This window comes from Narcine bancroftii, chromosome 5, assembly GCF_036971445.1.
Source record: "Narcine bancroftii isolate sNarBan1 chromosome 5, sNarBan1.hap1, whole genome shotgun sequence".
Classification (NCBI taxonomy): domain Eukaryota; kingdom Metazoa; phylum Chordata; class Chondrichthyes; order Torpediniformes; family Narcinidae; genus Narcine; species Narcine bancroftii.
In genome coordinates, this window is record NC_091473.1 from 80,674,883 (window position 1) to 80,796,778 (window position 121,896).

Below are 121,896 nucleotides of genomic sequence, written 5' to 3' on the forward strand. Positions count from 1 at the left end.
CACAGATCACTTCTAGTGTTTCAGCAGTAGCTGGGACTGTAACAGGACAAGCCGGCAAGCTTGTGAATGGAAGACAGCCTGGTCAAAGCCCTTGAGGTTCATGCAAGAGAGGACTGGCTGTATAATGTTTCACTTGGAATAAGGGAAACGAAAAGGAACTCTGTGGTGACCTGAAAGAAATAGGGTATCATCTGGAGAATCCTGATGGGGGCACATTTCGTCAGCAATACACTGGAGTGGCTGATTAAAAATGAATCAGTTGTGGATGCCCTGGAACAACAAATCTCTCTCTAAAAACCAACAAGAACCTTCCTGAACAGTAACCATTTACCTTTCAAGCACCAAAGCCTGGTGAACTTTATAAATGTTAAATTCTGTGCACAGTATAAGAATTGCCTGCAACCAGTGAACTTGGAGGAATGAGAAGTGAGATTGGACTGTGAACCAAAGAACTTTTCTAAACTTACATACACATTACACACACGTGCGCTTGGAATTAGAAGGGGGTTAAGTTAGGTTAAGTTAAAGTGTGATTCTGTTTTCATGTTTAAAAATAATTAAAAGCAACTTTTGTTTAAGTAACAATTTGTCTTGGTGAATATCTATTGCTGCTGGGTTTTGGGGTCAAGACAAAAGCTTGTTCTAAAACTAACTATAGGTCAAAAGTTAATCATTAGTAAAGTACTTTGTGACATTCAGAGATTTGGGAAGGTGTTACAAGAGCACAGCATATTTAATTCAAATATTTAAAGGTAGATGAGAAGATAATCAATAAGTTCATCATGGCTTATTAAGATTCTTATCATGTGCACGGTATTGGGCTTTCAGTGTGCTTCATTCTCCATGAATACTGTTCCCAACCTACAATCTCATTGCCATCAAGATCTTTCCCTCAGTCTACATGTAATCCCTCAAGCACGATTTTGACATCTTGCAGTAAATCAACAAGAGTAATGACTCCAGAGTTCAACTAAGCACGAAAGAGCCCTCTATATGTTCACCATCAATATTAGGTGAACTGACAAATTCAGTTTCTGCACATGGACTTCAAAGTAATCAGTAATTTTGGTTGTCCTTCATCTCATACACTATCTTTGCAGTCTTATTGAACAGATGTAGGGGAAGTCACTTGCATTGATAAGAGCTTAAACTAATTACGAGTTCAAATATCCTGAAAATTTAATACTTTATTGCATGAATTTAATCAATTAAATTCTATATCCTCTATATTGTTTAGCAAAATTCATAATTTTCCATCCTCCCAAAACAACATGCAATTCCTTTTAACATTTCATCAATTTTCTTTTGCAGTTCATTTTAGTGCAGGAAAGTAGTTGCAAAACCCATGGACAGAGCATTATCAAACAAAACACTTAAACAACTAATTGAAATGTCCTGATTCATTATGACTGCTTTAGTGTGGTTAGTTCAGTAGATAATGCAACTTCATAGCTGCTGAACAGCAATAAATCCCCTTCAAATGATGCCTGACACCAGCAGACATCAGAAAACAGAACATTGTTTCCCAAGACATCACGGAATCATTGTTGAAGGGAGACAATTTCTTGACAAAGGGCTCAAACCTGAAACGTTGGTTATGTATCTTTGCTGTTTAACCTGCTTAGCTTATCTAGCACTTTGTGTTTTTACTTCAACCATGGTGTCTATAGAATTTTGTGATTTACTTTGCTTTCTTTGAGGTCAGCAACATATCCCCAATTCATCACTGACCAAAGCTTCTGGGTACAATTGTTTTCATTTATGCTGCTAAGAGCTTTTCTCTCTACCATTCCTCAACACTTTGCATATCTGTAGTAGGAAATGGATCCAAATGAAAACAAAATTTGTGACATGAAATTCTAGTATAAAAGCAGGAATATGTTGGGCCTTTCATAGAGCAAGTCATCCAAAGATGGTTCACAGCCTAATTGAAATTTAGGCAGACAAACACTGTTCAGTTAATTAAGGAGCAACTAAAGAAAATTGGAGAGGTGATGGGGTCCAGGAGCAAGATTCCACTCCAATAATAGAATAATTACATTGACGAATAATCACGTGGACGTGAACTGCAAGAGCACAAATATATGGGGTAATTATAGGATTAATGAGGTTAGGGAGTCAAACAGAAAAAAAAGTGGAGATTTCAAAGAAACTTGCAACACTGCTGAAGTGAGCCAACATTTGGTCTGCAAACATAGGGTCTCAAAGGCTTGGAGAACCTAGTTTTTGGAATGCAATACAAAGTTTTGTAGCTAGAATATATTGCAACAGTCAAGTGGGTAAGTAACCAAGTTTCAACAGCACTTAAGCTGCAGTAAGGGCAATTAACCAAGCATCATAGGGGATATTAACGTTAATTCGGGCCATAAATTTGCGATCCCTCAGAACTTAATCCAAGATGAAGACTGTAAATTATGATCAACAATCGTTTCTCAACCTTCATTATATAGCAGCAATATTTTTCCTTATTAAAGAAATAACAGATACCCAATACCCCAATATGTAATTGGTTCCTGGCTTTACTCTTCTAAAGACCAGAATCAGTGAAGTTTGGTAAGAACATCTTTTCCACAATCTCCATCAGTACCAGAGCACCAAAGGGCTGTAACCATGACTGTGCAGGTCAGTACAACAATAACGCCATCTACAAACTTGCTTGACAAAATCACAATAATGGGTTGTATTAAAAGGGGTGATGAGTCAGCAGAGAGGAGGGAGATTGAAAACTTGGCTGAATGGTGCACCAACAACAGCCTCACATTCAATGTTACCAAAACCAAGGAGCTTATTGTGGACTTCAGGAGGGAAAAACCAAGGGTGTACAATCCAGTGATCAATGGGGGAAATCAGAGGTCAAGAGGATGAGCAATTTTAAATTCCTGGGAGTCACTATTTTGGAGGATCTTTCATGGACCCAACACATAAATGTCATTGTGAAGAAAGCACGTCAGTGCCTTTATTTTCTCAGAAGTTTGCGAAGGTTTGGTATGACATCAATAGCCTCACAAACTTTTATTGATGTGTAGTGGAGTGTGCTGACCGTCTGCATCGTGGCCTGGTATGGGCCACCAATACCTCTGAATGGAAAGCCCTACAAAAGGTAGTGGACAAAGCCCAGTGCATCACAGGCAAAACTCTCCCCATCATTAAGAAAATCTACATTGAGTGCTGTTGTCAGAGAGCAGCAGGTGCCACAAGACTCATACCACCAGGTTCAAAAACAGTTGCCACCCTCCACCATCAAATTCCCAAACAATAAACTCAGACTAGTTTAAGGATTCTTACTTTGCACAATTTATTTTTGAATATTTATTTTCTGCATTTGCCCTTCCTTCTTGTTTACATTTCTCTCTTTTGAATATGGATATTTCTTGACTACAGTATTTTTGCACAACCATTAAATAGAAATTCTGCCTGGCCCACAGGAAGAAGAATCTCAGGGTTGTATGTGATATAATTATGTACTCTGACAGTAAATCTGAACTTTGAACAATAATCTTCTCCAAGATTTAAATATATTTATCTATGGATGATAAAAAGTGGCGACTGGACTGTCAGCATAATTTTTTTCCTGTGCTTGGAATCTAAAAATAATGGCTCAGCATCTTCTCAAGGCATGTCCAGTATGATGGGAATTCCCAATTCTGTCCCTGGCAAATAACGTGGAAAACCCCCAGATTACAAAAATGATATTCTGAGAAAACTTTTATACCAGGTCCAGAGAAAATATATTCATGCACTCAGGTCAACTTGACCACAATGCATATGTGCATGTGCTAATTTTCTTGATCCCCTGCCTTTTAAGTAAAGCCTCCCTGTTCTCTGACCACTTACCTTTCAGTTACCCATCAAAGCCTGCTTCTCTTCAGGTTCCCTTTTACCCCACCCCACCTTTCAGTTACCCATGTTATCCTTCTCTCTCAATGCCCCCTTCTTTCTCATTTCCCTGAACCCCTCACAGTAAACTTTATTTCCCTGACACTTCTAACAGTGCCCCCCTTGCCCTTATTCACTGTCTCTCAGAATTCCCTTTTACAGCCTTGCCTTGTCTCCAACTCCGATTCATTCTTTCTCAACTCCTTGGCCTTCCACTGACCTCACCCCCAACAGCAATCGCCTCTATCAATGCATGTCAGTTATCTCCATGTGAGACTCCATTATAGTTAACCCCACACCCACTTCAATCCATGGAGCTGCACTACCCAAGCCTGGGGTCCTCCCCACCTCGTACCTCGAGCAGGTGGTGGTCAGGCACAGTGATACTGGCCCCCTGGAGCCCCAATAAAACCCAGAACCTTCTATAAGAAGTGAATGTAGCCTACTTTGGGTCACCACCCATAGTTTACAAAGTACAGGTCAATAGATCTGGTCCATTTTACAAAATCAGTCCAAGCCATTATCTAATGCAAGACCATAAATTTAACCAAACTAAAGACACAAATACTGTGGCCGTCCATCTACAAATGATAGTGAGAGGCCAAGGGGTAAGGAAACACTGAATGGGGGTAAAAGATAGGGGCAGTGAAGGGTAAAAACTGTGACACAAAAGTTGTAAGAGGAAGTGGCAACCATGAGAGGCAGTGGATTAGAGTGATTCATAATCTGATTCCCCGAAATTTCTGCATTTTGAGCAGGATAGATATTATGTCGGTAGTTTATAGTTGGCTGGATAAGTGTAGCTCCACAGGAAACGATCTAACTAGTCCACTTGATTGAAATTCCATCCAGCATCATAAAATTTTACTTTCTCCATCACTTGCGCATCACAGGTGTAATAAATATCATTCAAAGGATTCACCGCAGATATTCATAAAAATCTCCTTCAATATCACCTGCTCAGAATTGTACTGCTCTGCCCAAGAGACAAGAGCGGTATTTACATGCAAACACCAACCACCTGTGGTTGCAAATAGGAAAGGACGCACACTTTACAGGTGGACCACAGAAAGGCTGTTCCCACCCTCCCATGACAAATCAAACTAAAATATTAAATAGTTCAGAGTTTTATCAAACTATATCTGAACAGTGCTGGGCGCAGGTGGCCGAGGAAATCAAGTGATAAAGGGAAAAGAGAAAACAGAAAAAAAAATTTAAAGCAGAATTTTGTCCCTGCTCCTGAACAATATGAAAGCAAAGATGAGAAGAGACAGAATGACGGAGATATGGTAGAGGGAGTGCACGAGAGAAAAAGTGAAAGCCAGAAAGAGATGAGGAAAGATTTATTAATTCACTAAATGTACATACATAACTGTATCCTGAGAATATACAAGCACATTAAAGTCAACAATATATATTTTTTTTAAATTATAAGATCGGAGTGAAATAAAGCTGATCTTCAGAAGTAGAGTGATAATAGGTATAACCAAAGTATATTAACAGTAGGCAGAACAGTTTAATCATTATTAAAGACACAGAAGCTACTGTAACAGTACAAAATTGGTACTCCACACACAAACTGCAATAGCTGACTTAACTCTGTAAATCAATGACTGCCTCAAAGACAAACTGGAAATATAAATCGATAAATTAGCAATATGCTCTCACAATTAAAGCATTTGCAGAACAGTTACGGGAAGGCTCAGAGCAGATGTAAAATCTAGAGTAACAGAAGACAGCATCTGCCCCAATAATGTCACCTGCACATTAAATGTGGAAGCAAGATTCACTTCTAGTGCATCTCCCTCTACTGGAAAGGAGATCAGAGATCAATCTGGGCTTATTCTGCATAATGTCTGTAATCAATTGATGCACTAGCAGTTATTCAAAATCTATCCTTCAGCTTTTTGTTTTGTGATTTGCATAGTTAGGAAACCCAAACTGTGAGATCATGATATTAGAATATTTCAAAGGCATGCTGCCATAGATAGCAGCCAGTTGATTCAAACACCATGACCTTTGAAGGAGGTGCTCTGCACGGTGCCACATCCCATTGAAACCACTGTTGGAATCTTTTTCAAGATTCCTCATGTCCACTGGCTTAACAAACAATCCCGATGGTTTTCCAGTGTATTTTGCAACAATGAAGTTCATGGCAATATCATCACAGTTTTGGGTTTTATCGATTAAAGTGTGGACAGCTGGGAGCTGGACTTTAAATTTTTCAAGGTAACCAACGTGGAAAAATGCTGCTCCAATTAGCACCATTGAATAGTGGTCACCATTTCTACCTCCTGCATTTTGGAGCTCAAAGCTGCCATAGCTATAAATTCCTGAAGAAGTTGTGACATGTTTTCGAGGGACAAACCCGACTATTTGATCTGGAAATTGCTGAAAAACATAAAGGTACAGTAAATAAGTTATTGCAATGACAATCTTAACAAATACTTAATACAAAATTAAAAGCATTGCTGCAACTACCCTAATAGGTATAAATTTGAAATATGTAGAGAATGAGGCTGGGAAATATTTGTGGAGAAGGCAAAGGAGATTATTTGCAGCAAGTTAGAAGATATCAACAAAATACCATAGATAGGGAGTAATTAAATATCATCACCATCTCTTGAGAATTAGAATTAGTCAAATTAATTTTTCATCCTTCATTCCAGAAATAATGGATGTAGAGGTTGTAATCTTCCATTAATCCTTTGACTCTCCAGAAGTACCATGGGACTGGAGAATTGCTAGCGTGTTAACTTTACTCAAAAAGGCGGAGACAAAGGGGATAATTATAGGGTAGTTAGCCAAAGGGTCATTTTCAAGGGGCCATATAAATAGTTTTACGCATTGCTAAAAACTTGACGTCCAGGGATTTAAAAGAGTAACTTACGAGGATCTTTCCTTGTAAATCTCTACATTCTAAACTTGTCAAGATATTTTTTTTTTAAACTGGTTAAACAAAAAACTTTGTGGCAAAATAAAAGTGCTAAGCCATTAACCTTTTAGATAGGCTATTCAATAATTAGATATTTAACATAATTATAAAAAATGTGGGATTCAATATATACTTTAAAAAATATTTTTATTGATATTTGTATAATGGAAAAATACAATTTTATGTGCTATAGAACTACTTAAAAAAAAGTTACAATAATGATCATATGTAAAACTCCAGAAGTACAATACACAAACCTAATGTTTTAATAGAATCTAACAAAGAAAAAAAATCCAAAAAAGGATCAATTCTAAACCCCTTCCCTGAAGAAAGGTTGAAGATTGACATTTAAAAAATTTGAGAGAGTGCACCATGCCAAAATTCCAAATCAACACCAACTCTTAAAGCTCTGATAGGAGTCAATCACAGCATTTCTAAATTTTTTTTCCAAGTTTGAATAAGACATCATATCCCTTAGCCAGTCTGCATGTGTATATGAAACATTGTCTTGGATTCAATAGTTACAATGAGAATATAAATTTATCCTCAATTAGCATACCAATGTTGGTTAGTTTGGTCAGTCAGATTATTAACAGTTTTTGCTAACTCATCCTGTGTGATTCAGGACATACTGAGCAGAAGAACAAATTGTGAATAGGTTCACAATTTCTTTGGAAGCAAGGTTAAAATTATATATTTAGATTAAAAGAGTGTGCAAAGACTTTTAACACAAACTGCTATCCCATCACTCAAGGGAATATTTCATATCCTACCATTCTCAACAATCAGGCTTTAATTGGTAATTACTAAAATGCTACATCTCAGATCACTGCTCGACAATTATCTCGACAATTGCTAGACAATCACAGTTCCCTAATTAAGATTTTTATATCTTAATGTATTCCGCACCTTGAACAAGTTATCCTCCCAATCAGAAAAAAAAATTTGGAAGCATACCTGCCACACAGAGAAGGAAAAATCAAGGTCGTAGGCACTAATTAAAATATCATCATCAACCATCAAGACAGCTGTCAGGAAAAAAAATAGCATTTTTAGAAAATAGACACCAGAGAATTCACAATATGCCTCAGACAGAGAAAAAAACAAGACCTTTGGATGATTTGTCTGACAAAATCTTCCATTTTATCTGTTTCCAACACTGTCCACTGACTACTCACTACATCAATTCTTTCTCCAGGAACACAACTTCTTGTCTTCTTAAATTTATTTCCACTAGCCATCTTAATGTCTGCACAGACGGACCACTCAAATGTTTTGGGTGAAAACCTTACTTCCAGTATAATGCTCGTTGCCCACTTAACTGTCAACTCAGATTTAGACCTCCTACCATAAAGAAGAATTTCAATCAAGTAATCATAATTATAATCTTGAAAAAGTACATTAGCTGGCATTGAAACCATTTCTTTAAAGAACACAAGAAAATAGGAGCAGAAGTTGGCCACCAAGCCTTCAAGTCTGCACTGTACTCAATATGATCATGCATTGGTCTAACCCAGAAGCGGTGTTAGATCCCAAAAGCCCTCAATCTTGAAAAGAAGTTTTTTTTTTTTTAAAAAAAAACTTTAAATGCTTCTACTGAGATAGCCTCCACATCTTTCTGGAGTAGAGAACTTCAGAGATTCACTACTTTTTTTTTTAAAAAAACCAAAACACATCTTGGTTTTAAATGACTCATTCTCCTAAAACTGTTTCCCTCACTCGAAACTCTCCCCACTTGTGAAAATCTTTTAACATCTACCCTGTCATATCCCTTTAGATCTTGTGTTTCAACAAGATCACTGTTCATTCTTAGAGTCATAGAGTGTGGAGACAGGCCCTTAGGCCCAAAACCCATGCAGGTTAAAAAGCCTCACCTACTCTTGTTTCACTTCCCTGCATTTGGCCAATATCTCTCTATACTTATCTAATCCATGCATCCAACCAAATATTTCTTTTTTTTTCAAAAATATACATAGTAACATTTTAAATATACAATATGAAACTTTTTTCCACAAACAACAAATTTTTTAAAAGTCCCTCGCTCTCTCCCATACATACAGATCTGTTCACCATCAGAGCATATAAATATTTTAAATATATAGAGTTCAGTTGGGGAAATTATAATAATAATTACTTTTATACCTTTTTGTTTAAACTGTATCTGGGCCCCTATGGTCCAGGTATGACAGCCAGACCTTTACAAAAGTGTCATATTTATTCTTTACGTTATGTGATTTTTGCCCATAGGTATACAGCTGTTCATTTCTAGCCCATCGTGCTGAGTAGAGGGGAGTCAGACTTCCAAATGATTGCGATACTTTTTTTGCTACCACCAGGACTATTTATATAAATGACATTTGGTCAATTTGTCGCTTGTTTCCATGAAATTATCTAATAGATATAGCTCCGGGTCGCCCGTGAAGTCCACTCCTGTTATCCTGGTTAATTTTTCTGCGATTTCTTGCAAAAATGGCCCCACTTTCACGCACGACCACATGGCATGTTTCTACTACGTGGCAAGTTCCTGTCTCAGTCCCATATCTGAAACACATCTCTGAAATTTCAGCTTTTGATCTGTGTAACTTTTAGACAATAGGTGATGGAGTAGGGCATTCATTTAGATCATGGCTGATCTTCCACTATCAATACCCTGTCCCTGCCTTCTCCCCATAACCCTCAATTACTCTGTCCATAAAAACCTTATCTAACTCCCTCTTGAACTTATCCAGAGAACCTGCCTCTACCACCCTCTGCGGCAAAGCATTCCACAGACCAACAACTCTCTGGGTAAAAAAAAATTCTCATCTCTGTCCTAAAGGGCCTTCCCTGTATTCTTACACTATGGCCTCTAGTCCTAATCTTCCCCAACAGAGAGAATATGTAATCAGTTTCTATCGTGTCCAATCCCTTAATAATTGTATATACCTCAAACATAACTCCCCTCATCCTTCTAAGTTCCAATGCATACAACCACACTTTAACCAACCTTTCCTCATATTAGGAGACCAAAACTGGACACAATACTCCAGATGTGGTCTCACCACGGTCCTGTACAACTGCCAAAGGACATCTTTATACTGTTCCCCTTTTTATGAAGGCTAACATGCCATTTACCTTTTTCACAGCTTGATGAACCTGCATGCTAGCTTTTAGTGACTGATGTACAAGCACACCTAGATCACGTTGCACTTCCCCACTTCCTAAATTGATTCCATTTTAAAAATAATCTGCCTCCCCGTTCCCACCACCAAAGTGGATAACCTCACATTTATCCACATTAAACTGCATCTATCTGTTCTCTCACCTAACCTGTCCAAGTCCTCCTGCATTTTCCTAACATTCTCCCCACACCTCACACTGCCACCCAGTTTTGTGTCATCTGCAAATTTGCTGATGTTATTCATAATCCCCTTATCTAAATAATTAATATATATGATAAACAACTGAGGACCCAGCACCAAGTCACATCTTGCCATCCCGAAAGTGATCTGTTAACCCCAACTTTTTGTGTCCTGTTTGTCAACCAATTTCTATCCATGTCAGCACCCTATCCCCTACTAATCTCCTATGCAGGACCTTATCAAAAGCCTTCTGAAAGTCTAAGTACACCACATCCACTGGCTCTCCCATGTCCACCCTCCTTGTCAAATCCTCAAAAAATTTCAGATTAGTCAAGCATGATTTTCCCTTCAAAAATCCATGCTCACTTGTAATGATACTATTATTTTTGTCTAAGTGTTCTGTTATTTCTTCTTTTATAATAGATTCTAATATCTTCCCCACCACTGACATCAGGCTAACCGGTCTGTGATTGCCTGTTCTCTCCCTCCCTCCCTTCTTGAAAAGTGGCACATTAGCCACCCTCCAATCCACAGGCAGCTTTCCTGAAACCAAAGAACACTGGAAAATGTTGACCAATGTGCCCACAATTTCAAGGGCACCCTCCCTAAGTACCCTAGGATGCAGCCAATAAGACCCTGGGGACTTATCAGCCTTCAATACAATTGATATCATCTAGGTAACACCCAACTGAGAGTCCATGTAATAATTTGTCCATTGTTGCTTGTAAAATCACAGGTGTTGCTGAAATTCCGTAAGGCAGGTGTGTAGGTGAATAGTCCCAGATGGGGATTGATAGTCACATATTCCCTTGATTTTTTTTTTGTACAATTCTATCTGCTGATATGCTTGTGACAAATCTAGTTTTGTGAATTTTTGCCCTCCGTTTAGTGCTTGGAACAAGTCTTCTGCGGGCATGGGGTGTTCAAGTTTTTTGAGTAATGGCTTGATTGTGACTTTGTAATCGCCACAATTGCGAATCTCATCATTTGCTTTTCGTAAGGATATGATGGGCATTGCCCAATCACTGTATTGCCTTCATGTTTTAGTGTATTTTTCCTTTCATAGCAAATGGGACTGTTCTGGCTTTGAAGAATTTTGGTTCTGCATTATCTTTTAATTGCAGTTTGGCTTGAACACCTTTGATTTTCCCCAATTCTTGTTGGAAAAACAACTGTGTGGTTGTTGAGGATTTGGTTGAGTTCTGACTGGGAGGAGTCCATGTGGTTTACATTTAGTATTGAACCGATTTCCAGCCAGGCTAGGGGAATGTGTTGTAGCCAGTTTCTTCCGAAAAGTGCTAGTCCCTGGGTATCTACGATGTAGAGAGAGAGTGTTTTTTGTTGCTGTTGTTTGTATTGTACTTGGACCGTAAATTTTCCAAACACTGATTCGGTCTCCTGAAACAGATCTTAGAGTTATTTCAATTGTTTTTTTTTTTAAAACCGGGAGGTTTGGTAGCAAGTGTCCCTTTACATGTAACGTCATTAGGGACACCTCTGGCCCTGTGTCTAACTCCATCTTCAGGGGTGGGGGGGGTGTCCATTTATTTTTAGCCGTATAAAGATTGCCATTTCCTGTTTATTCCTCGGATTTCAGGTCCCCCTCTCTCCCCTCTCTCCCCTCTCTCCCCTCTCTCCCCTCTCTCCCCTCTCTCCCCTCTCTCCCCTCTCTCCCCTCTCTCCCCTCTCTCCCCTCTCTCCCCTCTCTCCCTCTCTCTCCCTCTCTCTCCCTCTCTCTCCCTCTCTCTCCCTCTCTCTCCCTCTCTCTCCCTCTCTCTCCCTCTCTCTCCCTCTCTCTCCCTCTCTCTCCCTCTCTCTCCCTCTCTCTCCCTCTCTCTCCCTCTCTCTCCCTCTCTCTCTGCAATTGTAGTGTAAATTTAGCGTTGATACGTCCTTCTGTTTTGCAATGGTTGCATTTAGAATTTTTGAAGAAAGTTTTCTGGTCAGTGATTGTATTTCCCACAACGGAAGCATTGTTGGCCGGAAGACCTCGCGACCAGTAGGTCTGGTTGACCCACATCCAAGTTTTTAATCTGCCATTTCACAGCTGCAGGCAGTTTTGTATGGAATTTGTAACATAACATCTTCATCCATTGCTAATAATTTTTGCTTGCTTGATTTCCCAGCCCCATCACTAATCTGTCTCGCAGTGCCCGATTTAGAAATTGCTCGAAATGACAGTGCTCCGTCAGTTTGTGGAACGATGTCAGGTATTCACTTACTGTTTCTCCTAGTCCTGGTCTCCTTTCATAGAATTGTACTTGTGGTTTGGGGCTTAAATGGTTCCTTAGAGCTATGCATAATTCGTTGAATGTTTTGGTCCCTGGATCCTCTAGGGCCAGCAAGGTCTTAAGGAGGTCCAAATGTTTTGCTGCCCATTATACTGAGGAAGAGGGCACATTTGCAGTTTACTGGACCTTCCACAATATTGTGGGCTACACAGTAGTGGTTAAATCGTTCTACGTAGTTATCCAACTTTCTTCTACTTCGTTGAATTCTCCACCATCTCGGCATGCTTTCATCTTGATCTTTTGTTGGAAATTTGTTGGGGTTGTTAGGCAGTTGTTTTTTACCTTTCTTCTGTTGTTTTCTTTCTTACAGTTGGTACATAGAGTATGTGTAGGGTTTATTTCATTCCTCGTCGCCATAGTTGCATATGCACTCACAGAATTAAGACTCAGAGATGTGATGCTTTCTCATCCTTTACTTCTATTAAACTAACATGGCAACTGACACACAAGGCTATATATACGAAAGGGTGCCATCATGACATGGTGGTCATGATGTCCAGCAGAGGGCGGGCTTATACCCAACATACTAGAGTGTCTATTTTTGTAGCATTTATCATTCTTGATGACTCCTCTGTTTTAATCTACCAAGCTAAAACTTTGTGCGCCCATTCACCCAACTCAGCATTGTTGTTTAGTTTTGTTAATACAGCTTTTTCTGTCCCATATGCTTGTTTTGTATCTTAGCTTTTTATTCTCCAGTAATCTGTATTCTTTTTGTTCTTTGGGTTTTTTTTTCTAAATCTTTAATATACTTCTAAAAACTGTTTACTTCTGCCAAATGCTCCCTCTCATTATATCCTATACAAAGATTCTTCGTACAGGATATAATTTGTCCCCTAAAATATGCTTTAAACATGTCTCATATCAGAAAACTATTATTAGTAGACACCAGATTTGTTTCACAAAATTTTTCTATGTCTCTATATAAATTCGCTGAAGTCTGTTCTTTTAAGCAATGTCCATCCAAATATTTCTTAAATGTTGCAATAATACCTGCTTCAATTAGCTCTTCCAGCAGCTTGTTCCATATGCCCACGTGTGCTTAGGAGATACCCCTCCAAATCCTATTAAATCTTCCCTTCCCCCTCACCCATCTCACCTTAAACCCATGTCCTCTAGTTACTGATTCCCCTACTCTAGGCAAAAGACTATCTGTATTTACTCATGATTTTGTACACTTCATCCTCCAGGAATAAATTCCTGGACTGGCAACATCCTTGTAAATCTTCTTGACATCTTTCTAATGGTTTGGTGACCAAAATTGTGCACAATTTATCCAATAGAAAAAGGCATTTGTGGCTGGAGATATAAAAGGAGGTGAGTGTCAGTAGCTTCTGTTGTTCAATTCTGAAATACAAGAACACAGACCTGAACCTGCTTTGACTTTTTTGAAAGGACATTCTTTTCATAGCAGGAATAAACCTGGCCAATCTCTTTTGGAAGTCTTTCAATGCTGTTATATCCTTTCTCATTTCAGGGAACCAAATCTGAGTGGCATGAAAAACCTGCATAATTGTGACAAAACTTCATTTCTAAGCTCCAACTTTTTGGAATAAAGTCCAATGTGCCACTTGCTCTTTTTTAACTACTTGTAGTACCTACCTGCTAACCTTTTGTGATTCACACACAAAAATACATCGATCCCCTGTCTTCACTCATTTGCAGTCTCTATTTAGATAAACATCTGCTTTGATTCCTCCTACCAAAATGCTTGTCTTCATACTTTCCCACATTAAAATTCATCTGCCAAATTTCGCCCACTCATTGTCAGATATTGCCCACCTGTGCTTAGGAGATACCCCTCCAAATCCTATTAAATCTCCCCTTCCCCCTCACCCATCTCACCTTAAACCCATGTCCAATTGTCCATTTAGATATTGTTCACAACTTGTCCTTCCACCTACTGGACCACTCAGAAATTATGCCACTAAAAGCAGATAGAAAACTGTACAGAGGACATAAAGCCAACAGTTTTAAATAAAAAGGATGGCTAGTCTTAAGGGGCAGGATGCTTTGTGTTGCTGCTATTTCCCCACCAAGCAGTTTAGCGATACAGATCAGAGCTGTGACAAGCTTTGTTTCAAATCATTTTAGGTTAAAGACAGAATTCTTTAAAAAGTTATAAGCAACATTCTAGATTAACATTTCATTAATTTACCTTTGGTTTCCAATTCAGGAAATGGCTCCAGTCGGTTTCGCATTCTATTCACTGTTTGCTCCTTAAAAATTATTGGGATGGGATGTGGCCCCAGTGAATCCCATAAATCTTTTGGCGGTTTTATTCCAACACTATTCCAGACGACAATTATTTTGTGCAGATTTGGAACGGCCTGATAATGATTCAGCAGTTTAAGAAGTAGGTCCGTCCTGTTGTAAGACTGCATGATAATGGTGAAGGAATTACGGACATCAATTCTCTGGTCATCCTGCTCTCTACGGACCATAGTAGCTCCACTTTCCACAACTTTGGGCAGTAACGTAGTCAAGACAGCTCCAACAATAAGGACAATGAGGACGGCCATCACTAAATACGAGGGAAGAGTCCCACCACCAAATAATCGCCTTGTAAATCTGTGAATGTCAAATACAGCTTGAGTAAAATAATTGAAAATCATTCTATTTACTCAACTTCTCTTCAGAATCCCAAACTACCTCGGTTGCAGTTGAGATAAATCCAGAAATCAGATAAAAGGACTAGCTGGCACTGGGGCCAACTCCTGCATTCAAACTAAATTCAATGATCCGAATGTGTTATCTTGTTTTCAAAATGCCCTGGTACTGTACCTGAGATTTAATGGCATTTTGCTATTTTTTTTAAAATGCAAAATCAAGTTTCCATAGAAACGTTGCTTGGAAATCAAGGACAAGCTTTGTATGCATTAGGATAAAAGGTTACATTTACAACACAACAAGCGTTTGTGAAAATGCTCGAGGATAGCATGCGGATTGAAAATAGCGTTCATTGCAATGAATGAATGACAGAGGAAATGGAGACCCTCACTGACGAGAACAGCAACTACAGATCCCAAGGCACCAGCACTGAGCAATAGGCAGCCCAAGATTCCGTTTTTCGATCAGTCCACATGTTTAGGCCTCACCATCGGGGCCCGCGTCCCTGATCTGCAGATCCTAAGGAACGGCTGCTGGCCTGGGCAACAGCACTAAGCAGCAGCGCAATCCCGGGGGGTCGAGGCAGGGAGGACGGGGGGTGTACCCCACCAGCTGCAAGTCCACCTCTTCCGGAATATACAAGCAGAATTTAGCATCAGTGTTTATCCCACTCCCGCCGCGGTCGGCCAGAACCCACCTCATGACACAGCAAGCCCACAGCCGCAGCTCCCACCTGAGCCCGCAGAGCGCATGCGCGGCCAGACGCTCACACCGGGTTCCCTTGCTCTGTCGAGAAAGGCAGAAGGTGCAGTCGCTATGAACGAGAGCAGACGAGGAATGGTCGGGGGAACTCGGGAGGTCAGCAGCATCCACGGGGAGAAGACGTGCATCTGTCAGCGTCCAGAGGAGGTAGAAATGGATTACCAACGTTTCGGGCCTGAGCGCTTACTTACTCTAATCTCACCCCCTCAATACAAACAGATGCAGGAGTAGATACTTTTTTTAAAAACAAAGTAGCAAGTTTTATTCACAAAAAACAAATACACAAAGGAAAATAGTGCAGTATTTTCATTTTCTAAGTGTCATCTTTGTATATGCATTCCGTATCATTCCATTGGAGTGTTAATAATTTATTTTACTATGTAGTACCATGTGGTTTCCTCCCCCCCACCTCACCTCAGTTATTTTCCAGTAGCAGGACTCGAAACTGGTCCTTTCCCACAAAGTTTTTTTTTAATGGGCAAATTATGAACCACTCTTGCATCTGATTAATAGCTTTTAAGGTAATTCAACTCCTCAATGTTTCAGAAAAGAAAGCACAAAACCAACCTCACATAAAATAGAATTTAATTGGATTTCCTTAAACATATACCACGACTGAAGTAATGAACGAAACATTAACTCTGCTCTCTTGACTGATGTTGAGTCTTCCCAACATTAACTTGGAACTCAGACACCAAATGTGTCCAAATACAGATGTGGTCTGAATACTGCAGTTGAAGTACTGAGGTTTGGATGAATTTCCTTTGGAGCATATGAACCACAAGTCCAGCAATATTTAAAAAAATTAGCTCCATTTCCAGAGGAAGGTTGTTAGTTGTGAAATGCTTCAGTAGCAAGAAAGATTAAGATGTAGCATGTCCTACGGCAGAGCGTGAAAGCAAGACACTGACATGAGGTGTGTATAGTCGACACTAACTTTATTGATGGTTTGCCCTGCCTTATATAGGCCTGGCAGTTACGCCGGTTCTGACGGAAATGATGTCACCGGCTTGCCCGCCGTGCAGTCAGAAGCTCATGAAGAAAGCTGATTTAGTTGGCTCTTGCAGTATCACTGCGTTCGGACACCATTTTGCGTGTCAGTACGCTGTGGGCTGCCACACGACCATCCCCTTCCCTCCCAAGAACTGGCAATCCAGGCGCTATCCCTGGTTTTGGGCAGACTGCCTCTACGGTGTGGGGCTGGTGGATTGACCGGCTGGCTGGTGTCCAAATATGTTAGTTTGAGGCAGTCAATGGTAATACTAACTGAACTATATTTCCTCCTTGCTGCCAATGTCCAGCATGGAGAAATAATTGAGAGCAATACAATCAAAGTAAATAGAACACAGAGAACTTTACAATACAGGTGTTTTATCCCACGAAATATGCTGATGTATATAAACCTTCTCAAAGGAAACCTTCCTCACTTCACACCCATAACAATATTTTTCTTAGGTCCATGTGACTGTCCAAGAATCTTTAAATTGCCCCAAATTGCACCAGTCTCTACTGCTACTGCTGGCAATGCATTCCAGGCACCCACTACTGTGTGTGGGAAAGAAAGAAAAAAAAAGACCCTGACATCTCACCTAAACTTTTCTCCTCTCACCTTGTACAGATGCCCTCTGGTGCTTGTTACTCTCGCCTGGGGAAAGGGTGCTGGCTGACAATTCTATCTATGGCTCTTATAATTTGTAGACCACTATTAAGTTCACCTCTCATCCTTCTCCACTCTAACGAGAAAAGCCTCAACTCTGACAACCTTGCCTCATAAACATGTTTTCCAATCCTAGTAAATCTCTGCACTCTCTCCATAGCTTCCACATCCTTCCTGTAATGAGACAACCAGAACTGAACACAATTTTCCAAGTGTGGTCTAATCAGAGTTTTATAAAGCTGCAACATCACCTTCTTGAATTCAAACCCTTCATTGACGAAGGCCGGTATACAATAAACCTTCTTAACATATCAACTTGAGACATCCATGGATTTGGACCCCAAGGTCCTTCTGATCTTGCACACTTAAGAATTCTGCCATTTACTATGTACTGTGCCTTCATGTTTGGCTCTCCAAAATGCATCACTTAACATTTATCCGGATTGAACTCCATTCGCCACTTCTCTGCCCAACTCTGCATCCTGGCTATATCCTGTTGCAACATATGATAAATGGCTACATTATTCTCAACACCTCCAATCTTCATGTCATCTGCAAACTTAGTGAATCATCCTCCACTTCTTTGTCCAGGTCATTTATAAAAATCACCAAGAGCAAGGGTCCCAGAAGAGATCCCTGCAGAACTCTACTAGCTATTGACCTCCAGGCAGAATACATTCCATCTACTATTACACTCTGTAGGCAAGCCAATTCTGAATGCATACTGCTAGGTTCCATGTATCCCATGCCTCATAATTTTCTGAATGAATCTACCATGGGGACCTTGTCAAAATCCATATACACTACATCTACGGCTTTACCATCAATTTCTTTTTGTCACTTCTTCAAAAAACTCAATTAGGCTCATGAGGCATGACCTACCCTTCACAAAGCCATGCTGACTATCCCTGAGAAGATTATACTTCACTAAATGCTCATAAATCTTGTCCCTAATAATTCTCTTCATAATTTGCTCACCACTGATGCAATACTAACTGAACTATAATTACCATGATTCTCCCCATTACCCTTTTTAAACAAGGAGACCACATTTGCCATTCTCCAATCCTCCAGTACCTCTCCTGTGGCCAGGAGGATGCAAAGATCATTGCCAAAACTCCAGCGATCTTTTCTCTTGCTTCCTGCAGTGACCTGAGGCATATCTTGACTGGTCCCATGCCTCAACAACCCTGATATATTTAAGAAGATCCAGCACTTCCACTTTCTTAACCTCAACCTGCTCCAGCACACAGTTCTATAGTGTCCTCATATTGACCAAGGTCCCTCTCTCTGATGAACACTAAAACAAAGCATTCATTTAGGACATCTTCTCCCTCCAGGCACATGCTGCCTCCTTTAAGTGGCCCCACCTTCTCTCTCGTTATCCTTCTGTTCTTCACATATGCATAGAACGCTTTAGGGTTTTCCTTAATTTTACTTGCCAAGGCCTTCTCATTGCCCCCTTCTAGCTATCCCAAGTCCTTTCTGGCTACCATACAATTTTAATGAGGCCTTCCTGTCTCTTGCTTCCTGAACCTTAGATTGGCTTCTTTCTTCCTCTTAACTAGCTATCTCACCTCTTTTTACATGCGTCATATATCACCCCATCTTAGTTGCACAACACTTCCCTGAATATAGTGAACTACTTCCAACATTCTGGGTGAGATCTTTCAGCAGATGTAAACATTGAATGATTACCTTCCATGCACCAGCACAACTTTCGATTTACTTGTTAGGAAAAAAAATTAATTGTACCATATACATATTTAATTCCTCATTAGATGCAAATGATAAAACACAAAAAAAATGATACCAGCCTGGAATGTGGCAATGCTTTGAGAACATGCACAATTTCACAGTCAGCAAAGATCTGCAAAGGTTCGGTTTCTGAATCATATGCTTTGACCAAGGATAATGAAAAGGTAAAAAGAGTAAGCCGGTATCATGAAAAAGTGAAAAGTTAGGGGTTTGAAAGCTATCAAAAAGAGGTAAATTTCTTTGTGCAACTTGGGCTGGGTTTATGAACAATGTTAACAGGAGGAGAGAGGAAGATGAAACCTCAGGGTTACCAAAGCATTGAATTGGAGTGGTTGATAAGGATTTTCCTTCTGTAATTTTGTTACATTTAATAAAATTTTATAAAATTCTTTTCTTGTCACAAAGTATTTTGTGCAGTGACTCCCTTGTTTGTGAAAGCCTCTTGCTGCTGAATTAGAAAATATTTTAAATATTTTCATTACACTACTGAGGAAAGATGGTTTGATTCGGGCAGCAGTGATTTTTGCTTCCAATATGCTTCCAAGACCTGGACTACTTGCAACAGGCACTTTGAGATACTTTAATAATGTCACCTATATGGTAGCTAAAACAAGGAAGAGTCACTGCACACCCCCACTCCTCATATGATCCTTTACTCTGAGGATGATGTGCAGGCTGGCTTCAAGACAATGGATCCAAAGAAAGCATCCGGCCTGGACAGAGTATCCAGTCAAGTACTGAAAACCTGTGCTGACCAACTTGCCAATGTATTCACAGATAACTTCAATATCTCACTCCGGCTGGGCATGGTACCTATTTGTTTCGAATAGGTTTCAATCATACCATGTCCAAGAATGTATGCTTAAATGACTACTGACCAGTGGCACTCATATACACAGTGATAGTGTTTTCAGAGGCTGGTGTTCAAGCAAATCAGCTTCTGTGTGAGCAGCAACATGGATTCGTTCCAATTTGCTTATCGTCACAACAGTTCTACAGCAGATGCTATCACACTGGCTCTAAACAAAACCCTGGAACACATACATCAGGATGCTCCTTATGGACTGTAATTCAGCATCCAATACCATCATCCCCTCAAAACTGATGCAAACCCCAAGACCTGGGCCTCCATACCCATTGTTTAATTAGATCCTGAGTTTCCTCACCTCAACACCACAATCAGTTTGGATTGGTAAGAACATCTCCTCAACAATCTCCATCAGTACTGGGGCATCACAGGACTGTGTTCATAGCCCCCGATCTATGCACTTTACATCTATCACTGTGTGGCTTGGCACAACAATAACACTATCTAAAAATTTGCTGACAATGCTACAGTAGTGGGTTGTATAAAAGGGGGTGATGAGTGGACATACAGGAGGGAGACTGAAAACTTGGCTGAATGGTGTACTAACAACAACCTTGCACACAATGCCACCAAAACCAAGGAGCTGACTGGACCATGAGGGGAAAAGCAGAAGTGAACGATCAAGTGATCATTGGAGGATCAGAGGTGGAGTGGGTGAGCAAATTTAAATTCCTGGGAGTCACTATTTCAGTAGACCTTTGCTGGACCCAACACACATGTCATTGTGAAGAAAGCTCATCAGCACCTCTACTTTCTCAGGAGTTTGTGGAGGTTTTGTATGACTTCATAAATAGTGGCAAACTTCAACAGATGTGTGGTGGAAAGTGTGCTGACTGGTTGCATCACAGCCTGGTATGGGGCATCAGCACCTTTGAAAGGTAGTGGACACAGGCCTGTACATCATTTGCACTTTCTGCAGTCCCGATCTCCCCCACACCAGCAAGGCTAACACCGCAGCTTTATCCTGACTCATCCCTCCTACTACCACTCCTTATCCTTCCCTGTCCCGTCACACCTCTCCCTACTCAACCCCCATCTCCCCTTTGAGCTCCCCTTTCTTCCTACCCTAACCCTCAGACCCTCTAATCTCCACCTCACTCTTCTGACCTTCCTGAGAGCCTGACCTTCCCAACCCTCCACCTCCCCCTCTGATTTCAATTACCCACCACTGCCACTCTCTGACCAGCCCAAACCTCCACTTCCCACCACCCTTGATCCCCTCAGCCTCTTTCCCCATTACCTTCTACCAGAATGACTCCCACTCTAACACCTCCTTGTTCTTTGCCCTCTCCTTTGACCTTCTTCTCTGAGAGATGCAACACCCTGTCCTCAGTAGTGGCCTCATCTTTGTCCTGCTTTTCCCACATTTTAATTCTTTCATTGTTCTTGTTTCTTTGTCCATGTCTACAACCAGGAATCTCCACTCCCTTCTGTAGACCCCTTCTCCCGCAATAAACCTTCTTCTTCCTCTTGGACTCCACATCCTGTCTGCTTTGGATCTTTTTAATTTCTAATTGATCCCAAGACATCAACTGTCTCAGTTTCCTAGCTCCCTTCTCTTATTCCAATCTCACCTCCTCTGAATGCTCTGCCATTCACTCTCTCCACAACAATCCCAACCTCGGTATCAAACCTGCAGACAAGGGTGGTGCAGTTGTGGTCTGGCGTACTGAGCTCTACTTTGCTAAAGCTAGATGACAGCTCTCAGACTTCTCCTCTTGCTTGCCCCTTCAACAGGACTTCACCAAAGAACATCAAGTCATCGTCTCTAGTACTCTCTCTATCCTCATCACCTCTGGTCATCTTCCTCCCATTCCCGCACTGTCCGGTTCTACCTCCTACCCAATATACAAAAACCCAATTATCCAGGTAGACACATTGTTTACATGTGCTCCTGCCTCACTGATCTAGAATCATCTTACTTCGACTCCATTTTTTTCTTTCCTGTTTCAATCCCTCACTACCTACATCCACAATACCTCACATGCCTTCCATCTCTTCAATTACTTCAAGTTCCCTGAACTTGATTGCCTCATTTTCATGACGGAAGTCCAATCTCTTTACACTTCCATTCCTCCATATAGGTCTCAAAGCCCTTCTTTTCTTTCTTGGCAAGAGACCAAACCCTCCAGCACCTCTGAAAGGTAGTGGACACAAGCCTGTACATCACTGACACTTTCTGCAGTCCCGATGGAGCAGAACTTATTCTCACCCTTAATAACTTCTCCTTTGACTCATGGACAATTACATTGGTGCTGCCTCAAGCCCCTGTGTGGACTTCGTTAACTTTATTCACTTTGCTGCTAACTTTCACCTCAACTTCAAATTCATTTGGTCTATCTCTGGCAACACACTCTTCTTTTTGATCTGTCTCCATCTCAGGAGACAACCTTTCTATAGACATTTTTTTTAAAATAAACCTACCAACTCCCACCACTACTTCAATAGCACTTCTTCACACCCATTCTCCTGCAAGAATTTTATTCCTTTCTCTCTATTCCTCCGACTCTGTCGTATCTATTCCAAGATAAGGTCTTCCAGTCCAAATCATCCAAAATGTTCTCCTTCCAAAAACGTGGCTTCCCTTCATCATCATCAACCCAGCCCTTAACCACATCTCCATTTCCTGCTCATTTGCCCTGGTCTCCTCTGCCCCCATACATAACAAAAACATATTCCCCTTGTCCTCAACTACCACCCCATCAGCTTCTGCATCCATTTCAGCTATAACATGTTCCCACAACCACATACATCTTCCACTCTCCTCCCCTCTCTGCTTTCCGCAGTGACTTCTTCCCTCCTTGACTCCCTTGTCCACTCATCCCTTCCTATTAATCGTCCCTGCGGCCTCAGGGTGTGCCACACTTGCGCCCACACCTCCTCCCTCACTACTAAATAGTTCTTCCAAGTAAAGCAACACTTTAAAAAAAAAATGAAGTTACAAAACAAACAAAATCAAAGAAACATTACAGATATATACAATAAAATACCAAAACCGAAATACATGTTGATATACAAAGAAGGAAGAATCAACCAACAGATTATCACAATTACCAAATTCTGCACTATTGTTTATAAATACAAAATTACATACTGTGCCAATCCTGGGAAGAAAAGTCTTCTTTGGCTTGGCTTCGCGGACGAAGATTTATGGAGGGGGTAAAAGTCCACGTCAGCTGCAGGCTCGTTTGTGGCTGACAAGTCCGATGCGGGACAGGCAGACACGGTTGCAGGGGAAAATTGGTTGGTTGGGGTTGGGTGTTAGGTTTTTCCTCCTTTGCCTTTTGTCAGTGAGGTGGGCTCTGCGGTCTTCTTCAAAGGAGGTTGCTGCCCGCCAAACTGTGAGGCGCCAAGATGCACGGTTTGAGGCGTTATCAGCCCACTGGCGGTGGTCAATGTGGCAGGCACCAAGAGATTTCTTTAGGCAGTCCTTGTACCTTTTCTTTGGTGCACCTCTGTCACAGTGGCCAGTGGAGAGCTCGCCATATAACACGATCTTGGGAAGGCGATGGTCCTCCATTCTGGAGACGTGACCCATCCAGCGCAGCTGGATCTTCAGCAGCGTGGACTCGATGCTGTCGACCTCTGCCATCTCGAGTACTTCGACGTTAGGGATGAAAGCGCTCCAATGGATGTTGAGGATGGAGCGGAGACAACGCTGATGGAAGCGTTCTAGGAGCAGTAGGTGGTGCCGGTAGAGGACCCATGATTCGGAGCCGAACAGGAGTGTGGGTATGACAACGGCTCTGTATACGCTTATCTTTGTGAGGTTTTTCAGTTGGTTGTTTTTCCAGACTCTTTTGTGTAGTCTTCCAAAGGCGCTATTTGCCTTGGCGAGTCTGTTGTCTATCTCATTGTCGATCCTTGCATCTGATGAAATGGTGCAGCCGAGATAGGTAAACTGGTTGACTGTTTTGAGTTTTGTGTGCCCGATGGAGATGTGGGGGGGCTGGTAGTCATGGTGGGGAGCTGGCTGATGGAGGACCTCAGTTTTCTTCAGGCTGACTTCCAGGCCAAACATTTTGGCAGTTTCCACAAAGCAGGAAGTCAAGCGCTGAAGAGCTGGCTGTGAATGGGCAACTAAAGCGGCATCGTCTGCAAAGAGTAGTTCACGGACAAGTTGCTCTTGTGTCTTGGTGTGAGCTTGCAGGCACCTCAGATTGAAGAGACTGCCATCCGTGCGGTACCGGATGTAAACAGCGTCTTCATTGTTGGGGACTTTCATGGCTTGGTTCAGCATCATGCTGAAGAAGATTGAAAAGAGGGTTGGTGCGAGAACACAGCCTTGCTTCACGCCATTGTTAATGGAGAAGGGTTCAGAGAGCTCATTGCTGTATCTGACCTGACCTTGTTGGTTTTCGTGCAGTTGGATAATCATGTTGAGGAACTTTGGGGGACATCCGATGCGCTCTAGTATTTGCCAAAGCCCTTTCCTGCTCACGGTGTCGAAGGCTTTGGTGAGGTCAACAAAGGTGATGTAGAGTCCTTTGTTTTGTTCTCTGCACTTTTCTTGGAGCTGTCTGAGGGCAAAGACCATGTCAGTAGTTCCTCTGTTTGCGCGAAAGCCGCACTGTGATTCTGGGAGAATATTCTCGGCGACACTAGGTATTATTCTATTTAGTAGAATCCTAGCGAAGATTTTGCCTGCAATGGAGAGCAACGTGATTCCCCTGTAGTTTGAGCAGTCTGATTTCTCGCCTTTGTTTTTATACAGGGTGATTAGGGAACAGAAAAAAGACAAAGGTCCCCTCCCCAAATGAAAAGGAAAAGGGATAATTCTCCCATATGATGTGACAAAAATCATCTGTTTTCCAAAAGCTTTAATTACATACAGATGAAACATTATGTGATTCATCCAGAGTTTACTTCCTCCCTGAAGGGACAGAGACATCACTAGAGATACTGGAGATAGTGGTATTGGAGACGGGAGGGGGGAATCATCAAAGGTTAACCCCCATATGTCTTAAATATGAGTGTCATATTTGTAATAACTTAAACATTTCTGAGGTTGTAAGTAATCTTCTCCAGGGGAGCACAACTATGCATTTCTGACTTCCAGTGGGTCAAACTCAGATGGGAATCAGATTTCCAAGTAATGGCTATGCATTTCCTGGCCACCAAAGCAAATTTAACAAATTTCAATTGATTTTTAATAGCCTCATTTTAGGTCTTGTATCTGCTAATTTCACCAATAAAAACAACTCTGGCACCTGAGCATACTGATTTCCAGTAATTTGTTCCAGGATATTCCCCAAATCTTCCCAGAAGGATCTCACCTTAGGGCAGTGTTTCTCAACCTTTTTCTTTTGACTCCCTTACCACCCAAGTTATCCCTATGCCATCGGAGCTCTGTGATTAATAAGGGATTGCTTAAGATGGTATGTAAGAGGGAAGAGAAGGTTGAGAATCACTGCTCTAGTTCCAATTGTTACTGAAATATTTTGCTTGAGAAAACTTGTCATTGGCCGATTTCCTTTGGAGTTATGAAACTGTATACATAACAAGTCAATTAGGTACAACTAAAACAGTGTTTTTCAAACTTTTTGTTCACACCCACATACTACTTTAAGCAATCCCTTACTAATTAGAGAGCACCTATGGCATAGGGATTACTTAAAGTGGTATGTGAGTGGAAAGAAAAAGGATGAGAACCACTGCCTTAGGGCCTGACCAGGTCGAATGCAAAAAGGTCCCTATATCTTGACTGCATCAAAAGCAAAAATTAGATAATTCAAATTTCAATTTATTAAATTTTGGTGGAGTAAAATTCAACTGATGCAAAAAGTTATATTGTGTACCAGCCTATACCTTACAATTTTTTTCTCGTATCGCTCATGCTGTCCCGATACAGATCAGACCAGCAAAATGGATCAATTACTATACCCAAATCTGATTCCTAGCTCTCTCTTGACTTATCTAGCCCTTGTTTAGGGGCTTCCACCTGAAGTAAGAAATACATTTTTGAGATAAATTTCTTTGTGATCCCCTTTTGAACCAGAGTCTCTATTTCAGTACGTTGCGGTAAGGTCAGTGCTGGACCTAGTTTACCCCTTAAATAAGATTTTAACTGAAGATAGCATAAAAAGGATGAATTTAAAACTCCATATTTATTCCTGAGTTGTTCAAATGTCATACATTGTCCCTGCTCAAAACAATCTTTGATATATTTGATCCCACTCTGACACCAAATTTCTAGAATTTTATTATTGATTGTTAATGGAATTAATTTATTTTCAGCTCGGGGTGTTTGAGGCCCCCCACCCCCCCCCCTACACCAATTTGACCATTGAGTTTATTCTAAATTACAATAATATGTTTTAGTAAGGGGGCTTCCTTAGGACCAAATAGTAATTTAGAATTCCATTTATATATAAAAATTTCTGCTATAATCTTATCAACCTTGTGCAGTTCCAACTTTACCCAAGAAGACTTGTCTCCTCTGTCAAAGTATTTGGGTTGCCAAATAATATTTTTTTTTATATAAAAGTCTGGGAGCTATAATCCTCCCAGTTAATAATTCCAGGTTAATTTATTGATGGAGACTCTGGAAAACTTACCCTTCTGCAGAAACTTCCTAATATAGTTATTTAAATTCTGAAAGAATCTTTGTGGTACTAAAACAGGTAGGTTTTGGAAAAGATATTGTAATTTAAGTAATATATACATTTTTATACAATTGACCCTTCCAAATAAAGTAATTGGAAGAGTTATCCAATTATTTAAATTATCCTCAATTTTCCAAAACAAGGGAAGATAATTCAACTTATGTAAATTCTGTAAGTTATTATTGATCTTAATACCTAAATACCTTATCCCATTAAGCGGCCACTTAAATTGAGTCTCTTTTAACATATAACCATAACCATTTACAGCACAGAACAGGCCAGTTCAGCCCTACTAGTCCATGCCGTAACAAATCCCCACCCTCCTAGTACCACTGACCAGCACCTGGTCCATACCCCTCCAGTCCTCTCCTTTCCGTGTAACTATCCAGTCTATCCTTAAATGTAACCAATGATCCCGCCTCGACCACGTCTGCCGGAAGCTCATTCCACATCCCTACCACCCTTTGCGTAAAGAAAGTTCCCCTCATGTTTCCTTTATATTTTCCCCCTTCGATCTTAAACCATGCCCTCTAGTTTGAATCTCCCCCACTCTTAATTAAAAAAGCCTATCCATATTTACTCTGTCTGTCCCTTTTAAAATCTTAAACACCTCTATCAAGTCCCCCCTCAATCTTCTACACTCCAGAGAAAAAAGCCCTAGACTGCACAACCTTTCCCTGTAACTCAAACCTTGAAATCCTGTCAACATTCTTGTGAACCTTCTCTGTACTCTCTCTATTTTGTTTATATCTTTCCTATAATTTGGTGACCAAAACTGTACACAGCACTCCAAATTTGGCCTCACCAATGCCTTGAACAATTCCCACCAGTAAGTGGTAATAACTTAGCATTTATAGCTTGAGAAAGTCTCAAAAGATTCCAATTTAGACTGCAATTTTTGTAATGAACTCACTGGGTCTGTCAGATATAGCAGAACATCGTCAGCAAAAGATTTCCGTGCTTCCTGGTTATCCCTAAAGCCTTTAATGTCTGGAGTCTGGATCTTAGTGGATAGATTCCTCTAATGGTTCAATAGCCAGAACGAAAAGGTCTGGAGATAATGGACAACCTTGACTACTAGATCTAGACAATGGATACACCAGTGCGATTTGACCATTAGTGATTATTTTCACTTTAGGGTCATAATAGAGCTTTAACCCAATTAATAATAATACCTCTTCTAGTCCAAATTTTCCCAAAACTTAAGATAAATATTCCCATTCCAGACTGTTAAAAGCATTCTCCTAATCTAGGGCCAGAGTGACACTCAATTCATCCCTTGGTGAAGCAACACTTCACTTGTGGATCTGCAGAAGTAATTTACTGCATCCAGTGCTCCCATTGTGGCCTTCTCTACGTCAGAGAGACTGTTCGCAGACTGGGATTGCTTAGCTGAGCACCTTCGCTCTGTCTGCATTAAAGACAGGGATCTCCTCGTGGCCAACTATTTCATTTCTGCGCCCCACTCCCATGCTCAAATCTGTCCATGGCCTTGTGAACTGTCAAACCAAGAGCACCCATAAATTAGAGGAGCAACATCTAATGTTCTGTCTGGGCACACTCCATCTAGATGGCATTAACAGCGATTTCTCCAGTTTCTTCTTGTCTTCTCCCCATTCTCCCCCTCTTCCCCATCCCTTTGACTGCTTTCCTCCAGCTTTCCACCCTCTTCTTTCTCCATTTTCAGATCCACCTATTATGTTCTGCCTGTGAGACTGTGCTTCTCCCCCTGACCCACTCCACCACGATTTTATTCAGGAACCTGTCTACATTTTGTTCATTCCTTGATGAAGGGTTCAAGCCCAAAATGTTGGTTATATGTCTTTATCTTTGCTATATAAAGAAAGACGCCCTTTGACTTGCTGAGTTTCTCCAGCATTGTGCTTTTACTTCAGGCACGGTGTCTGCAGACTTTCGTGTTTTACTCACACAGTCAAAACATTCCCCAGTATTGATAAAATCTACATGAAAAGCTGCTGTCATAGGAGAGCAACAGCAATCATCAAGGATTCACACCATTCACAACATGCTTTGTTCTTGCTTCTACCATCAGGAAAGAGGTATAGATACCACAAGAATCATACCATCAGGTTCAGGAACAGTTGCTACCCTTCCACCATCAGTCCCCTAAACAACAACACAATAGAGACTCATTTAAGGACTCTTACTTAATTATTGAATATTTAATTTTCTGCATTTCACAGTTCATTTGCACTTCCTTCTTGTTTACATTTCTCTCTTTTGTATACGGATCTTTTCTTGAGTACTGTATATTCTTTGGCTTGGCTTCGCGGACAAAGATTTATGGAGGGGTATGTCCACGTCTGCTGCAGGCTTGTTGGTGACTGACAAGTCCGATGCGGGACAGGCAGGCACGGTTGCAGCGGTTGCAAGGGAAAATTGGTTGGTTGGGGTTGGGTGTTGGGTTTTTCCTCCTTTGTCTTTTGTCAGTGAGGTGGGCTCTGCAGTCTTCTTCAAAGGAGGTTGCTGCCCGCCGAACTGTGAGGCGCCAAGATGCACGGTTTGAGGCGATATCAGCCCACTGGCACTGGTCAATGTGGCAGGCACCAAGAGATTTCTTTAGGCAGTCCTTGTACCTCTTCTTTGGTGCACCTCTTGCCTCGGTGGCCAGTGAAGAGCTCGCCATAGAACACGATCTTGGGAAGGCGATGGTCCTCCATTCTGGAGACGTGACCCACCCAGCGCAGTTGGGTCTTCAGCAGCATGGATTTGATGCTTACAGACTCTGCTAGCTCGAGTACTTCGATGTTGGTGATGAAGTCATTCCAATGAATTACTGAATAGCAGAAATCCTACTTCACCCACAGGAACAAGAATCTCAGGGTTGTATATGATGTCATGCATTTACTCTGACAATAAATCTGAACTTTGATATGGTCTCCACAAAATCCTCCAAATTCACTAGAAGAACGTGAACCAATATCGGTCTCCTCTCCCAACGCAACATTCTCAGCATGGAGGACCCAATTACACTTGGTTGGTTCTTCTTGCTGGGGCACATTGTTCAGAAGCTTGGCACCAGACCCTCAAAAGAGAGACTCTATGTTGAGCTCTGTCATAGGTAGACAGAGCAGACAGAAGAAAAGGTAAAATTCTTGGAGAAAATTAACATCTTAACTAACTCTTGGCTTATGACTTGAAGTTAGAGAAGAACCATTAGAGGTGGCATTGAGAACCTCAAGATCCAGTATTGGGTGCACCCAGAACACTTGCACAAGAAATGAATGCCCGCACGATCTTAAAAACCTATTCACACAACCACCTTGTTACAAATAACAACTTTGCACTCAATGTGGATTGAAGGATGGGGAAACCAGTCTTCATTGAGGGATCTACAGTGGAAAGAGTTAAGAACTTCAAATTCTTGGGTCTCAACATCTCTGAAGGGCCTCCACTCATGTAGAAGGCTTGCCAGTGGCCATAATTTGAGAGGAGTTTATTTAACGTGTCACTGGAGACTCTTGGAAATTTTTACATGTGTACCATGGAGAGGATCCTGACTGGTTGCATCATTTGCTGTTTATGGAGGTACCAATGCACCAGACAGGAAAAGTCTACAGAGTTATGAACTCAGCCATCACCGTCATGGGCAGTCCATTAAGGGCATCTATAAGAGGTGGTGTCTCAAGAAAGCAATCTCTATTCTCAAAGATCCTTATGACCCGGGCCATACCCTCTTCTCACTGCTACCATGTAGGAGGTACAGGAGCCTGAAGATGAACATGCAATGGTACAGAAACAGCTTCTTCCCCTTTGCCATTAAATTTCTGAATGGTCAATAACTAACCACAGACACCACCTCATATGCTCTTCCTTTTGCACCAATTTATTTTTTAAAAATGTAATTTCTAGCAATTTTGCACCTGTGATGCTGCCACAAAACAACAAATTTCATGACAATAAATACTGATTCTGATTAATCAGACACCTGCTGCCCCAATAATGGAAGATCTGCAGTTCTCAAATAGGCCTCATCCCACCATTATCCTCCATCTTCTATGACCAACCCACTTTTGAATCTAATCTACCAAATCTCCATGTGCCTCAATCTTTTGGATCAGCTGACCACAAGGGACCTTACTGAAAATTTTACTAAAGTCTACGTTTGCAACATCCACTGGCCTATCCCCATCAATCATCTTTCTCATCCATGCAAAAAATTCAGCCAAATTTATAAGACATGACCTCACCTGTACAAAGCCATACTGACCATCTCTAATAAATCCAGGTTTTTCCAAATATGAGTAGATCCTATCACTTGAATCCTCTCCAATAATTTCCATACTCTGATGGTTTACCAACCTATTATTTTCTAGTTTGTCCCAATTACCTTTCTAAAACAGATGACTAAGATTCTCTACTTGCCTGTGGCAAGAGGATATGAAGATCTCTGTCAAAGCCCCAGCAATCTCCTCTTTTGGCTTGTGCAAAATTCTGGGATAGATCTCATCAGGCTCTGGGGACTTAATCACCATAATCTAGCCAAATCATTTTATACAAGCCATTGATGAAAATATAAATAATTGAGCTGCATCCAGTGATCTTAATTTTTAATTTAGAGATTCATCAGGTCCTTCTGGTCCACGAGCCTGCACAGCCCAGGTAACCAATTAACCTATAACGATTTATTACACTTTTAAACTTTCAACATGCTAATTTTTAAAAATGATCTATTTTTATTCTTACTGCCTGTGCTCCATTCATTACATATCCTTAATCCACACTACTTTATATGATCCGCTATCCCAACATATTTATTTTTGCAATAATAAAGTGGCACTTTATCGAATGCCTTCTTAAAACACAATAATAACAAGTTGGTCTCCATAATTTAATTTTTCTATCAAAGCCAATAGATTTATCAAACCTGATTTCCCTTTTAAACAACAGGACAAGGCATTATTAAGTGAACAGAGGAAAGAAATTATGCAAGTTCTCCGAGCCTTCCTGAAAAAGTAACATCTCGCTTGTCATTGGGGAATACTTCGACAGTGCAAGATGGAAAAGAAACGTTTGAAGCACCAAGAGCTTCCAAGTTTATTTGGCAGTGTGAGAGATGGGAAAATTGATCTAAAATTCATCAGTTAATGGCTGTAACCAGTACAAACAGGATGAGCTTGGGGATGCAGGAAAGCAGAGTCAGCACGATTAACATAAGAATCTTCTTTGTGACAAGAGCCATCATAAGACTAAGAAAAGGAATGGTAAGGTACAATAGAGTGTAGGAAGTTGAGGTAGCTTGGATCAGATAAAGGTCTCCTAGCCCTAGATAGAAGTACCAAGTCCTACATATCTAATTAGCTAACCTTACACAGATTTATACATATTAAATTAGCCAACCCTAGATAGGATGAGTCAACTCTGCATACCAAAAGACTGTAGCCCCGAGAATCAGGAAGGTGTGAATAAGGACAATGACATGATGGGACACCCACAGGATACCCCCTGGTCCTCCAAGTGTACTGAAACTGCACGTAGGCAGGAAGGATTGCCTATGCCAAACCCATCCAGGGGGCTGAAGAATGTAAGGGGGAGGGCACTTTGATACTGAAATTGACTGTATAAAAGTTGGGTGAGCCCCAGTATGTGTGTGTATTCCCAGGGTAAGGGGAAGCACCCAACTTTGCATTGTTGTAAAATAAATGTTCTTTGTTCTCAATTTTTGTCTCGAGCAATTTCTTTAAAGGTACTTCAATTTCTAACAGAGCAATTTCTTTAAAGGTACTTCAATTTCTAACAGAGCAATTTCTTTAAAGGTACTTCAATTTCTAACAGAGCAATTTCTTTAAAGGTACTTCAATTTCTAACAGAGCAATTTCTTTAAAGGTACTTCAATTTCTAACAGAGCAATTTCTTTAAAGGTACTTCAATTTCTAACAGAGCAATTTCTTTAAAGGTACTTCAATTTCTAACAGAGCAATTTCTTTAAAGGTACTTCAATTTCTAACAGCAGGAATACAAGGAGTCCAGCTCAGTGCAAGTGCCCATCTGCCTGCTCTCTAAACATGGAGTATAGTCTCAGTTTCTCACTTGACTCATTAGCTTTCTCAGAATCCAGACCTGGAGAAGATGCAAGTTCCTGTATCACAGATATGCAGGTCAATCTGTGACAAGAAAACACCTTTGAACTTCTTTCTACTGGAGCTGCATTCATGACGCCAGGAGGAAACTAGCTCACTTCTTCTCCCCCCAGCTCTGTCTCTCCCTTCCTTGTCTCGTTTGGCAGAAACATAATAAATTCTTACTTATCTCGTAAGTTATCACCTTTTGTTGGTCTGGATTCCTCCCAGAGCCAGCATTCTCTGAATGCTGAGATTTCCTGCTTCTGGCTCATTCCTTGAAGAAGGGCTCAGGCCCGAAACGTCGACAATCCATCCTTGTCTCCCGTGGATGCTGAGATTCACCCCCGGCGTTTCGGTGCGTTTGAACGGCAGGCGGCGCATGCGCCTTGGACGTCGTCGGCTCCCGGCCGTTCGATCGGCAACCGGAAGTTGCGGCAAGTACCGAGTTGGTGCAGTTGCCGGGGAGCGGCAACAGCAGTTTGTTGTCAGCATGTTACCCCTCTCGATAAAGGACGACGAGTACAAGTCGCCGCGTTTTAATCTGCTCCGTAAAGTCTCGGGTTGGTTCAGGTAGGCGCTAGTGGATGCGATGAGACCGGACAGGATGGGTTTATATTTATAGAGCGCCAGCGGCCAGGACGGGGACCGCACAGCTGGAATATGGGGATGGGTGAAGGCCCGGACTTGTCAGTGATCCTCCTCCTGACTTCCTTTTCACAGGTCCATCTTGTCAGACTCCACATCACGGAACCTCTTCTTCTTTCTTCTGCTCAATCTCTCCTTCGCCTTCGTGGAGCTGCTGTATGGGATCTGGAGCAACAGGTGAGACGAAGGATAGTGGATAGGAGGGCCCCGCTTTCATGCCACGTTGCTTTTCTAAAGAGGAAGTAGAGAAAACGCCATGTACATAACTCATTGCCAGGAATTAAATCGTTACAGTACCCTGTAGTTGAGTTCTGGAGTTTTTTCCTGGGCCGTGTAAGGTCTTTTGACAAGCGATTTCTGTCAAAACCTTAAGAGGTGTGATAAAGAAGCTTGTAGGCATTCAAAGATTGGCAATGTGGTTGACACCGAGGCACAAAGTTGATCAGAAAGTTACTGATCGGAGAAACGGAGTTGGGGGCAAATTAAGGAATGCGAGTAAATAGTAGTGTAAAGGTTCAAAGATGCCTTGGAGTGCCTAATCTGAGACCTGAAAGTAAATAAGCAGACACAAAATATTGGTGAGTAGTTCTTCTCAACATGTCACAGAAAGGCGATGACTGAGTTAGAGAAGGTGCTCAAGTGGTGAGGAAAAAAATGCAGATGTTTGTAGTTAATAACAATGTGGTGTATGGAGAAATTCATTTGCGAAGAAATCCTTGCTAGGTTTTGGAAATGGAGGGGGTAGAAGAAATTTGAATAATATAAAATTGTGGTATAGTAAAGACTAATTCCACTTAACAGGAGTTATTAATCGAAATATCGATCAAGATAGGATTAGAGAGGATTTAAAAAATGTTCTTCCCTGCCATAAAATGGCGAGAGTCTGGAATGCATGGAACATAAAACTGGGTAGGATAGGAACATTGGCCCACATTATCTTTGGTGACCATCATGCCAATTTAAACAGCGCATCTGCTAACATGTGGTCAATATCCCTGCATTCGCTGACTGTATGTGTTTGTTTTAATGCCATTGTTGTTACATCTGTTTCTGCCACTTCACTTGGCAGAGCAGTTCATGTCGGAAATTATGAAAGAGATAGAAACCTTTGATCATATTGAGCGTTATTACCAACTGGACTTTGGACCCAAAGCTGGAAAATGGAATTAATATTAATAATTTGGTTTTGACCTGTACGGGCATAATGGCTGCCTCCCATAATGCACGTGTACAGTGTGTTGGTTGACTCATTGGATTGCTCACGAAATGATCTTCCTCACTGACTTCAGTAAATGTGACAATAAACTTGATTGATTATGAAGCAGACTGATAATTAGAATTGATGAGCACATATGCATCTCGTGGTGTATATGTATTGTTATGAGCCCAGAGGACCCCAAAACCCAGCAGCAACAGAAATTCACCAAGACAAATGGTTACTTAAACAAAAGTTGTTTTTAATTATCTTTAACTTATTACTATTAACTTAACTCCCTTCTAATTCTAAGCACATGTGTATATAAGTTCAGAAAAGTTCTTTGATTCACAGTCCAATCTCACTTCTTATTCCTCCAAGTTCACTGATTGCAGGCAATTCTTATACACCGAATATTTTATCCGGGATCATCAGGACCTACCATTTTTCAGAATCTTCCAGAATCATTTCGATTTTAGTCCCTTTAAGCCTGCCTGCCCGAGTCACGCTGCCATCTCTCCCCCCCACCCCTCTGCCCGTCCGAGTTGCACTGCTGACTCTTCCACACCCTGCACCCCTTCCCGCTTTGCGCTGCTGTCTTTTTCTTTTCCCTCCACCCACCTCTGTACCAGCATCAGGGGAACGGCCCCCTTCTCGGTTCCCCTGCGCTGGCGCAGCGGTTTCATCTGCATGGCGCATTATGAATAGCGACAACGGCTTATGAGCCGGTGCCACCAGGATGGCTGAAAGTGTTGTGACGTTGGATGGGCATTGTTATACAGCAATTTGGAGACACATAAAGTAAAAGAATGACACAGGATATTCCACCGTGAGTTGAGAGAGGGTCATGCTTGATGGGTAGCGTACTTGTATTGTAATCATGCCACTAATTAGCAACGACAAATGCAACAGGATACACAGGAGTTGAGCAAGGGTCGTGTCAAGTCATGTTTGGCACAAAACTCCACCATTGATGAGCAGATGTCATCTACTGAAAAAAAGTGCTGGTTTTTGGAGGTTGGCAGTTTTCAGAATCCTGAATAAAGGGTTAGTGTGTGTGTGTGTGAATGTGAATATTATGTGTTTGTATATTGTGTATGTGTGTGTGTGTATATATATATTTATTTATATATATTATATATACATATACATATATATATATATATATATTATATATATGTATGTGTGTGTATATGTATATATATATACATTTGTAGCGACTGCTACAAAGAAACACACTCACACAGTGTGGCAGATTAAGCTCACTCACTTTATTAGGGCTGGAAAGGCTGATTTTATACTGTTCAACTTCTTGCCAGTTTTGCCGATTGCCCAAATCATCCATATGAATAACAATAGCGGGCGGGAACATCCATGCATATGAATGCCCTTCTTCCCCAGCCTGTTTCTGCTGAGTTAGCTGGGCAGCTTGAGCAACGCCATTTTAGGGCTGCTGGTCTGATGATGCCCCAGCTTCTACCCCCGCCAGTTTGTTGACCCGGGAGTTGCTTTTAGTGATCTCTGACCGCATCTGCTGCTGAGCAATGTTCTGGCCTGATCTCCACAATTGCGGGCCACCACATGACCGCCCGAGATCCGGCATTACAGTCTATAGTGTCCATACTTAATAGTCCCCAAAGTCTTTTGTTGTCTGCCTCTTTGTCGAGGTGTGTCGGACTCTGGCTTTACCTTACCCTCAATTTAGTTTATGTGTCGTCTGAGTCCAGCGTGCTCGTTGAATGAAGTGATGGGAGAAGGTATTCGGTTCAACAATCAGTTTATTATACAGCACAAGAATAAAACTTAACAGAGCTCTGGGTCAGTCGTTAGTTCATAGGTCTCCTGCACAGTGAGCTATTCCCCAAGACTGAACCCTATTGTCCAGTCTGCTCAGTTTATATAGCTACAATTTACCATACAGAACAAGAGTTAGCTTCCTTTGCTAGATTTTTACATAAAGTATATCACCAGCAATTTCCTTATTCTACAGTTTATCTTGGGTGTAGACCTCTTATCTTAAATCTTCCAGATCAGACCATCCTATTGTTTTGACCAGAAATTAATTCCTGCCCCAGATATTTCCAATCATCGTTCTGTTCCTGTCTGGCCAATGTCTTCTGTTCTCCTTAACACCTCCTCATGCCTTAGTCTTCTTCCTAGACTGGCTTTCCATTCCCTTTGTTTCTTACAGGATATTCTTTGTTCTGGTCTGCCCTGTGTTTCCTGCGCTACTCAACACCTCCTTCAGTTTGAGCATTCCCCTCCTAAATCATTTCATCCATTTCCTCTCCCTTGTTTTTTGGGATCAGACAATTCTACCCCTACTGGACTCAGCCAACTTTGCTCCATGCTGTGATTGCCACTTAATTACCTTATACTTTTCCCTTAACCATGAAGTAAATATAAAAATTGTTATATAGTCCTCTATTCCGTGATATTTTAGCCCCTAGATTCCAACAGTCCCCCTTTTGGTCTCATGAAAATGAGACCAACCATCTGCTACCTTATTAGACCGAGATCTCAGGAGTTATTGCAAGGACCGGCATCTCCGACCCCTTGGTTTCAGTATACTCTTGGGAGGGGAATAGAGACAAATACATGCCTTGGGATCTGGGGATGGCTCTCTGTGAAAACGCTCGTTGAACCAGGCACTAGAGGCAGGGAAGGATGCATGGGATCAGGATCAAAGCCAACACCACCACTCCAGCAACTAGCACTGCAGTCTGTATCCATCCCCAGCTTCCTGAAAACAAATTTCCTAGCCATGCGCTGCCCAAGGGTCGTCAGGTCTGAACCGGGACATGAGCTAATTTGCGAATGCCTGAAGAAATATCCTTTACTGCTTGCCCATTGTCATCGATTTTTAAACAGCAATTAGTGAGATTCAATTTCCCACACACTCCCCCCTCCGTGGCTAACAAATAGTCTAATGCTAAGCGGTTTTGAAAAACCGTGGCCCTAATCTGTTGCTGCTCTTCTGCCAACAGATCAAGGCCCGTGGCTGTTTTATTGGTGATAATTTCCAAAATAGCTTGTAACCGAATCAGACGGTTTAACATGTAAATTGGGGTTCGATACCCCCAGGACCCATCCTGGGCCCAGGTGGCAGGTCCGTAATAAGAAATAATGCGCTCTGGAGGCCAGTCCTCTCCCCACTCACCGATCTTTAAATCCCTCTTCTGACGGAGCCCCTGATATATACGCTCAGCTAACTGATGGGAGTCGTTCTGGGGTAAAAGCACAAATTGTGGTTGAATGATACCTATACAACACGTTCCCCTCCAGTCTGGCTCCAAAAAAGTGTATGCCATATTCCCACAAATCCAATATAGTCCCTCTGGAGCAAATCCGTGTGGAGAGGAATGAGCCCACAATTGTCTGAGTGAGGGAACCCCCTTATATGGATTATCCCCCGTGCAATTCCATACTACTTTACCACGGGAGTTATCCGTTATTGGTCTGCAATCTGCTTCATTCTGTGGGGCCAGGAACCACCGTGGTCGCTGAGGATGCCATTGAGGGAACTTCCCCAAGATTTTAACCCCCTTTATACTGATTGCCTTGCTCCTTCCTGATACAATCCTCCTCTAATGGGTGATTTGCTAAGTGCCATGTTTGGCGGGGATGCGTCTCATCTGCCGATCCGTGAAAACCCATCAACTCCCACACCTCCAGGGGCTCCCCGTTACATGGCCATGACCCATCTCTTGTGGGTCCCCCACATACCCAACAGTTTTTTACCCGCAAGAGTTCTGCCGTAGTTTGGCTAAGGTCTACCCATCTATTGTCGCCTACTCTGTGAGTTGCTGCCTGGCGTTTAGCGTTGGCATAGATATCCCCCTTTTTGCTGTCCCATACGTATGGTTGTTTTCCATTTTGCCACATGGATTCCCACTGTATCTTCTGAATTGGTATTGAGCCCCCTTTCTCCTCATCTCGGTCTCCCTCCCGGGCACAAAGCCATGTTATTCCTTGTGGACAGAGGTCTTGATTTGGCGTGAACGGTAACGATCCCCTATTGAACTTAACATCATACACTTGTCCATTATGAACACACTTGTGAGTCCCAACACAGTGTTCAGGAAAGTCAGTCCAATCCGCAAAGTACTGTTCTTTTTCGTTATGCGACCCCCAGGCTGAATGCAAACACTTCGTACAGTGGTTTTCCTCCCCAGATCCTTCAAGAGCTCGGAATACCAGCACCCATAATCCCCACATAGTATTCATCCCTTTTGTTTTGACGTTAATATATTGATTATAACGTCAAACACTGATATACAGTCACCGTAGTCCAATAGTCTCTTTAAAAAGGGACACGTTAAATATTCTTAGTCCGTAGTTGCTTCACAGGTTCTCAGTCACCTCCGTTCGAATCTGTTCCAGTGTCCGTGTCGGTGGGTCCGTTGCTGTTCACTGACTCCAATGATACCACGTCTCTCCTTTTCCCTGTAGTCGAACCGCGTGGGATGTTCTCTCCACCACTCTGTAGGGTTCTGTCCACCTGGGCTCCGACCACTTTCTCTTGATCACCTTTAGCAGAACCCACTTCGCGACTGATGGTATCGGTGTTTCCCCTTTTCTGTCGGTACTGGTGACCTGTTGTGAAAAATCTGACACCAGAGCCGTTAGTTTATCATAATAAAGCTTGCATCTCATTGAACTTACCTCATTCTTCCTGCTCCAGGTCCCGGAAACTGGTACCCCGTTTGTAGTTCGTATGGAGTAAATCCTGTCACAGAACTTACCGAACTCCTTATTGACATTAACGCCAGGGGCAACGCATCCACCCAATTTAGTTTGGTCCGTGCCTGTACTTTCCCGATCTTACCTTTTATTGTTTGGTTCATCCTCTCCACTTTCCCTTGGGATTGTGGATGGTACACCGTTCCAAAGGCATGTTTCAACCCCAACATCGCTTCTACCTCCTGTAGATCTTTATTCTTAAAATGACTTCCATTATCTGACCTAATTTTTCTAGGGAATCCGTGTCTCGGAATATACTGGTTGATCAGGAACTTACTTACCGTCTTTGCATCTTCTCTTTTGGCAGGGATTGCCTCCGGCCACCCTGTGAACACATCTACTGCTACTAAGAGGTATCGATAGCCACTTGCCCTCTCAATCATGTCCGTGTAATCAATTACAATTTCCTGCCCTGGTAACTTAGGCAACGGAAACTGTCCTTCATGCGGCTTCACAGTCGCCTTGACATTGAAAGTTATACATACCTCACACTCTCTGATATGGTTCTCCACCATCGCCGGCAGGAAGGGGTGCCACCATTGTATCAAATACCTTATCATCTGCTTCTTTCCACAGTGTGTTAACCCATGCGCCTCCTCTAGGAGGGGTTTCATGAGTCCAGATGGTAAAACTGGCCTACCGTCTGTCGATCTCCACAGTCCTTGATCCTCGGTTGCCCCCCTTTCCTCCCATACCATCCTTTCCTGAGGTGATGCCTTCACTTGTTCCTGAATTATTACTTCTACCTCACACGGTGGCAATAAGTCATGTGCCGTTCTGTCTGCCTGTATCATAATAAACTGAGGGCCGTATCCTGCTGCCCTTTTAGCGGCCATGTCTGCTTCCTGATTTCCCCGAGCTACCATCGTATCTGTTCTATCATGTCCTTTACATTTAAGAACTGCTAATGCCCTTGGTTTCAGGAGGGCCTCAGCCAATTTCCTAACATCCTTCTCGTGTTTAATTGGGGTCCTTGCTGCTGTTAAAAACCCACTTCTAATCCATCGACTAAGCTCAACCTGTATACCACATATGCCGAATCTGTATATATATTGACCTCCTTCCCTTCTGCCCATTCTAATGCTGCTATCATTCCCTGTAGTTCTGCCAGTTGTGCTGATTCCTTTCCTCTCACTGTCCCTGTAATGATTTCTTCAAATCCTCCTGTAGTTTTTCGTACCACCGCATAGGCGGCCTTCAATCCATCCGTGGGGTGTCTGTAACAACAACCATCTGTAAATAAGGTCTCATCTGGTTCTCTCAAGGGTGTAGCCTGTAAGTCAGGTCTTATTTTAATATCCTTTACTACCCTCTTCTCACAACAGTGTGGTTCTCACTCTCCCATATTGTCTGCCATGTTAATGCCTTCATGGGTAAACGTAACATTTGAAGCATTCAGGATCTTTTCTAGTCTCGTCTGCCTTAGCGAAGTCATTGTAAATGCTGTCGAGCTCACAAATGCTACAATACTATGTGTTGTTAATACCGTCAGGCCATGTCCCATTACTATGTGTGCCACCTTTTGTAGAATCTTTGCTACTCCCGCTGCATGTCTCGTACATGGTGGGTGTCTGTCTTCCGTCGGGTCTAGTGTGATACTCACATACATGAGCACACATCTTCCACCCCCTTTTTTCTGAAAAAGAACACCATCAATTGTGTGTGCTTTTTCAGAAACATCCAAAAAGAAAGGTAGTTTATAATTTGCAATCGCCAAATCTATAGCTGTTGTAAGAGCTTGCTTCAATGGAATAAAACTCATCTCAGCCTGTGCAGTCCAATCTAGTGTAGCTCCCAGATTCCTCATCCCCTGCTCATTCACTAAAGTTCGCAGTGGATGTGTCAACTCACCATACGATGGGATAAACTGCCTACTATAACCTGTCAAGCCCAAAAATGAAAGCATTTCCTTAACTGTTTGGTTTTGGATGATGTAGTATCGCTGTTCGATGTGCAGGGGAAATCCCTGTACCTTTCGCTGAGACCATTCTACCTAAAAAGGAGACCACCTGTCTGCAGCATTGCAACTTTAAGCGAGAGACTTTAAATCCTGTCTTGAACAGCTGCATCAGCAGGAGACGTGTGGCCTCCAAACAGGAAGCATGATCAGGTGCTGCCAATAGGATGTCATCTACGTACTGGATCAGAACTACCCCACCTGGCAGTACTAAACTCCCCAGCTGTTCCTTCAAAACCTGATTGAAAATCCCTGGAGATAAGATAAAGCCCTGCGGAAGTCTAGTATAACGTAATTTTCTACCTCTATACGTGAAAGAAAACACATCTCTTAATTGTTCTGCCAGCGGCAAACAAAATAAAGCATTCGCTAAATCTATGCAAGAGAACCACTTGTGGTCAGGGGTTAAAGCAGTCATGGCAGTATATGGGTTCGGTACTGGAACTGTGGGTGTTCGCACAATACCATTGATGCGTCTTAAATCATGGGCCATCCGATATTTGCCCGTCTCCTGTTTCGGAACAGGTAAGATGGGTGTATTCCAACTTGAGCATGAATGCTCCAACACCCCTGAATCCATTAAGCCCTCAATGGCCTTTGCCAGACCCACTTCAGCTTCAGGTTTGTGGGGATACTGTGTCTGCCAAATTGGAGTATAATCTGACAGTTCGTAGATTATGGGGTCAGCCTGCTGACAAACACCCACATCTGCTGATCCCACTGACCACAGGTTCTCAGGGAGAGAATCTAGCATAGGGGCTGTGTCAGGGTGATCCATCTCTCTACCATGAAAACGTTCAATCTGTCTATGCTCAAGGAGGACTCGATCATTTGTCGGGTACAAAATCCTGTACGCCTGACCAGATGAGGAGAACTGCACTGTCGGTATTTGGGTATCGGACCAATCCCTTAAGGACATCAAGTTCCAACACTTCGGTCCCAAATCTTTTGCCTGGTGAGTAGTGCCAATTGCAAGGGTGAGATGCGGAATGGCCTTACCTGCCATCACATACCACTCCAGCTGTTCAGATGTCAGTGCTACCGTAGCTGCCACTCCCTCCTTTCCTACCACTATGTAGTCCGAATTAATTTCCCATTGTATGCCCTCTACCTCTTCATAAAAGGCATGCTGATAAATTTCATCCCCATCCCTATCGTAAAAGAGGGTCACATGGAGGGGGTCCGAGGGAGGGGTATACGGGTGTAACGTCTGGATCCACGGCTTCCATTGATTATAAAGCTTTAGCAGCCCTCCCTTCTGTGGGTCCTCCGGTTCCAGCAGCCCCCAGTAAATGTCAGCCCATAATCCCTCAGACGCGGATCCTCCAGCGGCTGCCAACAACATCTGAGAACTGGAATGAAGTGTAGTTAATGAACAGTTCATAGAATATCCATTTGGAAAGGTGATCTCTATTCCGCTGGGTCCGCAAAGGATCGATGCTCCGCACCTGACCAGCAGGTCTCTGCCCAAAAGATTAGTAGGGCACCTGGCTGACAAAATGTATTGATGTGTGAAAGTCTGTCCTGCCACAGAAGTGACTAGCGATGTAGAAAACAGCAGAATTTCTGGTGTACCCGAGAACCCTATCAGCTGGACACGAGAGGATGATGTTTTAGCTTGAAACTCAGCGCCAATGAGTGTTGAAAATCTGGCTCCTTTATCCACTAAAAAGGATACTTCCATGTCCATTACGTTAATCTGCAGGAAGGGGTCTGCCAACCTAACCTGCTCTTGGGTGCTCGGGCCCCGTCACTGCTGGTAATATGGCTCCTCCTCCGTCAGCGATGGGAATTATCCCTTTGGAGCGAGAGCCGCATGGGGGGCCTGATGTCTCAGGGGTGGCACTGACGATCTCTGGGGCTGGACCCAAGGCTCATATTGTGGTGGTCCATATCCCCTTCCCCCAGTGTCCTGAGGTCCCCAAACTAGGGGGAAATCTCTCTTCCAGTATCCTGGTTGACCACATCTGAAACATACGGCTGGCGGCATTCGTGGAACACCCCGACCTCTCCCTCTTTCTCAGAATCCCCCCATTAGACCTCCAGTTCTGCCCCCAGAGGTGGGACCCGGTGCCCAATTTGGGGCCGGGAGCCAATTCATATTATTTCCTTGTGGTGGCTGCTGAATCATCTGGTTCGCACCCTTTGAGGAATTCTTTTTTGCCTCATTTACCTTTTTCCTAGCTTCTTCCAATTGAAGCTTAAGGAGTTGCACTTGTGCCGACTCCGTACTTTGTTTGTCCTCCTTTTGCTTAGCCCTGTAACGCTTCATGTGATGGGTCAAATGTCTTTCCCATTGCTCATTCAAGCAACCAGGAATGTCAGGGTTATTCTCTAACGCCTCCCTAACTACTGCTGGCAGCCCGCTCGTTACTGCAGACCTAAAGAGTGTAGTACATAGCAAGGAAATTGAGGGATACAGGGAAAAGGCAGGTAGGTGGAAATGAGCCTATCATCAGATTAACCGTGATCACATTGAATGGCAGAGCAGACTTGACAGGCTGGATAGCCGACTCCTACTCCTATTTCTTATGATCTTGTGTTCTTATCCCTCTGCTTTCTGCAGGTAAGCCAATTATGAATCCACAGAGACAATGGAATCCATGGAACCCATGCCTCATGACTTTCTGAATGAGTAGACCATGGGGGACTTTGTTAAATCCCCCCTCCTCCTCTCTTCCCCCCTCCTCCTCTCTTCCTCCCACCTCCTCTCTTCCCCCATCCCTCCTCCTCCTCCCCCTCTCCTCCTCTCTATATTCCATTTCGATTGAGAGACTACATTCCAGTTGGAATTCTTGATCTCCTCTACAGAACCTCATATCTGTTCCCCCAAACAGGGAATACCCTATTACTACAGCTTGCCTCTTCCAATTTTAGTCACAAGACCAGACACTTTGCAGAGATCTAACCACTGTACCTTGTCCCTGGTAGACCATTCCCCCTCAGCAGTATCCAAAATAGTAAATGTGTTATTCACGGGATTAATCACAGGGGTACCCTGCACTGACTACCTGTTGCCTTTCCCTCTTTTGACTGTAACCCAGCTACCTTTTTCCTGCCTCCTAGGTATGATTGTGTCCCTGTAACTCCTGTGTATCACCCCCTCAGCCTCCCGAATGAACTGGAATTCGTCCAACTCCAGTTCCATTTCCCTATTGTAAGGCGCTGCAGCTGGATGCACTTCTCACAGATGAAGTCATCAAGGGTGCTGTTGGCTTCCCTAACTATCTATGTTATGCAAGAAGAGCATATCCCTGTCCTGGCTGCCATTCCCATTGTCTATGAAATAGAGAAGAATAAATGAGAAAAGAACTGCTTTACTTGTGCCTTGCTAAACCTTTTTTGTTCCCTGATGGGATTGTCTTTGCTTCACTCCTGCACCATCACCTTAGCCTCTTCTCGCCAAAGCCTCAACTCCCCACTCTTAACTCTGACCACTCATTCAGTGGCTGCCTCACTTGTACTTTCCGCCTGTTTAAACAAGCCTGGTCTTGCACTCTCGCCCCAACTCCTGTTCACTTCTATAGTGGAGTGGGCGTGATTAGTGTAGCAAGGGGAGTTCAAGAGCTGTTGGAAAGAAATTGTTTGTGAAACGTGCTGATAAGGGTCCTTTATGATGTCACTGAGGTAGCACCTCATGTAGATGTCTTCAATAAATAGGTCTGAGCCTGTGATGGACCTGGCGATGTTTGCTGCCTTTTGCAGCCTTTGGTGTTCCTGGGCACTTGAACTTCCAATCCGGACTGTGATGCAATCAGTCAGAATACTTTGCACAGTGCACCTATTAAAGTTTGATAGAGGATATGATGATATATCAAATCTCCTCAGACTTCATAAAAAATGGAGGTGTTTGTGTGCCTCTTCATAGTCACCTCAATGTGCTGGATGCAGGAAAGGTCTTCTGACATGTTGCCTCCCAGAAACTTAAAGCAACTATCACTCTCCATCTTCATCCCATCAATGTGGACAGGAGCTTGATCCCTCTGCCTCTCCTTCCTAAAATAAAGAATAAGATGATGTCTGCATTCAATAATGAAATTAGTCTATAAGAAGGTTTTAAAGGATCCTCTATCCCTTTTCAGTATCACTATGATTATTGCTATTGAAAATTAATCTGATAAAGTGTGAGTTCTTGAAGCTTGATCTAACATTTCCATAAAAATCGGAATCAATTCCTCTTTAAATTCTTTATAAAACTTAGTTTTATAGAGATGGTGGAAATCCATCTTCTCCCAGTGACTTGTTACTTTGTAATGAGCTTATTGCCAGCTTTACCTCTAATTGCACTCAGTTTTGTCTGCTCTTAAAACTTAATGTAGGTAATTTTATATTTGACAAATATTTATCCTTTAAAGATTCTGAACTATACAGCTTTGAATAAAAATTCTTAAAAGTTTCATTTATTTCTTAAAGTTTATAAGTCACAGTATTGGATTTATTTTTGATTGCATTGATCATTCTTAAAGCCTATTCAGATTTCAATTGCCATGAATAATTTCATTCATGAATGCAGACTATAAAATTGTGGCCAAAATTTTGGCAAATAGAATTACTAAATTATTGCCTAAGTTAATAAATATGGTCCAGACAGAATTGGTTAAACAAAGACTTTCAGCAGATAATGTAGTTAGATTAATTAGTATTATACATGCAGCACAAAAGGGGAAAGATTTGAGTGCAGCAGTGGTTTTAGATGCTGAAAAAGCTTTTGATAGATTAGAATGGGATTTTTTTGTTTAAAGTTCTGGATAAATTTTGGTTTGGCCAATCTTTTATAAATTGGATTAGGGCACTATATAATAATCCTAAAACAAAAGTGGTAACAAATGGACAAATATCCAATCCTTTTTCTTTGGTGAGATCTAGTAGACAAGGTTGTCCCTTATCTTCATCTTATTTTAGCTATAGAAACTTTGGCTGAGAAAAGTAGGAGTGATGTGGAAATAAAGGGGTTTAAGGCTGGTCAAGAGGAGTATTAAATAAGTTTATTTTCAGACAATGTTTTGATTTATTTGACTTGTTATGTAAATTGCATTTAAATTTGGAGGAATATGGTAAGATCTCAGGTTAAAAGATTAATTGGGATAAAAGTAAAGTTATACCCGTTACTCAAGGTGACTATGCTCTTTGTCGAAGGAATACTCAATTTAAATGGCCAAAATTGGTGATTAAATATTTGGAAATATGAATAGATATTAATTTAAATAGTCTATAATTTGAATTATTTATCATTACTGTAAAAAGTTGAAGAGGATTTTAAAAAATAGGTTTCCTTGCCAATAACATAATAGGTAGAGTAAATTGTATTAAGATTAATATTTTTCCACAGATACTATATCTTTTTCAAACTTTTCCACTATTGTTACAACAATTTCTTTTTTCCAAGAATTAAATAAATATATTAGAAGATTTCTTTGGAAAGGAAAGATGTCAATGGTATCTGTATAAAAACTAATATGGAAATATGAATTGGAGGGTTTGCAACTCCAGAATTTTAAGAATTATTGCCAGGTGGCTCATTTGAGATTTCTTACTTCTTTATTTGAGGGATCAAGAAAACTGGCATAGATTAAAATAGAAATTAATAAAATTAGGACTCAAAATTAATAACTTGTGCAAGGGAAGTACCTTTGATTAAACATTTGATTAATATCTGGAACAAGTTGAAAATGGATCAAAAGGTAGTTTTTCACCTAAAATGCCTTGGTTTCAAAATGATCTTATATCTATTACTAAAGATAATCAATTTATAAATATTTGGTTTCATAATGGAATTAAAACTATAGGGGAATGTTTACAACAAGGTCCATTAATATGGAATTTTGTGAAATACACTCTTGTGCTATTTACTGTTGAGAGGATATTTGTAGGAAAATTTGGGTTCAACTATGATTTTTACCAGCCTGTAGTGAGTTGGAGGTTCTTATTAGGAAAGATTATACAAGAAATTTATTTCTGTAATGTATCTCTTGCCACAAGCAGGTACCATTAAAAAGGGAATTCATAAATCAAGACAGAAATGGGAGAATGATTTGAATATTATGATAGTCGAGAAAAGATGGACAGAACTTTGCTATGATTGTATGACTAATATCATAAATGTCAGATTTAGTTTAGTTCAATATAATTACTTACATCAATTATATTTAACTCCTCAAAAATTACATAAAATGAAATTGTATATATAAGATCAATGTTTTAGATGTAGTTATGTAATAGGTACTTTTTTACACTCTACCAGGTCATGTTCTAAGATTAGAACTTTTTTGAAGGATCTAGGAAAGTTTCTGGGATAAATTACAGGTATCATTTTTCCACAAAATCCAGATCTATTTTTGTTGGGGAATATTGAAGGAACAATACCTAAACTAAACTTATTAATTCATCAAGTTAAATTTGTTAAAATTGCTCGAACAATGGCAAGAAAGTGACTTCTAAATCAGATGTAAATTTAGGCATGGAAAAATGGCGTTCAGAGATAGAAAGTTATATTCCTTTAGAGAAAATTACTTATAATTTAAGAAATGAATATTCACTTTTTGTGCAAATTTGAAGTCTGTAATGCAAAGGTTAGGAATAAATATGTAAAAAATGTATTTCTGGCCTCCTAAGTCCTGTATTAATCTTCTTCCCTAAAAGTCACATACATATAAACACTGTGTGAGTCCAGCGTATGAGCCGACCCTCTGTGCAATCCAGATCTATACTCCATTTTTCTATCTTGATTTATTTTTTAGTTAATTATATTCTATATTTACCATATTATATATTCTATATGGTGGATAGGGGGAGGGGTTTAAATACCATGTAATCAATGTATCTTTTGTTTGTTTAAGCATTGTTTATATAAATTGTACAATTACATGTTTGAAATTGTTACATAAAGATTTTTAAAAAAAGGAATAAGATGATGTGAGATATCCATTATTGTGGTTCCTTGAACATTGCACATACTTTAGGTTCTTTGCTGGAGAAGTTGCTTATCCCTTATTACTGAGTCCCCTATCAATGCCACATCACTATTTTATCCTCTCCTCTCATACTAGGGACTTGAAAAGCCTTTTGAGCCATGATACCTTAGTAATATGCATATTTATCGTGCAGTAATATCAAGTAATGAGTAAATTGTCCCTTTTGAACAAGACCAGCTTTTATGAGATCTCTCTGACAGCCTGTCATAAATCTGGTACCTGAATGTCTAAAAATCATGCTCTCCATCTCTGTTTTGTACTGATTATAACTGTGTGTTCTGAACCTGTCCAGGAATTCTTCCATGCCTCTAATGTGTTGGAGGGTATTCACCTTTTAATCCAGATCTCTATCTCTGAGCCAGGGAGATCTGAGATGCAAATTTGGCACAGTACATCATAGTTTTCTGGACCTACTTTAGGCCATATTTAAAACTGAATAAAAACTTTAATGTTAACTGGCCATTCACTTTTTCAGCCAATAGGTCTCCTGCATTATCTAAAACACACATGTCAAACTCAGCCCGCGGGCCAAATTTGGCACGTGATATAATTATATTTGGCCCACAAGATCATATCAAATATGTATTAGAGCTGGCCCGCTGGCCACCGCGCCAGTATAGCACATGCACAGCTAATACTACAAATCCCAGAATGCTTTGCAAATGTGTTGACGCCGGCCTGTCAGCCCGCTAATCGCCCCCACCTCCTCTCTTTCATTAGCATCTGTGACCTGTCGCCCAACTCACGTGTAATAAACCCCTTACGAAAAATGGCCAAACGAAAGACAGAAAACAGGACCTTTCAAGACAAGTGGGAGGCAGACTATCTGTTCATCATTTTAAAAGACAAACCTGTTTGTCATTGATGTTGGCTTGTGAAAAAAAAACAATTAAAAGGAGCTTAAAGGCTATAGAGAAATATTATTTATTGAATATTTTATTTCTCATTTGTTGATGCTTCTTCTGGAAAGAGTTTAACCAAAACTATTATTAAACATTTATTTTAATAAGAAAAAGTTTAACATTACATATGTTGAAAGAAGAGAAAACATGCAGATGTTGTTGAAAATTTTCAATAAATATTTAGTTTGGCCCACGACTTAGTCCAAGTTTTTAATTTTGGCCCTCTGTGAATTTGGGTTCCTGTAGTATATTTAAATCTGTATACACTGGAGTGGTTAGTATTTGTTGCCTTAGCTTTGACCTGCTGAATTTCCGGGATCTGGATAAATTCTAAATTTTGGGTTGTATCAGTATGGAGTTTGCAAATTCTTAATTTTAGATTTAGACATACAACACAGTAACAGGCCCTTTTGGCCCACGAGCCCGTGCTGCCCCAATTACACTCAACTGACCTAGAATCCCTGGTACGTTTTTTTTGAGGGTGGGAGGAAACAGGAGCACCCGAGGAAACCCATGCAACACAGGAGAATGAACAAGCTCCTTGAAGACAGCGCGGAATTCAAATCTCGGTTGCTGACGCTGTTAACAGTGTTGCACTGACAGCTGTGCTACCCTTGACTGCAGATTTCTGCTCGGTGTCATTTTCTGAAACTTGGATTTTCTGCTCATTTAATCGGGTACTGTAAATTATTGGTGTTGGTAAGTTAATTAAAGGAAGTTGATTCATATGTAACAAAGAGGGAAATCAGGAGTGATGGGATGGGACTGATGGGATTGTTCTGTTAAACCCAAAGGACCTAATGTTGCCTCCTATGTTAAATTAACCTCTCATGTAAAATAACTGCTTTAGAACCACAGCATCTACTATCTTGTCCTGCCATTCAACTCCAGACTTGGCTGGTAAAGAGAGAAGTTCTAATTGTGTGAAAATGATATGCATGCAAAAGGTTGCATTTCTGGAGCTTTGATGCAAATGTGACTCTTGTGTTGTGCTTTAGTTTAGGTCTCATTTCTGACTCATTCCATATGTTCTTTGACTGCACTGCTCTTCTGGCTGGACTGGCAGCCTCTGTAATTTCCAGATGGAGATCAAATGATACCTTTTCCTACGGGTAAGAACTGGAATGCTAATTTACATTTGATTACTTTAAAGTACATGGTTCAATCATGATTGTTCCCTTTTATTTATTCCATTTGAGATTATTACATTTTAGAGTATTTTTTACAATAGATAAATAAGTTACATACAAGTTTAGTTTAAATCCTTTGGAAGTATTTTGTTTCTTCCCTTGCATCACAACAAAGCCCATAAATACCTTGTCTTTTATTTCTGATTCAAGTATTACAGTAAAATTCCAATTATCTGGAATTCAAGCAACTGGCAGTCTCAAACAACTGGCAAAAAAAAATGTTAAAAAAATATGAAAGTTTAAAATTGGCACCCCTTAGTGGTCATAATTGCCTGGATTAAATTCTCATCTGCCGTTTCTCTGCCCTTGTCTGTACCTAATCTATACCCTGTTCTATTCTTTGATTATCCCACTATACCATCCACAACTCCACCAATCTTTGTACAATTTCCTACTTTAATAACCTACGTTTTCATCAAGTCATTTATACAGATCACAAACAACAGGGGTCTCCACACTGATCCCTATAGGACACTACTTTTCACAGCCCTCTAGCCCAAATAACCCCCTTCCAGTACCATCCTCTATGAGCCAGTCAATTCAATATCCAAGCGATCAACTTTCCATGCATCCCAATATTTATTTAGTACTTCGCCCATTTCCTCTGACTCCAAGCATTAATCCTCGAGTGGTCCTATCTTCTCCCTATTTATCTTCTTGCTTTAAATCAGTGGTTCTCAACCTTTTTCTTTCCACTCACGTACCACTTTAATGATTCTCTATGCCATAGGTCCCTGTGATTAGTAAGGGATTGCTTAAGGTGATACGTGGGTGGAAAGAAAAAGTTTGAAAACCACTGTTTTAATCATACCTAATTGACTCATTATGTGCACAGTTTCATAACTCCAAAGGAAATGAGCCAATGACAATTTTTCTCAAGCAAAATATTTCAGTAACAATTGGATCTAGAGCAGTGATTCTCAACCTTCCCTTCCCACTCACATACCACCTTATCCAATCTCTTACTAATCATAGAGCACCAATGGCATAGGGATTACTTAAAGTGGTATGTGAGTGGAAAGAAAAAGGTTGAGAACCACTGTTTTAGATGTAAGTATAAGATACCTTGGCATTTTCTTTAATCCTGCTTGCCAAGGATATTTCATGGCTGTTTAAGTTCGTTGATTGTTATCCGATTATACATATATAACCTGATGAAACGCCATATCTCTGGAGCATAATGCACACACATATAAATGTAGTACAGCTCACATACAAACAATATATGTATGTAGTGATCCAAAATAAAAAGATATAAAAATAATTTGTGGGTTTATAGGATTGTTCAACAGTATAATCAACTGCAGGTAGAAGCTTTTTCCCAGCCTGGTAGACATGGCTTTTATGCTCCTGTACCTATTCCTTGAAGGTAGTGTCTCAAATATACTGTGGGCTGGATGGTAAGGGTCCTCCTCAATGAATCTTTGAGCCATCTTTAAGCTCCTGTAGTTATCAATGGAGGGAAGGAAGACCCCAGTGATCTTAGTAGTTTTAATCACCTTCCAATCTAATGCTTTGTAGCTACCATATCACACTCTGATGCTGGCAGCCAGGACACACTCTGTTGTACTCCTGTAGAACAGTGTTAGGATGGTGGCCAGTAGCGTTGCCCTTCTCACCTCCTTAGGATGTGTAGGCAATGCTGCAATTCCTGACTATTGAGGAAGTGTTGCGAGTGCAGAATACTTTAATTGGACACTGAGAGTGCTCCCCACTCTCTGATGGAACCATTGATATGTAGTAGGGAGTGGTCCTTCATCCTCCTGAAGTCCACAATTATTCTCTTTGCCTTGTCCATTAACTCAGGTTGTTGCTCTTCCACCTCTCTCTGTAGGCTGACTCATCATTATTGCTGATGAGGCCAACTTCCGTTGTCATCCACAAGCATGATTCTGTTGGAGCTGAACCTAGCAGTACAGCCATGAGTTAGCAGCGTGAACAGTAGTGGGCTGAGCAAGCAGCCCTGAGGTCTGCCAGTGCTCAGTGTGCTGGGGCTTTAGCTTTTGCTGACAACCTGGACAAACTATGGTCTTACAAGTCCATTCTAGTTCCAGAGAGGGGTACTGAGTCCCAGCGAGGAGAGTTTCAGCCTTCCTAATGTTCTGCTTGAGCTCTTTCTTGAAATTTATTTTATTCCTCTCAGACCCTGCTGAATATGGCATCCTAAACCTTGCTTATAGTTTTTTATTCTGACTAAGTTCATGGCTTCTCTCATCATCCAAGTTTCTCTTGCCATCCTCATTCATTCTTTGCACTGGGACATGCCAGTCCTAAACTCTGGTTGGTCCATAAACGACTTCCACATGTCAGTTGTGAACTTGTCAGTTGTGGACTTATCCATTAATGGCTGTTCCTGATTTGCACCCTCTAGTTTCTGACTATTCAAATAATAATTTGCCCTCCCCAAATTTAGTGCTTTGTTTATATCAGGCCCAAGCTTCTCCTTGTTCATAGCTTTCTTGATGTTCAGGAAGAGTGACCCCCTATTTGCAAAATTGTTCCCCCATTGAAACTGATTACTTGGCTGGGATCATTCGCTATACTTGGTCAAGTATGGCTCTCTTAGTTGTATTATCAACATGCTTCAATAAAACTCTTGGGCGGATTTAACAAATTCTGCCCCATGTAAGTGTCTGGCATTAATGATGCCCCAGTTGGGGAAATTAAAGTCTCCCACTATGTTGATTTTGCATCTTTCAATAATCTGTGTACATATTTGCTCTTCCACCTCCTGGTTGTTATTGAGAGGCCTATAGTATAACCCTATTTATTCTCCATAACCACCCCCATTATAATTCCACTCTCCTTGTATCCAATTGTTGGAGCTATTGCTACTCAATGTCATGAAATATGCTGAGAATTGTTGGACTAATTTTGAAATATCAAAAGTTTAAATGATGTATGTAATTCAGATCTCAATATTTAAGAAAGACCAGGTAGAACTCAATTATTTTTATGTCCATAGGGTAACATATTAACATAGATTGAGAAATAGTCACTGGATAGAGCAGATAAAGGGTTATTTTCAAGTTTGCAGATGAAAGCAAGTATTTACCAACTGCTTACACATTATGTTGATTGAGATGCAAGGACTTGTTTGAAATATGCTTAATTTATAATATGTAACTAGGTTGGCAAGATGGTGCAAAAAAGCCAGAATGGATTTTGAAGTGTTAATTAAACAAGTACAAAGCGGATGGAATCTGATGTGGAAAAATATGAAGTTACCTAGTTAGGGAGGAAACCTAGAAAATCAGAAATCCCAGATCTGGGTGACTTTTCACATGAATTTTAGGAAGTTAGTGTGTGGCTGTAGCAGGCAATTAGGAGAACAAACAGTCAACTTTTCTTCATTAAAAATATCAAAGAACTTCTTCCACATTTATGTGAGATTTTGTGCATATTTTTTAGTACATTATACCCAAGAGATAAAGTAGAGTGTTAGTTCCATCGATTGATGTCTCCGATGAAGGGACAGCACTAAGCAGATCATCACTGGTCTAAGCATTAATACTGTGAGTTTTGAGGGATGATAGCTAATTTCATTGAAACTGAAAATTCTTAAGGAGCCTGATAGGTTGATACTAGATGGATGTTTATTCTGCATGAATTTTCTTGAGCTGCATCCAGTTCCTAAGTAAATCCATTACTGTTTGTATATTCTGTTCTCAGATGGTTGTCCAAATTGCAGCTCCTCTAACTATACTATAATAGCTCCTATGTGAGCAATCAAATCATTTGGAGTCTGATAGTTTGTGGGCATTGTAAAATGAGCTGTTGAGAAAGACCCATAAATTCCTTGAATTTTCTTGCATCTGAGCTTTGCTTGGGTTTCATACTAATGTCTTTATATCTATTGCCAATATGATGTATTCAGATTTTTGGATCAATAAATCCTTGTATTTTGAAGAGGAAATGCATTCTAAAGAAATTAAAACCACACCCTAAGTCTTTACTTGCATTGTCATGTTCATTGTCGTACTATGTGGACAATATGGGAGAAAAATAGGCAATTCTTGGACAAGCACTTTGCCTTAATTATGCTTTAGTTTGCAATCCTATTTACCATTTTTTTGGCAAAAAAAGTAACAGTTCAAGCTTTTGGTCAAGAAGTGGAAAGTGTTATTCTATGCATATTTTGTTTCCTTTGGCAGATACGTCCGAGCAGAGGTTCTGGCTGGATTTGTGAATGGATTATTTCTGATCTTCACGGCCTTCTTCATATTTTCAGAAGGCATAGAGGTTGGTCAGTGAACAATGTTCATATGTTAGTGACAAAGTTTTGCTCTCAGTTGTTTGATTTACACCTTGAAAGGGATCATTGATGGTCAACTTTGGACTGTAATTGGAAGAAATGTCCAAAATCTTTTTGATTTTTGTTGGAAACTACATTTTTTTGTTGTTGCAGGGATGTCCTATTGGTCCGTTTTCCTCTATTTACAAAATTATGTGACATTTTGATATTACCTGTAAAGATGGAAGAATTTTAGGAATTTTTGTACCATAAATGCATAGATTTAATTACATCAGTTTGCCAACATTTTTGGATTGGGGTGATTTTCATTTTAGAACAGCTGAAATTGTCGCAATTTCTGTTCAATTGACTCTCCAGTTCCTGTAGGCTTCTGGATATCTTTTGTGCACATAAAAAGCATGAGAAACCTGCTAAAACACACAGGCAGGACTTAATTGGGGAGTTGAAACCTGCTTCAGTGTTAGTTGAGTGTAAAAAATGCACCATACCTCTGCCACTGGCACAGAGTCAGTGATGAAATATGAAAGTCTGCAGAAGCTGTGATTGAAGTAAAAACACACCAAAATGCTGGAGGAACTCGACCAGTCTTGCAGTGTCCAGAGGAGATAAAGATATATTGCCATTTCAGGCCTGAACACTTAGAACCTTAGAACACTACAGCACAGAAACAGACCCCTTCTAGTCTGTGCCGAACCATTTTTTTTGCCTAGTCTCACTGACATGCACTTAGTCCATAGCTCTCCATACCTCTTCCATCCATGTACCTGTCCAAATTCTTCTTAAATGTTAAAATTGAGCCTGCATTCACCATCTCAGATGGCAGCTCATTCCACACTTCCACCACTCAGTGCGAAGAAGTTTCCCTTCACATTCCCCTTAAAACTTTTCACTCTTGACCCATGTCTTTTGCTTTGTATCTCACTTACCCTCAGTGGAAAAAGCCTATCTACATTTAGTCTGTCTATCCCCCTCATAATTTTAAATATCTCTATCAAATCTCCCCTCATTATTCTATACTCCCGGGAATAAAGTCCTAACCTGTTTAACCTTCTTTGTAATTCAGCTCCTGAAGACCTGGCAAAATCCTAGTAAATCTTCTCTGCACTCTTTCAATCTTACTGATATTCTTCCTGTAGTTGGATGACCAGAACTGCGCACAATACTCCAAATTTGGCCTCACCAATGTCTTAAACAACTTTACCATAACATCTCAGCTCCTATACTTAATGCTTTGATTTATGAAGGCCAATATGCTAAAAAATCTCTTTACACCATTTCCATCTTAACACCACTTTCAGGGAATTATATATCTGTATTCCTAGGTCCCTCTATCCTATCACACTCTTCAGTGCCCACTGTGTACGTCCTTTATTGGTTTTTCCTTCAAAATGCATTAAATTCCATCTGCCATTTTTCAGCACTTCCTCCTGGTTAATCTGTATAGGTTCCATTACCTCACTGCCTATTTTCTTTACTTCCCACGTCTCTATGCCTGTTTCCTGAATGAATACTCTTGAAAAAAATTTAAGACCTTCCCATCTTTTTGGCTCCATACAAAGCCAACCACTGATCTTTAAGGGGTCCAATTTTATCCCTTAATATCCTTTCACTCTTAATATACCTGTGAAAACCCTTAAGACTTTCCTTCACATTGTCTGCCAAAACAACTTGTGTCTTTTTTAAAAAATTTATATTTAGACATACAGCACAGAGGCAGGCCATTTTGGCCCACGAGTTCGCAGTTTTCACCCCATTAATGTACGCCCACCTCACTGACAAAAGGCAAAGGAGGAAAAACCCAACACCCAACCCCAACCAACCAATTTTCCCCTGCAGCCGCTGCAACCGTGTCTGCCTGTCCCGCATCGGACTTGTCAGCCACAAACGAGCCTGCAGCTGACGTGGACTTTTACCCCCTCCATAAATCTTCGTCCGCGAAGCCAAGCCAAAGAATGTACGCTCCTATTTTCGAACAGTGGGAGGAAACCAGAGCTCCTGGAGAAAACCTATGCCTTATTTCTTTCTTGACGATTTTCATGCATTTTTTATACTCCCCAAATACCTTATTTGCTCTGTGTTGCTGAAACCTGCTATACACCTCTCTCTTCTTCCAAACCAAATCCCCAACATCCTGCGAAAACCAAGGTTCCCTATGCCAGCTAACCTTGCCTTTAATCCTGACAGGAACATGCAATCTCTGTACTCTCAATATATTGATTTAGAAAATTTTCCTGAACACATTTGACAAACTCCAAGCCATCCAGCCTTTTTGCAGTTTGGGAGTCCTAGTCAATCTGTGGAAAATTTAAATCCCTTACTATCACAAACTTAGGTTTCCTGAAACTGTCTGCTATCTCTCTACAGATTTGCTCCTTCAATTTTCATTGACTATTGGGCAATCTATAATATAACCCCATGAGTGTAATCATACTTCTCTCAGCTCCATGCGTATAGCCTCAGTAGACGAGCCCTCTGGCCACAGCACAGCTGTGATGCTGTGATATTGTGATATTTTCCCTGATATTTTTCTTCTCCCAATCATCCTTCTCCACCCCCCCCCCCCCCACCCCACTTTCTATCGCGTCTAAAGCAATGGAAACCTGGAACATTGAGCTGTTAGTCCTGCCTCTCCTGCAACCAAGTTTCACTAATGGCCACAATGTCATAATTCCACATGCCAATCCACACTCTAAGTTCGAATGCCTTTCCTACAATACTCCTTACATTGAAATAGATGCACTTTAGAAAACTTTCACCAAGTACAACCAGTTGACTTCTAACTGTGCATGTAATTTTCACATCATATTTTCCATTCTCCACTCTGCTCTGGCACTTTGTTTCCCATCCCCCCTGCAAATCTAGATTAAACCCACTAGAGCAAGACTAGCAAACCTTCCCGCAAGGATATTATTCCCCCTTCAGTTCAGATGCGAACTGTCCCATCAGAACAGGTGCCACTTTCCCTGGAAGAGAACCAAATGATCCAGAAATCTGAAGCCCTCTCTCCTGCACCTTGTCTTTAGTCGCATGTTAAACTGCATTATAACCTATTTCTAACCTGGGTATGGGTATCAATCCTGAGATCATAACCCTGGAAGTCCTGTCCTTCAACCTAGCACCTAACTCCCTGAACTCTTCTTGCAGGACCTCCTCACTCAGGTGAGGAGATTCAAGGAATAAGCAAAGAATGAGCAAAAACCAGAAAATCTCAGAATAGAGAGAGTGCTGGCTGGGGGAGGAGTCCAGACCAACAAAGGTGTTGATTGGATATGATAAGAGAGAGATGATAATTAATTTTGTCTACATGAAAGGAAACAGGGAAATGGGAGAGAAGCAGAGCTGGGGGAAGAAGTGTTGGGGGGGGGGGGGTGGAAATGGGTGGGTAGATTAATGAAAGCCATAGAAAATTACGTGTTGTTCCTCCAATTTGCTGGTGGTCTTAGTCTGGCAGTGTGTGAGACCATGGACAGATATGTCAGCAAGGGAATGACAGACAGTGCACCTCAGATCTGTCTGTCTCAATAGCATGGATATCTCAGTGGCCACCCATTTCAATTCCCCTTGTCGTTCCCTTGCTGACATGTCTATTTATAATCCCATGCCCTGCCAGACTGAGACCAACTGCAAATTGGAGGAACAACACATCTTCCCTCTGAGCACCCATCAATTGGATGACATTAATAATAACTTACTTTGGCTTTCATTAAATTCCCCCCCCCCCCCCTTCTCCCACCTCTGTCTCTCTCCCTTTTTTCCCTCTGTGTCCTTTCATGCAAACAATCAATTTCCACTTCTCCCCTTGTTCATCTGGACTCCTCCTGCAGCCAGTGCTGTCTCCATTCTGAGATTTCCTGTTTTTTTGCTTATTCCTTGAAGGGCTCAGCCCTGAAACATTGGCAATATATCTTTATCATGTATGAACGCTACAAGACCGACTAAATTCCTTCAGCGTTTTGGTGTGTTTTTACAGTCAATGATGTCCACCTTACTCTGAGTAGGTGCTTCCTGTTATCATTGTTTCTGCTTCTTCTGGTTCTTCCACCATCCCTTCATTCACCAGTCTTCTGGGTTCATTGTTTTCTACACATCCACACCTCAGCACGTTGCCCTTTTCCAAGACACTCCTTTGAAGGCAAGAGATTGTTGAAAATTGGGCAACAATACTGTGCTCAAAGCCGGGAGGATCGTGCGCAGTGGAATATCAGTGCCCTTTACAACAGGCCAATCCTATAGTTGCCATCGGAAGAGGTTTTGCCTTGAGTTGCACCCAGAATTGATATTTCCATTTTCATTTCCACCTTTTAATCCTATCCTGAAGCTTTTATATTATGAGTGAACCTGTGTGCCATGTAAAATTTAATTTATTTGTGCAACTTGATTGATGAAGCAGATTCTAAAGTAAGTAATAATAATCGAGCAGAGGCTCAGCTCCGCCTTCTACCCACCAAAAATTTATAGCAGAAACCTGTCTTATTTCTTTGCATCTAAAAATATGCAGGCATTTAATTATCTTGCAAGTGAGTTGCAATTAACAGAACATTACAGCAAATTACAGGCCTTTTGTGTTGATAAATATATACTATAAAAACACTAAACTCTCCCTACATCATAACCCTCTATTTTCTTTCATCCATGTGTCTGTCCAAGAGTTTCTTAAAAGCCCCTATTGTTCCAGCCTCCACCACCACCCTGGCAATGCATTCCAGGCACCCAGAAATTTGTGTGTGTATAAACAAAAAAAAAACTTGATGCCTCCCCTAATCCTTCCTCCCTTGACTTTATATAGATGTCCTCTGGTGTTTGCTACTCTTGCCCTTGGGGGTGGGGTGAAATGCTGGCTGTCTACCTTATCTATGACTCTCATAATCCTGTAGATCTCTATTAAGTCACCTCTCATCCTTCTTTCACTCCAAAGAAAAGAGCCTTAGCTCTGCTGAACTTATGAGGCAAAACTGACAAAATCCTGGTAAATCCTCTCTGTACCCTCTCCATAGCTTCCATATTCTTTCTGTAATGAGATCTATGAATTTGGACCCCAAGGATCCTCTGTTCTTCCACACTGTTAAGTATCCTACCATTAACCATGTACTCTGCCTTCAAGTTTGACCTTTCAAAATGCATCACCTCACACTTACCTGGATTGAACACCATCTGCCACTTTTCCACTCTACTCTCCATCCTGCCTAAATCCTGATGTAACCAATGACAACCTTCAACACTGTGCATAACTCCTCCAACCTTTGCATCATCCACAAACTTACTGACCTATCCCTCTACATCTTCATCCAGGTTATTTCTAAAAATCACAAAGAGCAAGGGGTTCAATAACAGATCCCTGCAGAGAGCCACTAGTTACTGACCTCCAGGCAGAATACTTCCCGTCCATTTCTGCTTTCTACAGGCAAACTAATTCTGAATCCATGACTTTCTAAACGTGTCTCTCATAAGGGACCCTGTCAAATGCCTATATCTTCTGTCCTACCTACATCAGTTTCTTTTGTTACCTCCTCAAAAAACTCAATTAGGCTCGTTAGACACAATCTTCCACTCACAAAGCCATCCTGACTATCCTTGAGAAGACTATATTTCACTATATGCTTATAAATCCCATCCTTAAGAATCCTCTTCAATAGTTTGCATACTGATGTAAGACTCTGGTCTATAATTCATAGGATTCTCCCTATTATCTTTTTTTGAACAATTGGGCCACATTTCCCATTCTCCAATCCTCTAGCACTTCCCCTGAGACCACCAAGATCATTGCCAGAGTCGCAGCAATCTCTTCTCTCCTTCCCCATAGTAACCCTGAGGTACATATCTTCTGGTCCCAGGAACTTATCAGTGTTAATGTTTTTTTAAGAAAATCCATCTCTTCCTCTTTCTTAATCTCAAGGTGGTCCAGCACATGTGCTTATTCTATTTTGACCTCACCTTAACCAAGATTCTTTTCTCTGGTGAAAACTGAAGCAATCTTCTCCATGGATTGTCAACTTGTCATGGTGGAGAAGCTTGTGTGGTCCTGAGATTCCAAGAGCGATGCCATCTGGAGCTATGCTCCTGGTAGGGCCACACATGGTGGTAAAGTCAAAGGTGAGGTCCCTGACAAAGAACAATCCAACCAAAACTTCAACAGTGAAACAGGTAGTCAAAGTTACTTCAAACTCAACAGCTGTGAAGGTGAATAAAGGCTACAACAAATCAATCGTCATGGTTTCCATGCCATTGGAATTAGTTGGTTGATTTGTGAAGATTTCTGTACTTGGAGTGCAATATTAAGCACACGTTAAACAAATACATGCACAGGCGGCTTTGCTCTGTGGAAAATAAAGCGAAGTCCATCATCCTCGAGCTCGAGGGATAGCCACGACTGAAGCAATGCATTCATTTTGGACCTCCCCAACCTCCTCTGCCACCAGGCACATGTTGCCTCCTTTACTTTTAAGTGGCCCTACTTTCACTTTCATTATCCTTCTGTTCTTCACGCAAGCATAGAACTCCTTTTGGTTTTCCTTAATCCTACTTGCAATGCCTTCTCGTACCCCCTTCCAGGACTCTTGTCCCTTCTTAAATTCCTCCTGGCTACCATATAATTCTCATGACTTCTTCCTGTTTTTTGCTTCCTAAAACTAATATATGCTTCCTTCTTCCTCTTAACTAGCTCTTTTACCTGTTTGTCAATCATGGTTCCCTTTTCCTACCATCACTTCCCTGCTTCAGTGGGACAAACCAATCCAGAACCCCACCAAGTCATCCCTAAACATCCTTCAAATCTGTGCTTTCTCCTGAGAACACCTGTTCCCAATTTACTCTCCCATGTTCCTGTCTCATCCCTTTGTAATTAGCCCTTCCCCAATTAAATGCTTTACCATTTTGTCTGCTTTTATCCTTGTCAATAACTATGCTAAAGTTCAAGGAGTTGTTGTCACTGTCACTAGAATGTTCCACCACTGATAGGTCTGTCACCTGACCAGGTTCACTACCCAGTATTAGGTCCAGTATTGTCTTTCCTCTAGTCTGCTGGTGCACATACTGTGTCAGGAATCCTTCTTGGACCCACCTGACAAATTCTGCCCCATCTATCCCTCTTGCAACAAGGAGGTGCCGGTCAATATTTGAGAAGTTGAAGTCTCCCATCACAACAACTGTGTAATTTCTGCACCTGTCCAAAATCTGGCCACTTATCTGTTCCTCGGTGTCCCAAGGGCAATTTGGAGGCCTATAGACTACTCCCAATACAGTGATTGCACCCTTCCTATTTCTGACGGTGGGCACTTCCTCCACTGCATCCTCTCTTTCTGCAGCTGTCCAGTAATGCTATCTCCCCCACCACTCCTCTTTTACCCACCCATCCTATCCCTTTTAAAACATCGAACCCCCAGTACCTGGATCAGCCAATCCTATCCTTGCGTCTTCCAAGCCTCTGTAACAATTAAAACATTGTACTTCCACATACTGATCCATGCTCTGTTCATCTCCTTTATTCTTAATATTCCTTGCATTGAAATAGACACATTTCAAACCCTCCAACAGATTACATTTATGCTTCTTCTCCTTCCTCTCCTTCCTTTCAAGCTCACAATATATTGTATCCACCTTTCCACCTTCTATATTCTCTGCCCTCACATTCTGGTTCCCATCCATCCGCCAAACCAGTTTAAACTCTCCCCAATGGCTCTAGCAAACTTACCTGCCAGGATATTGGTCCCTCGCCAGTTCAGGTGTAGCCAGTCATTGTTGTACAGATCATACCTTCCCCAGAAGAGATTGAAATGTTTCACAAATCTTATCCCCTGCCCTCTGCACCAACTCTTCAGCCACACATTCATCTGCCCCAACTTCCTATTCCTACCCTCACTGGTGCATGGCATGAACAGCAATACTGTGATTGCCACCCTTGAGGTCCTGCTTTTCAACTTCCTTCATAACTTCCTAGATGCCCTTTTCAGGACCTCATCCCTATTCCTATCTATGTCATTTATATCAACTGGACCACGATATCTGGCTGCTCATCCTTGAATATGCAGTGGACTCTAGCTGATATGTCCTTGACCCTCGCATCTGGGAGGCAACATACCATTTGGGAGTCTTGATCTTGTTCATGCAACCTCCTATCCATTCATCTAACTATCGGATCCCCAATCACTATTGCTCTCCTCTCCTTTCCCTCTTAGCCAAAGGACCAGACTCTGTGCCAGAGACCTGACCATTACAACTTGACCCAGGTAGATGATTTCTTCCCCCCCCCCCAACACACTCGCCCTCACCTGCTCTCGCGCTCGCCCTCACCCGTCCTCGCCCTCGCCCGCTCTCACGCCCTCGCCCGCTCTCACGCCCTCGCCCCCCCCCCTCTTTCTCTCTCCCCAAAATGGTATACTTATTGTTAAGGGGAACAGCCATAGGGCTACTCTATATAGAGTATTTCCCTCCCTCTCCTAACATTCACCCAGTTGCCTTTTTGTTGTGTCTGTCTCCTCATCACTGTCCATCACCCTCTCTGCCTCCTGAATGATCTGTACATCCAGCTCCAGTTCCCTTACTTGGTCAGTAAGGAGCTTCAGCTGGATGCACCTCTTGCACGTGTAGTCATCAGGGACAATTGTGTTCTCTGGGATTCCCATATCCTGCAATCAGACATTCCACTGACTTGGTTTCCAACAGACTACTACCCTTTGTTGCTATGCAAAGATCTTCCTGACATACCCTGATGTCCTTAGCCTCTGTTCGCTGAAACCTCTTGAGCCAAAGCCACCCCTAAATCCCCACTCCACACTGGTCTCTCTGCTTAAGCTTCCCATTCTTTTTATTGGATACAGCTAATTGGCCAATGGAGAGATGAGCACCTACATCTCCGCTGTTTTAAAGCACTTCTCTTATTTACGGTCCTCCTTTCACTGGCCCTGCCGAGATTATGTGGTATGGAGGCATTGGATTTGAGTTGGTGACCATTCCCTGCCCCCAACTAGACCATCACAAGAACAATTTATTGGTACTTGCAAAAAAAAAAGACTTTAACGATCCCCGACACTTAGCAGCCTGTGCTGATGTGTTGTGACACGCTAAGCAGCTTGGAAGATTTTCGGTTGGTTGTGTAGCAGTGCCTCAGCAAAGGGCACGAACCCTGCCCACTTTGGATAGCGGTGCAGTGTCAGACTTGACCGGAGGCAAGGCAGGCAGAGGGCAATGGTGCTATTACGATCAGAGATGGGGAGTTGCAGCCCACTGCTGACATCCCCTCTGCATGCATCCAGGAAATGCTGAGGCAGGTCATTGGTAATGGCAGCAATGGACAACCACAAGAACAACCTCCTTTTCCTTTGGGATCGACACTCAGGTCATTGGTTCTTGGTTGACACTGGAGTGGAGGTTAGCGTGTTTCCCTCCTCCAGCCCAGACACATGTTCAGGAAAGAAGGGCCCTCTTCTCACAGCCTCCAACAACAGCAGCATCCAAACGTACAGGTCGCAGACAATTCCACTCAATTTCGGCTCAGCGTGGTTCAGCAGGTCCTTCACCATTGCTGATATTTCACAGCCACTCCTGGGAGCTGATTTTTTGTGAGCACGCTCCCTTCTAGAAGATTTCAAAGGTCCCCACCTAGTTAATTCGAAGACTTTTGAGTCCCTCGCCTTGCACTCGTGGTATTGTTCAGTGATGCTTTCGGACAATGAATATTCCAGAATCCTAGAAGAATTCCCCAGCATTATTACTCTGCACTTCTCGACAGCCCAACCAAAACATGGAGAACAGCACCACATTCTGACTCACGGATGTCCCCTGAATGCTCGAGCGCGCAGGCTACTTCTGGATAAATTGCAATTGGCTAAAGACGAATTCTAACACATGGAGGAAATGGAGATTGTTCACGGCTTGGGCATCACTGCTGTATATGGTACCCAAGGCATCTGAAGAGTGGAGACCTTGTGGGGGCTATCAGCATCTGAATGACATCCCTTTGGCAGATCTCTACTCAGTTCCCATATACAGGATTTTTCTGTGATTCTTCACAGTGGAAAGATTTTCTCCAAAATCAATCTGGTATGCGGGTACCATCAGATCCTAGTTCACCTGCATGACATTCCTAAGACTTGATTATCTCGTTTGGGCTATTTTAATTCCTCTGTATGCCTTTCAATTTAAAAAAACATGGCGCAGACATTTCAACGCCTAATGGACACAGTTATGGGGCCTGGATTTCGTATTCATTTATTTGGACGACATCCTGAGGAACAGTCTTTTGTAGAATCCGAGCAAGTGAATATGAGCTTCATATTTAGAGTTAATCTATTCAAGGGGACTGTATATATACAAAGAATAGTGGAAATTTGAGGCTCTCTTCTATCAAATCTGTTAATGGTAAATCGGCTGAACATTTCAAAGTAAGATTTCTTGTTAGGTAGTGATGAATAGATGGATAGATAAGAGTTAGGATACCAAGCAGGTATGATTGGACCTCTGCCATGCTTATATCTGAATTCTTAATTTTTAATTTGTGGATTTTTTTTTTGCTTTCTTCTTGTCCATATCCATTTTTAAAATTTGCTTTTTATAGTACTAAAGACTTGATTAAAGTCACCTCAAAATCTTTTCTTTTAAAAGATAACACACCAGTTTTGTTTTTTATCTTTTTTTAAATTTATGATGGCCACAATTGTATAACTTTGAGGACAATTGTACCTTTGGATTACCAGCCTTGTTGCCTGTTCCATCTGTGACCATTTGCAACAGTGGCAAGAATTTTTCCCTGAACCTGCTGGGTGCCAGAGATTTAATTCATTTTTCCTTAAATTGTTCTTTTGTTATTTTAGCATGTTGTGCTATGAAGGCTAAATCTTATTAGTTTATATTTAACTAAGTAGAAATTGGTTGTTGGTTCTCATTCCTATTCTCCAGTGCATGATGTGTAGTGAGCTCACTCATTGGGTTATCTTGCATTTGTATTTTTTAATCATTTTGTAAAAACTGACATTGTTCCTAACAAATATTACTTTCAAAATCAGCGTTAAGGCTTCTGCATTGCTCCATAACTAACTAAAGGGTGCTGATTGGCATCCTCTATAGCCTGCAAACTTGTTTGAATGTTGGTATTCCTGTTTCCATTTAATCTGGGGGGTTTTCCATTTATGGAATTGGCAAAAACAGTGTAAATTAAAATGATTCCAGCAGTAAGTTTAAGATACTTGCATTATAAGGAGGCAATAATAATTATGGAAAAGGAATTATTTTACTAAAAAGTTGGTTTATTTTTAAAATACAGGAATATAAAACATTTAATAACTGCTGGAAATGCTAAATAATTTTTAATATGTAATATAACTCTTCACTGGGAGAATAAAAGGTCTATTTACTTTTGAATGCTGTTTAATGTTGCTGAGCTATTTCCTGTGTTGCAGTATGTTAGAGATTAGGAACTCTGAAGAACATTGGTGGGATGTGCAATTTCCCACTTGTCATTCTTCTACCTGTAGAATGCTTCAAATTTTAGTTCTCTTCCATCTCCAATTATTTTTCAGAGAGCTTTGGAACCCCCTGAAGTGCATCATGAACGGTTGCTGTCTGTATCTGTGCTTGGGTTTCTGGTGAATTTGGTTGGCATTTTTGTATTTAAGCATGGTGGCCATGGACATTCGCATGATGGTGGTAAGGGAACCATTCTATAAACCTGTGACTCTTCAAGTTGTTAGGCAAAGTAAGATCATTATCCTGGAAAGGCATAATAGAGTGAAATGCTGGTATGGGAAATTGCTTTCCACCTAAAGCTGCTTTATTAGAGATTTCTAATCAGTAACACATGTCCTGATTCACATGTTTTTGATTTTTATCTTAATTCTTTCCACTTGCCAAGTTGAGAAAATTGTCAGTATCAGCAAATTGGAGGTAGCGCCTGCACAATCAACTACAATCCTTGATGGACTTCTTTGTTAATGAACTGCGACCACTGTTGACACATATTTGACATTACAGCTAGTTTCAGTTCCTTCTCTCATTTAATGTGCTGTTGGGTTGACCAATGAATATCTGTTACTGATCCACCAGGGGATGCTCCAAACTTAAAAATTCAGTAAAGGCTCTTTCAGCCTGCACCTTGAGGGAGAGAAAAAACATTCCTCTTACTTCTCCCAAATGAAAGCCATTTCACTCCATTCCATGGAATTCTTCTTCTTTCCTTGATCTTCATTTTATTTGAAGCTTGTAATTAATCCACAATATGAAGTTTCTAGGATTGAGTATTTAAAATTTAAATTGGCCATATTAAGTTATAGGAATAGTGTCCCAATGTAACTTTAGATGAAAATGATAAAGTATATCCTTCTAAAAATGGCTAATTTTTTAGTTTGAATATACCTAACAGATGAAGGGACTAGCAGATGATGTTTTGGCACAGACTAGAAGGGCCAAATAGCCTGTATTCTGTTCAATGATTCTAAAGAGTAAATTGCAGGGAAATGTAAAGGTTGTTTCTAAAGAAACAGAAAAAAAATTAAAATTCAGAAGCTATTACATTTTTTTGACACCAAATCTATTCAATGTATCCCAAACACAAAGTTTAATGTGCAGATTCTTCAAACAATTAACCAAAAAGTCTATTGGCTTTCATGGTAAGGAATTGGGGTCCAAAGGTAAGAAAATATTGCTATTATTGCACATGGTTTTGTGAGACCATGCCTGGAGCACTTAGGATTTAAGGTTAAATTTCATCTTAGAAAGTACATTGAAAGTTCACTCAATTGACTTTTGAGATGAATGGAATGTTCTTTGGGAAAAGATTTTTGTAGGATGGCCAATGAAGTTCAGGAAGAGGAGGTTATATTTCTAAGAGCATTATGTGAGGCTGCTATCACTTGCAGAGACCATTAGTTATTAAGCTGAGGTTTGGACATTTCTCCACTGGTAGATTTGTTAATCTTGGATATTTCCCTTCACATGCTCAATTCTTTAATCTTGCTTTTTTTTTGGACTCTCTGAGATTGGGGATGGTTTTTAAACCCAGTGGCAATCCGGCATGGCTTATTGAATAACACTGCAAATTCCAGGGGCTGTATGTATGACAATGCTTTTCACATTTTCATGTTCTTAACCAGTTAATAATGGCTGCGTACATTTTTCTTAAGCTTGTTTATTAAATTCAAAGATGTCCCTTTTTTTTAAATAAACGTTATTGTTCTTGCATTAGGTCATGGCCATAGTCATTCACTCTTCAATGGAGGAATTCCTGGACTGAATCATGGACATAGTCACGGTGGACATGGGCACAGCCACAAGAATGAACAACGATCTGTACACTCCCATGAACATTCCCATGGACGTGTTCATTCCCATGGGCATTCCCACAATCAAGAACACTGCTATGGTGAGTTATACTATCCCATTTTTCCACCAATCTAAAGATGCATTGGCTAAAAAATAGAAAGCCAGTGTTGCTTAATTTCTGTATCTGGATTTGTCTGTAATTATGCATTGTTCTTCATAAAAATGAAATAACATGATGATATGGGTATTGCTTGGTTAGATGCTGTGATTAATGTCTATGAAGCACATTTCAACAAATTGATTTTGGTTTTTTTTAACCTCTGCCATACAGAAATCAAACAAGGAAAACATTTGGTCCAACTCTCTTCATGAGTGAATAGTTTATTCATCCTATTCCTAATCCTCTTCAACTTTTTTTTCTTTATCCATCTATCTAGTCTAATTTGAATATTGATACAATTGCTCTCATCTTTGCAGCTTGGAAATGATGACACCTCTGAAGAAATATCTGCTCCCTTCAAACTTTTACTTGTTTGTTCTTTGCATTTAACTGTAAAGGTCTTAATTTTTTTTTAAGCCACTTGCATAATTTCATAATATTAAGCAATTTTATTACATTTTCATGTTTTTCTTGGCCCAAAGAATCTGTGAGTTCTCAGAGCATGCCCAAAAGCTATATTCCACCACTTAATACCCAGAAAACTTTTCTTTTACATTGAAATCAGCTACTTCATTTTTCTGTCACCAATTTGTACTTGGGATAGTTTACAATAGCCATTTAATTCAACAGCATGTCTTGGGGATGAAGGAGAAAACCAGGGGGAAGATGCAAATTCCACATAAACAGCATCCAAGATTGGGTTCAAACCTTAATCATTATAGAATAATGTAGTACTGTACACCTATAATGTAAAATTGTTGTATAATTATAAGGTTCCTTTTCTTTTATATCTATTTTTCTCAATACAAGCCAACACTTGACTAAATCTGTGTTCTACCCTTCTTGAAACCTCTTTCTTTCCTATATTGCATCTGGCAACCATCTGAATTCTGGTTAAGGTTCGTAAGACCCCATGGATTTTATTCCATAGGTAGAGAAAGAGAGCCATCACAATGGAAAATCTCAATTCAACAAGCTAGGTGCTACTTGTAATGTATTTTTATAATGTGACCCACTTCATTTCCTGACTGTCTCACTCCTGAAGCACTTTTAAATCATAATCTAAAGCCTTTTTAGTATTGTAACTCTGTTGCGATATATATAGACAAAAGATGGGTAGGGCAGCTGAGGATTAAGTTACTGGATTAGTGTCCAGAGTTGTTGATCCAGAGGTATGAGTTTGTATCTTCCTACATTAGCTAAGGAATTTAAGTTCAAATTATTAAATAAATCTGAACAAAAATATTAGCCATAAAATTGAATGGATTGTCCTTTTTTTAAAAAAAAAACTCTCTGGTTGTGCTTCAGGGTAGGAAGTCTTTTTTTCTGTGATGTTAAAACTGATCATTATGATTTGCTCACAGAGACACAAAAGATCGTAGATATTGGCATCTTGAGCAAAAAAAAGATGCAGGAAGATCTCTGGAGGTCAAATACCTTCTGTGATGGCAAAAGAGATGCATGAACATTAGAATCAAGATTATGCATCTGGGCAAGGATGAGTTGGAAGAGGAAAGATGGCTATTTTTAACTATACAGTGAAACATTGACACTTCTGTTTTGCTTGATTTACTGAGTTCTTTCAGCAGTTTATTCTCTGGCCAATCTATAACTGTTCTCTTTAATGGCCCAACTAACCATTCAGTTCAGGAAGCATGAGGTGCCATCCAACGCATTATGTGATGTAAAGCACCTTAATGAAACTGAGAAACCTATGATAGATGACGAAGGTAGGGTGCAAATTTGTTAAAACCTTGGAATATTTCTGAATGTACTAGATATTCAGAACGTTTCAAGAACATTTAAGAGCCAGTAACAAAAAATAAACAATATTTTTAGAAAACTTTGCAAACAAAACACCTGCTTAAACATAATTAATTCGATTGGCTAAATTAACTAATGTTTGCACACTCATTGTGTGAATGGGGAGGAAATTGCAGCAACACAACGCCCCATGAATTCACAAACCCAGCAAAGGGTTTCAAGCAAGCTTTAGATTTTCATGTTTTTTGGAGAATCAGGAACTAAGAGGAATGGTTTCCTTGTTCATGAGGTCAAAAGTTCAGAGTGGCTCAGATTTTCATATTCTGCAGGTCACTGCTCAGTGAGTGTATGAAATGTGAGTAGATACCAAATTGTCTACTGCTATTAATATTGCCAGTTCACTTAGATATTGGAAGATGGCTGATACGAACAAATCTTTACTCAGTATATTAAACACAAAAGGAAGTTATTGTATTGTAATACTATATTTGAAAAGTATATTTTTGTTGGAAAAGCTAAAAATATAATTTGTAGGTTGTGATATGGAACATGTTTTAAATAGTAATTTTGAAGTTTGAAAGTTAGACTAATCATTCTTATTTTTTAATATAAAATGTCTGTTCACCTCTGGAATCTAAAGGATCAGGGCATCCAACTTTTGAGGAATTTTGAATTGCTTGTCCAATTTCATACCACGTGGAAATGCAATTCATTTGAAATTTGGCGATTATAGCACAATAACCAGCCCTTCCTGACTATGAGCCACTGCCGCCCAATTGCATCCATGTGACAAATTAACCTGCTACTCCATACATCTTTGTGATGACAGTAGCTAAGAATGAATTAGAAGCATAAATTGGAGTTGTATCCGTAAGTTAAAGTAATCTGACCCTTTTACTGTTCAGTATATCTGTTTATGATCAATAGAAGGTAGATACTAATTTTCCTTACTCTTTCCTTCCCCCACCTCCCAAATAAACACACAATCACTTGATTTGTTAATTACTTCCATTTCTATTAACCTAGTGACTTCCCAAAACTCCAGTGAAGCACATTGCTGTGAGAGTAAATTTTGATTGCATCGAGAACTCTGAATTATGTAACTAAGGCAATTCATTGGAAGATTTCTTTCAATCAATATTATCAATCTAATAATGATAACTTCTATGTTCTTCTGTGCAGAAGACCATCAGTGTGATACACTTCAAGGAAAAGGAGCCAATAAGCAGATTTTAGAAGGTTTGTGAATTATCCATTTTGAATTAAAATTATAACAGGTTCATTAATCTGAACTTGATTATGCTTTTATCCAAAAATCTGATAAGTAACCCAAAATGATATTTTTTCTAAACCAGTTAGTTTCTCTCTAAATGTAGTTGTACAATGATTTCTATAAATTAAAAAAATGGTAGTTCATAAAAAAATTCTTCTTCTCATTTTAGGAGTTTTTCTGCATATTGTAGCAGACACTCTTGGCAGTATAGGTGTGATAATATCTGCCCTCCTGATGCAGAACTATGGCCTTATGATAGCAGATCCTATCTGCTCCATGTTGATTTCTTTCCTTATAGGAATAAGGTAAGTTGTGTGTGGTTTATGTATTTGTTGACTTTGTTAAGTTGTTGGACACTACAAGAGTCAAATGTACGTGACTGGAAAATAATATTTATTTATTTAATTGTCACTTATTTATTAATTAATTGTTGGTGAGCTTTTATTTCAAACACAATACATGGAAGAACAATCCAAAACAGTCCCACTCCTTGTCCTCTTTCCATAAGCCCCTAAATTCTTTCATTTCAGATACTTACCCAGCTCTCTTTTGAATACTGGAATTGAATCTGCCTCCACCAATATCCCCGGCAGTGCATTCCAGAACCTAACCACTTTTTAGTTCAGTAAAAGTTTTCCCCTGTGTCACTTTTCAATCTTTTGTGACTCACCTTCTTTGTGTTCTTTATCATTCTGATAATGGGAACAATTTCTCCCCATCCAATGTTCTTGCTACCCAATTCTAACCATAGTCTGGAACCACCAAAGGATATGTCTACTCATTAAACTTTTTTTTCCCTTGAACTAGCTGTAATTATGAACATATTATTGATGTATTATTTGATAATCATTACTCTTTTTCTGTCTTGGCATGTTGTGGTAATTTAATGTATACTATTGTAGTTGTACCTTGTACACCTTTATGGCTGCAGCAACAAGAATTTCAGTGCATTTGTGCACTTGTGAATATAACAATGAACTTATTATCATCAATATTATACTTTATTGTTTTAAATTGTTCTGTCAAGTCTTATAGTTTCCTGTTTCATGGAGAATAGCCAAGCTTCTAGCCATGTGGCATTCCTTATCCTTGAACTGAGCTTAATAAATCTCTCCTGCATTCTTTATAAAAATCTTTCTTACCTGAAGTGTGGCACTCAGAGAAGGACACCCTATTCTATTTGTGGTTGATCCAATATTTTGTATAGTTTCAATGTTTACCCTGCAATCTACTGTTTTTTGTATCTTTTTTAGAATTGTCCCAAAGCATATATATTGTCTTTTTTCATTCTTCATACCAATATTGAACATTTTATATTTCTCAGCAATAAAGTTCAACTTCAACCTGCACATCCATTCCACCTGCTGACTAGATCACATGAGGTCTCTAGAAACAATTGTATACTTCCACTTTTTTTTTGTAATTTAGCCAATTTACCATTTATGCTACTACAACCCTTTTAATCCTAGGGACTTTCAATCGAGATATTAAACCTAGTGTCAAGTGTTCCATGGACATCTCTGCATGTGTGTCAGCTGTATTTCTTTCATCCATCTTTAATATTTAATGAGAAAACTCTTATCAAAGTAGATGGACCTAATTTGTCTTCAACAAATCCGTGAGGGGGGGGGGGGGAAGAGCTGAAAGAGAGACCGTGCATCAGGGTTAAGAAGGAAGAGAGAAAAGAGCCTATATAAAGAGGATAGCAGGTGAGGTGGACTGAGGAGTGGTGAAGAATGATGGACAGACAGATCTGGGAGGGATGGACTTACAAGACGGAGACAGGTGGGTGATTGGTGGAAGCAGACAAAGGGAAAAACATGGAGGCAGGAGTGGAGAGTCAAGATGCAGACAGTGGCAATTAGGGAGGGGGGTTGGGGTGGTGATAAGCAAGGACACAGACTACGAGTTCTAGAGTCCGAATCTAATGAGTAACAAATCAGTGTTGTCCATCTTTAGTTGTTCAAATGACTGCTAATTCTGTTTCTGATTTTATTGCTTCTCCAATGTTTTCCCATTACTAGGGTTAAATTGACTTATCCGTAGTTTACTGCGACAATGTTTTTTTTGAATAAGGCTGTTTCACAGTCATCTGGCCCCAGCTCTGAGGCTGTGGATGTTTGGATAATTGAGACCAGGGCCTTTGCAGTTTCTTCTCTTGCTTCCCTCAGCAGCCTGCAATCCATTCTGGACCAGGTGAGTTATCAGTTTCTAAGTGCCACTAGACATTTCAGTGCTACATCTGACAGTTTCTAAGATAATCCCAAGTCTGAACTGCATTTTCTTTTGCTGAGAAATTTAGAGCAGCATCTCCTTTAGTCACGGCCTTAGCCTTATGTAGACTTGTTAGTTTTTGATTGGCTCCACTTTTCCTGCTCCATTTCCCTCTTTATTCACAGAGTTGTAAATCTCCTTTTATATTTGCTACCAGTCTTTTCAAATGCTTGCTTTCCCTGTATTTTCTTGAGATGCAAAATGACCAGCTTTGGAAATGGTTATCCTTATGGATGCACTATTGCTGGAGCTCCTCCTCCTGACAGCACTTTCTGCACCTGTGGTTGTTCAGGATGTGAGAAACATCCTGGAGTTCCCAAGTGGGAGAGAATGTGAATTTCATGGATGTGAGTTGCCTTACCATGTTTTTATCTATTATGCTACCTTAATTAATAGATAAAGGATGTACTTGCAAATTAAATTAAAAACTATTGTATTTTTTTAATTCTCAATTATAGAGGAACACTGCTCCGTTTCATTGTTTTTTCTAATGTTTTCCAAAATGTTTTCATTCCATCATTTTATACAAACATCTGCATTTTATTCTGACATTAAAGATGAATTATGAAAGCAAATTAAATGAAGCAGAATAGGTTTATGACTAGTAAAAACTGATTATTTCCACCAGGGGTTGCTCACTGCTGAGGTAAGAAGAATCGAAAAGTTAGATCTTGATTCCATCTGTAATTTCTTGTCTGTAAAGACTTTTTGCTAATTAATTTGAACATTTTGGATCTGTTGAGACTGCATTCTTTTGTTGGTCTGGATCTCATACTTATGTAAAACACAAAAGTCTGCAGATGCCTTGATTGAAGTAAAAACATAATGTTGGAGAAACTGAGCAGGTCAAACAATGTATTTTATATAGCAAAGGTAAAGATACATAACCAATGTTTCGGATCTGAGCCCTACATCAAGGTATCTCATATAAATTCTGTTCAGGTCAAGCTTTCTGATTTGTAGATTTCCCAACTAATAATTTTGATTCATTTTGACTTTCTCATGAAGATGAGTGAGCCTGGGACTATAATCTATTAATTGGATGATTGTGGGCATAAAATCATCCCCCTGATTTAAGCATTAAGATGATCCTGTAGTATTAGACTTAAGTGCTGCATTTTTAATGTATTTGAGTTGTGGTGTTAAATTGAGAACATTCTGTATTTGAGTTGGCTACATGAGGTCTTTAGGAACTAGGTAGATAGAACATGATGCCCTGTCTAAACTTTATCCACTAAACATGTTTTTGCTTAATTTCTCATTTATTGTTTATCCTTTCTTGTGTAGAAAGAGATCAACAAATACTGTGTTTAAAAGTAATTTACTGTAAAGCACTTTCAGAAATGCTGCGGAAGTAAATGGGCTTGCTTGTGTGTATTGAGCTAGATTTCTTTTGATTTTATATTCCCTTGTTCTGGAATAGAAAAAGTAGCTGTCAGCATAAATTTTGCGTGGGTTCCACTGACTGTATTTGATATTCCTATGATATAGCCAATGTAGGCAGAATGAGCAGGCTTATCTAGCGTTCATTTTGGGTTTAATCTCTTCAAGATCTGCTTAATTAAGTTATCAATGGCCATGAGCTACAACTATATGAATCAATTGGAAGAACTAAATGCAATTTCTCCTTTCGAATGGAGATGACAAACCTTTTTGGATTATTTCTTTTAATTTTCTGAAATCTAATAGATAAAACACGTGCTACAATAGTTGCATTCTGCTCAGAATTAAGTGCAGTAGCAAAAGATTGAAATAATACTTTATTTTGAAGAGATGTTGTCATTTAGCAATGGCGTCCATATGTTCTGCGTACTGACATTTTGGTGCTGCAAATTCTATCTCTCATAGATATTGGAGAATTAGGTGGACTGTTGTCTTGTTCCTCTGTATTTGAATATTTTATTTTAGTTTTCAAAGTCCAATAAACAAAGCCACCGATGTACATATTCATACCCAAAGTTCGTATTTGTCCCCACCCCACCCCACCCGACTCAGCAAATACATTCCAAAATCTTATCTCGATCCAAATGATCATGGGACACATGACCCCGTCAAAACCTGTAACGAAAGGAAATAACAGTTTTTTCCTCTGTCTTTACATTTGCAGCTTTCACTAGCTCTCTCATTTAGGTTTTAATTTGCAACATTTTTAATTGAAGAAACAATGTAAAGTGCTCATGTGCATCCAAAAATAAAATGAAAGCAGGGTGGTGCAGTGATATAGTTAGTGAAGGTACAGGTTCACAGTGTGGAGATTGACCTCGGATGCTCTCTGTGGGGAGTTTTCACATTTTCATTGTGACCACATAGGTTATACTTTGGATCCTCAGGTTTCCTCGCATGTTCCAAAGATGTAGGGGCTGGTAGATTATAGCAATTTGCACTGGCTGGTGGGTGACCACATAGGTTATCCTTTGGATCATCAGGTTTCCTCGCATGTTCCAAAGATGTAGGGGCTGGTAGATTATAGCAATTTGCACTGGCTGGTGGGTGACCACATAGGTTTTCCTTTGGATCCTCAGGTTTCCTCGCATGTTCCAAAGATGTAGGGGCTGGTAGATTATAGCAATTTGCACTGGCTGGTGGATGACCACAGAGGTTATCCTTTGGATCATCAGGTTTCCTCGCATGTTCCAAAGATGTAGGGGCTGGTAGATTATAGCAATTTGCACTGGCTGGTGGGTGACCACATAGGTTATCTTTTGGATCCTCCGGTTTCCTCGCATGTTCCAAAGATGTAGGGGCTGGTAGATTATAGCAATTTGCACTGGCTGGTGGGTGACCACATAGGTTTTCCTTTGGATCATCAGGTTTCCTCGCATGTTCCAAAGATGTAGGGGCTGGTAGATTATAGCAATTTGCACTGGCTGGTGGGTGACCACATAGGTTATCTTTTGGATCCTCCGGTTTCCTCGCATGTTCCAAAGATGTAGGGGCTGGTAGATTATAGCAATTTGCACTGGCTGGTGGGTGACCACATAGGTTATCCTTTGGATCATCAGGTTTCCGCGCATGTTCCAAAGATGTAGGGGCTGGTAGATTATAGCAATTTGCACTGGCTGGTGGGTGACCACATAGGTTATCTTTTGGATCCTCCGGTTTCCTCGCATGTTCCAAAGATGTAGGGGCTGGTAGATTATAGCAATTTGCACTGGCTGGTGGGTGACCACATAGGTTATCCTTTGGATCCTCCGGTTTCCTCGCATGTTCCAAAGATGTAGGGGCTGGTAGATTATAGCAATTTGCACTGGCTGGTGGGTGACCACATAGGTTATCCTTTGGATCCTCCGGTTTCCTCGCATGTTCCAAAGATGTAGGGGCTGGTAGATTATAGCAATTTGCACTGGCTGGTGGGTGACCACATAGGTTATCCTTTGGATCCTCCGGTTTCCTCGCATGTTCCAAAGATGTAGGGGCTGGTAGATTATAGCAATTTGCACTGGCTGGTGGGTGACCACATAGGTTATCCTTTGGATCCTCCGGTTTCCTCGCATGTTCCAAAGATGTAGGGGCTGGTAGATTATAGCAATTTGCACTGTCTGGTGGGTGAACACATAGGTTTTCCTTTGTATCCTCAGGTTTCCTCGCATGTTCCAAAGATGTAGGGGCTGGTAGATTATAGCAATTTGCACTGGCTGGTGGATGACCTCAGAGGTTATCCTTTGGATCCTCCGGTTTCCTCGCATGTTCCAAAGATGTAGGGGCTGGTAGATTATAGCAATTTGCACTGGCTGGTGGGTGACCACATAGGTTATCCTTTGGATCCTCAGGTTTCCTCGCATGTTCCAAAGATGTAGGGGCTGGTAGATTATAGCAGTTTGCACTGGCTGGTGGGTGACCACATAGGTTATCCTTTGGATCCTCAGGTTTCCTCGCATGTTCCAAAGATGTAGGGGCTGGTAGATTATAGCAATTTGCACTGGCTGGTGGTGACCACATAGGTTATCCTTTGGATCTTCAGGTTTCCTCGCATGTTCCAAAGATGTAGGGGCTGGTAGATTATAGCAATTTGCACTGGCTGGTGGGTGACCACATAGGTTATCCTTTGGATCCTCCGGTTTCCTCGCATGTTCCAAAGATGTAAGGGCTGGTATATTATAGCAGTTTGCACTGGCTGGTGGGTGACCACATAGGTTATCCTTTGGATCCTCAGGTTTCCTCGCATGTTCCAAAGATGTAGGGGCTGGTAGATTATAGCAATTTGCACTGTCTGGTGGGTGAACACATAGGTTTTCCTTTGGATCCTCAGGTTTCCTCGCATGTTCCAAAGATGTAGGGGCTGGTAGATTATAGCAATTTGCACTGGCTGGTGGGTGACCACATAGGTTATCCTTTGGATCCTCAGGTTTCCTCGCATGTTCCAAAGATGTAGGGGCTGGTAGATTATAGCAGTTTGCACTGGCTGGTGGGTGACCACATAGGTTATCCTTTGGATCCTCAGGTTTCCTCGCATGTTCCAAAGATGTAGGGGCTGGTAGATTATAGCAATTTACACTGGCTGGTGGTGACCACATAGGTTATCCTTTGGATCCTCAGGTTTCCTCGCATGTTCCAAAGATGTAGGGGCTGGTAGATTATAGCAATTTGCACTGGCTGGTGGGTGACCACATAGGTTATCCTTTGGATCCTCAGGTTTCCTCGCATGTTCCAAAGATGTAAGGGCTGGTATATTATAGCAGTTTGCACTGGCTGGTGGGTGACCACATAGGTTATCCTTTGGATCCTCAGGTTTCCTCGCATGTTCCAAAGATGTAGGGGCTGGTAGATTATAGCAATTTGCACTGGCTGGTGGGTGACCACATAGGTTATCCTTTGGATCCTCAAGTTTCCTCGCATGTTCCAAAGATGTAGGGGCTGGTAGATTATAGCAGTTTGCACTGGCTGGTGGGTGACCACATAGGTTATCCTTTGGATCCTCAGGTTTCCTCGCATGTTCCAAAGATGTAGGGGCTGGTAGATTATAGCAATTTGCACTGGCTGGTGGGTGACCACATAGGTTATCCTTTGGATCCTCCGGTTTCCTCGCATGTTCCAAAGATGTAGGGGCTGGTAGATTATAGCAATTTGCACTGTCTGGTGGGTGACCACATAGGTTATCCTTTGGATCCTCAGGTTTCCTCGCATGTTCCAAAGATGTAGGAGCTGGTAGATTATAGCAATTTGCACTGGCTGGTTAGTGCAAATAGTAGAGTCTAGGGGGAGGTAATAGAATGAGATGAATGTAGAATTAGTGAAACTGGGTGGTTGATGGACAGAATGGACTCAGTGGGCTGATGGGCCTTTTCCCCATGCTATACATTTCCATGAATTTTGTTAACTGCAATAAAACTCCAATAATCCTGCAGTTCAGTATTTTTGGTGTTGGCCAGATAGATTTTCTGGACTATTTCATTTTATTCCTGTTTATATTCCAGATCACTTTTGAAATCATTTTATTTTGCATATTACACAATAATGTAAAGAGTTTTCCAGTGAACCTGGTTAGTTTTGAGAGGGAATGTGGGAATGTTTGGAAACAGCATGAGAAATGGGGCCCTGATGAGCAAACACAGCAAAACCAAAGCAGGTGAGCCAGATATCAAATCCCTGGAATTTTTGAAAAGTAGGGGATTATCAGAGTTTTACTGTAATTCTCTTAGACTTCTTCCCTCTCCTCCCCCACTTTCATCCTCATTTTCAAAAATATTTTCTTACCCTAAAATTGAGGATCTTAATATCAAACCAAAAGAAATCATTAGATTTGTATCCCCTTCCCACTAGACTGCTCAAGCAAGAGACTATTTGGTTTATTGCTAAGATTTGATGAGTTAACTAAATTTCCTGAGATTGCTGATCTTGGAAGCTCAGCAGGCTCAGGACTGGGACTGGTCGGGACTGGGACTGGTCGGGACTGGGACTGGTCGGGACTGGGACTGGTCGGGACTGGGACTGGTCGGGACTGGGACTGGTCGGGACTGGGACTGGTCGGGACTGGGACTGGTCGGGACTGGGACTGGTCGGGACTGGGACTGGTCGGGACTGGGACTGGTCGGGACTGGGACTGGTCGGGACTGGGACTGGTCGGGACTGGGACTGGTCGGGACTGGGACTGGTCGGGACTGGGACTGGTCGGGACTGGGACTGGTCGGGACTGGGACTGGTCGGGACTGGGACTGGTCGGGACTTGTAGGGAAGACGGCCTAGGAAAATCAGATGCTGTAGATTTCTTTGAGGGGTGCTAGACAAAGTGGTGATTCTCTGTATGCCTTATGGGAAACAAAAGTTAATTTCATGTATGTTGCATTCTAAATGTAGAATTACATGGTAATAATGGAACCTTTACCTTTATATCCCACAAAATGTTTTTTAATACCTAAACAATTTTCCAAGGTTGTTACGATGAACTCAAATATTCTGTCATAGGAGCTATGCTGTTCAGAAGTAAACTGGCCAAATAATCCTCCTTTGCCTATCTCCAGCTGCAACTTTTGGCATGCATGCCCCAAGCAAATCCTGAACTGAGAAGGCTGCATCAAATAGATAAATGACTTCCAGCTGTTACACTTACAGAGTTGTACAGCATATCCTTCCAGCATTTCCCTGTCCTTTGTGATCAGGGCATTACTTTGTAATGTGAGGACTTTTCCTGTAAATTACAAAAGGTGTATTGGTTTTAGAATGTTTCCTTTTTTAGAACAAGACAGTGAAGGGTTAACATGAGAGAAATTCTTTGCAAACTATTGATGGAAGTGAAAAATGGACAGCTTGGATGGTAACCATATGGGTGCTCTAATTAACCTTATAAAGTCCAGATAAAGATGGATCAGATTATCTGGCATTTATTTATTACAGATATATAAACAAAATAATTTGAATTTTGATCCCATTCTTTTGGTTTTGAGCAAAATAATCAGCTAACCACCAAGTGAATTTTAAACTCCAGATATAAATATTTTGTGTATTTTGAAACATTGGGTTTGTTCCAAGGCTTCAGTTATTTTCAGATTTTGTTTCTTTTTAAGTGATCAGAATATTATTTTGTACATTATTTTCTATATTGCATCTTTTTTAACATTCTAATTACAAATTATCACTGTTCACAGCTAGTTCCAATTAGTTAAAGACATGAAGTGCTTAATCTCTGTTAATATGAATACAAGTAAGTATAGTTTGATGAGACATTTTCCTCTGAACACCTTTATTGTTTTAACAAATGTGAAATTCATTCTCCTGAAAAATCAAACGTGATCTTTTGTTATACCTGTCTTTTCCTGCTCTTTCAAGAACGATCTACAGTTTTGCTTAGAATGTGATTTCAACTACTTATATTTTCTCCATATTTACAAAATCCAAAGTGAATTATCTCTATGTGTACCAGATATATAAATTCTCTGGCTTGTGTATAACTTTCAAATAAATTCAACTTCAAGTCAGGAATGGGGCAGCATTGTATCTGCAGTTCAAATATCTCTGGGTCTAAAAGATCTTATCATAAGCTATATAATGCAACAGGTCAAACTTGCCTGTCAGCTTTGTTGTTATTGACCTGTATTAACTGGAGTTCCCACATCCTTAATTATCATTCTCAAACAGAGCACTATTGTCTTTCATAAACAAGCTGGTTATCAGTTATTTCATTTTGTTTGTGGCACTATAAATAGCTGCCACATTTCCCTACATTAGCCATTTGTTGTGGAATGTTATGGGATGTGCTAAATTTGTTTAAATTCAGACTGTTCTTTCTGTAATATCTCACAGTCACTCATGCTCTACAACCCTGAGCTCTTTTGTGTCATCATCTTCTCACCCCACAATTATGGCAGTACCTTCACTTGTGTAGGTTGTGCTGTGGAATTTGCCTCCCGAAGCCCCTCTGTCTTTTGAGCTTCTTAAAAGGCCCTCCTTAAAATTTACCTCACTTACCAAACTTCTAAACTTCTTTTGTCACAATGTCCATTACTTGGAACAATTGACCATAAAATATTTAATAGATTTTTTTTCTTTTGCAAAGAACTAGTGTGGCGGTACACAATCAATTCAAAATGTTATCCCTCCAAGCCATTTAATTGACTTGTTCAATATTATGAGAAGTAATGTAGACATTACTTTGTGCAATAATGCTCAGAATTTGAAGTGGTCTCACAGTCTTGGTTTTATGAAATAAATGCACCGTGTAAAGGTACATGAATGCAGGATAATCAATATTTGGTGACTGGTTTTGAAACTAAGATTTCTACTTTTTGCTGTAAATGTGTAATTGTTTTAAATCTTACGTAGTTTCACATCATACTTTGTTCCTGATTTGTAATGAAACTTGGCTCTGCTGCAGCATTTAAAATTGCATGCATGTCTGGGGACATCAGACCAATGTTTAATCACATTCTTTACTTGTGGACACCTGGTGCCTGATCAAAAGCTTATTGCTCATATGTCCAGCTGGTGACTTGATGTGGGCTATCATGTGCTATGGATTGTGATGGTAGTGTTATTAAACTTGGCCTTGACTTTATTTAATTCAACTCCACTTGACAGAAGTTAGCAGTGGATGATATAAGGAATAAACCCCAGTATTCCACAACAAAGACCTGACCTCAAACCAAATGAACAAAATAAAACTGCTGGAGGAACTCATTTGGTCAAGCAGCATCTGGGATTGTTAACATTTCAGTTAAAACTAGCTTTTTGGCCCCATTCTACAAGCAGTTTAAACCTGTATGGTGTCACAAGGTAGGATCGCCAGGCAGTAGGACCCTGTGAGGCATGCTTCCTTCTCTTGCTGGGTTTGCACTGGCTGTAGCACTGCCTCCTTACATACATGTTTGGAATAGTACTTAATTGATAGAGGTAAATTGTCTTGGCCCCAGCAATTGTATGTGTTCACAGGATAGTGCCTTTGGCCTAACTCTGCAGCTCAATTATTCTTGTTCAGAAGTAGGGATGTTTGTTTGTCACAAGTCCTGAACAGCATTTGGGTGCAAACTGATAACTGTCAAGGTGCTACAAATCTGCCAAGCATTGATCATCTTAAACAAGAGTTGGTTGCAGCATTTCCATTGTTGCATCTTCCACCATCAATATCAGTGTTGACAAAAATTTCTTCTGGATCAGCTGCATGAATACTCGAGGCATAAAAGGCAGATCAGAGGCTGGGTATATCATACTACTAGTGATTTGCCTCCTGCTATAACAAAGCCTTTCCAAGATGCAAATTGTGATGAAATAATGTTTCTCAACAAAATTCAGAGCTCACCACCAATTAGGTGGTGTGCCAACAAAACAGTTGGCACCCCGTTCCACATTCTAAGCATTCCCTCAATGGCAGCTACAAAATGAAGTACAATTTCTCAACTGGACACTATTCTGACAGCTACTTGCAAACTTCAACATCAGCTACCAAAATGTGCAAGGCTGGAAACACCACCAGTTGTAGGTTTCCCCTGTTAAGTCAAAACTTAAAAAAAAGTCACAATTAGTTATCATTGCTCTGCCCAAACCTTGGAATTCCCAACCCAACAATATTGTGGGAGTACCTCCACCAGAAGACGTGCACTGCTTCATGGAAGTGGCTCATTATGACCAAACTGTGGGTTAATATTTTTGGGTAATTTGTTTTTCACTACTATCTGAAAAATAAAATTGGTATATTTTCATTAATATTTCTGTCTGATCTCAGTATATAAAATTCACCCAAAAAGGGTAAATAATGATCATTGTTTAGCCTTCCTACACCCTTTGCTGGTCGTATAAACTCATGATTCTAATGGGGAAGGTCCAGATATGAACTTATGAAAAGTCATCTCCTGGGTGAAGTGGAGATTCCAGATGAAAATGGAAACAACAAAGGACACCCAACAACTGTGGCAGGGCCTAAGTGATGTAACCTGCTACAAAACCAAATCCGATGCAGTAGTAGATGGTAAAGCTTCACTCCCAGAGGAACACTGTCTTCTAAGCCCAATTTTACCACAGTAACAGGGAAGAACCATCCCTCTGCATCCTCACATCCACTGATGATCCTGTCCTGTCTGTATCTGAAGATGACATGCAGACTGACTTCAGGAGAGTGAATTCGAGTAAAGCATCTGGTCCGGATGGAATACCTGGCTGAGTATTAATAATCTGTGCTGACCAGTTTACCAAATTATTCCCGGATATCTTCAACGTCTCACTCCGGCAGAGCGTATACCTGCCTGTTTTAAATAGGCATGAGTCATAACAGTGTCCAACGTAGTAACCTGCCTTAATTACTATTGACCAGTAGCACTTGTATCAACGTTGATGACGTATTTTAAAAGGCTTGTGTTGAAGCTCATCAGCTCCTGTGTGAGTGGCGACATGGATATGTTCCAGTTTGCCTATCGTAGCAACAGGTGGATGCCATTTCACTAGTTCTACACAAAGTCAGAAGGATAAGTGAAGATACATTCGTCAGGATGCTCTTTACCGACTACAATTCAGCATTTAACACCATCATCCACTCAAAACTGATCAGCAAACTCCAAGACCTGGGAATGGATCCTGGAATTCCCCACCTCCAGACCACTATCAGTGAGGATTGCTGAGATCATCTCCTCCACAATCTCTATCAGTACCAGAGCACCACAGGACTGCATTCTTAGCCCCCTGCTCTACGCTTTACCCCTATGACTATGTGGCTTGTTATGACAATAACATCATCTACAAATTTGCTGATGATACTATGGTAGTGGGGTGTGTCTTTAAAAATGATGAGTCAGCGTACAGGAGGGAGATGGAAAACGACACCAACCTTGGACACAACGTCATCAAAACCAAGGACCTGATTGTTGTCTTCAGGAAGGGAAGACAAGAGGTATTCAATCCAGTGATCATTGGGGATCAGAGGTGGAGAGGGTGAGCAAATATAAGTCTTGGGAGGTTCTTTCCTGGACCCAACACAGAAGAAAGCATGTCAGCACCTCTATTTCCTCAGGAGTTTGCAGAGGTTTGATTTGACATCAGAAATCTTGGCATATTTCTACAGATGTGTGGTGAAAAGTGGCTGCATCAGGGTCTGGTATGGGGAAACCAATACCCCTAAGTTTAAAGCCCCCCCCCCCCCAAAGGTAGTGGACGCAGCTCAGTACATCACTGGCAAAACTTGCCACCATCAAGCACATATTGTTAGGTCTGCTTTGTTCAAGAATGAGTGAGTCAGACACCAGACTGAGTCGAAATCAAGGTTCTTTATTACCGGAATGTAACACTTACAACTAACAGTGTTAGTTGGAGAAGGCGCATTCTCCCGATATCAGCAAGTGGTGTTTTTTTATACCCCAGGACACGCACTTAGTAAATTATCATACCATTACATTGTCCAATGAATTAGCTGTTTCTATCCTTCTCTGTTAGTCTGCTGCACATCATTCTTGTTAGTGCAAAGCTTATCTTGAGTGTACAAGGTCACATCTGCATTCTGTTACTCCTTAGTACTGGGTGACTCCTTCTCCGGTCCCATTTCATGATGTTTTTACCTTACAATATATAGGCAAAGCTGCCATCAGAGAGCAGCAGCAATCTTCAAAGATCCACGTCACCCAGCACATACTGTTCTCACTGCTACCATCAGGAAAGAGGTATTGATGCTACCAAACTCTCACCACCAAGCTCAGGAACAGTTGCTATCCTTCCACCATCAAACTCCTCAACAAACTCAAAGAAAGAAAGAAAAAAAAAAACCTCCTCAACAAACTCAACCAGGGACTCCTTTAAAGACATTTACTTTTGCACTTCATTTTTTTTATTGTCTCCATATTGCACCATCAGTTTATTTCCATTTCTTTATTTATATGAGTACGTTGTGTACAGTTTTTAAGTGGAAGAAAGTGCATTTCCAGTTCTCATTAGGCCCTTTGTGGTTGTATCGTAAGGAATTTTCATGTTATTTATGCACTGAATGTTGATACTTTGATCTGCATGTTGTCTAATTCATCAAATTTTTAGTTGCTGCACCACATTGATGGAAATACTCTGACTAAGCTTTTGTCAATTGCTTTATTTTATTTGATAAAAGGGCTGTGAAGCATACATAAATGTGTTACTTTGTTAAATATGCTAAAGAAACATTTTCATTTTTTCCTAGCCTAAAGTACATACTTTTTGGATACATACAAGTTGGATTTTTATGGCTTATGTTGACCTCCAAGCTGTGGGATAATTGGTGGTGAATTTTAACGGCATTATGATATAAGTTTTACATCATTTTTATAAAGGCTTTTAATTTTTTTTATATGTGAAGGTGTTGTATTTCAATTCATACACTATAGGCTTTAAAGGACCAAATTCTGAATTTAGACATAGAGCAAGGTATCAGGCCCTTTTGCTCCATGAGCCTGAGCCCCCCAAATACCCCAATTAACCTACAAACCCCACATGTTTTTGAAGTAGGGGAGGAAACAAGAACACCTGGAGGAAACCCACTGAGACACAGATGAGTGTACAAACTCCTAATAGAGAGTGCCGGATTAAAATATGGGTTCCTGGCGTTGTAATAACATTGCACTAACCATAAAACATAAAAGCAGAAATAAGCTATTCAGTCCATCGAGTCAGCCCTGCCATTTAATCATGAGGTGATCCATTTTCCTGCAGCCATACTACTTGGCCTTCTTTCCATAACCTTTAATACCCTGGATAATCAAGAACCTATCAATCTCTGCCTTAAATACACCCAAAGACCTGCCCTCCACAGCAGCCTGTGGCAACAAATTCCACCCTCTGGCATCTCAGTGGTATGTGAATGCCCTTCAATCCTGAAGTTGTGCCCTCTTGTCCTAGACTCTCCCATCATTGAAAACAACCTTTTTACATCTACTCTGTCCATGCCTTTCAACATTTGAAATATTTCCATGAGATTCCCCCTCATTCTCTGAAATTCCAACCAGTACAGGCTGTCAATTGCTCCTTGTATGACAATCCTTTCATTCCCGGATTCATTCTTGTGAACCTCCTCTGAATCCTCTCCAACGTCACCACATTCTTTCTTAAACGGTGAGCCCAAAACTGCTTGCAATACTCCAAGTGAGGCCTTAGTAATCCTCAATATCACATCCCTGGTCTTGTTTTCTAATCCTCTTGAAATGAATGCTAACATTGTATTTGCCCTCTTCACCACCGACTCAGCATGCATGTTTACCTTCAGGCTATCCTGCACGATGACTCCCAGGTCCCTTTGTATCTGGGTATTTTTAATTTTCTCCCCATTTAAAAAATACTCTTCCATGTTTTTTCTAACAAAGTACATGACCTTATATTTTCCAACATTGTATTTCATTTGCCACTTCTCTGCCCATTTTCCTAATCTCTGTTCTTCGGCAGCATCATTGTTTCATCAACATTACCTGCTCCTCCACCGACCTTCATATCATCCACAAACACGGCGACAAAGCCATTCATTCCATCATCCACATCATTAGTATGCAACATATAAAGAAGCAACAGAATATGATTCCTGCATTCTGTCACTGCCTCCTGGCAAACAGTCAATGCTCTACCCACACTAGTATTTTTTCTGTTATACCACGGGCTCTTATCTTGTTAAGTCGCCCCATGTGCGGCGCCTTGTTAAAGGCCTTCTAAAATCCAAATACACCACATCCACTGCATCTCCTTTATTTAGCTTGATTGTCATTCAAAGAATTCCAATAGATTTGTCAAGCAGGATGTTCCCTTAAGGAATTAGGCTGGCTTTGGTTCCTTTACTCAAAGCAACTCTGGTGCATTACACAACACCTAATCCAGTATAGCAGATGCCTGTTTGGATTTTCCAACAAGCTCACTTAGAATGCACAAGTTCTACAAATGCACTCTTGAAATCCAGTCCCAACCTGGTTTTCCCAATCCACTGCATGTTAAAAATCCCCATGATTACCATAACATTGCCCTTCTGACATGTCTTTTCTGTTTCCAGTTGTAATTTGTTGTTCACAACCTGGCTGCTGTATGGAGGTCTGTATAGAACTGCCAACAGTGTCTTTTTTACCCTTGTCATTTCTCAGCTCAACCCACAATGATTCTGTGTCTTCTGATCCTATGTCTCCTCTTTCTAATGATTTAATATTGTTCCTTTCCAACAGAGCCACACCACCCCCTCTGTTTACTTGCCCATCCTTTCAATGCACTATTTATCTGTGGACATTCAGCTCCCAATGATATTTATCCTTTAGACATGACTCTGTGATGGCCACGACATCATATCTGCCAATCTGTAGCTGTACTACAAGGTCCTCCACTTTATTTCTCCTGTTGCGTGCATTTAAATACAAAACCTTTTGGCCTGTATTTGTTACTTCTAACTCTCCCTGTTGCATTGCAACTAATCCCAATGGTGGCAATTTTGCCCTGGTGCCTGTCCTTCCACACAAACTCCCTACTAGCTGTCCCTTCTTGTGCTGTAACCGCCTCTTCCTCTGTCTCTTCACTTTGGTTCCCACACCACTGCAATCTTGTTTTGAAAAAACACAACTTCATTGGCAAACCTCCCTGCCAGGATATTTGTTCCCCTCAAGTTCAGCTGCAACCTGTCCCACTTGTACAGGTGACCCCTTTCCAAGAAAAAGTTTCAATGATCCAAGAAGTTGTAACCCTGTCCCCAGCTCCATATCTTCAACCACTCACTCATTTGTCTGCACTATCTTCCTGTTCTGACCTTTCCTTGCTTGTGGCACCAGGAGTAATCCAAGAGATTTCCTAACTCCCTCAACTTGCTTTGCAGGACCTCTATCCCACTTCTGCCTATGTCATTGGTACCAATATGTACCACAACCTGTGGCTGTTCACCCTGCTGTGTTGCCCGATGAGCTAACCATGCTGTCCAGAAGAAAAAAGTTTGACAAAAATTGTAAGAAAGTAGCAGGTTTATTGTTTGCATTCACTCCCTAGGGTGGAACTTGGTTTCCTTTACGAGAGTGTGTGTGCTTGTTGAAGCTTTTAAGGTTTTACCATACAGAGTTTCACAGCGCTTCCTTTGTGGTTTATTAGTTTGACAACGCCTAGTTTTGTCGGCTGGAGTGAAATTTGTTTCTTCTCCATTTCTGTTTGAATTTATTTCTTCCAAACAGCAGATACCAATGACATTTTGGCTTTTTGGGTAATTGATATAGTACTCCCCACAAAATTAATTATTCCTCTCTTGCGTAGAATTGTAGAAATTATGTTTTTGTTTTTAAGATTCTAATTTAATTTTTGATCTTTTTTAAATTTTTTATTTTCATAGACTCGCAAAATTCAAAGAAACTATAAAATCTTTCAACATTCATAGTCTATGTTTATCCTTACCCCCCCCCCCCCACCTTTACCATGAGAAACATTCTTTTTTTTGAATATTTTATTTATAATTTACACACACACTCTTGGTTTTACTCCCCCCACCTCAACAGAAAACAACCAAAAAAACACATTGGCCATTTAAATAAAGAAACTTGTATGAAAAGGCAAAAATGCTTATTTAACATTATAAAAAAAAAGATGCCACTAACAAGTAACAAATTAAAAAAGGTTAAAAAAAGAAAGAAAAAACATTAATCACAGGGACTGTCGGAGCTCAATGCCAATCCTCCAGCTCTCTTACATTCATCTTGACTTAGCCTGATTGGAATGGACCCCTCCCCACCCGTCCTCCCACACCAAAAAGAATAAGGACAAAGGGACGGGCAGGCAGCGAAGTATGGGGGGCCGCAGCAAGGGAACAGCACTACATTTCCATATAATTTTAATTATTTTTAAGACAGAGCATGGCAAAAAATAGCAACATTTATTCCCATCCCTCTTTGTTATCGAACCAAATGGCTTGCATTTTGAAGGGCACATAAGAATTTGAGAGATTAATAAAGGCAGGTGAGATTAGTAGACCTATACAGTGCACTCCATAATGTTTGAGACAAAGATGCTTTTTTTTTGGCTCCTATGCTCCACAGTTTTAAATTTTAATCAAACAATTTACATGTAATTAAAGTCCACATTCCAGATTTTATTCAAGGTTATTTGTATACAATTTGGTATGTAGGAATTGCTATATGTTTTAGACATAGTTCCTCCATTTCAGGGTACCATAATGTTTGGGGCATTTGGCTTCACAGGTCATTGTGATTACTGGGGTAATTGCTTCTGTGGTGCATAAAAGAATGAGGCTTGCCTCTAATCATTTGATCACCTCTTTGGAGACTGTCGTTGCTATTTTTCAACATATGAACCAGAGTTGTGCCAACGAAAGTCAAAAAAGCCATTAAGTGGCTGAAAAACAAGAATAAAACAGTAAGAGACATTACCCAAACCTTACGATTACCAAAATCTACAGTTTGGAACATCATTAAGAAGAAAGAACCTATAAGTCTTATGAGGCAAGGTTAGCAGGGCTAGGACTTTTCTCTTTGGAGAGTAGAAGGATAAAAGGAGACTTGATAGAGGTCTACAAGATTATGGGAGGCATAGATAGGGTGGATAGATAGTACCTGTTTCCAAGGGCAGGATCAGCAAAAACCAGAGGACATATGTACAAAGTTAAGGAGGGAAGTTTAGGGAAACATCAGGGGTAAGTTTTTTTGACAGAGTTGTGGGTGCCTGAAATGCCTTGCTGAGAACAGTGGTAGAGGGTGAAACTTTGGATGCATTTAAAAGACTCTTAGACAGACACATGGATGAAATAAAAATAGAGCATTATGGGGTAGGGAGGATTTAGTACTTTTTTTTAGGAAGGAATATATAGGTCAGCATAATATTGAGGGCCGAGGGGCTATAATGTGCTGTATTCTTTGTTCTAAACTCTTTTCAGGAGACAGTTATGTTAATGATTACTGTCTGCTGAAGACTTCACAAACAGAAATACAGAGACTACAGTGCAAGATGCAAACCACTAGTTAGGCACAGAAAGAGGATGGCCAGATTACAGTTTGTCATGAAGTATTTTAAAGAGCTGCAGAATTCTGGAAAGAGGTCTTGTGACAGATGAGACCACGATTAACCTGTATCATGGTGATGGTGTGGAACTGCTCAAGATCCAAAGCATATAAAGATACAAAAAGATTCAAGAATATTTTTACTTGGGAATATATATGAAAAAGATATAAAACTGAAATTAGACAAATATCAAGAAAAAATTTTAAATATAGCAGTAGCGACTGCAAAGAAATGTATAGCGGTAACATGGAAAACTGAAAATGTGGTACTATTAAGGCAGATGACATTGAAATGGAAAATTGTATACCTTTAGAAAAGATTACATAGTTTAAGAAATAGAGTGAAAACTTTTATAAAATTTGTAAACCATGTGACTATAAACCATATTTTATGAAAAATATTCCATCCACTTTCTCCATTCTACCCAACCCCCTCAATTAGATACTTCAAAAATAATGAATATTATATATACTAATAATATATATGTAGAAATAGGTGTTCTTTTTCTTTTCTTCTTTTGGGAGAGAGGGGGGGTTGGGGAGAAAAAATTTAAAATTTTTGTTTCATTTTGTATGACTTACAATAATTACTGTATTATTGAATTATTCTTTTTTGTATTGATAGAAGATCTAAAACATATAATCTCAAATGTGAAACCTGGTGGTGAGGGTGTTATGGTCTAGGCATGTATGGCTGCCACAGGTACTGGCGCACTTCTCTTCATTGATGATGTAACTGTTGATGGCTGTAGCAAAATGAATTCTGAGGAGTATGAAAACATCTTATCTGCTCAGGTTCAAGCAAATCCCTCCAAACTCATTGGACAACACTTCATCCTACAGTAAGACAATGATCCCAAACATTTTGGTCCACTGATCATAATACCATTGGTACCTAGTTAATTATGGAGAAAGATAGATCTGGTCCTCGTATTGAGAGTCTCAATTGGAAAAAAAATCCAATTTTATGGAACTGAGAAAAGATCTAGAATGCGTGAATTGGGTTGTTATTATCTGGCAAAGATGTACGAGGTAAGTGGAAGACATTCAAAGGTGAAAATTTGAGAGTACAGAGTTTGTATGTTCCTGTCAGGATTAAATGCAAAGTTAACAGGCATAGGGAACCTTGGTTTTCAAGGGATATTGGGGATTTGGTTCAGAAGAAGAGAGAGGTGTATTGCAGGTATAGGCAACATGGAGCAGATGAGGTACTTGAAGAGAATAAAGAATGCAAGAAAAATCTCAAGAAAGAAATCAGGAAGGCTAAAAGAAGTCACGAGTTGCTTTGCCAGACAATGTGAAGGAAAATCCTAAGGGTTTCTACAGGTATATTAAGAGTGTAAGGATTGGTCACCTTAAAGATATTGGTCACCTTAAAGATCAGAATGGCCTATGTATGGAACCAAAAAGGAGATAGGGGAGATTTTAAATAATTTTTTTCGTATCAATATTTACTCAGGAAAACGGCAGAGTCAAAGAAAGTTAGGAAAACAAGCAGTGAGGTCATGGAACCCGATACAGATTAAAGAGGAGGAGGCTAGTGTAGAAATTGCAGACGCTCTGGCAGAAATATTTAAAATATCCTTAGCCATGGGTGTGGTGCTAGAGAATTGGAGTGTAACTCTTGTTACGAGCCCAGAGAACCCATAAACCCAGCAGCAATAGATATTCACCAAGACAAATGGTTACTTAAACAAATGTTGGTTTTATTAAACATGAAAACAGAATCACACTTTAACTTATCATTATTAACATAACTAACCTAACTTAACCCCCCCTTCTAATTCTAAGCACGCGTGTATGTAATGTGTGTGTAAGTTCAGAAAAGTTCTTTGATTCACAGTCCAATCTCACTTCTCATTCATCCAAGTTCACTGGTTGCAGGTAATTCTTATACTGTGCACAGAATTTAACAATTATAAAGTTCACGAGACTTTGGTGCTTGAAAGGTAAATGGTTACTGCTCAGGAAGGTTCTTGTCAGTTTTCAAAGAGAGATTTGTTGTATGCTGGACACCCAGCCACTTCAGTGTCTGGCCGAAGAAACTTGCCCCCTCAGGGATCTCCAGATGATAACCTCTTTCTTTCAGGTGACCACAGAGTTCCTTTTTGTTTCTCTTATTCCAAATGAAACATTAGACAGCTGGTCTTCTCCTCTTGTATGAACCACAAGGCCTTTGACCATACTGAATTAAGCACTCACAACCCGACTTCCAAATGGGGATTTCCACAAGCTTGCCAGCTTGTCCTGTTCCAGTACCAGCTGCTGTTGCTGACTGTAACACTGTAGAAGTGATTAATCTCTCTCTCTCTCTCTCTCACACACACACACACACACACACACACACACACACACACACACACACACACACACACACACACACACAAAGAGAAAGCCTGTTTGACTCTCTGCTTCCAAAACCACATGACCCTCTTAGAACTGCAAGACCCCTCCAGACTGTCTGCGGCTCTGACAAGCTCTTTCATCTGTTGCCTTTTTGTAAACAGCAGTCCATTAGTGAAGTCTCTTGGGCGCTCTCCAAAGCTTTAGCAAAGGCTCTGAGGCCCCAGTGTGTCTAGCATTAGCAGAGCTCAAGTATTTTAAATAAAATCTGTTTTAAAGTGTTTGTATGTGACCTACACTAACAAACCTTTCCCAATTTATCTCCCAAAAACTTGTCTATATACTCTGTCACACTTTTCCCCTTCAAATGAATTTTAACTCTTAAAATTCAGTTATAACTAAACTGTTTTTAAAATCACTAAAGAGATAACAATACACAATATATAACATGTTATAATAAAGTAACCAATATTGAGAGTATACATGATCAATTTGACAAACAATCTGCTATCACATTATTTGTACCTCTGATATAATTAACTTGCAGATTATATTCTTATAATATTAAACTCCAGTTTAACAATCTTCTGTTTCTATTCTTCATTTTATTCAAAAACACCAGAGGATTGTGGTCAGTAAATATCACAATTGGTTCATGAGAGGTACTGAGATACATCAAAATTCTGCAGAGCAAATATAGATAACAGTTCTTTCTCAATAGTGGAATAGTTTCTTTGATGGACATTGAATTATTTTGAAAAGTAGGCAATTGGAATGTCAATTTTATTAAAACTGCACCTGCTGCTCCCTCACTGGCATCCACTACAAAAGAAAATGGTCTGTTAAAATCAGGAGATTTTAACACAAGATAAATGGCATAGCATCTCCTTTAAATTTTCTGAAGCTGTCTGACAAACCTTAGTCCACACAAATTTCTCCCCTTTCTTCAAAAGGTTGGTTAAAGGAAGAGCAACCACTGCAAAATTTCCTATAATATCCTACCATTCTTAAAAACCTTCTCACTGCTTTCTTGCCATTGGGAATAGGAAACTCAGAAATTGCATTCACCTTAGCTTGAATAGGTGTAACTTTGCCATGGCCAACTACATGACCTAAGTATGTTACAGTGGCATTTGCAATTTGACTTTTTGCTAAATTAACAGTTAAGTTTGCTTTGGATAATCTTGCAAACAATTTGTCCAATTCCCTTAGATTTTCTTCCCATGTGTCACTTTTTTGTGACCAACTCATCAATATAAGCATCTATAGGTGTTAACTCTTGGATTACTAAATTAATCATCCTTTGGAATGTTGCAGGGACATTTTTTATGCCAAAAGGTAATACATTATACTCATATAAACTGGATGGAGTTACAAAAGCTGAAATATTCTTTCCACTCTCAGTTAGAGGCACACACCAGTAATCCTTCAACAAATCCAACTTAGTAAGAAATTTAGCTTTCCCAATGTTATCAATATTATCATCTATTCTCAGAATAGAATAAGTATCTGTTTTAGTTACTGAATTAGCCTCCCTGTAATCCGTACAGAACCTAACAGTTCCATCTAGTTTTGGTACCAGAATACAAGAACTCCAATATCATTTCTCAACATATATTCCACCTCCTGATCCATGGTTTTACTCTTCTGAATGTTTATTCTATATGGGTTTTGTTTTATGGGACTTACTTCTCCCACGTCTACATCATGGTAAATCACTGATGTCCTTTTTGGCACATCAGGAAACTAATTTGTGTATTTCAGAATTAATTCTTTCAACTGCATCTGTTCTTGTGATTTAAGATGGCCTAACATTTCCTCCAAATTTTCCAAAATTGCTGAGCTAGACAGGTGCACGGGAACCATGATTTCTTTAAGGTTACCCTCACAACATTCTGTTTCCATAATCTTATGATCCATAACTTCTTCAACCCTATCAACAACTAATACCTCTAATACAGATTGTTCTCCACTACCCTTATCCTCAAAATAAGGTTTCCACATACTTATATGACCATATAATTATATAACCAAACCTAAATTTTATTCCTTCAATCTGGAGTGTTAACAACATAATTAACATAATTCAGTTTTGATTTAACTATGTACAGTCCAGAAAATCTAGCTCTCAAAGCACTGTCATGTGTTGGAAACGATATCGAAACTTTACTTCCTGTCTTAAAATTCTTCACTTGAGCTTTCCTGTTAAAATAAACGGTTCATTTTACTCTGAGCCATTTCTAAATTCTCTTAAGCCAAAGTCTGCACTTTTTTTAACCTATCTTTAAATTTAGAAACATAATCCAGCAACTGCACATCCTCATTAACCCTCTGTTCTTTTATCAACATTGAAGGTCCTCTAACCTGATGTCGAAACACAATTTCAAAAGGGCTGAAACCTAATGACTCCTGCACAGCCTACCTTGCTGCAAATAACAATAAATGAGTTCCTTTGTCCCAATCTTTCCCATTCTTCAGGCAATAAATCCTCATCATATTTTTAAAGGTAGAATGAAACTTTCCAAAGCTCCCTGAGTTTCAAGATGGTATGCTGATGAAGTGATCTGTTTTATTCCCAACTTATAAATCAACTGCTGAAACAACCCATACATAAAATTAGATCTTTGATCACTCTGGATCTCTTTAGGTAATCCAAAAACTGAAAAATCTTTCCAGAGCTTTTGCCACCGTTTTGGATTTAATATTCCTTAATGGTATAGCCTCTGGAAATCTCAACGCTGTACACGTAATTGTTAATAAGTACTGATTTCCAGTTTTTGGCAAGGGACCTACACAATCCACAATAACCCTACTGAAAGGTTCCCCAACAACAGGAATAGGTTGCATTGGAGCTACTGGAGGACCCTGGTTAGGTTTCCCCACAACCTGACAGAGACATGTCCATCACCAATTTACAACATCCTTCCTCAAACCAGGCCAGAAAAATTGTCTCAAAATCTTATTCATGGTTTTCTTTATGCCAAGAAGACCACCCAAAGGTGTACTGTGGACTAGATATAAATTTTTGTTCCGATAATTTCTAGGAACGATCACCTGATGAATCACCCCCCACTCTTTACTAGCAGGAATATCAAGAGGTTTCCATTTCCTCATCAACAATTCACCCTTCAGGTAATATCCACAAGCCATTTCTTTAATCTCCTGTTCAGTTACTGCTTTGTCCCTTAAGTCAACAAGATCTGTATCTGTGCTGTGTTGCTGAATTAACTTTTTCCTTGAGAAAGAGAAATCCTTACTCTCACAATTACCCTGCTTTTTCAGAACTGGGCTAGTCTCTATCAACTGGAACTTCCTCTGCTCTCATCATTTTCTTATACAAAGACCTTCTAACTGCATATGCAGGATATATCTCACAATCGTCTCCAACATCATCCTTACTAGGCCGATTTGTTAATTTCAAAATTGAAATGAGAGCACTATAAAAAGTGCTGTAATTTCTACCTGGTCAAACCAACATGTATACCAATAACCTTGAATAAAATATGGAATGTCCACTTTAATAACATGTGAATTGTTTGATTACAAATTTAAAACTGTGGACCACAGGGATAAATAAAGAAAAAAATGTCTATCAAACATTGTACATTATGGTCAGCATAGTAATGGCCTGAAGGATCTTTTTATTTGTTGTATATTTCTGACTGTAATACAGTCTCTAATTCATCAATGCATCAGGATAACTTTACGGCCATCATAGAGAAAGTTTTTATTACCAGGTTTTAGATCTGACTTGCTGCGATTCTCATCTTCTGTATGCTCAGAGGTATGGATAATTTATAGCCAGCGCTACAAAATATAGTACAAGCACCACCAATACCGTTGTAAAATTCTCTAAAATTATTGTCAGATTAAGAAACTGATCTCTGTGTTCCCTCTGAGGCCAATATCCTCAGTTGTGCTTAGATTTACCCAATTCTAATGAATTGGCCATATCATCCTGCCTTCCAGAACCAGGCTCCTGAAATTTAAACTGAGATCAAAGTCAAGTTTGGAAGTGGATGGAGAAAATGCTTCCATTAGGAACTTATAAAAGTAACATCCTCAGAAACCCATGGCAACCTGTCATGTGACCACTCAAGATGAAAGAGCAACTTTCATTCGTAGGTTATGAGCAGATGATAAACTTGCTCTCCATTGAATCCCAATGTCTCTGAAATCCTATTTCCTCTGTAATGTGGAAAGATGGGTGTGTACTGAGTACAGCATAGATCATGAACAAAAGGAACATCCTTCTGTACTACCAAAAACTGTTCTCTGGTATTAGCATGCCCTTATTAAGCTGTGCTTTATCTTTAACACTAGTTTCTACCAGTGATTGGAAAATAGTTCAGCTATGGCCTGATCACAGAAAATGAGACTGAGCTTCTCCTGTCTGATAATGCCTTGTTAACTGGAATAATCTGCAAATTGATGGAAAGTTAAGCAGCACTCTTGACCTGCAAATGTTCTTGCTCATTTTGGACCATCTCATCATTGCAAATGTTCCCTGTACCTGAATGATGAGATCTAAAGTCTCTGACATTGAATGGAACCATCCAGAATTTAAATTAAGTGCTTATTAAAACACTGTCAGTGCAACCTTCATTATGATAGTTGTGCAATTTTACTAGTGCTACAGTTTCATGGGCAAGCTAACCAGTGTTTTATAGGCCTGTAGCCGACTGATACAAAGAAACACACACTCGCAGTGTGGGAGGTTAAGCTCTGAGCTTTATTGAGGCTGGAAAGGCACCTTTTATACAGTTGGAGTTCCCACCGTTTGATTGGCTGACATCAGCTGCATGAATAACAATAATGGGTGGGAACATTCTTGCATGTGAATGTCCTTCCCCAGTCTGTTATTGATCTGTTAGCTGGGCAGCTTGGCCAGCGCCATTTTGGACCTGCTGGTCTTGTACTGCTCTATCTTTCAACGGTGCCGGTTCGCTGTGTTAAGGGACGTGTTACAGTATGTTATGCTGCTATTTATTACCGCGCGATGTGCTGGCTCGATCTCCGCGATGGTGGGCCACTACAGGCCAATGTTTTTAAAATGCAGCACAACACCTGGAAAATTAAATTCTTCCTCCTTTCTATAATAATCTTTATACTGTATGAAGGGTATGGAATGGAAGTTGAATATATTCCATTATATATATTTTAAAACTAGTTTATGATGTAGTGCTTAAAAATCTACCAGATGAGTACTCTGTATGTTGGCGTATAAGACAGTATTTGAACCTTTAAAATATCACCCCAAAACCAGGGGTCATCATGTATAGTGAGCATAAAATTCAAACCTTAATATCCTGTGGTTTAGAGTGTGTCCCATGGCGATGAAGAGCAGCATAAAACACTTGCATAACTCCAACGATCCTACCACTCAATATTTTTCAATTGAGACTTGTGGCTGGGAAGCTGGATTAATAGTAATGTTATATTAAAACAATAAAAATTTATTATAAACCTGTTTAACATACCTTAAAATAACAGCACAGCAAATGAAGCTAACAGTTGCCATTTGCAACAGCAGATGAAGAGTGGACAATATGTCAGGGTCCCAGAGTGCATTTGTTTTTTTTTGTAATTCTTTATTTATCGCACTATGAACCATATCAACCAATATATTTACAGATGCATCTCTTTAAATATTCACAGTGACATTTTCTCTTTTTTTCCCCCCATCACTCCCTTCCCCCTTCCCACCCCCCTCCAAAAACAGTAAATATTGGACATATAAAATACAATAAAGCAATATCTTTATACAAAAGGAATACAAACAAAAAAGACTTATCATCTATTTATTCACATTAAATCTGATCGTGTTTATCTTCTTATCATTTTAGGTGCTGGTGGTCTGAGGCCTGCTCTTTCTGCCATGTTCCATATATGGTTCCCAGGTTTCCCCAATCATTATAACTTTGTCTTTTAAATTATATGTGATTTTTTTTTCCCAATGGGATACACTTAAACAGTTATATATTCCATTAATGTTTATAGTCATTTAGTCCAATGTGGCCATCTTGTATCTTTATTTCCACTTCTTTTCCACCTCTTCACCACCTCCATCCCTTTTTTCCATTACTGTTTTTTAAGTTTTCCTTTTTAATCTCAATTTATGGCAATGCATTTAAGACATGAAATACCCCAACAATTCCCACAAGCAATAACCCTTTAACCCCAAATGAACCTCCCCTCCTTGGATTGCCTCCTGTCCCTTGACGGCAACCACAACTCCCCTTTCCATTCGGTTTGCGAACATGCTCGCAAGCGTCAACCGATTTCGCAGTGACCCTTATTCTCCCACCCCCCAGAGAACACTATTTTCCTATACTTATAACAAAGCTCTCTTTTTTTCCTTCTTACCCTTCTGTAAATCTTTATATATACATTATCTTTATTTTATATTTATTACATATTTTTGCATATTTTCTTGCCATCCTTCTTGTCACTCCTCCTCTCTTTTCTTGACCTGCAAATGTTCAGCAAATTCTTGGGCTTTCTTTTGATCCAAGAACAGTCTATTCTGTTCCCCAGGAATGAATACTTTGAGTACCACTGAATGTCTTAATATAAAGTTATACACTTTCTTCCATAAGATTGTTTTCACTGTGTTGAATTCCTTCCTCCTCTTTAAAAGTTTGAAGCTTATGCCCAGGTAAAAAAATATTTTTTGTCCCTTATATTCCAACGGCTTATTGGCTTATTCTCTAACCTTCTTTCTTGCCTGCTCCAGTATGTTTTCTCTTGTCATATATCTTAGAAATTTTACCACTATGGATCTCGGTTTTTGATGTGGTGGCAGTTTTGGTACTAGCGCTCTATGTGCCCTTTCGATTTCTATTTTTTCATGTGAGTCTGTTATTCCCAGCACCTTCGAGATCCATCCTTTTATAAATTCCTTCATATCTGTCCTTTCTTTGCCTTCTTTCAGGCCCACTATTTTTATGTTGTTCCAACCAACCAATTTTCCCCTGCAACCGCTGCAACAGTGTCTGCCTGTCCCACATCGGACTTGTCAGCCACAATCGAGCCTGCAGATGACGTGGACATTTACCCCCTCCATAAATCTTCGTCCGCGAAGCTAAGCCAAAGAAGAAGTTTTCCAATATGTCAATTTTTTGTGACAATAAATCTTGTTTCTCTTTAATTTTTTTTCGCTCTCTTCCAACTTCCCTCAAATCATTTATCTCCATTTCTACAGCAGCTTCTCGTTCCTCCACATTTTCTACTCTTTTCCCTATTTCAGTCATGACCAACACTAAGCTTTGCATTCTGTCTTCAGCTCTTTTCATTTTTCTTTTGATTGAACTAAATTCTAATGATAGCCATTCTTTTAATGACCTAATTTGTTCTTCAAAAAAGGCTTTATCTAAACTTTATCCTTCTATTTTACCTTCTTCTTTCCTTTGAAATTCTTGGTCTTCTTCCTCCTCTTCTTCTGTGTCTGTATCTATGTCTCTGTCATTTTCTTCTCTTCTCTGTATCTTTGTATCTTCATCCTTCTCTGGTGAGCTGCTTCTGTATCCTTGCTGGGCCTCCAGCTTGCTGGGCCCCCTGCTGCAGGCCAACCCGCTGCTAGGACCCCTGCTGCAGGCCCACCCGCTGCTGGGCCCCCTGCCGCAGGTCGTTCCCCTGCCGGTCGCCCCATTGCTGCTCATCCGCTTCCCGTCCTTCGTTCTCTTTCTCACTATTCTTCTTTTCTTCTTTCTTTACTTCCCCCAGCCGAACGCCCCGATACTGGCCGCTCCGCAGCTGGCCGCTCCGCAGCTGGCCGCTCCCCAGCTGGCCGCTCCCCAGCTGGCCGCTCCCCAGCTGGCCGCTCCCCAGCTGGCCGCTCCCCAGCTGGCCGCTCCTCAGCTGAGTCCCCCTCCCGTCGGCATTGACCTTTTCTTTTACTTGCGCACTGCGCACCTCTTCTTGGCTCTGAGAGCCATTTTTGAAGTCCGCCAGTCGGGAAGACACCGCACCTTTGGGGACTCACCAACATCGGAGATCGGCCGCTCCTCTCCAAGGTGGCTTTCTGCTCTGACATGCATGTAAAGCCGCCTTCTTTCTTCAGTGATTTTCCTTCTTCCCTTTTTTCTGTTAATCCTACTTTTTCTCTTTTGGGTGCCATCTTCTGTCTCTGTAACTTTATCTTTCTCTTCCAGTATTTTATGTTTATTGAGCTCTGTTTTCTCACATTTATTTTTTCTTTACTCTGGAGAGGGCTGTTTCCACCCGACTAGCCACTACTCCATCACGTGACTCCTCCCAGAGTGCATTTGTTTATGCTGCCTTGTTAAGCCAATCACAATAGAATTATATGCAACACCACGTTTGTTCCTGTAAAAGAACCAACACCTAAGTCTCATTACTAGTGTTTACGTTACACTAGCTGATAACTTTTTTTGCATATTATGGAAGATAATTGACAGTATTTGCCATTACTTGAAATGAAATGGCTAAATTTTAAATAGCCAAAACTGTGTTGCTTAGTAGTGTGCTTACCAGCATCACTCCACTGGTCAGTGGGATGGTTGGTAAAGGATTATTGGGGCAGTAAGCTTTCAGATTTATTATCAGAGTACATACATGACATCACATACAACCCTGAGATTCCTTTTTCCTGTGGGCATGGCAGAATTGTCACTAACTGGTAGTGCTCAGTGGCAATTCCAGGCTTGGCGGAGTCTTACACAGCAAGTATAGCTCAAAGCCTATATTTTACGTGGGAATTCTGGGGGTCATCTTCTACAACCAGCTGCTTTGTATCCTGCCATATCTATGTTATTTTGTTTTTGAATATTTTGAATTCCAAATGAAAGACCAAAGGAATTATGCTACAATGCCATTTTCTCTTCTGCAGTTTGTGCAGGGAATTTTTAAAGCGCTATGTCATCCTTGTGTGGTTTCTACTGAGTGTTGAAAAGTCACAATAATGTTATCTTTTGTATTATGAATTCAATGTGAATTAACTTTATGCTCGTACCTAGATGAAGAGTTCAGGTCAGAAACCTTAGTTATGTATCTTTGCCTCCTGTGGGCACTGTGGGATTTGTTGAGTTTCTCCAGCATTTTTGTGTATTTACTACAATCACCACATTTGCAGACTTTCTTGTTTCACTTCATACAATTGCATTGGAATTTTAAGTGCTTGTATAAAATTTTTTCAACAACTGAATTCTTAACAGTGTAGAGCAGGGGTGAAAAACTCAAATTCACGGAGGGCCAAAATTAATAACTTGGACTAAGTCGAGGGCCGAACTAAATAATTATTGAAAATTTTCAACAACATCTGCATGTTTTCTCTTCTTTCAACATATGTAATGTTAAACTTTTTCTTATTAAAATAAATGTTTAATAATAGTTTTGGATAAACTCTTTCATTGTCATTGCCATTGGCCCATTTCCTTTAGTGTTCTGAAACCGTGCACATGACGAGTCAATGAGGGATGATTAAAGCAGTGGTCTTCAAACTTTTTCTTTCCACCCACAGACCACCTTAAGCAATCCCTTACTAATCACAGAGCACCAATGGCACAGGGACGCGAGTGGAAAGAAAAAGGTTGAGAACTGTTGTATTGTGGTAACTCCACATCTGATTAGGTTAATTGTTAGGGAAGTGGTCAGAGAAGGACCCCCCCCCCCACCCCAAGAAAGGCTTAAATCACAGGAACAAAATAAGCTTCCGTCTCACTGCTCCCAATCTTACACACAGTCCTGATGTGGAATGTGGGGTCGCAGCTCCACGTTCACCTGAGTTCAGGTGCTGTCTGTGTGGAGTTTGTACGCTCTCCCCTTGTCTTGGACCAACAGGTCGGTCGCCTGACGAAGGCACCTGAACCCCCCGTTGAAACGCCGGCGTCCGGGGCGGTGGAGGAATTGGCTGAGAAGAGCGTGTTGCTCCCACCCCCCTTCCATGGTTGGAGAGGGATTAAACTGCGATCTCACAGCGCCGGGCTCGTCTCCAACAAAAGGAGCGGGAGGCAGGGTCCGCCGCGCACGGAGCGAGGGGGAAGGCATCGCCAACGAGACGTTCGGTCCGGCGTCGCCGCTGAAGCGCAGACCCAGCGAGGATGGTCCCCAACTCCAGCCGTGTCTGTGTGTCCGGGAGCCGGGCGGGCTGAGTGCGGCGCTCCGATCCCCGGGATTCGGGACTCTGAGATCCCTCCACACCTCCGGCGTCTTCATTTTCACCTTCAGTGTGCATGCGCTATACTGGCGCTGCGGCCAGCGGGCCAACTCTAATATATATTTAATATGATCTTGCGGGCCAAATATAATTATATCGCGGGCCAAATTTGGCCCGCGGGCCAGAGTTTGACATGTGTGCTGTAGAGGAACAGATATTTAGGGGTTCAAGTCTACATATCCTCAAAGATGCCGTGTAAGTTGATTAGATGGTTAAGGAGTATGGGGTGCTAGCCTTCAGTAGTCAGCAGATTGTGTTCAAGAGCTGTGAAAAAATGTTGCAGCTCTATAAACTTTGGTTAGACCACACTTGGAGTATTGTGTTCAGTTTGATCACCTCATTACAGGAAGCAGGTAGATACTTTAGAGAGGGGGCAAAGAAGATTTACCAGGATGTTGTTTTAAAAAAAAAAGCATTATAACATAATGCTGAAGAACCTCAGCAGATCAAACTGTACATTTTATAGCAAAATAATGATACAAAACAACATTTTGTGTTTTTACTTCAACATGGTTTCTGCATACTTTCATGTTTTACCTTTTTCAGGATGTTGCCTGGATTGGAGAACATGTTTCATGAAGCAAGGTTGACAGAGTTAGGGCATTTCTCTTTGAAGAAACAAAGGATAAGAGGGGACTTAAAAGAGGTATATATGATTATGAGGGAATGGGTTAGGGTGGACAGCCAGCACCTTTTTCCTGGGTGAGAACAGTAAATTCCAGAGAAGATCTGTTTAAGACCATAAGATATATCTGCAAAAATAAGCCATTCAGCCTGTCAAGTCTGCCCCACCATTTAATCATGAGGTGACCCATTTTCCCCCTGTCTTGCCTTCTCCCCTTAATCTTTGATGCCCTGGCTAATCAAGGTTTTTGAGAAGGTAACAAAGGAAATTCATGAGGGTAGGGTGGTAGATGTGGTCTACATGAATTTGACAAGGTCCCCGTGAGAGACTCATTGAGTAAGTCATGAGGCATGGTATCCATGGAACCTTGTCTATGTGGATAAAAAAATTTGGCATGCATGTAGAAAGCAGAGAGTAGTAGTGCAAGGAAAGTATCCTTCCTGGAGGTCGGTAATTAGTGGTGTTCTGCAAGGATCTGTTCTGCGACCCCTGCTCTTTGTGATCTTTATAAATAACCAAGATGAAGAGGCGGAAGGATGGGTCAGAAACTGTGCAGATGATATAAAGGTTGAAGGAGTTGTGGATAGAGCTGAAGGTTATCATAAGTTACAAAAGGAATATAGACAAGATGCAGAGTTGGGCAGAAAAGTGGCAGATGGTGTTCAATCTGGATAAGTGTGAGGTGATGCATTTTGGAAGGACAAACCAGAAAGCTGAGTACGGGCTTAATGGTCGGTGACTTAGGAGTGTGGATGCCCTTGGGGTCCAAAATTATACATCCCTCAAAGTCAATAGGATGCAGGTTGATAGGGTAGTTAAGAAGGTCTATGAGATGTTGGGCTTCATTAATAGGGAGAATGAGGTCAAGAAGATATGTTACAACCTCTACAAATCTCTGGTGATACCACACTCAAAATATTGTGAACAGTTCTGGTCACCTCATTATAGGCAGGATTTGGAGGCTATGGAGAGGGTGCAGAGATTTACCAGGATGCTGCCTGGATTGGTAAATGTCTTGTGAGGCAAGGATAGCAGAGCTGGGACTTTTCTCTGGAATGTAGAAGGATGAGAGGAGACTTAATAGAGATCTGCAAGATTATGAGAGGCATAGATAGGGTGGATAGCCAGCACCAAGGAACATGTGTGCAAAATAAAGGGAGGGAAGTTTAGGGGAGATATATGGAGTAAGTTTTTTTTACACAGAGTTGTGGGTGCCTGGAATGCCTTGCCAGGGATGGTGGTAGAAACTGAAACATTAGGGGCATTTAAGAGACTCTTAGACAGGCACATGGATGAAAGAAAAATAGAGGATTATGAGGTAGGGAGGGTTTAGTATTTTTTTAAGGAATATATGAGTCGGCAAAAGATTCAAGCCGAAGAGCCTGTACTGTGCTATAATTGTCTATGTACCGGGTTTATTACCCAATACTAGATCCACTATGGCCTCTCTTTTAGTTGGCTGGACCGCATAATGTATCGTGCATCCTTCTTGGACACATCTGACAAATTGTGCACCTCTCTCTCTTGCAGAAATGAAGTGCCAAGTCAATATTTGGGAAATTGATGTCTCCCATAACAACAGTTATGTAATTTCAGCACCATTCCAAAATCTCCCTATTTATCTGTTCCTCAGTGCTCTGAGAGCTATTTGGGAGCCTATTCACTACTCCCAAAACTGTGATAGCTCCCTTCCTATTTCTGACTTCCACCCACACCAACTCAGTAGACACTCTCTCCACAACGTCCTCCCTTTCTTCAGGTGTGATATTAATCCTGACCACTAATGTTTACACCCACCCCACCCCCCCCCCCCACTTTCTTTTACCTACCATCCTATTCCTTTTAAAATATCTAAACCGTGTGTAGAGCGCGTGGAAAGAATCAAAGGCTTGTTGATCCAAACCAAGGCTTTTATTAAGTAGAAGACTGGAGCTTATCACATGTAGGTCGACCAGTCCAGAATGACCTGGTCTGGCTAGGAGAAACCCTTTAAGACCTGCCAGTAGGCATGGCTACGCTCTCAGCCAATCACAGTCATCCTACCCGACAATCTGTACATATACACATTGTTGATAGAATCTGTACTATCACACCCTGGTACCTGCATCAGCCAATCCTATCCTTGCATCAGCCAAGTCACTGTAATGGCTGTAATGTCGTGATTTCACATACTGATCCATGCTCTAAGTTCATCTCCTTTATTCCTTATACTCCTTGCATTGAAATAACCACATTTCAAACCCTCCAACTGACTACATTTATGTTTCATTCTCTGCCCATACTTCCTCACAAACCCAGAACTCATTGCTTCATTCTTTCCACCTTCTGTCCTATTTTCTGCCCTCACATTCTGGTTCCCATCCCCTTGCCAAACTAGTTTAATCTCTCCCCAACAGCTTTAGCAAACTTGCCCTCCAGGATATTGGTCCCTCTCCAGTTCAAGTATAGCACGTCCTTTTCGTACAGGTCATACCTTCCATAGAAGAGATCCAAATGATGCATAAATCTGAATCCCTGCCCCTTGCACCAACTCTTCAGTCACGCATTCATCTGTTGCAACTTCCTTCCTACTTTCTCTGGCGTGTGGCACAGGCAGCAATCCCAAGATTACCAGCCTCGAGGTATTACTTTTCAGCTTCCTTCCTAACTCCCTATCTTCCCTCTTTAGGACCTCATCACTACTCTTATCTATGACATTGGTCCTATTACAAGCCCAGAGGACTCCAAAAACCAGCAAAAACAGAGATTCACCAAGACAATGGTTACTTAAACAAAAATGTTTTTAATTTTCTTCATGCATAATAATAAGATCAACATTTAATTTATTACTATTAACTTAACCTCATTCTAATTCTAAGAGCATGTGTATGTGTTCTGGAAAGTTCTTTGTTTCACTTTCTAATCGTTCACTTTTCATTTCTCCAAGTTCACAGGTATAAGGCAATATTCCATATTGTGCACAGAATGTAACTTTTATTATCTTCACTAGGTTCTGGTCCTTTAACTTAAATAGAGATATTCATTGTTTTTTGGACACACACACAAACTGATCTCCTTCAACAGCCACTTGAGTTTCTTGCCAAAGAAATGACCTCCCCCTCATGGGTTTTCTTCTAGGTTACCACAAAGAGTTCCTTCTTTTTCCTCTATTTCAAGAGTAACACAATAACTAGTCATAGCCTCTTGTAAGTGACTACAAGAGTTTAAAATAGGCTGAACTCAAAACCCATCTTGAAATGGGGTCTTGCAGCAGGTCTACAAAACTTGCAGTCCTCAACACCAACTGCTGCAGTAAACTCTCTCTCCCCCCCCCCCCAAAAAAAAAGAATGGCATGTTTTTTTCTCTCTGTTTACAAAACCACATGAACCCTCCTAGAACAGCAGACTTCAACCAGAAATTTGGTTCACTGGCATGAGTTTAGCCACAAAAAATTAATCCGTTTCTGACCCTGGACATCCATACAAACATGCTGATCCTTTAAAGACAATAGTCCATTTCAATTCTACAACATCAGTCCAATTAACACCTACTTGTGAAGTCTTCACAGGACTTTTCATGGTTTCTGTAAAGTCAATGGCAGATATGAAGGCTCCACCTGCACAGGTTTTTGCATTCCAAATGAGATGTTTGTTTGTGAAATGTAACTGAGATATCTGTTTGTGAAGTGTGACCTAAATTGAACCTTTTTAAGATATATTTTATCATAATTTTATTAACCTATTCTGTAACAGTACCAACGTGGACCACGACATCAGCCTGCTCACTCTTCCGGTTTAGAATGCTGTGAACCTGATCTGAGAAGTCCCTGACCCTGGCACCTGGGAGGCAACATACCATCCGGTAGTTTCGATCTTGTTCACAGAATCTCCTATCTATTCCACAAACTATTGAATGCCCAAACACCTCTTCTTCCCACCCCCCACCCCCCCTTCCATTCTTAACTAAAGGGCAATGCTCTGTGCCAGAGACCTGACATCCCTGATAGATGGTTTTCCATTCCAACAATATATAAAAGATTATACTTATTGTTGAGGGGAAAGGCCACAGGGATGCTCTGCACTGTCTTCCTATTCCTTTTCCCTCTCCTAACAGTCACCTATTTACCTGACTCTTGCCCTTTGGGCATGACTATTTCCTTGTAACTTCTGTCTATCACCCCTCTGCCTCCCGAATGATTTAGAGTTCATCCAACTTCAGCTCCATTTCTTCCAAAAATGTGGCTTCCCCTCCACCACCATCAACTTAGCCCTCACCCGCATCTCCTTCATTTCCCACTCATCTGCCCTGGCCCCTCTGCCCCCATTCACAACAAACACAGGATTCCCCTTGTCCTCACTTATCACCCTACCAGCTTCCATATTTAACACATTATATCTCTATAATATCCGCCATTTACAACATAATACCACCACCAGACACATCTTCCCATCACGTCCACTCACCCTTTTCTATTAATCACCCACTTGACACCTTCCCCTGTGGCTGCAGGAAGTGCCATGTTTGCACCTACATTTCCTCCCTCACCACCATTTGGGGCCCCAAACAATCCTTTCAAGTGAAGCAACACTTAGTTTGTGTATGCGCAGAAGTCATCTACTGCATCTGGTTCTCCTGTTGTGGCCTTCTCTACATTGGAGAGACTGGTCACAGATTGGGAGATCACGTTGCTGTGCACCTTCGCTCTGTCTGCATCAGTGACAGGGATCTCCCAGGGGCCAAACATTTCAATTCTGCACCCAATTCCCATGCTGGCATGGCTTCGAGTACTGTCCTACCTTTAAATTTGAGGAGCAACATTTAATTTTCTGTCTGGGCAATCTCCAACCAGCTGCCATTTACATAGACATTTCAGGTTTCTGCTAGCCTATTCTCCATTCTCCCTCCCTTCCTATTCACTTTATCTTCTTTCCTCCAGCTCTCTACCCCCTTCCCTCTCCATTCACAGAGCCATCCCCCCTTCCCTTTTGGCTGGTGTGGCCTCCCTCCCTTGTCCACCTGTTACCAGTGGCCTGTGGGCCTGTGCTCCTCCCCACCCCCACTCCCCCTCCACTATTTTGTTCAGGCACCCGCCCAGATTTTGTCATTCCTTGATAAAGGGCTCAAGCCCAATATATTGGATATGTATCTTTATCTTCACTACATAAAGTACCCTGTCTAACTTGCTGAGTTTCTCTAGTATTGTGTTTCCACTCTAATCAGTAGAAGTTACAATTTATAATGTAAGGAAGTGTTTTAGTTCATACCTGGAAAGTCATAGAAGTACCAAACATAATTTTTAAAAATGTTGAGAGCACTCAGCAACATTTATTTTTGATGTCTAGTACCCAGCTGTTATCATTTTCATCCAATTTTGTTCCTATTGTTTTTATTAAATTAGTAGATGGGTTTTAACTTGGTCCTTGATGCTTTTTTCATAATACAGTGAATATCTCAATACTGACGGTTCCTTTTGCATGTATAATTTTGCTTCCTGTGTAGTATTGGACAGTGTTAGATCTGATGAATAAATCTTCTTCTAGTTAGGTTAAATAAATTTCCTGTTTTTGCAAGTTGAGGTTCTATTGCAAAATGCAAGTAATTGAGCAATTTAATATGCTAAATCTATTAATATTGCCTGTTTTAAATGCGTGTGAGTGTGTGTTTGCGCGCCCATGCGCAATGAACATATAATATTATAAATTTATAGTTTTTTTGGTTGAGATATTGTGCTCCTGTCTGTATGCTTTACAGTATGCGTAGAGCGCTTTGTTTGAAAGAATGGGAGACTTATTTAGTTTGAATTTCATGGGAACTTGTGATTTATTTTCCAGCTGTGAGGAAATGGGCTAGGGTCTTCCTTCTGTCCATTTCATAACTGAAAGGGGATCAAAAGACAATAGAAAAGGAAGCTTCAGTCTTTAAATTTGACTCCATAAATTAAATTTGACATTTTACTCTCCTGTCTTTTAAAATAAAATCATGAATTACAATATCTAGTACATATAAGTTACATTATCTGCATTCTTGCTTGTAAAAAATGATTTTACTTTCATGGTAATTTTCTGTTCCTGAATATTCTACTGTATATTCAGTCCTGACATCAGATGACTTTGGAGCAAATCTTCAAGCCAAAAATGAAGAAAACTTACTTAACTCACACAAACCCATAATGTCCTTAAGCATTTTAAACTCAAGATATGTACTTTTGAACAGTTGTCGCATTTGCAGTAGAGAAAAATCTACAACTATTTTCACAACAAATGCTTCTTTAAAAATGTCTGCTCTCTGCCATTCATCTGTTCTGCATTGTTTTAAAGTGGAGGTAGTGACTGTGGGGAGGAAATGTGATGCAATGAATTCCAGATATTTATTGTCAGAGTACATATGCACAGATGGCAGTCTCTTCAATCTGAGGCGCCTGCAAGCTGACACCAAGACACAAGAGCAACTTGTCCGTGAACTACTCTTTGCAGACGATGCCGCTTTAGTTGCCCATTCAGAGCCAGCTCTTCAGCACTTGACGTCCTGTTTTGCGGAAACTGCCAAAATGTTTGGCCTAGAAGTCAGCCTGAAGAAAACTGAGGTCCTCCATCAGCCAGCTCCCCACCATGACTACCAGCTCCCCCCACATCTCCATCGGGCACACAAAACTCAAAACGTTCAACCAGTTTACCTATCTCGGCTGCACCATTTCATCGGATGCAAGGATCGACAACGAGATAGACAACAGACTCACCAAGGCAAATAGCGCCTTTGGAAGATTACACAAAAGAGTCTGGAAAAACAACCAACTGAAATACAGAGCCGTTGTCATACCCACACTCCTGTTCGGCTCCAAATCATGGGTCCTTTAACAGCATCACCTATGGCTCCTAGAATGCTTCCACTAGCATTGTCTCCGCTCCATCCTCAACATTCATTGGAGCGCTTTCATCTTCAACATCGAAGTACTCGAGATGGCAGAGGCCGACAGCATCGAATCCACGCTGCTGAAGATCAAACTGCGCTGGGTAGGTCACGTCTCCAGAATGGAGGACCATCGCCTTCCCAAGATCGTGTTCTATGGTGAGCTCTCCACTGGCCACCGAGACAGAGGTGCACCAAAGAAGAGGTACAAGGACTGCCTAAAGAAAGCTCTTGGTGCCTGCCACATTGACCACCGCCAGTGGGCTGATATCGCCTCAAACCGTGCATCTTGGCGCCTCACAGTTCGACGGGCAGCAACCTCCTTTGAAGAAAACCGCAGAGCCCACCTCACTGTCAAAAGACAAAAGAGGAAAAACCCAACACCCAACCCCAACCAACCAATTTTCCCTTGCAACCGCTGCAACCATGTCTGCCTGTCCCGCATCGGACTTGTCAGCCACAAACGAGCCTGCAGCTGACGTGGACATTACCCCTCCATAAATCTTTGTCCGCGAAGCCAAGCCAAAGAAGAGAAGAACATACATACATACAATCCTGTGATCCTTGTTCCTGCATATCTTCTACTTGAGTACACAGTACTCAAGAAAAAAAATCAATATACAAAAGAGAGAAATGTACACTGCGCAATACAGGAAAAAAAATATTCAGAAATAAATAGTGTGCAAAGTAAGAGCCTTGAAATTAGTCTCTGATTAAGTTTGTTATTTAGGAATCTGATGGTGGAGAAGTAGCAACTGTTCCTGAACCTGGTGGTACAAGTCTTGTCACACCTTTACATCTTTCCTGATGGCAGCAGTGAGAATAGAGCATGTCCTGGGTGGTGGGGATCCTTGATGATTGCTGCTGCTCTCTTGACAGCAGTGTTCCATGCAGGTTTTGGCAGTGATGAGGAGAGTTTTGCCTGTGATGTACTGGGCTGTGTCCACCGCCTTTTGCAGGACTTTCCACTCCGAGGCATTGATGCCCCCATACCAGGCCATGATATAGCTGGTCAGCACACTTTTACTACACATTGGTAAAAGTTTGTAAGGTTTTTGATGCCATACCAAACTTCTGCAAACTCCTTAGAAAGTAAAGGCACTGACATGATTTTTTCACGATGACATTGAGTCTTCTAAAACAGTTATTTCGAGAATTTTAAATTCGCTCACCCTCTCCACCTCTGATTTCCCCACAATCAGCTCCTTGGTTTTAGTGACATTGTGTGAGGTAGTTGTTAGTATACCATTCAGCCAGGTTTTCAATCCCATCCTGTATACTGACTCAGTGCCCCTTTTTAGACAGTCCACTGTTGTGTTATCGTCAGCAAACCTAAATGACTTTATTGTCATACCGAGCCACACAGAAGATGTAAAGTAAGTAGAACGAGGGACTAAGTACATAGCCCTATGGTGCTCTAGTGCTGATGGAGATTGTGGAAATGTTCTTGCCAGTGCACACTGATTGGAACCTGGGGTAGAGGATATTCAGGATCAATTACACACTGGGGTCTTGAGGCCCAGGTCTTGGAGTTTGCAGATCAATTTTATCGAGGGGTGATGGTGTCAAATGCTGAACTGTAGTCAATAAAGAACATCCTGATTTACGCATCTTTGCTGTCCAGGTGTTCCATGTTTTGTGCTGAGCCAGTGAGATGGCACGTGATGTAGATCTGTTGCTGCGGTAGGCAAATTAGAACGGATCCATGTCCCTGCTCAGACAGGAACTGATATGCTTCACCACCAGCTTCTCAAAACACTTCATCACTATTGATGTGAGCGCTATTAAGGTTACCACACTCTTGGACACCAGAGGCCTGTTTGAAAAAGGTGGGTATCATGCCCTGTCCAAGTGAGATGTTGAACCTATCCATGAATATGCTGCCGAAGGTTGTAAACGTGGCCAGTGTCTTCATGGGCATTGGTCTTCCCTCTATTAATGACCTGTTTAAAGATGAGGCCTCAAAAAAGCAGCATCTGTCATCAAGGTCCTTCACAACCCAGGTCATTCTCTTTTCTAATTGCTACCATCTGAAAAGAAATACAGGAGCCTGAAGACATACTCAACATTACAAAAATAGCTTCTTCCCCATCGCCTTCAAATTTCAGAACGGACAATGAACCTATGGACACTGCCTCACCTTTTTTCAGTACTTTTTTTAAAAATCTTGTATTTATGTAATTACTGCTGCCACAAAATAACAAATTTCATTACGATAAACCTGATTTTGATTCTAAAATCATTGACCAGTTGGTCATCACAGGTTTTTAGTACTTGGCTGGATACTTTCACCTAATTTATCTTGAATAATAAGTTTATTTTAAATATGACTCCAATCATGAGCAGGTTTTTTTTTATTTTTAAGCCAAAAGGCACTATTTCACATTCATAAGGACCCAATTAACAATAAATGTCATACATTTGAGAGCTTGTAATGTGGTAAGTGATGAAGAGATCGAAAGGAATCTGTATTTTTCTGATTGAAACTATATGAGCCCCTAAAAATTTGAGTCTTGATGAAGGGTTCCACCCTAAAAAATCTACAATTCTTCTCCTCCCACTGATGCTCCCACTGATTTCCTCCTGCAAGTTGTTCCTTGCTGTAGAATCGAACATCCACAGTCTCTTATCTAAATCCCAAGCCTGATGTTGAATTAATCTTTTGATCACCGTTTCAATGAAGGAATATGCAAGTCTTTGCAGATGCACAGTTCAGTTCTATAAGAAAGAAATCTTCCAACACAATAGCATGTTTGATCCAAGATATTACAGGTATATAGAAACAAAAGGACATGGACTAGCATTTCCCAACAATTCTAAGAGTACTAAAGATATGTGTCTGTGTAATATTGTCCATATTTCTCAAAACAGCAAAACTTTCTAAAAAGATTTAGACGTACATGATAACAGGCCAGTTTGGCCCACAAAATTGGGTCTATTTACACCCAATTAATCTACACCCCTGGTACATTTTGAACGGTGGGAGGAAACCAAAGCCCATGGGGAAAACCCACACAGACACAGAGAGAATGTACAAACTCCTTACAGATAGTGAGGAAATCGAACGCCGGTTGTGATCGCTGGTGCTGCAAAGGTGTTATGCTAACTGCTATGCCAACCATGTATTAAGCATTTAGAACTGTCATAGCACTATAGTTCTAGGCATTAAAAAGAATGTGTGCCCATCACTGGAATATCACCAAGACAAAATTAAAATTATATTCTAAAACCAAAAAACAATTTTAATTGAAAGATAACTGAGTTCCTTTGTTTTGCTTGTTACCACAAGGTGAATGGAATGTTGTAAACCAGGCAATTGCAAACTGAAAGTGCAAGAAAGGGAATGCGTGCATGCTTTTAATTAAAATCCTACAATTGCGGGGTCTGTGTCCAAGATGGCAGCAGCTGTGCTCAGCAGCTGTGATCAACAGTAGCTACAAGGATTGCAGACTCCAGAGGAGCAGTGGTCTGGCACAGAGCACCAAAAACAGGAAGAACACATCCTGTTGAAAAGGAGATGCATAGGCGATTACCCCACAGGATGGTGACCACGGTAGCAAACCAGCAAGGGGCTCGCAGCTGAAGAACCCACACAGGCTGCAAGCTACTGGTGACTTGTAGCCAAAGGACCCACACGGGCTATTGGAAATCAGATATTGGAACCAGGATTCAAGAGAGCGCTGAGGGCAAGAAGTACTTCCAAAGAGCCTCAGGCACTGAAGGCTTCCTAATCATAATGGAGGTTTGGATCTGGAGCTCAGGCTTTCAGTGAATCATTCGCTGGAGGCGAATCCATGGACACACAGTATCTCTGAAAGGACTCTCTTTTGCTTCTCTTTCTCTTTCTGTAAGGGGCTTTGGCAATAATAATGATGACTCTGTCTGCCTTATGCCAGATAAAATAAAATTTAATGTAATATCATATTTTCTATATTATTACATGACAATAAAGCATGGTCAGCTTAGTCCTGGAGAAGGCTTTCAACCAGATATCCCACATGTACATGATGGATGTGCTCTCCAAAATGGGTTTTGGGGAGGGAATCTGGAATTGGAGTAAACAGCTCCCTGCAGACATCTGTGATGTAGCCATATCAATGGGTGGGAAACAGGCAGTTTCCCCATCAAGTCTAGATTTAGGCAAGGCTGCGCTCTGTCTCTGGTCTTATTTGTGTGCTGCTTAAAGCTCTTTGCCGAATCCATCAGGAAGGACGGGCATAAGAGGAGTGATGTTGCCAGGTAGTGGAGGCACTCAGGTCAAGGCCTTCCTGTATATGGACAATGTCGCTGTCTTCTGTTTGGATAAATGATCAGTCTGGAGACTGACCGGCTAATGCGGGCCTGTTCCCAGACTGTTTTGCGTTCTAGGTTGCACGTTAATATTTGGTTGATTTTTTTTTTAATTGGATAATGACATTATTTCACAATAGTAATAATTTTCTCATTCAAGGTTAAAATGGTGTACATTCAACTAATTATGGTTTTCATCCCTGACAGTGTTGTTCCACTTTTAAAGCAATCTATTGGGATTTTAATGCAGCGCACACCTCCTTCGTTGGATCACGTATTGCCCCAGTGCTACCAGCGGGTGCGTACAATAAATGTTGTATGTATTAAATCATAAAAAACACTTGGAGTACACTTAATATTCCACTAAATTAGAATTTTCCTTCATCTTTATTTAGGTTCAACACTTGCAAGGAGTTTACAGTATAATTGATCCCCACTTCTGGACTTTGTGCAGTGAAGTTTACATTGGCACAATAAAGCTTCTGGTAGCTCCTGACACAGATGCACGATGGATACTGAGCCAAACACACAACATTTTCACTCAGGTATGTCAAGGAAAGTTTATTTCTATCAAAAATATTTTTCTCTACCTACATTGCAAGGTTCATAATTGCCATTTACCTTTTTAAAAACTGCAACTGAACTGAAAGCAATTGCCCATTAAAACCTTAAGCATTTTGGAGGTGCGCCTTGCTGGCATTATATTATTTGTGTGCGTGTGTGTTCAAGTTTGTGATAGTGCAGCGTTCTGTATTTGATGCTAGGAAAATACGAGATGATGAGTATTATTTGGATTTGATACATTACTAATGTCAAGGTATATAAATGAACGTGACACCAACTTAATATCTTTGGAACCAGCCATTTTACTTAGACTAGGGCTTCCTGCAAAATAATAGCTTTTTTTTTGTCCTAATATTTTTTGCAGGTTTTGAAACATATTCAATCTGGAAGCAGGGTATTTAGCAACTATTAAGTTTGAGAACTGCCTAAATAGGCACAGTATGTAACAGTGGAAAATAAATAATTGTTGATTTCTCCTTTTCTGATTGGTGCAGAAGTTCCATTGGTGTATGGGGTTGGGAGGAGAGATGGGGGAAAGGAAGAGGAAGATTCTGTGATCCCATTCTAGCATAAGTACTTTCCACCATCAATCTATCATTCAGATTAAAGAGAGAATCTACTGGATTTACTGTTTTGAAAAATTCAAACACAATCCACTTTATCTACATTCCTTCTCCCTGCCCTGAAGTCAGGCACAATCTCCTAGAGGAATTCAATGGGTCAAGTAGCAAAGAAAAGGAATGATTGATGTTTCGAGCTCAAACTCTGATTCAGATTTCAGATTTATTGTCAGAGTACATACACAACATCACATACAACCCTGAGATTCTTTTTCGGCAAGACATTTATTCGAAGTGCAAAAAAAATCTGTATACGAAATACACACTTAATCAAATAAAGAACTATATACAGATAACAAAAGTAAACAAACTGTGGAATACAGAGAAAAAAGAATCAATAAAGTGCAAAAGTAAGAGTCCTTAAATGAGTCCCTGATTGAGTTTGTTGCTGAGGAGTCTGTCAGTGGAGGGGGAGCAGCTGTTTCTGAACCTGGTGGTGCGAGTCTTGTGGCACATATACCTCTTTCTTGAGGGTAACAGTAAGAACAGAGCATGTGCTGGGTGGTGTGGATCCTTGATGATTGCTGCTCTCTGATGGCAGTGTTCACTGTAATGTTTTCGATGGTGGGGAGGGTTTTGCCTGTGAGGTCTTGGGCTATGTCACTGCATTTGGAGAGATTTGCGCTCAAGGATATTGGTGTCCCCATACCAGACAATGATGCATCCGGTCAGCACACTTTCCTCCACACCTCTGTAGAAATTTCCTAGGGTTTCTCCTCAAACTCCTGAGGAAGAAGAGGCACTGACATCTAATGATGTCATTCATGTGTTGCATCCAGGAAAGATCCTCTGAGATAGTTATTTCCAAGAACTTAAATTTGCTAGCACTCTCCATCTCTGATTCCCCAATGATCACGGGATTGTACACCTCTGGCTTTCTCTTCCTGAAGTAAAAAATCAGCTCCTTGATTTTGGTGACATTAAGTGCAAGGTTGTAGTTGGTGCACCATTCAGCCAAGTTTTCAATCTCCCTCCGTATGTTAAATTATCACTTCTCTTTATACATCCCACGACTGTGATATCATCAGTAAATTTGTAGATGGTCTTATTGTCATATCGAGCCACTCAGTCCTAAGTGTGAAGCAAGTAGAACAGGGGGCTAAGAACGCAGCCCTGTGGTGCTCTGGTACTGATGGAGATTGTGAAGGAGATTGTGAAGGAGATGTTCTTAGCAATCCTCACTGATTGTGGTTTGGTGGTGAGGAAATCCATGATCCAATTACACAGTGGAGTGTTGAGGTCCAGGTGTCAGAGTGTGCTGTTCAAAAAAAAACTCTTCATTAGGACTGAGGATTGTTAGAACAGAAGCAGTGCAAAGTAGTCAGGGTGGGAGGGGTGAGACATGAGTCCCACCGGGGATTGGTGAACCAAGAGGCATGAGACATGACGGATAGGGCTGGCTGAGGTCAGACAAATGGAGAGGGAGGCAAGATCATCATTCACTCCACTCTGATTCACTCATCTTCTACCTGACCCATTTGTTTTTCTTGCCTCCTAAATCCTTTGTTTATCATCTGAAAGTCCTTTTCCTCTGACTGTCATGTCTCACACCTACTTGGTTTTCCTATCCTGTCTGGGTCCACCATCTCACCCTGTCCTCTTTCTACTGCTTCTGTTCTAATGTTCTTTAGTTCTGATGAAGAATTTTGGTTTGAAATATCAACCATTCCTTTTCTCTCACAGGCAGTTTGACCTGCTGAACTCTTCCAGCTGATTGAATTTGGCTTCGGATTTTAGCTTCTGTATTCTCCTATGTAACTCATTTTCTGGATCTTTTTCTGGGGTTTTGGCATATCCTGGCAAAGGAAATGTAATCAATTTGTTATTGACCTTTGACAAAAAAGACTGCAGGTGCAGAAATCAAAAACAAAAAACAATCTAGTGGAGGAATTCGACATTCATAGGCGTAAAAGAATGTTTAATGTTTTGAGCTAGAAACAAGCATGGAGGGTTACGTATGAAACTCAAGGAGTGCAATGTGGGATTCTTGTAATCTTCTCAAAGGATAAACGCTTGCACTTCATTAGATAGGGACCTTCTATTCTTGACCTTGAAGGATGCTCCACTCAAACTTTGACTTCAGTATTTTTGTAAATTTGACTAAGTTACATTTTAGTAGCCTGATCAGCACCAATAGAAAACCATATGGGAACTTGATAGTAATTTTTTTAACAGGCCATTTGAGGCTATGTTAGTCCTCCGAGAAATAATCCTATTGCTTTTTTGCACATCAACTCTCCTTTTTTGCTATTGATATACACCAAGTAGACAGTTAGCCTATCGCACACCTTTGTGATGTGGGAGTAAAGTGGAGCATTTAGAGAGCCTACAAATTCCCCATTAACAAGACCATACAGATTAAAGCCAAGTCCCTGGGCTTATGAGGCAATGGGCATGAACTGCTCCTCAGGTATTGTTTTTTTTTATATAACATGGTGAAACATTTATGTGAATTTAATTCCTTCTTTCCTGGACTCTGAAGATACTTTCTAATGGAAAAGGTGGCTCCAGCCTCCTCCTTTTGTCAGCCGGAGGGTTTGTGCATTACCAACTGATTTTATGGCCTCGTCCACTTGATATATTCTCTGATGGTCTTGATGTCACTTGAGTCTACTGGGTTAAAAGTTGCTCAGACAAATGTGCAGATGATGTTGGAAATATTTTTGAAGTAATGATACAAAGCCAATCATGTATTAGAATATATTGAGTATGATCATCTTTATTTCTGATGTTTGGTATTAATCATATTTTGTATTATTTAATTAAAGGATATCAGAATTGTTGCTGCAGGGGTCCAATATATTCCTTCTTTAATGAATGGATAAACTATTTAACCCTTCTTGATTTGCAGGCAGGCGTAAGGCAGCTTTACGTCCAGATTGATTATGCAGCAATGTGAAGACACCTGAATTGTGTTGATCTAAACTCTTGATGCCGGTATCTGGGAATAGATTTAACTGCTAGTTGGTCTCTGGATTTGAAACATCTCCAGCATGCAGTGAATACGAATGTGGAAAGAACATTGTTTGTTTGCAATAGTAAAAGGTCTTAAGGAAAGTGAAATAACTCACATGGTCACTACCTGATCGATCTGGAACTGTCACTTGTGTCTGGACCTAAAGTGTCTTATTTCATCTTGACTGTCAAGAAATTAAAACAGTGATATTGTTATATTGTACAATGAGCAACATTGTGTTTATTATCCTGTGTCAACTTCTACAGATGTGTTCCCACATTTCAAGTCTGTCCTTGTTCATTTAAATATTGTCATCCTGGCTGTCATTCTACATTCACCATTTTTCTAATATGTTGTTTGTTCGTATTCAATTTCTGAAGTGCCTTTTTATGGTGGCCAAGAGCAGTCAGTGGGTACTGAACCCATCAGAGCAACATTTATGACCATTGACCAGTAATGTATGTGATGGTTCTTATAGGTTTTAATCATTTTTTTTAGGGAGAGGGAGGAGGTTAGAGAACTTACCTTTTTTGTAGTAGCACACTGCTATACTGTTGAATAGAGTAGAACTTTGAGAGAGGTGACTGCTTGAGTTCTCCTTGGAATGGCCTGGATGAAATTGAATAGTTCAGTAGAGAATCCAATCAGAAGGAAATAGCCAAATACAAGAAAACAGAATGTTTGTACATTTTTAGCAGTAATTCCTTTTTTTAAAAAAATGTATGTGGACCCTCGCTTTCACACTGGTTTGTTTGCATCTGTTCTCAAAGCGAAATGGACAAAATCCATTTTAAATGCTCAAGTGAACAATATTAATTGCTTATAAAAATGCAAAGTAGTGGGGACGCTGGAAATCTAAAATAGAGAAGTTCTGGAAATACTCAACATGTAAAACAAATATCTGGGGAGAAACATATTTAGTACTTAAATCAATTAAGTTTTGTTAGACTTTGTCAAAAACTAGTGCCTAATCTGCTGCCTATTTCCAAATCTTTCTTGCAATTATGTATACATTTCTTACTCTATAAGAAAAATAATCAATTTATAAATAGAACAGGGAATTAATCCTAGCAGATTCAAGTATGACACTGATAGCTTGCAAGAAAGAATAAGCCTGTTGTGAATTAATTAATTTATATTTTTTTAATTAATGCCTGTGCTGGTTCCATTAGATATCAGTTTAACTTTTTTCACATCAAAGTAGTGACTGGACAACTTGAAATGTTGTCACTAAATTGTTAACATTAATAAGATTAGAAGGAAAATGTAATTCTGATTGAACCTATCATTGTGTTCATTAAGTTGCAAGATTTAACTAATAATCAATTCCCTGTGGTATATTAGTCAGTCACAATGACTATATGTCATTGGTTCGGGAGAAATCAAATTCTACCAGTGTCTCTAATAGGGTTGGGAGAAAAGCAAAAGACAATAGTGTTGTTTGAGAAAAACAAATAAGATTTTATTTTGTTTTGGATGTTTGAATGGTGAACAATTATAAATTATTGGAGTTCATATAGTAATTCAACTGTTAATTAAATCAGTTGCAAGGAAAAAATGAATATAATGTATTTTGCTATGAATTCTGGACTGCATTGTCTAAAGTAAATGTGTGAAGCTTGGAAACCTTTTTTTACACTAAAGCTGTAATCAGACTCTGTGAAGGATCAAATGAAGGTACTGCCTAGGCTTTCCCTTAACTTTCTAAAACCATTAAGTGGTTTTCTCAAGTTCAGGTCATTCCAGTTCTATATCGCTCAGTTTACATGCTAGAAAAGCATGTTAAATTTACTGCATTTGTGGATGACGTGTTAATAACTCACGCAGGATAAGTTTATCTGATAAACTGCAGTAAATACAAGTGTCTAAGAAGTATTTTGATGATGGTAGAAAATTGTTGATCTTCACTCTGAATGGAACAGTTATTCTATAGGCTGGGAACATTTTCAACATTGAATCAAAGGATTCTGTACCAATCCTGTCCCCTTACCCAGGAATTAATGACCCATAGTGAGAGGCAAAAGGAGGAATAACATTCTATGGTTAAATATGATTGTCAGAGATGTAGGTTTTTTCAAAGCCACTAAACTGAGACTTCTGAGATCCCACATGCAAGTCAAGAATAGTTTGATAGTTATTCTGGTTGATATAAATATCAAGGATCTCTCAAGGAGATTCTTTAAGACATTGACTACAGTATTTTTAATATTTTAAAATGTTTGTAAACACCACCAAAGCAATATGAAGTTATGTATTAGTATGATACAATAAAGTCTCTACAGTAAATTCTCATCAAACAGCTTGTCTAAGTTGCCAAAATATGCACAATAAATATTTTGACAAATACAGTAGTTTATTCTAGTTTGTGAAATTGTTGATTTTTTGTTTGCAGAAAAAAACAACTCTTTTGAATGTAATGTAATGAAACATTATTCCTTATGATTTTTTCAAAACTGAGAAGCATGGAGGAAGAAGGAGATTATAGTGTACATATCCAAAAAATCCTGAAAATAGAGGGAGAGGTAATGTTAAGGCATCATATTCTTCCCTTTAGAAGAACACAGAAGTCATGTTTCAGTTGTATAAGACCACAGCTCCAGAACTGAAACGTTCTAATCTGGGCATGTACAGAAAAGACTGGCATGAATCTTACCAGGACTGGAGAATCTTAGCAAAGGTGGACAGGCTGCCATTGTTTTATTCAAAAAAGAGGTGACTGAAGGGATATTGAACTAAAACCAGGTGCCTAGGGTAAATAGAAAGGAGGTATTTCTTCGAGACCACAAAGTGGAGCTATGGATTTAAAGTAATTTTTGGGGGTGATTAGATGGGGAAATTAGAAATTTATCCAGGCAGATATCTGAAACGCAATCCCTGAAACGGTGGTGCAGGCAGAAAACTTCCCATAATTTAAAAAATGTTGGATGTGCACTTAAAATCCCAAAACCTAGAAGAGTAAAGATTTATATAAATGTTTCCATTGTGACGCTGCTGCAAAACAACAAATTTCATGGCGTGTTCATGACAATAAATTCTTATTTTGAAGCTGGAAAGTGGGATGAAGCAGGATAATGCTATTTCAGCACCAATTGAAGGGCAAATGGCCTCCTTTATTGCTACAAATATTTATAAATTTTCCTTCTCAGTGTAGGTATTATGATGAACTTAGATGAATAATTTTGA

General features: G+C 40.5%; 2 protein-coding genes across 7 annotated transcripts; one reads left to right on the forward strand and one right to left on the reverse strand.

Moving 5' to 3' along the window:
* Window positions 1-5,204: 5,204 nt before the first annotated feature.
* On the reverse strand, window positions 5,205-33,352 carry extl2 (exostosin-like glycosyltransferase 2). Of its 2 annotated transcripts, none has more exons than XM_069938016.1 (4): window positions 32,989-33,352; window positions 14,602-15,014; window positions 7,769-7,839; window positions 5,205-6,267 (listed from the first exon to the last, which is right to left on the reverse strand). In XM_069938016.1, exons 1-4 carry the CDS (start codon window positions 33,276-33,278, stop codon window positions 5,776-5,778), a joined length of 1,266 nt encoding a protein of 421 aa, XP_069794117.1. In that variant the 5' UTR covers window positions 33,279-33,352; the 3' UTR covers window positions 5,205-5,775. The 2 variants fall into 2 exon arrangements, with proteins under 2 accessions (XP_069794117.1, XP_069794118.1); XM_069938017.1 differs by lacking the exon at window positions 32,989-33,352 and adding an exon at window positions 15,751-15,968.
* Window positions 33,198-121,059, forward strand: slc30a7 (solute carrier family 30 member 7). 5 transcript variants are annotated; one of them, XM_069938013.1, is made up of 11 exons: window positions 33,198-33,356; window positions 33,507-33,608; window positions 50,198-50,311; window positions 54,544-54,631; window positions 66,155-66,281; window positions 67,816-67,992; window positions 70,999-71,055; window positions 71,259-71,394; window positions 114,781-114,871; window positions 114,969-115,118; window positions 118,609-121,059. In XM_069938013.1, the coding sequence occupies exons 1-11, from the start codon at window positions 33,277-33,279 to the stop codon at window positions 118,654-118,656; spliced, it is 1,170 nt and encodes a 389-aa protein (XP_069794114.1). In that variant the 5' UTR covers window positions 33,198-33,276; the 3' UTR covers window positions 118,657-121,059. The 5 variants fall into 5 exon arrangements, with proteins under 5 accessions (XP_069794114.1, XP_069794112.1, XP_069794113.1 ...); XM_069938011.1 differs by lacking the exons at window positions 114,781-114,871; window positions 114,969-115,118; window positions 118,609-121,059 and adding an exon at window positions 84,849-85,589; XM_069938014.1 differs by lacking the exons at window positions 33,198-33,356; window positions 114,781-114,871; window positions 114,969-115,118; window positions 118,609-121,059 and adding exons at window positions 42,144-42,281; window positions 84,849-85,589 and having other exon boundaries at window positions 33,527-33,608.
* The last annotated feature ends 837 nt before the right edge of the window (window positions 121,060-121,896 follow it).

What these genes read in the sequence shown, in the direction of transcription:
- slc30a7 (XM_069938011.1), top strand. Translation starts at nt 33,277, where the DNA reads ATGTTACCCCTCTCGATAAAGGACGACGAGTACAAGTCGCCGCGTTTT. An exon ending in TATGGGATCTGGAGCAACAG is followed by an intron (nt 33,609 to 50,197) that starts GTGAGACGAAGG and finishes GTTGTGCTTTAG; the next exon opens with TTTAGGTCTCATTTCTGACT. An exon ending in TATTTTCAGAAGGCATAGAG is followed by an intron (nt 54,632 to 66,154) that starts GTTGGTCAGTGA and finishes ATTATTTTTCAG; the next exon opens with AGAGCTTTGGAACCCCCTGA.
- extl2 (XM_069938016.1), bottom strand. Translation starts at nt 33,278, where the DNA reads ATGCTGACAACAAACTGCTGTTGCCGCTCCCCGGCAACTGCACCAACT. An exon ending in GGAATCCAGACCAACAAAAG is followed by an intron (nt 15,015 to 32,988) that starts GTGATAACTTAC and finishes TGACATTCACAG; the next exon opens with ATTTACAAGGCGATTATTTG. An exon ending in TCCTGAATTGGAAACCAAAG is followed by an intron (nt 7,840 to 14,601) that starts GTAAATTAATGA and finishes TTTTCCTGACAG; the next exon opens with CTGTCTTGATGGTTGATGAT.